Consider the following 141,735-nt stretch of genomic DNA (forward strand, 5'->3'; position numbering starts at 1 on the left):
GTCTAATGCCAGCCATGGCAATCCCATTGAAATGGGGTCATGACCCACTTTGGTGTCCCGACCCACAGTTTGAGACCTGCTGGTCTATAGTGAAAACAGTTGACTCATAGGTTTAAAAAGTGACCTCATTTGAGCAACATTGTTCCCAGCCCAGGTTTCAGGGATTACATCTCACGCTGTCAATAAATCTTTCATTCACAGGGGCAATAGTTTTCAACTCTAACCTCAACTTCTGTATGTTGTTATGTATGTTCCTCCCATCTGAAATACAGAGAGATGAAGGCCCAAAGTAGCAGCTGCCTGAAAGGCACCTAATTACAGGAAATGTTGTATGGAGAGCTCTAGGTCATTAAAAATTACCATGGAAAAATTTGAGTTAATGTCCAGTGAAGCAGCAAAAGAAAAACAAAATACATCAAAATGGCCTCCTGAAGCAAAACACCAAATTTTAGGGCTCTCCCACCCCAATTACTGATACTGCAAGCTAATCCTTGAATAGGAGAGGGAGAGGGCAGAGAATGTGCTGCTTTCTTTAAAACAAGGAAGGAGTTGCAGGTTTTTACCTCCTATCTATGACATGTGTAGGTTATGAACCCCCCTTTGCAGCCTGCCTAGGAGAATCCTTCAATGAGGCAATGCCAGGGTAGAAGCTCCTCTATCACCGCCCTACCAGCCACCAGTGTAGGGGCATCACCAGGGAAAATGGGCATGCCTGGGTTTTCCCACCCTTGGGAGTGGTTACCAGCCAACATAAAGTAGAGCAGCTGTAATGCTGCTCTGTTTTATGCCTGCAACAACTAGACAGCCCTAGAATCTCAGCTATATAAAGATGGCAGTTGCTCCATGAATGCCAACAACAACCTTGTATTGCTTCACAGCAACCTAGTCTCCAAGGAATCGTTATATTCCCCACAGCTCCTCTGGTGGCTCTGCAAATACTGTAGGATCAGGCGCACACAGGTTGTGGTCACAATGCTCATCACAGAAGTGCAGAGCTGTGGAGGATACATGCTTCTCACAGAGATGGTGGACATGTGTGTTTGCAGGCTTTTTTGTTTTTGTTTTTTTAAAGGCGCAAAACATTATGGCGTGCAAGACACTGCATCAATGGATATTGAAACCATGTTCCCAGTCACCCCTGTGTGGCTCATTTGCCCCCATGAGGCACTGCAAAATCCTTCCCAAAACACCCTGTGCTAGATGGTGGTGAGTTGCACAGGGGGACAGTTACCCATGGTGCACTGCTCTCTGCATCTATGCAAGCACTGCTAGTGAGGACGCGCACTCCCGACACAAGGAGTGTAGTGTAGACATGCAAAAGCAATTTAATTACTGTGGCATCTGTACACTGAGGTAACTCAGGTTGACTTAATTTTGTAAGTGTAGACTTGCCCTGACAGTATTAACATAGCCTGTTACTCTATAGCCATTAGCCTCTGCTAACATCTCTGTGCCTCAGTTTCTCCAACTGTACAATGAGCAGTTGAGCCTCTGGAAAACCTCTGCTCCTGCCCACTGGGACCATTTGACCAGCCCATACGCAGCATCAACTGCCTCTTGGTTTTAGTGGCAGCCTCTCACTGAATACGGCAAATTGGGTAGAGGTCAAAAGGTCTCCACTGAGGCTACTGGGCAGGTTGGGAACCAAACCCCAAAACCATGTGTAAAAGCCAGGCCCTCTGGGGGGCGGTGAGGGTCACATGGGACATAGTGGAGAGGAGAATTCTACCAGCTCAGCTCCTTCCCCGTCCCTTGGTGAGCCATCCTCCTGGGGACAAGGCTGAGTCTTTATGGCAACCACATTGCAAAATCAAGCAGGACGTTTAGTTTCCTCTGCAGAAATCTGAAGTGTTTAATATGCATGGGAACTCACAGTCCTGTTTGCAAAGCTTTAACACATATTTACCAGGCATTCGTGGAGGTGCCTAACTCTCTCCCCAAACAACAATACATGCCCTTTGTCAAAGCGTTAGGCAAGGTTAATTGGTTACAGTGAAGAAGAGTGGAAGTCAGGACTCCTGGGTTCTATCCCCAGCTCTGGGAGTGCAGGTGGGATCTACTGGGTTCGAGCAGCAGGGGAGGCTGGGACTCAGGACTCCTGGGTTCTGTTCCTGGCTCTGGGAGGGAAGTGGGATCTAGTAGTGAGACGCACTGGTTGTCAGATCTCCTTGGCTCTATTTCCAGCTGTGCCATTGGCTGGTTGACTTAGAGAATCTACTCAGAGGGGAATTTTCAGTGGGGATGTGATGAACGATCTGTGCTGGAACAAAGCCCCCTCTTTATCCTTTGTGGGTTCAGATCAGGTTTCTCTATTGCCATCAGGGCTTGGAAAGGAGACAGACTGCCCCCAGCAGTGCCCACTCCAGTCTTTTTCTGTCTGAATGGGCACATTGGCCTCAGTACGTTCAGTAATACAAAAGTCTAGAGAGAAAATGGCACCCACAAGCCTGGATGAGAACAGCTCCATTTTTGGTTCATTCACCCTCTGGGGATGAGGCCATGGGCTTTCTGCCCCCCGTGCTGCAAAATCAAACGAGAGTTTTGTGGTTTATTCCATGGAAGGGCAGAGGGTTTGGTGTTTGTGGGAGCTCACTCCCATGTTTACAAAGTTTGGGAGTGTCTGAAACATGAGATGTGGCTACAAGGAGCCCAGTCTGATGCAGACTGACAATTCCCATAAATCTGCCACTGAACACATGATGTTATAGCATGGACAATGGGAACTATTTAGAGAGTATTTTAAATGGGAGGAGTGAAAGATGGTCCCTGCTCTATGAGACCAGCACTATAGTTAATGCAGCCCTTGTCCCCTCCACATCCTGCCCCCATGAATGCCATGTAACCCCATCCCTTTCCCAATACTACCCTCAATGACCCCTGCACAGCCCCCATCCCCTTCCCATCCTGCCCCGGTTTCCCTTGTGTGGCCCAGTGGCCATGCTATGCCTCCCAAAATGTCATTACTTTGAAGGACGTTGCAACACCTCTCAAATTTGAGGCAGTCAGGCAGGTAACCTAAGCAGCATTCTGGAAGGGGAGTGAGGTCTAGGGGGTTAGAGCAAGGAGGGACTGGGAGCCAGGACACCTGGGTGCTATCCCTGGCTCTGGGAGAGGAGTGGGGTCCCATAGTTAGAGCAGGGGAATTGTGTGCCAAGAATCATGGATTCTCTCCTCAGCTCTGCTGCTGAATTCTGGTGTGTGCCTTTGGGTATTCCTCAGTTGCTTTGCCTACAGCTGTGCAAATCAAAATGGGAAACAAACACCCAACAAGGAATGCCTGGTGGGTTCCCATCCCTGCTAATTAAGCACCTGGGCTATAGCTATTGTTTATTCAAAGAGTTAATGAAACATGTCTGCAGCTATTTTCTGCATTAGTTGTTCATTTGGCAGAAATTAATTGCAGGTTGAGAATAGCTATTGTGTTTTGTTACTTATTGGTTTGTTGCTTCCTGGCACTTAACAAAAGAAAGAAGGGAAGATATAGACTGGCTAATGCTTGCTACAGTCCCCACAAGCTGTGGCCCCACTTTGTGCTTATTATCACATCTAATAATCTATACTATGTTCAACAAATATTTGATTTTTCTCCACCACTTTAAAAAGAGTGAATCATCATTCAGAAGATGCTCTCTGTGTTTCAACCTATACAAAATAAACTTCAGAGATGGGCCCAAACCAAAATCCCACATCCAAACACCCCAGAACGTTGTAGGTGCTTTCACCACACAAAGCTAGAAATTCCCTGCGGTGTATTCTCAAATATTTTATCCAGTCCAGTTGTAAATGCTTTCACCACTGTCATAGAAAGTAACACAGGTGTATCTAATGCCTGATGCAGAATTCGGTGGCTCTAAATTTTCAGCCCAATCACCCACTGTCCTTTTCTGCTGTGATGTTACATTACAATCTCACATCTAATTTGTTGTCCAATATGAACAAAGGATTTTTTGACATTACTATTTTTCAGAATTTTCCTTTCCACTGAATATCCATGATGAATATCAAATGCATAGCTTTGGATTTTCCTAGCATAAGTCCTTTCGTCCCTTCTCTCAGTAATAAAACAGTACAGTAATAACTGTAGCTGCTGCTCACAACAACCCCAATTTAATATTATTAACAGATATTTTAGAATTACTTCTGGTGTAAGCACACTATACTGTACAATACTTGTTAGTTTGTTCAGAAGCAGTCTCATTATGCTGAGCTTGCAAAAGCAAATTTCATTAGTACATACAATATGAATAGAATCATTCTGTATTTAATTGGCAGGACTATGGGCTACCACTGTATATGTGCATTGTTTTGTATAGTATCATCTTCAAGTTTTCCTTTAATTTCCTGAAAAAATGTGCATTTTACCAAGGGCAAGAAAAGCCCCTGCAACGTCAGATTTAATTGGGACTAATAACTCAATTCCTTCTGTAAAAGAATAAATGAGCAGTTGAAAACACACAGAGATTAATGTACTAATCGTCTGTTGGCACAGCACAGCATGGGGAAAAAAGCTAATTAAAAGGGAATTAACAATATGAGGAAGGTCATCTGGGTTTACTATATACAGAAGACAATAGCAAAACACAAGGGTTTGTTATTTCTTTTGTAATGTTACAATTAAGGTCCTAAAAAACAAATATTTCCACCAGGAAATTCAGTACTGAGTGTGTTTGCATATCTAAATTGGAAATAAACCCCTAATGTAGGAAAAACATTTTTTGCAGGAATTCTGGGGTTCTAGGCATCTCCAACATGATGAAGGACCTAGTAGTCTTCTCTTCTCATTGAGCAAGATCCCAATGAAACTTACATCAGTGGGAGGAAGAGTAGGCCCACAGGTGATATGTGGTACTTACTTCCTAGCAAACCACCCAGAGCCAGTGTACTCCCTGGCTGTAACAACTGTGCTGTCAGTGGCATTATCGCAAGGGTGAATTTGACCCACAATATATTTTGTAATAAAAATAATATTTAAAAAAGAAAGAAGAGGTAGGAGCTGCAAAGAGACCCTGATTCAGCTTCTTTTGTTTTTTACTCTGCTCTTGTTCATCAGGGAGCTCAACTCGTGTGTTTGTAAAACTGCGCAACTGCCAGGGAGGCCTAATTCTCTCCAGATGTCATGGTAAATGAGTTTGGTAATACGGTAGTTACAGGCATAATACACTTTGCATCTGAAGCATACAGAGAAATAAAAAGTGATAAACATATTTGCGTAGGCAGGTGTCATCCGTGTTTGAAAGAATGGACACTGGCTCTGTAATGGGGGCAGGGTTCCCCTTCCATGGAGTAGTAAGGGATTCAGCTCAACCATACTTGCTAAATCTCTGGGGAGATTTGTGCTGCCACTCTTTCTCAGTGCTGCCTCTCTTTCAGTTTCATAGCCATTACTCAATTGGAGCTGCACTACCAGGTACTTCTCTGCTGGCTGTTGGACCCACACTCCACCTGAGAAGTGGAGCGGGGCATGGTAGGGCAATATAGTGTGTGCGTTCGGGGGGGGAGGGCATTCAGAGTTAGTACTGACTCACAGGGCAAGGACATGCAAGGAAAATGGGAGAGTCTCCTCCCAGCAACCAGGAGGGGGAAGAGCATAGAGAATATTTCTTTCAGAAGAAGAAGAGTGAGGGAGACCACCCCCACCCACTTCTTTCAACAGCCAAGAGGAGAGCTACTTCCAGGTTTCATCATGGAGCAAGAAGAAAAGTAGCTTTACTTAAGGAATATGGTTTGGTGGGAGACGTTAGGTTGTGGGTTGAATTCATGTTTTGACTTGCCAAGGGGTGACAACTAGAAATGTACAGCAGCCACCAAGTTCAGATCTGGATCTGAATTGGATCCAAACTTTTCAGAGTTCAGGGACGTTGGACCTCCCAACAGCCCCAGGTTTCACAGGACTTCCTGCTTTGACACCCAACCCCCCCTATCCTGGTTGAAGTGAACAAGTCCCACATTCAGGGCTGCCCAGCGGGGGGAAAAGGGACAGTTTGCCCAAGGCCCTTCATTTGAAAGGGCCCCAAACTGGGTGGTGCAGTGACCCAGAGCATGGGGGTTGCAGTACCACTCAGGTTTGGCCCGTCCACCCCTCCTTCTCTGTTTATGGAAGGGCAGATGGGCCAAACCTGAGTGGCACAGCATCCCATGTTAGCCGTTTGAAGTGTTGGGAAATATGGGGTCACTAGGACCTTGAGTTTTGGTTAGGTCTACTGTAGAGAATGGGTTCAGCTGCAAATCTGAATCTGGAACCCTGCTGAGCTCCCAAATCCGCCATAGCACATCAGAGTCTGGACCCATTGCTTTTCTCCCCTTAAGAGAAAGTGATGGTGTGCAAAAGAGCACCATTCTCTGCAAGCTAGATGGCGTCTAGTCCCCCGTCTCCTTCTTAGCTCCTTCTTCCTGTTTAAATAGGTCAGTCCTAGGCAAAGTAGAGAGCCTCTTTGATTATACACAGACTGTTCTGATTTTGAGCTCCTGGCTGAACTTAAAGGGGCAGTACACTCCTTCACAGTGGAAGAGAAGACAAAATAAAGCCATCTATTCCATTAGCTTCTAGAAAGGTCCAGTTAACTTTGATTATCACTTCTAACAGTTAGCTTTGGTTGCACTTTTTAAGGTGTTCTTGTTGCCAGGATGGAATCCATATAGAAAATAACCTCTGGAAAAAGTGAGAGACCTACAGGAGACAGTTATTTACTGGAAGTGTAATGGAACATAGTGCAATATAATGAAACTTAATTTCTCAAGTTTAGTGCTACTTGGATCAGTTTTTTTTGTTTTTTAGAGTCTGTAGACAGAGATCAGGTCTCGATATCTCTTAGATGTACACTGTATTGCATGTGAGGAAACAGTTAAAGTTTTAAAATAAACCCCCCAAATAATCATACTTCTTGTCAACAAAACTTCAAAGGAAAATATTTTCAGCTTTGGCAATGTGGCACACGCAGGTGTGTTTTTTATATGGGCACTCTGCTGTCTGATATTCCTGTACAGGGGTGAAGCCACATAACACATCAGCACCCTCTAGATTCAAGAATCAGATGGAAATGTACTTCATAGGGAAAGGTTACATCTTCTTGCTTATTAATGGCTTTTAATATATGAACCCTGGTTTACACAGCATCAGCATAAATATAACTCCTGTATTAAAGTGGTAAAGAAATCCAGCAATATAGTCGAGGTAGCAAAAGCATTACCAAGATAACCTCCCATTTACACACTTATCATATTCTGAAAATAGAAAAGGAGTACTTGTGGCACCTTAGAGACTAACAAATTTGTTTGAGCATAAGCTTTCGTGAGCTACAGCTCACTTCATTGGATGCATTCAGTGGAAAATACAGTGGGAAGATTTATATACATAGAGAACATGAAACAATGGGTGTTACCATACACACTGTAATGAGGGTGATCACTTAAGGTGAGCTATTACCAGCAGGAGAGCCGGGCGGGGAAAACTTTTGTCGTGATAATAAAGATGGGCCATTTCCAGCAGTTGACAAGAACGTCTGAGGAACAGTGGCGGGGCGGGGGGGCGGGAATTAACAAGGGGAAATAGTTTTACTTTGTGTAATGACCCATCCACTCCCAGTCTCTATTCCAGCCTAAGTTAATTGTATCCAGTTTGCAAATTAATTCCAATTCAGCAGTCTCTCGTTGGAGTCTGTTTTTGAAGTTTTTTTGTTGAAGAATTGCAACTTTTAGGTCTGTAAACGAGTGACCAAAGAGATTGAAGTCTTCTCCAACTGGTTTTTGAATGTTATAATTCTTGACGTCTGATTTGTGTCCATTTATTCTTTTATGTAGAGACTGTCCAGTCTGACCAATGTACATGGCAGAGGGGCATTGCTGGCACATGATGGCATATATCACATTGGTAGATGTGCAGGTGAATGAGCCTCTGATAGTGAGGCTGATGTGATTAGGCCCTATGATGGTGTCCCCTGAATAGATATGTGGTCACAGTTGGCAACGGGCTTTGTTGCAAGGATAGGTTCCTGGGTTAGTGGTTCTGTTGTGTGGGGTGTGGTTGCTGGTGAGTATTTGCTTCAGGCTGGGGGGCTGTCTGTAAGCAAGGACTGGCCTGTCTCCCAAGATCTGTGAGAGTGATGGGTCGTCCTTCAGGATAGGTTGTAGATCCTTGATGATGCATTGGAGAGGTTTTAGTTGGGGGCTGAAGGTGATGGCTAGTGGCGTTCTGTTATTTTCTTTGTTGGGCCTTGTCATAAATATAAAGGGAAGGGTAAACCCCTTTGAAATCCCTCCTGGCCAGGGGAAAACTCCTCTCACCTGTAAAGGGTTAAGAAGCTAAAGGTAACCTCGCTGGCACCTGACCAAAATGACCAATGAGGAGACAAGATACTTTCAAAAGCTGGGAGGAGGGAGAGAAACAAAGGGTCTGTGTGTCTGTCTATATGCTGGTCTTTGTCGGGGTTAGACCAGGAATGGAGTCTTAGAACTTTTAGTAAGTAATCTAGCTAGGTATGTGTTAGATTATGATTTCTTTAAATGGCTGAGAAAAGAATTGTGCTGAATAGAATAACTATTTCTGTCTGTGTATCCTTTTTGTAACTTAAGGTTTTGCCTAGAGGGGTTCTCTATGTTTTTGAATCTAATTACCCTGTATGATATCTACCATCCTGATTTTACAGGGGGGATTTCTTTATTTCTATTTACTTCTATTTTTATTAAGTCTTCTTGTAAGAAACTGAATGCTTTTTCATTGTTCTCAGATCCAAGGGTTTGGGTCTGTGGTCACCTCTGCAAATTGGTGAGGCTTTTTATCCAACATTTCCCAGGAAAGGGGGGGTGCAAGTGTTGGGAGGATTGTTCATTGTTCTTAAGATCCAAGGGTCTGGGCCTGTAGTCACCTAGGCAAATTGGTGAGGCTTTTTACCAAACCTTGTCCAGGAAGTGAGGTGCAAGGTTTTGGGAAGTATTTTGGGGGGAAGGACGCGTCCAGACAGCTCTTCCCCCGTAACCAGTATTAGTTTGGTGGTGGTAGCGGCCAGTCCAAGGACAACGGGTGGAATATTTTGTACCTTGGGGAAGTTTTGACCTAAGCTGATAAAGATAATCTTAGGAGGTTTTTCATGCAGGTCCCCACATCTGTACCCTAGAGTTCAGAGTGGGGGAGGAACCTTGACATGGTGGCATAGTGGTGGGATTAACCTGAAATCATTTTGAGATCCAGTTGAGATTTTTTGAACTAGAAATACAGATTTTAAAAAGGAAATTTTTTTTTCCTTTGGAAAGGAAATCCAGAAAGCAGCTGAAACTGAAAGCAGCTTGTTTTTTCTCTGCTTTGTGGCCAAGCAGAGACAAAAGGGGATTATCTTTGTGAATTGCAGGTTTTCTTTGCCTGGAGGCAGGGTACTTAACTCCTGCAGGGAAATTCACAGTCTTCCAACCCAGAGTTTTTTTTTTTTTCTTTTCTTCCTAAAAGTAAATAGGGTGTGTGTGTTCTACCCATTTGCTTTTTCTTTGGGCTGGGTAAGCAGGTTTCCAAGTAGTTGGAGGTTTTTTGCTTTAATTTGGGCCCAGAGCAGAGACAAGGGAATTGTCTTTTTCTGTAGGCTGACAATCACTATCAGAGAATAGATATTCTATTCCAGCACAGCAAAATTTTACAGCCAAGTTTTGTTTGTTTATTTCTAAACCTCAGGTGTAAAGTTAGTTAAAAACAGAGAGGTTAGAATGACAAAATCTGCAGCTCGACTACAGCTGGAATTAGCCAAATTTCAGGCTGAGGAAAAACAGGGAACATGAAAGACAGATAGAACTCATGCGGCTGGAGAAGGAGGTACAGGAGGCTGCCCACAAGAGGGAAATGGAAGCAAGGAAGCATGTGGAGGAGGAGAAGGAAAAAGAGAGGAAGCATGTGGAGGAGGTGGAGAGGATAAAGGCCCGGCAGAATACACCAACAAACCCTAGCAATCCTTCTCCAGGTACCACTTCCCATCCCAGAAAGTTCCCCACCTACAAGGCAGGTGATGATACTGAGGCCTTCTTAGAAAACTTCGAAAGGGCCTGCCTTGGGTACAACATCTCTACTGACCAATACATGGTAGAGCTGAGGCCGCAGCTCAGTGGACCCTTAGCTGAGGTGGCAGCTGAAATGCCTAAAGAACACATGAACAAGTATGAACTGTTTAAATCCAAGGCGAGAGTCAGAATGGGGATAACACCCGAGCAGTCTCGTCGGAGGTTCAGAGCCCTAAGGTGGAAACCAGACATGTCATTTACCCGACATGCCTACCACATTGTGAAACATTGGGATGCCTGGATATCAGGAGCAAGTGTTGAATCTCCAGAAAATTTGCCCTTCCTAGTGCAAATGGAACAATTCTTAGAGGGTGTTCCTGAGGAAATAGAAAGATACATCCTAGACGGGAAGCCCAAAACTGTAATCGAGGCAGGAGAGATTGGAGCCAGATGGGTGGAGGTGGCAGAGAAGAAGAAAACTGGTCGTAGTTGGAGCGGAGACCAGAAGGGACCACCCCAGACCACACCCTATTACCGGGGGCCGCCCAAAGCCCCACCTACCTCCCAAAGAACCCTCCAGACCCCTTATCGTCCCACCACCCCGTTCTCCAGCAACCCTCCTTGCCCCAGTGACCTGTCAGCTGGACGATGTTTTAAATGTAACGAGCTGGGGCATGTAAAGGCCAACTGCCCCAAGAACCCCAACAGATTACAGTTCATTGCACCGGAATCACACCAGAGGTCCACAGGCCCAGATACCTCCCAGATACCCTTGGAGCGGAGGGAAACTGTGAGTGTGGGCGGGAAGAAGGTCACCGCGTGGAGGGACACCGGAGCACAAGTGTCAGCTATCCATGCTTCCTTAGTGGACCCCAATTTAATCAACCCAGAGATCCAAGTGACGATTCAACCCTTCAAGTCCAACTCTTTCAATTTGCCTACAGCCAAGTTGCCTGTCCAGTACAAGGGCTGGTCAGGAATGTGGACTTTTGCAGTCTATGATGATTATCCCATCCCCATGCTGTTGGGGGAAGACTTGGCCAATCATGTGAAGCAGGCCAAGAGGGTGGGAACGGTCACCCGCAGCCAGGCTAAACAAGCCGTGAGGCCTAGCTTTGTTCCGGAAACTTCTATCAGGACCCGGTCAGAGGTGATGGACCCGGACCCCAGGCCAATGTCTGCAACAGCAGTAGTGGATCCAGTCCCAGAGACCCAGACGGAACCAGTCCCAGAACCGGAACCAGCCGAACAACCAACACCAGACCCCGTGTCAGCACTGAATCCAGTACTTGCAACCTCAACACCAGAGGGCCCCACCGAACCTGAACTGGCAGCAGCCGATAACCCTACACAAGAGGCTCAGCCGGAGCCTGAATCTCAACATAGTGCACCAGCGGAGAGCGGTTCACAGTCAACAGAAACAGCTCCATCCCCTATATCGCTTCCAGAGGGACCGAGCCTAGGTCCCCAATCCAATGAGGAACTGATGTCTCCAGCATCAAGGGAACAGTTCCAGACCGAACAGGAAGCAGATGAAAGCCTCCAGAGAGCTTGGACGGCAGCACGGAGCAACCCACCGCCTCTCAGCTCTTCTAATCGATCCAGGTTTGTTGTAGAAAGAGGACTTTTATACAAGGAAACTCTTTCTGGGGGACACCAGGAAGACTGGCATCCTCAGAGACAGTTGGTAGTACCAACTAAATACCGGGCCAAGCTCTTGAGCTTAGCCCATGATCACCCTAGTGGCCATGCTGGGGTGAACAGGACCAAAGACCGTTTGGGGGGGTCATTCCACTCGGAGGGAATGGGCAAGGATGTTTCTACCTATGTCCAGTCTTGTGAGGTGTGCCAAAGAGTGGGAAAACCCCAAGACCAGGTCAAAGCCCCTCTCCAGCCACTCCCCATCATTGAAGTTCCATTTCAGCAAGTAGCTGTGGATATTCTGGGTCCTTTTCCGAAAAAGACAGCCAGAGGAAAGCAGTACATACTGACTTTCATGGATTTTGCCACCCGATGGCCGGAAGCAGTAGCTCTAAGCAACACCAGGGCTAAAAGTGTGTGCCAGGCACTAGCAGACATTTTTGCCAGGGTAGGTTGGCCCTCCGACATCCTCACAGATGCAGGGACTAATTTCCTGGCAGGAACTATGAAAAACCTTTGGGAAGCTCATGGGGTAAATCACTAGGTTGCCACTCCTTACCACCATCAAACAAATGGCATGGTGGAGAAGTTTAATGGAACTTTGGGGGCCATGATACGTAAATTCGTAAATGAGCACTCCAATGATTGGGACCTAGTGTTGCAGCAGTTGCTCTTTGTCTACAGACTGTACCACATCCCAGTTTAGGGTTTTCCCCATTTGAACTTGTATATGGCCGTGAGGTTAAGGGGCCATTGCAGTTGGTGAAGCAGCAATGGGAGGGATTTACACCTTCTCCAGGAACTAACATTCTGGACTTTGTAACCAACCTACAAAACACCCTCCGAACCTCTTTAGCCCTTGCTAAAGAAAACTTACAGGATGCTCAAAAAGAGCAAAAAGCCTGGTATGATAAACATGCCAGAGAGCGTTCCTTCAAAGTAGGAGACCAGGTCATGGTCTTAAGGGCACTCCAGGCCCATAAAATGGAAGCATCGTGGGAAGGGCCATTCAAGGTCCAGGAGCGCCTGGGAGCTGTTAATTATCTCATAGCATTCCCCACCTCCAACCGAAAGCCTAAGGTGTACCATATTAATTCTCTAAAGCCCTTTTATTCCAGAGAATTAAAGGTTGGTCAGGTTACAGCCCAGGGAGGAGACGACGCTGAGTGGCCCGAAGGTGTCTACTACGAAGGGAAATGTGGTGGTGGTGTGGAAGAGGTGAACCTCTCCATGACCCTTGGGCGTATGCAGCGACAGCAGATCCAGGAGCTGTGCACTAGCTACGCGCCAACGTTCTCAGCCACCCCAGGACTGACTGAACGGGCATACCACTCCATTGACACAGGTAATGCTCACCCAATTAGGGTCCAACCTTACCGGGTGTCTCCTCAAGCTAAAACTGCTATAGAACGGGAGATTCAGGATATGTTACAGATGGGTGTAATCCGCCCCTCTGAAAGTGCATGGGCATCTCCAGTGGTTCTAGTTCCCAAACCAGATGGCGAAATACGTTTTTGCATGGACTACCGTAAGCTAAATGCTGTAACTCGCCCAGACAACTATCCAATGCCACGCACAGATGAACTATTAGAGAAACTGGGACGGGCCCAGTTCATCTCTACCTTGGACTTAACCAAGGGGTACTGGCAGGTACTGCTAGATGAATCTGCCAAGGAAAGGTCAGCCTTCACCACACATCTCGGGCTATATGAATTTAATGTACTCCCTTTCGGGCTGCGAAATGCACCCGCCACTTTCCAAAGACTTGTAGATGGTCTCCTAGCGGGATTAGGAGAATATGCAGTCGCCTACCTTGACGATGTGGCCATATTTTCGGATTCCTGGGCAGACCACCTGGAACATCTACACAAAGTCCTTGAGCGCATAAGGGAGGCAGGACTAACTGTTAAGGCTAAGAAGTGTCAAATAGGCCTAAACAGAGTGACTTACCTTGGACACCAGGTGGGTCAAGGAACTATCAGCCCCCTACAGGCCAAAGTGGATGCTATCCAAAAGTGGCCTGTCCCAAAGTCAAAGAAACAGGTTCAATCCTTCTTAGGCTTGGCCGGTTATTACAGACGATTTGTACCGCACTACAGCCAAATCGCTGCCCCACTGACAGACCTAACCAAAAAGAAACAGCCAAATGCTGTTCAGTGGACCGAAAAGTGTCAGAAGGCCTTTAACAAGCTTAAAGCGACACTCATGTCTGACCCTGTACTAAGGGCCCGAGACTTTGACAAACCGTTCCTAGTAACCACAGATGCGTCCGAGCGTGGTGTGGGAGCAGTTTTAATGCAGAAAGGACCTGATCAAGAATTCCACCCTGTAGTGTTTCTCAGCAAAAAACTGTCTGAGAGGGAAAGCAACTGGTCAGTCACTGAAAAAGAATGTTACGCCATTGTCTACACTCTGGAAAAGCTACGCCCATATGTTTGGGGACAGCGTTTCCACCTGCAAACCGACCATGCTGCACTGAAGTGGCTTCACACCGTCAAGGAAACTAACAAAAAACTTCTTCGGTGGAGTTTAGCTCTCCAAGATTTTGATTTCGACATCCAACACTTCTCAGGAGCTCCTAACAAAGTGGCTGATGCACTCTCCCGTGAAAGTTTCCCAGAATCAACTGGTTAAAATCGTCCTTGAGATGTGGAAAATATTGTTAGTCTTTATGTACTTGGTAGTATATTTAGAGATGCATGTGTCTTATTAACTCTGTTTTTCCTGAAGCTCCAGGAAGAAATCCCAGCCAGTGTTTCACCCTAGCTGAGATTTGGGGGGCGTGTCATAAATATAAAGGGAAGGGTAAACCCCTTTGAAATCCCTCCTGGCCAGGGGAAAGCTCCTCTCACTTGTAAAGGGTTAAGAAGCTAAAGGTAACCTTGCTGGCACCTGACCAAAATGACCAATGAGGAGACAAGATACTTTCAAAAGCTGGGAGGAGGGAGAGAAACAAAGGGTCTGTGTCTGTCTATATGCTGGTCTTTGTCAGGGATAGACCAGGAATGGAGTCTTAGAACTTTTAGTAAGTAATCTAGCTAGGTATGTGTTAGATTATGATTTCTTTAAATGGCTGAGAAAAGAATTGTGCTGAATAGAATAACTATTTCTGTCTGTGTATCTTTTTTGTAACTTAAGGTTTTGCCTAGAGGGGTTCTCTATGTTTTTGAATCTAATTACCCTGTAAGATATCTACCATCCTGATTTTACAGGAGGGATTTCTTTATTTCTATTTACTTCTATTTTTATTAAGTCTTCTTGTGAGAAACTGAATGCTTTTTCATTGTTCTCAGATCCAAGGGTTTGGGTCTGTGGTCACCTCTGCAAATTGGTGAGGCTTTTTATCCAACATTTCCCAGGAAAGGGGGGGTGCAAGTGTTGGGAGGATTGTTCATTGTTCTTAAGATCCAAGGGTCTGGGCCTGTAGTCACCTAGGCAAATTGGTGAGGCTTTTTACCAAACCTTGTCCAGGAAGTGAGGTGCAAGGTTTTGGGAAGTATTTTGGGGGGAAGGACGCGTCCAAACAGCTCTTCCCCAGTAACCAGTATTAGTTTGGTGGTGGTAGCGGCCAATCCAAGGACGACGGGTGGAATATTTTGTACCTTGGGGAAGTTTTGACCTAAGCTGGTAAAGATAAGCTTAGGAGGTTTTTCATGCAGGTCCCCACATCTGTACCCTAGAGTTCAGAGTGGGGGAGGAACCTTGACAGGCCTGTCCTGTAGTAGGTGACTTCTGGGTACTCTTCTGGCTCTGTCAATCTGTTTCTTCACTTCAGCAGGTGGGTATTGTAGTTGTAAGAATGCTTGATAGAGATCTTGTAGGTGTTTGTCTCTGTCTGAGGGGTTGGAGCAAATGCGGTTGTATCGTGGAGCTTGGCTGTAGAAAATGGATCATGTGGTGTGGTCTGGATGAAAGCTGGAGGCATATAGGTAGGAATAGCGGTCAGTAGGTTTCCGGTATAGGGTGGTGTTTATGTGACCATCGCTTATTAGCACCGTAGTGTCCAGGAAGTGGATTCTTGTGTGGACTGGTCCAGGCTGAGTTTGATGGTGGGATGGAAATTGTTGAAATCATGGTGGAATTCCTCAAGGGCTTCTGTTGCCTATGAGGCAGGACTTGTCAGCTACGTATCTATCTCAAGGTGAAGATTTTGGAAAGTTTCAGCAGAAACAGTTCCTCCATTTTAAAATAGTAAAGAAGAGTAAAAAACCCACATATTTTGCTCAATATTAAATAAAATGACTGGTTTCCTTTTAGACAGCTCTACAGCCTGAAGAAAGAGAAGGAGTACTTGTGGCATCTTAGAGACTAACAAATTTATTTGAGCATAAGCTTTCGTGAGCTACAGCTCACTTCATGAAAGCTTATGCTCAAATAAATTGGTTAGTCTCTAAGGTGCCACAAGTCCTCCTTTTCTTTTTGCGAATATAGACTAACATGGCTGCTACTCTACAGCCTGAGTAGCTGGAGTTAGAAAGTTCAAAGATGACTAGGAAAGAACCCTCACTGAGAAAGTGCCCTTGAGTGTTTGGGTGATTTTTTTAAATATTTTATTTTATTTGACTGAATTATGGGACTTTGGAATGTGCATTCTGTGCATGCCTTAGATGTTTTGCATTGTGGTGAGGCCCTAAAATATGCATCTAAGCAAGGCTGTGCCTGAGTGGCTAACTTAGCATGGTCTAGGAATCTATGCTCATCCTGCTGGGTATGTCTACAGAATTTCTATTCTGTTCTATTTAGGTTCTTATATTATATGCACTGTAATATCTGAGCACCTTACAAATGCACATTAAGAAATGTGATTAACATCTGTCACACGTGGTGCATCCTTTCTCTCATACTGTCCACATCAGGAAAATTGTTTGCACAAATGGGGTTTTGTTTTGCTGGTTTTTAAAAAACATTATATAACTATAAATTATATAGCTTTGATACTGTTGATGACATGCCACAGAGATGAATGAAAACACCCTAAAATGGTTCAGGTCCATCCACTCAGTCTGCACTCAGAGGTTGTTTATGAGCAACTGTCCTTCCCCAACCAATGACTTAGTCCCACAAAGCTTAGTCCTCTACTCTATATTATTCAAATATTTACATGAAACCACTGGGAAGCTGTATACTAGCAGTATGTAGAGGTCACCCAGCTCTACAATTTCTTTACATAAAATATAGTTTTATCAGTGTCTAGTCAAAATTAGCACTGGGATGAACAGTAGCTGGCTAAATCTTAACCCATGCAACACTGGTAATAAAAGGGGAGTGTTATGAAGAGCTTGCCTCCTTTGTAACAATGCTTGTTCACACATGTCAATTATCGTTGCAAAAGACTTCAGAAACTATCCATCCCATCTGGCGACTGGTCACTAACCTTAGTGAAAACAAATAGGTTGTCAACGTTATGCTCTCCATTCCATCATGGCCTAATACAACCATCACTGAAAATGGTCTCACTGATTGGCAGGTATACGACTCTCTAGCCAATAAGTAACTCACTTGAAGAATGGCATTATTCAGTGCTGGACACTTAAAACAAGCATGCAAATCAGAAGTCCATTGAAAGAGAACAACCAGAAGCATAGGAATCTCCCCATTTCAACCAGCTCCCTGGCCCGCTATCACAGACACCATTCTTCCAGCTGGGAAGAAGAGACCAAGTCTCCTTTCAAGAGAAATAAAACTCAACCAGTGTTATTTCTTTATTAGTCAGAGGGATTCTGCGGAGTGAAACAAGTTACCTTTCTTTTTTCTCAGTCCCTGCCCCAAGGGGATGTATGTACTGTCTCTATCCTGTCATTTACATTTTTACTTCAGCATAAAACTGTATTCACTGTTGTCAAAAAGAAGGCATGATCTTGCCTCTAAACACAAAATGTGGGCATACTCAAAAATACCAGGATATGGCATTCATTGCACCCTTGTTTATAACAGTATCAGAGTAAATTAACTGTAAATGGGGAATCATCATCGAGTGAGTGTGTTTCAGGTTGGGACCTCCATAGATTGGTTCTTGGCCCTATGCTATTTAGTAGTTTTATCAATGACCTAAAAGAAATTATAAAATCATCACTGATAAAGTTTGCAGATGACACAAAAACTGGGGGAGCGGTAAATAATGAATAATGAAGAGGACAGGTCACTGATTCAAAGTAATCTGGATCACTTGGGATGCTGAGCACAAGCAAACAATATGTATTTTATTACAGCTAAATGTAAATAAATACATCTTGGAACAAAGAATGTAGGATTGGGGCCTCTATTCCGGGAAGCAGTGACTCTGAAAAAGATGTGGGGGTTCTGCTGGATAATCGGCTGAACGTGAGCTCCCAGTGTAATGCTGTGGCCAAAAGGACTAATGTGATCCTTGAATGTATAAACGGGAATCTGGAGTCAAAGTAGTGAGGTTATCAGACCTCTGTATTTGGCACTGGTGCAAGTGCTGCTGGAATACTGTGTCCAATTCTGGTGTCCACGGTTCAAGAACGATGCTGATAATTGGAAAGGGTTCCGAGAAGAATCATGAGAAAGATTAAAGGATTGGAAAACATGCCTTTTAGTGATAGACTCAAGGAGCTCAATCTATTTAGCTTAACAAAGAGAAAGTTAAAGGGTGACTTGATCACGGTCTATAAATACCTACATGAGGAACCAATATTTGGTAATGGGCTCTTCAATCTAGCAGAGAAAGGTATGACACATTCAGTGGCTGGAAGTTGAAACTAGACAAATTCAGACTGGAAATAAGGTGTGAATTTTTAACAGTAAGAGTCATTAACTATTGGAACACTTTGCTAAGATTTGTGGTGTTTTCTCTATCTCTAGCAATTTTAAAATCAAGATTGGATGTTTTTTCTGACATACATTCTTTAGGAATTACTTTGGATAAATTCTGTGACCTGTGCTATACTGTAGGTCAGACTAGAATGATCACAGTGGTCCCTTCTGGCCTTGAATCTACAAATCTGTGAATTCAGATATTAGTTCAGATGGTTTTTTTTCTCTCCTGTCTCATTTGGAGATGTCCCAGCCTTCTCTATTAGTAAGAATATAGAGCTACTTGATTTTAAAATACTGAAGTAGTATTTTGAGTGTAACTATTCCCACTTAAGCTAATTCCACCAAATTTAGTACACAGTGCCACAAAGCAAAATAGCTAGGAGCACATAAACTGGCTTGAATACTCTTTCAAATCCTTTGGCTAAGTCTGAAGCATAATATTGTATCGGAGCCTCTGTATGGGAAATTTTGCACTCTTTACTGAATGTGGCAGCTCTTCCTTGTTTATTTTGAGTGAATAAATTAAGCAGTTATTCATGGGTGGGTAGGAAAAGCCTGGGGCTACAGATTATCACGTAGTTTTCTAATTAGAGCAGAGTGAAAAGAGGTTTAAATCCCTAGGGTATACAAAGTAAATTCATATACCCAGTGTTTGATAATTATGGTTCCCCATAACAACAGTTAATAACTACTTGTTATTTGGTAACCTAAGGCTAATAAGTAGACTGTATCCCTGTTTGTTTTACTTAGGCTGACAAAACTTTTGAAAGAGCCCACCACAATGCTCTAACATTCTCAGAGCACAGGGGCCTACTGTCTGACATTTTATCTGCCAGTTATCTCAGATACTACAGTGTGGTAACTCTTGATAACGAAGGACTTTTTAATGGTGGCTACCTTATGTTGCAATATGATTTTAATAACTGGAGCGTACTTCTGAAGTTTGTAAGAATGGAGGGATTTTCACAGGCACAAGTGGGCGTTAGGCAGTGTAGCTGGTGCTAAACTGTGATGAACCACAAAATTGTTTTTGACTAAGGGTAACTTTTTGCCAAAATTATCTGCTTTCTGCTGAAAATTTTCAATTTTAGTTGAAACCTTTTTGGCTGAAAACCATTTTTGGGTGAAAAGTTTTTAACAGACAGCTAATAGTCAGGCCAAAAGTGTTGGGAGAGTATTCCCAAGCCGGGCCATTCTATTCTGAGTCAGCTTAGTCGTTGGTCCTTTCAGGACCACTGTAACTCATAAAAGATCAGCACTTCATCTTTATTCATGGCTACCTATTTGTCCAAGCCTAAGATTCTCACTCAGATATCATGGGGAAAGGGCTAGTAGATGGTCAACATTCTAGCAGGTCAGGATGCATTTGGCCTCTGTTACCTAAGAGAACATCTTTTAATTTGAATCTTCAACTAAAATATTTTGATAATCAATGTAATATACTGTAAAATGAAATACAAAATGTTTCAAGTTGCTTTCATGTTCCCTTTGCTTTGGGCAGCTCCATGCAAATTTCATTTCATGATTATCTCAAGCATTTGGGGCCACATTCTGCTACCGTTTTTCACTCTAAATAGTTATTTACTCCTCAAGTGGACCTATTTAATAAGAGAGAGAACTCAAGGAGTAATCAACAAGAATGATGACAGAATCCAGTGTTTGAATGCAATATGGAAATCTAATAGCTGTTGATTGTGTTAAAATTTATTCACAATATTTAAGCAATACCCAGAAATATTTTGCCACAGTCATTAACAGTTTTACAGTACGGTATCTTTTTATGTGAATTTTATATGTACCGATGTTTTACATTCATAATATCACTGATGGGTATTAGACTTCGGAAACTAAAGTGGGTTTTTTAAAGCAGGCCTTCTTTTTTGCACATGCTGGGCTAGATTTTGATACCCTTACTGAAAGTACCGTACTTTTTGAAATCCATGGTGATACTTCAGCCGTAAAGTATCACTCAACCCAACTAAGGTTTTCAGAATCTGGAATACAAATTTTAGGCACAAATGATAGTGGAAACACTTTTGGCCAGTCTGACTTTTTGGTGAAGAAACAGGAAAAAAAGTACATTGACAAATTTTGCCTACAATATTTTCCAACAAGATTTAGCATTTAGAGATATCAGTGGCCCAAGGGCAGATTCTGATAGCGTTAATATTGAACAATATCCTACTTCACAAATCCTACCAGTGGAGTAAGGATATCAGAATCTGGGTCCTAACCTGCACCCACTAATTACTGAGTGCAAAAATGGAAGGTCAATGAAAGCCTGGCTGAAAATCAGGAGAGTGGAACTTTTTCTGTCTACAATAATCTCCAAAGTTAGGTGGCAATGCTAGAAACTTGACTGATGCTCATATGTTATCAGTGTGCAGAATAGCTGGTAACAACATTTAAGTCCCAGCCTCAGCATGTTAACCACAGGACCCCTGCACTTCTGTCAGTGGCAGCTCATTTAATTTAAACTCTATCATTTCAGGAAACCACCTGGGGCTGTAAGACTGTGTCAGATAAAAAAAAAAAAAAACTCCCATAATCTGGGGCAGCAGCAGGGGGAGGGGAGGTTGTTGTAATTAGAACAATGGAAGCTTCCATCTCCACTTGTTAATCATTGTGAAAATTGTTCACCAGGAGATGATATAGCTACTGCGATGAGTAAAAAGGCCTGGGCTGTTCAGTGATTGTGATTCCTCTGCACTGGGCAACGTGAGCACATGGGTGCCTCAAAGCGTGGCCTGTGCTGAGTTTCTCAGAGGGCTTATGCAACAAAACTAGCTTGGCACTTTCCAGACCCATGTCTCAATCTGAATCTTATTTTAGATACTCTGTACTGAAGGTGGCTTTAACCTCTCCCCACGGAAAGTGATACTTTGAGCTAGTACATTGAGAAGAAATCAGGTGCCACTAGCAGCCCTACTCATCATACATAGTGTACAGTCCTAGCAGAAAAGCTACTGGAGGCTGAAGAAAGGAGATATTTTGAACGAGCAATTATGTAATGACAGCAAAGAAGGGCAAAGAAGACTAAGGATTTAATTACGTTGTAAGGACAGTGACATATAGAAGAGGATAAGGGCAAAATTCTGTTCCAGCTTGACCACACAGCCCACCCTCTTCAATCACGGGGTATAAGTCAAGAAAGAATTTACGATTTGGGACTAGAACAAAAACAGTGACTTGCATTTATGAGCCAGATCCTCAGATGCTGTAAATCTGCGTGGCTCCATGGGAATGTGATCCTTTATTTTCAGCTGAATACAGCAGGGGACACTGCTTGGACCGACAGCAGGTTGCACAGGGATCTCAGATATTCATTTACATTTCATAGCCACATTGTGTTTAACACGTTTTTAAAAATTACAGTCAACTGTTTTTGATTTTTGCCAAATGGATATTGCTATCACAACAAAGAGACAAGAGAAAGCAATTCATTTGGATTTTCACCTATTTTTCCTCCCCTCTGGTATCCATCTAGGTAACAATGTATTATGTTTTTCCATACACAAAGAGAAAAATACATATGCCTGGTCAGGTAAATTGACTAGAAGAGACTAAGATTAAGGATATTTTGAATAAGGAAAGCCACAAATAAAGAACAAACTGAAGGTTAGATCCTCTGCTGTGGCATGGGGCTGCTCTTTGCTAGGTGGATCCCCAGGGGAATACAATAGCCAGGATTGCAGGAACACAAGGCTCATAAGCCTTTTCTGTGGCCGTGTCCTTTGGCCACAGGAAGGGTTGATAGTGTAGGAGCCTCTACAGTGGCTTTGTACCAACCAAAGAGCCCCCTGTATTTGGGGAATCCTCGAAAGGCCAAGGAACCCATCTTTAGGGCAACTTTGCATCAGCAAAACAACCGTTAAGTCACCATGAAAAAGGACACGGTCTCTCTCTCTCTCTCTCACTCTGGAATAGCTTCCTTCTTGAATCCCCAAAGAGAGCTGCCCTACCAGAAAGTTGTAATACATAAAAATCAGAATCATAGCTACATACACAACAATCTGGAGACATTTTTCCATGAGGGTTGTTTCTAAATACTCCCGAGCAAAAGCACCAAAATGTGACTTACTTTGTTTGGGAAGTTTTGGTGTTAATGTTTGTGAAAAGGGTCATTTTGACAGCCCAAGTGAACAAAGGTATCTAAATGTCTAAAGAATAGACAATACAAGCTTCCCAATGTTGCCCAAGCTATGTAGCGCTAAGAACTGCTGCGAGTCAGATAGACGTCCCCATACTCGTTCCACTATTTTGTAGGCATTGGAGCTGGTCGATATTTTTCCATCAAAACTGTCATTCCATGAAAAATTGGGTTCTTAACTAAACGAAAATTTTTCACAAAAAGTTCTTGCTTTCTGTTGAAAAACTCAATACCGGGGGGAAAAAAAACTAGAAAATTTCAGTTTTTGGCCAAAAAGCAAAATATTTCAGTTTACATATGCCCCTGCAGTGCCTCATGGTGCTTGTAGTTCAGTTGGTGTATGTCCCCATTCACCTCTATGGACTGGGCTCCCCAGCCAGACCTCATCTCCCATGATGTACAACAGCCATTGGACTCCCATAATGCACTACCTCTCCTCACGAAGAGGGTGTATCTTGGGAGATTAGTCCCACCGTAGATAAGAGAATGGAAGCATGAGGCACCCAAACTACAACTCCTATGTGGCACCATGACAGCTTTTCTAAATCAAACTGTTTTGTTCCCTGATTCTTCACCAAAATGTCAAAATTTTCTGGAGGGAAAATACTCCCATTTTCTGAGCAAGTCATTCCTTTATGCCACTTAGAAAAACAAAGCAAAAGCCAAATGCACAGAAGAAATCATCCCAAAAACATTATTTTATACTTAAATCCTGGGGAGAAAGCATCTGTGCATGAAGGTCCTGCTAATAATATTTCTTTTTCAAGAAGAGAAGTTGATTGAACATAAACAGCATGGACTCTGGAAGATCATTTAGGTTCTGTGTGTATAGCTGTATTTTTTTCCATATAAAGTTTTCTTTGAAACTAGCAGCTTTCCAAGGCAGCAGTCTCAGGGAACGGTTTCTGGATTTCATTGCAGGGAAGAAGGACCTAGTAGGGGAATGGGAGTTATAGAATACTCTCAAAAGCTTTGTCATAAAAGTCAGTTTATTAATTCACTGGCCAAGTATTTCCTTAAAACTACATTCTGCAAGTAAATTTTAAACCATGATTTTATCAGATTACTTTAGAAAAAATCAGGTCCTTTTGTTGTAAATGTAAAGTATTTGTATTTTAGAAGAAAAAGGCATGGTCCTAAAGTTTAAGATGATACCCCAGGTATATACTGTATGTACAATACCTTTATTAGACCCAGGGCTGTCAATGTGGTGCCTTTTTCACCTAAGGAATATAAGCTTGATTATATTACTTACAATAGGGCCAAATGCATGAAATCTAGCCTCTAAAATTGTGCCTTCTAAAATTCTGTTTAGTTCCCAAGCAATGTCTAACACTCAAACATTGAGTCAAATTCTCAGCCAGTCTCAACCCAGTCAATAAACTTGCATGTGAAATTTTCAATATGCAAACCACCATATTTGTGCTTAAAACAATGTACCAAGTTATTCTTCTGGTCAAAATGGGCAAAAATGGTAATGCGCATAATTCGGCATATTTGTTGCATCCATCTCCCTGAACCTTTTATCTATGTAGATTGTAAGCTTTTGGGGAGGGAAGGTTATAAACAAGATTTTGGCTCCCACATCACCTAGGTTACTTTGAAATGTTTACTTTGCCATTTACTTTTAACACACCCTTCTTAAAATCCTATTTAGATTTCAAGCAAAGACTAAAAGGCAATTTTGTACTGATGTGCAGTGAATTTTTTTAAATGTGCACATGCATTTTAAAAAACATGAATAGTAAATAGAAAATAAAACCCTGAAGTTCCTCATGACACACTCCAGAGTCAACATAACATTTTCTATTAACAATGCACAATAACATAGACATTTTTAGACACTTATCACCTATGTAAATGCTAATTTTGCAGAAGTCTTCATGCAAAATAGGCCCAAAAGAAATTATGACATTGTGTAATCTCTCCTCAACAGAGATCCAAGACTGGAACAGCAGTAGAAGTGTTTTGAGGTGGGGGTGTCAAAAATTATGCACAGAGCTGTGGTATGAAAAGCACAAAGTGTCTGCATATCCCCAAAGTTAGGCTCTGGCCAGTTACATTAGTACTTTACCTTCACAAAAGCTAAATTCACCCTCAAGTTTTTGCATTTTTTAAAAGACGATAAAAGCAGAGATATGATTCTATGTTAAAGATATGGCTGCATCAGAGCACATTCATTGTCCTTTAACTTGGGCTACTTTTGAAGACCACTTGGAAGGTACAGCTAGTATAGCATGCAGAACTGGAAGCCATCTGCTTATGGGTCAACATGAGCAAGTTACACCTCTTCTCTGTGAAATGCATTGATTTCCTATTTGATTAGGTGTGCAGTGTAAATTCTGGTCTATAAAGACTCTGCAGAGCTTAATCTGGCTAACTTCAGGAGCACCTGTCTCCCTGTGAAATGCCAAGATGTCTGACCAGTTGAGGAGCTTTTGTTGACAGTCCCTTAAGGGGTACTTTCTGGGGGCTACACATAGTGAGTTTTCAGAGCAAGGTTCCTGTTTGTAGAACCCTGAGAATACGAGTTTACTGACCTAGGCCGGGATTCAGCAAAGCACCTAAACACATGCTTAATTTTAAATATGTGCTTGAAGTTAAGCTTGTTCTCAGATGCTTTGCATAGTATAAAACATTTTCTGGTCAAAAGTTTGTTTGCTTTGGATGATCGTTGATTTACCTAAGATTGGTTGGAGCAGTATACAGAAGGGATCTATATAGACTGTCCACTGTAAACAGTTGAAATTAAAGTGATGCTGCATTTAATCTGTCATGCATCCAGATGTTCTGTTCATCAGCACATTAAAAAAATCAGTTAAATAAATTCTGCTTTGTATCCAAATTGGGCCAAATACCAACTGCAAACATTCACTATGTGACCAAAAAAATAAAATTCAAAGTTTGATACATCACTAACGTAGAGGCACCTAGAGAGCAAAAGAAGAGACAAAAAATAAACCCTCTGAGCATTCTGGAAAAGCTTAAAGGATCCCTCCTGTCACCTGGCAGGGAATGGAGTGAATCTGGGTCACAGGGGAAGGTTGTGTCCTTTCCCTATGGTTAGCTGACGCAGGGAAAAGTCTCTGGGGATTGTGATTAGCATTTTTCTGGGCTTGTCTACACTTGAAATGCTACAGTGGCACAGCTGTAGTGCTTCAGTGTAGACACTACCTACACCGATGGGCAGGATTCTCCATTTGCATAGTTAATCCACCTTCCCAAGAGGCAGTAGATAGGCCAACAGAAGAATTCTTCTGTTAACCTAGCATTGTCTACACCAGAGGTTAGGTTGGCTTAACTGCATCACTTGGGAGTGTAGATTTTTCATACCCTGAGAGACATAGGTGGGCCAACTTAACTTTTGAGTGTTAGACCTGGCCTCTATTATGGCATTTTTAAATAGTCTCCATGCAGTTGGCAGGCATTTCACTCTTGTGACAGTTCCTTTTAATTTCTGCTTAACTAGCTTCCTCATTTTTCTGCAGTTCCCCCTTTTTGAAATTAAATGATACTGTGGTGGGTTTCTTTGATATTTACCCCCTTGCAAGTATGTCAAATTTAATTACATTATAGTTGCTATTACCAAGTGGTTCAACTATATTGACCTCTTGGACCAGATCCTGTTCACCACATAGGACTAAATCGGGAATTGCCTCTCCTCTTGTGGATTCCATGACTAGTTGCTTCACGAAGCAGTCATTAATGATGTCAAGAACATTTCTCTCTGTAACCCATCATGACATGTTCACATTCAATATAAGGATAGTTGAAATCTCCAATTATTATTACATTTTCTGCCTTTGTAGCCTCTCTAAACTCCCGGAGCATGTCACAATCACCATCACCCTCCTGGTCAGGTGGTCGATAGTATATTCCTATTGCTATACTCTTATTGTTCAAGCATGGAATTTCTATCCATAGAAAGTCTTTGGTACAGTGTGGTTCATTTAAGATTTTTACTTTATTTGATTCTATGCTTTATTTCATATATAGTCCATCCGTCCCCCCACAACCAGGATGAGTTACTCTGTAATTCCTATATATTTTGTACCCTGGTGTGTCCTGTTGATAATCCTTATTCCACCAAATTTCCATGATGTCTATTGTATCAGTGTCCTCATTTACTAGTTCACCCATCTTGGTATGTAGACTTTAGCATTTGTATATAAGCACCTGTAAATGTTGTCAGTATTGAGTTGCTTGCCTTCATGTGTTGTATTTAAATGGGACTCTTACATTTAACTGTTCCTCAATAGCTCTAACTATAGTTTACCAACTTCTTTCCTGTCCTACTCAGTAGGACATACAATTCCCCCTTTAATAAGTTCATTCCTAAGGGGTGTCTCCGCTCCAACCATGTGTTCCTCCTCAGCTGTTGGCTTTTCCTCAGCCCTTAGTCTAAAAAATACTCCACAATCTTTTTAATTTTGCATGCCAGCAATCTGTCCCATCTTGTATTTAGCTGTGACACTCTGGTTACCTTTTCCAGACCTAAGGAAGACCTCTGTGAAGCTCAAAAGCTTGTCCCTTTCACCAAGAGAAAATATTACCTCACCTACCTTGTGTCTCTCATATCCTGGGACCAACATGGCAACAACAATAGTGCAAATGGCATCACTGACAGGCCAGAGGAAGCTGCAGCAGCATGGAACTTTCAAGCCTTCAACCTGGGAAGAAAAACATTGACCAAATTTTCAAACAGCAGTAGGTCAAAGCACACTACGGGACTTTCGGTGTTCAGCAACGGGGTCCATATGTGGATTTAATGCACAGCAGGATAGTGTGCTGTAGATTTATACCCTGATGTGCCATGCACTAAGTCTCCATATAGACAGGCCCTGGGAGCCACTTTTGTTAGTCTTCATTCAAAGCCAAACCCCAGTCCTCTCTTATGTGGGAGGAAGGGATGTATTAGCTCCTTATTCCTGCACATGTCAGCTTTATGCTGCCTCTCTGTGGAATGGAGCATTGAGAGGCTGCATGGCTGGTTAATGGTCAGGATGAATGGAACGGTCATGCAAATAATTTCTGTCTCCAACGAAACCTCTCATGGAGGGCTCCCAGAATTTACTGCAGAGCCACACTGCTAATGGAGAAATTCCTAAGGTTTACAAAAAATGTTATCTTTGAGTGTGGAGGCAGACTGGGAGAAGCTCTCCTTACCCTTCATCTAGATTTCTTCTGTATTGTACAGGGTATGAGGGCTGCATAAGTCCTCCACAGTTGACCATGAGTCAGCTAAGAGTCCAGTTTCCTATGAGCCAGTGAGGCACTTGACATCATTTCTAAGGGCCTAAGAGAGTAAAATATCAGACTCTAACTCCTGGGCAGGTGTTTGCCAGCCAAGTGGGTGTTACACAAGGATTTCTTGCTTCACAACCACAGAGTCACGCCAAGCTGCAAAACACCTAGCCAGTTACAGGCTATAGGGCACAAAAGAGCCAAGATTGGACCCAGAAAGGGCTTTGATTTTAATAGACATTTTGCCTAAGTAAAGGTTGAGTAAAGGCCCTGAACCACTCTCAGAAGCTATTTATGCCCAGTGAACATTTATCCCTTAAGTAATCTTAATTACCTTAATCTTTTGGCAATTCAGTTAAAAGTTACATAATGGTCAGAGTCCAAGTCATGAATAGGATTTAGAAATCATGTAAGGGGCAGAGCCTCCAAATGTTACTGGACCTATTCCTAGTGAAGCACCAATCTACTGGGCCCAGTAGTGAGTGCTTGCAGGACTGGACCTAAACCACTGACCAGATGCAGCTCAGCCATCTTGACTAGTGGCTTCAAGTCCTTGGTGCATTTAAAGACAGACAAAGATTGCTGAAGCATTTGTTATAGATGGCATAAAATAACAACTTTTTTAAAAATCATTACTGTACAAACATTTTTGGTAAACTTTGCAGCCTAGATAGAAGCAAAACCGCATCCTTTTAAATTCTAGAAATCTGCAATGTGTGAATATAACACGGAAGTCCCTGCCTAAATGTGATTTTGCTTTAAGTGCTGGTAGGGCACATTTCTCTTGTTTCAGTCTGTTACTTTAATAGCACGGAAGTTATAATAATAGTTTGCTGATGCAGGGAAAATGGCATTGCTACACAGCTAAGCAGAGTCAGTACTAACTTTTTTTAAAATTTATGATACAAATCAATAAGATATAAAGAATATAAATCAAAAATAAAAAGACTAGTTTTCCTCTACTTTACTTTTGCACTCTGTACATGCTCCTCAAACTAAATGGGCATTTCAGAAGTCCTCAGGAAAGGTCAATGGCTACTTCTAGGACTGAAATGCTTGTTTGCACTGAATCATTTTCTGCTTCTTTTGGAGCAGGGAGGGGGCCACTTGTTTGCATAGGACATAAAAGTGGTAAAGGTTATGGCAATCTGAGCAAACAGGCCATGATAATTCTACAATGGATGGATTGCCACTTGCCTGAATATTAGGGTCAAGAAACTGGCCTGAATAATAATGATCTCTACCTCCCCACGTTTTAATTGAAACCAGATCAGACTTTTGAGACTGGAAAACACTTCAAATCATTTTTAAAATAATTGTTTCAGTTGTGATTACCTCTACATTTTCCTGATTCTTCCAGCATTAACTCATCTGTGAGCAGGAGAGCTGAAAATCACACAAGAAAGCTTTTTCTTAAAAGACTTCCAGATACATTTTGCAGACCCAAGACATTCAAGTAGCTTGGCCATGCTTTGCATAAACATTCAGGGGAAAATTTTCAAATGTACAAAGGGCTGTCAGCCACTTACCTCCTATGGACTTTCCTTTTGCCATTGCCTTAAAAAAATCCCCTCCTCAAACCTTTGCTTTTCTAAGTGAACCAAACCTCCAAACTTTTGTCATTTAGCTTTGGAATCAGAGAGAAGGATGGCCTTGTGCTCAAGGCACAGAACTAAGAGTCAGGAAATCTGGGTCCTCTTATTCCCAGCTGTGCTACAGATTTCATGTGTGACCTTGGGCAAATCATTTAAGCTCTCTCTACCTCAGTTTTCCTATCTGCAAAAAAAGGGCACTATTACTACCGACCTCACAGGATTATTGTGAGGCTTAATTCAGATACCGTGGTGAGGAGCACCATTGCGATTCATATAAATAAATAAAATACAAACCCACCATAATCTGATACAGAGCCTTTGGGGATGCTCAAAGCAGTCTTTTGTTATAGGTTCTTTTACAAGTTTTGTTTTGATTTAACTTCTCCAAGATGGAGTGTTGGATAGTTGTTTGAGGTAGCAGGGGCTATTTTTAAAAGGGAAAAATATTTGGAACAGTTTCCCAAAAGAAGTGGGTATTGGACATAAAATTAGGCTCGACAAATCCTTTGTATAATAAACAGAAAATAATTCTGCATGGGAGGAAGATAGGCTAGTTGATCTAATAGGTCTTTTACATTTCTGTCTTCTGTGGTCCAATGATAATATGTACTTAGACTCTGGAGCATTTTCCTTGTAACAGTGATTCCCAAACTGTGGTCTACAGATCACTAGTGGTCCACAGAGTGTTGCTGGTTGTACAGTATTCATTCCTCCTTAATTCCAGCTGCTAAACTGCATTAGAAGACAGATCAAATGCACTGAAAACTTTCCTAATGTTCTTTTTCATGTGAGCAATGATTATAGTTGCCACAGGGATGTCATGTGGTCTGGGATTAAAACGGAATTGTAATGGGCAGTTGTGAATGGGAGGGGAGTTGTCCAGGATATGATCTCTCCATTAAAATATAGTCCATGCTATGAAAAAGTCAAATACTTTTGAAATCATAAAATAAATCTGAGAAAAATGCAATTCATTTGAAGACAATGAATGAAGAGAAAAGGAGGTGAAACTCATTGAATATATTATTTATTACAACTCTAGTAACACAGGAGGTTAAAGTTTGGAACTAAACTAGTTGTCTCTAACTGGACTTGTTAGAGAGGGATGGGCAAAGTCCTTCAGTTGCTAATAGGAAGGCTGCACCCATTTTTTAAGATGACCACCCACGATTTTCTCTGTAACGAACTAGTCACTCACACTTACAGTTTAGAACTCTATTTTCAGCTTTATTGCTTTAAAATACCTGAGCAGAATTGTGCCCCTGTATGTCTGAGCGCAACCCTGGACTTCAGTGTAAAATTCCGTGAAGTCACTGGACTTCAGTGTAAATTTCATCAGTGTGTTGGGCTGGTCTCAAGAGAAGATCACCTACCAATCCCACTGGCTGCAATAAAATGTGTGTGTGCTCAGCACCTCTCAGGATCAGGCCCTATCTGAGGACAGAATCATGTCCCTCGTGTGCACAGCCATTTAAATATGCTTTCTGCCATATGTATTTTTTAAAACCAGCATGCCTTACATATTTAACCTCATACAGGGATGCCCATATACATACAGTATGTCCATGAAAGTGCTGGATGGGCCATGAACGTATAATAATGTCATCCTTTTTTTTTTTTTTTTTTTTTTTAAATGTGGGACAATTGCTGTGAGAGACAAATAACATGCAGACTAAGAATAAGAGAATTTGGAAGCTGCTAAAAGCAGCAGGTGGAAAAAATGCTTCCTCACGTCAGATGTCCTTGGTTAGATCACTGTGCAAAGAAAGGGCTGAAAGCTTACGCAGTTTGGACACACTTATTTACCAAAACACTTTACCAAAGTAATGATAAATAGCAAGAATTGGATGTGTGGATCTAAATTCACTGAGAGTTCCCCAGGGATTCTTTTCCCAACAAGTACAATAATGGAAAGGCCATTGTCGAACTCAAAGAACTGGAGTGAGGTCAGCAAAGAGAGCAGCCGCGAGGCCCTTGGGAAGCAGTGATTGCTACTCACCATATGAATGGAAAGCAAAGAGAAAAGCAGACCTGACCTTTCAGTGAGACCTGGAAACAGCCACAAGAACACTGGTCATTAAAACAAAACAAAAAAAGGCATTAAAAAGAAGTCTCTTCAATAGAAACAGGAAGTGGTTGAAGGAGATTAGGCCCAGAAAAACAAAGCTCTACTCTCCCTCAGGCTGCCGAGGTCTTCCACCGCATTTATTGGGCTGTGAAAATGGACAGATGCTGGCAGCCTTCCGACAAATGACAGTAATGGGAGGTGACATCTCTGGACCCCAACCAGCTAGCACACAATTGTCTCATTTTCATGGTGTGTCAAATTAAATTTGGACACTAGTGTTTTGCTTGGCTTGTACAGTTATCTCCCGTCCAGGGCAGGACACAGTGAGAAGTTTACAACTTTACACTGACTTTGACCTACAAACAAAAATGCCAGCCCCACAGAACCCAAAGCCACCTAGGGCATGGAGGGGAAGAAGGAAGAGCTCAGAAGAGCTCCAGCTGGGGCTCAACCAATTACATGTTTTCAGCATGGACATCCAGGATGCATGGGGAAAAAAATTCAGCACTGAATCATTCTTTTTCTTAGTCATGACCTTTTTACCCCCCTTCCCTCCTCCCCTTTCCCTTCTTTGCATCAATTCATTTCTTCATCAGTGGCTCACATACATCAGCATAACAGAACCATTTGAGACGTTTTGGTGGAGCGTGTATTTAGTGAGTGCAAGGGAAATTTTCTCAGCCTGGCTCTTTTAGTTGGGTATGTTAAAAGGCTTCCTGTTTCTCACATTTTTGGTTCACAAAAAAGATAAAAATCGTCTGTGTACCAGAAAGAAAACTGAAATACTTTCAAAACGTGGGAAATTACAGGAAGACCTGGTGGTATACCACTAGTAAATGTACCATAGGGAACAATTCTCCCTTGGTGGAGAGAAGGATAGGATGGCCCAATAGTTATTTTCTCTCTCTAGGTGAAATCCTAGCTTTATTGAAGTCTGTGGCAAGACTCCCTCTGACTTCAATAGGGCCAGGATTTCACCCCATTATTCCATGACTCAAACTGCAGCATATTCAGCTGCTGCTTTGCAAACCCCAAGCATGGGAACCTAGTAAGTTCAGTCACATGTAGTGATGGGTGAACCTTGAAAACTTTGGATTTGGGGTTTGGTTCAGAAAGGCATCTAAACATTTCAGTACTTGTCTGAGGCTCATCGTAAGGGCCTGATGGCTTTCTCCTTCAGGGGCCAGCTCTCTAAATTCGCTGAGTTTGGAAGAGAATGGCTGGAAATATGATAAGGAGGTCAGGTGAGGAGAAAGGCAGTCAGCAGAATCTATGACTAAGTGGGAACTTACAGGCCCATAAAGAGACTGATCCAAAGCAGTGAAGTCAGTTGAAAGACTCCCATAACTTCTGCGGGCCTTAAGTTTGGATCCAGGAATCAACATGAGAGTACGCAGAGAGAGGAACAAGAGGTAGCATTATGAAAGCAGGAAGTGAGGAGTGGTACTTATACTTCAGCAGGAGTGTTACGTGGTTGTGTGAGGAGGAGGAGGAGGAGCACTTCGGCTAGACTAGATCACATCCCAATTAGTGTTAAATCACCACTGCTTTCTCATGAGATTTCTAGCACTGCCTACTTTAACTCAGGATAGAAATAGTATTAATTATTATTTGTATTGTGCCTATACCAGAAGAATCCTCTTATCTTGTGGTATTTCAGCACTTCTGGTTCCAGATTTAGAGAGAAGCACAATGTGCAGAGGAGCATGAAAATTAGAGAAAGGTCTCCACCAAAACCTTACATCCAAATACCCTGTGTTTGGAAACATTGAATTCCATATCCAAAATGTGCAGCGTTGACCGATTTCTAGCGAAGATGAAAAATAATGGGGGAGCGGGGAGGGGAAGCTAACAATATTTTCAAGACCTTCAAAAACTCAAACATTCAGCATCTCAATCTTGGTTTAGTGTCAGAAGCAAACAAAGGTTCAGAACAGATTCATGTTGTTATTAGCTAGGACCCTGACTCAGCAAAGCCTGTAAGCCTATGCTTAACTTTACACACTTAGGTGCTTTGCTGACTAGAGATGGACTTAAGCACGTGCTTAACTTTAAGCATGGGTTTAACTCCTTTGCTGAAAAGGGGTCTAGAGCCAAGCACCCAGTAGATTCTAATCCTCCAAACCCATTTCAGGGCATAAAATGTTGTTTAGATTGATACTTTTAGATATATTTTAATGGAATATTTTGTGAGTACCCCCTGTGGGGTTTTTTGTTTTGTTTTGTTTTGTTTCTAATGGCAAGCCATATATCACAGTATGGCTGCTGTTTAAATATTTGCCTGAAAAAAATGTAGTCTGCGCTTAAGAAAAGTGGTTTGGCACAAACTGAACATTTTCAAACATCCATTTACCAGCTGGAACACTTATTTTTTTAATTGAACAAAAGTGGAATGCTTCTAAATACACCGGACTGTTTACTAGGTTTCTTATTACCTACGCATCATATGGCGTGCTATAATAAGATACCATTGAGCTGCTTAAAGGTTGGGGTTTTTTGAAAGTCTGTCATTTTTCTAATAATAACAAAAGAGCAGTGAATAGATTCTACAATAGCAGGATGGAAAAATGTGCTAAAGTATTTCCATAAATCAAATGTAGCACTTTGGCAATAGCTCTGAGGCAGTAACTTTTGTAAATTAGGACCAGATGATTTTAAAATAGAAACTTACATAAATTTATGGTGTGATTTTTTTTTTCCCTTTTCTTTTAACACAAGTTTGTCTGTCTTCATGAAGTTACTTTGGCTGTTCAGCATGATGGGAGTTGGTATTTTAGAAGCATATTTTTATGATTTATCATACCCACGTAAATTGACAGAACATTTTAAATATAAAAACAAGAAGAGGGGATATTTTCAGAGGCACAAAGGAGACTGAAGCACCCAATTCCCTTTGACTTCCAATGGGAATTAGATGCCTAATTTTCCTTGCGCCTTTGAAAATCTCCCTCTTATCATTTTGCATAAAAATGGAAAATTCAACTCCCCATTTCTTTCACACTGTCCTTCTTCCCTTGTTTTTTTTCCCCTTCTCCTCCCTCCTTGTCCACAAATTTCAAGACACTTCTCCCTTCCCCTTTTCTTCCTCCTCCCCCAAGCCATTAAAGTTTCTACAAATGTTCCTGGTTGGTTTGTTTGTTTGTTTTTGCCAGTTAGTTTGAGGTGGGTGGCAGCACACAAGCACCTTAGGTGCATCCTTTTCTCATTGAAGTGATCATTTTAAGCCTGTCGGCAATAGAAAAAGGAACCTCTCTGACAAAGGGTGACAAATGGAATGGTAGCAGTGCCAGATAGGGACATTTCACCCGTGATCATCTCGTTCTAATTCAAATCTTTCAACACTACATACATATACTGTATACATGTTCCCCTAATCCATGGCTGGCCTTAACGTTAGTGACCCAAGTAGCTGTCTAGAGCATACAAAACCAGGGGGCTGCTATTTGATTTAATATAAGTGAATGTCAATTCCTAATTGCTCACTATCTAAGAAAGAGAAGTGCCAACATCTGACCTGCCCAGGTTGCTCTTTAAGCGAACACCATACCTGACTTAATCCTTCACTGAGCTAGGAGTCTCTAGAATAATCTGTCACATGCCCAGCACCATGGCACCCTGTGAACGAATGGTTAAATAGTGCCCTAACTTTGAGGAGTAACTTTGCCCAGGTATTTTTACAGCATTTACCCATTGTCCAGAGAGGGGAAAGTTGTTCAGATTGTCTCTCAAAGCCATTTTGATATTAGAGTTGCCTCTCTAAAGCCTGAAGCTCAGGGAGTCTGGGTACTGCTCCTCCGCACAAAATTTCATCCTCTAATATAATCAGCTGAATGGAACCCATTCATGTATTCCAGTCAAGTTAAAGAGGCACTCTGAGTACCAATGATCTAACACATAGCCCAAAAGTTTGAGGAATCATGGATTTGAATCTCCATTTAAACCATAACTGAAAAGTCTGAAGTTCAGGAACTGCCATAATTAGTTTGCATCATGAAGGGCAGTGTTTAGGGAGCTTCCATTAAATTGCTGGTCTCGTAGTTTTCCCTGTGTGCGTTTTATGGAACGATGCTTGCTTCAGCAGTTCAGGCTTCTCTTCCCTACCTGCGGCAGGGCAAAGTATGGGCCTGCTGTTCTTTGTTAAAGAGATGACCTGTCTTCAGTGTTCTCTCCTCACCACACATGCGCTACTAAGCGGAGTCAAATACATTAAAGTCAAGGCTCAGGCCACTGCAGTATGTGTCCCAAGTCCTAGTCCCAGTGAAGTCAATGGGAGTTTTGCCCATGAGAAGAGGATCTGGCCTCCTCTACCCCCTCCTTTGGCTACCATATCAATGCAGGTGTCCAGAGTTATGAATGGCAGCAGTAAAAAAGATAAGGAACAAAGTCCCCATATGTCTTCTTTTTCTGTATTGTTTACGGAGACTCCTGCAAACAGTGCAATACGTTGTTCTTTTCTCTAAAAATCATTAGACTTAACTCTTGTTAGAATGACAGCCAACACGCCCACACCCCCAGCCTCCATCAGCATGGGGGCAAGAACATCAACAGATTTAGATGGCAGCAAAGATATGCATTTTTAAACAATCTTTATGGGAAGGGGGTTCACACTGAGACTGAATTGAGATTTTTAACAAACCATCAAAAATGTAAAGTCAAATAAACTGAAGCGTCATACTCTGCTATTATGGGATTAATCTAGCTCCCACTGAAATTATGAGAAGCTTTCCAGTAACTTCAGTGGTACCTGGAACAGCCCAATGAAGAGGAAGTAGCTATCTTCCCATTATATGCCCTCCATCCAACTTTCCCCAGTAGAAACCAATCCTCCTGAAATTTCTCAAGCTACATCTCATTCCAAAGTAGAAATTTTATGGGACGTTTGGGGAGAAAACCAAAGGGGATTTTCATAGTGAAGGTCAGGAAGGGAAATTTTTAAAAACACCCTTTTGATTTTTTTTTAAAATTAACTTTTCTTTTGGACTCACCCACAATATGAGCTGGCCAACAGACTCCACATGTGAGTGGTTGGCCTCACTGAGGAGAAGTGACTTTTAGGGCTTTGAGCGGGCTATCTGGGGGGAATTATGAAGATAATGCAGTTTGTTTACACTAAGGTAGGAGGGGAAAATGTTAACTAGAGGCTCCTGAAAGCAGGGATACAAAGAGAAGGCTGGAGGACAGGCTCCGGGGGAAAGTGGAAGTCCTTGCCTAGCCCACTCACAGGAGCAGAAATGGAGGAGGGTGTGAAAAACTAAAGGACTATGTCGTTCAAAAGAGACGTAGGGTAAGGACTGTGGGTTTTTGCTTTGCTGACACAAGCCATCCTTTGCTGTTTTGCTCTGTTTTTGGACCACCCTGTAGACAGCTCTGGTCCTGACTCCCTGTGCTCTGGCTAGGGTGCAGAAATTCTCTGCAGACATGTATGTATTTTAAAGTGGCAGGATGCAGTATTTTGATTCTCCCCCTCTTACCTTCCTTATTCCTCCCACTCTTTCTTGTTACCTGAAGCTACAGTCTAAGCCACTTTCATACACAGATGTTTTCACATGCATGCAGAGCAAACCTTAAAATGTTTAGATATATAAGTGTACCTTCTACTGACTTCAGGTATGGATGAATCTTATATGGAGAGGAGAAAATCTGAGAAAGAGTACGGAGAGGGGCCAGTGGCATAGGCGTTGACTTTTAGTTTTACCCCGGGGTGCTCTACCCCAAGGCCCCACCCCCACTCCATCCCTTCCTGCTGACGCCCTGCCCTCGCTCCTCCTCTTCCTGCCCCATGTCCGCCCTGCCTCCTCCCACCCCCTCCAGCCCCTTCCTGCCCACCACTCGCTGGTCTCACCCACCTCCAAGCACCTCCCACAGCTACCAAGCAGCTGATTGGCAGCGCCACTGAACAGCTGTGGCTGGTGGGTGCTGAGCACTCAATATTTTTTTCCCTGGGTGCTTGAGCCCTGGAGCACCCATGGAGTCGGTGGCTATGGCCAGTGGACTGAGATGATGGACATGGTCTGGGGTGGCATGGAGCCAGCTGTGTTACCTGGTATGGAGTAGGGAGCTGGAGACGGGTGTGCTTGGACAGTGGGAAGAGCCTGGCAGGACATGGAAGGAGGGGCAAGTGAACATGGGACATGGAGCCTGCTAAGGAAAGGCAATTATTTATCTAGGATAGTTTTGGAATACTTAATTTCCAAACCATAAAATGTTAAATGCCGAAAGTGTTCAGTATGGAGAAAAACTGTCCTCTCCATTTCCACCCACTATCCACTACCCCCATAGGCCACTCATGAAAAACTTCTCCACTCATACACACCTTCCCATGGACTTGCCAAGGTCTGCAGGAAAGAAATTTCCCTTTGATGAGCCTCATGATTTCCATCTCTGGGCAGCAGAACTACCATCCTGCAATCCTAATATGCCAAACCAATTTAATCTTTAGATGCTCATTTAAAGGAATTTGGGAAATTCCCCAACAAGCATAAAATTGCTATTGCATCCTGACTGAACTCCACCGAAACCCCAACACACTCAACCTTTGGTCTTGTTTGAATCATTTTATTGTTTGGGGAGAAGTGAATAGGATACACCACTTGTCCTATATATCATTGATTAAAAGTATAGATTGGATCAAACTACAACTCTGCATCTCCCCAAATTCGGGAGTAGTTCAGATCAGGATCTGAACTTTTTGATCTTCAGGCTTATTTCTGTAATCAGTTAAACTAGGATCCAGAATCTGACCATGCCTAAATCTTGGGGTATTTCACAGTAACATGAATCTTATTCCTAACCATATGTGTTGGAGCCACCTCTAATTACAACTGCTGTGTTATGGAAGTGTTGGATCCTGAGCAACATCAGAGAGTTGTGCTTATTGTGCTCCATCCACACTAGCATGAGTTAGCAAGTTTTCTGCATGCTCATTAATCATGTTATTTTTCTCAGCTTTTCTTCTGAAGAGTATTTTTTTTCCTTTTGGCCCTAGCAGGCTGAATGGCATGCAATCCACGCTTCTGGAGGCAAGTCTCTTTTTTAATCCATGTATTAAAGCTATTACTGCCAGCAGGAAAACAAAAGAGGGTATTCTACAGGCAGGATTGGTAAACGGCTTTGTTTGCTTCAGAAATGAATGAGTCGTTCAAAGTATCTTTGGAAGCAACAGGCTAGCGAGGGCTGCATCCTTGCATTCCATTCCTTCTCCAGTTTTCTCCACATACCATGGATTCTTCCTGCCCTCTCAATAACACTGGTTTGTGGGGAGAGGGACACTGGGAACATAGTCAGCCTCACAGCTACTTAGAAGAGCAAGAATTGCCTACAGTGATGCCAGTTTCTTCAGTCCCTTTCCCCCAGCAGCAGCATTATGTCAAACATTTTAGTTGGGAGACTGTAATTTGTTTCAGCTTTCTTAATAAAGGCCCTTTTCTGAGTGCCCTTCAGTGCTCAGCTGTGGTTACCATTGTGACAGAGATGACAATTTCCTCCAATATCTTTGGGAGATCTTACTGTATTAAGTTTATATGTCCTTGTGGGCCAGGGATTGTATGTAATTCTGTGGGGGAAGGTCACCACAGCTCCCCCAAGAGCCAAGAACTCTAGGAGCCAAGCGTGGGGTGATTAGGCAAATTCACTCCGGTTGTAGCACCTCCAGAGAGGCATTACCTCATGAGGAAGCTCACCTTTATTAGTTCCAACAGGATTTTCCAGAGACTAACAGACAAAGAAAGGACTTTTGATTCAAGGTCTCTTTTCTGACCAGCAAACAGACAGGACCTTCTGTTCAAGAAGATTGGAAGGACTTTGGCCTACTGAGGCCCCATAAGACTGATGGGTGACTCCTGTTAAGCTTTTAGCATGTGTGTAGGTTCTTTCACTGTTTGGGGGGTTTTCTCTGCCGTGCTTTCACTTTAAGAATAAATGTGCTTGCTGATAAATAGCTGTGTCGTGACTTGTGATTGCTGGCAATTATGCTGTTTGTAGCTTTCAAAGAAAAAGTAAAACATAGATAGTGGCCTGTTCAGGCAGTCTGGTTTGCTGGAGATATCACAGGGGAGGCAGGGGGCTGTGCTGTGCAGCCTGGAAAAACCCTGGTCACGGGGGACAGAGACACAGAGAGGTGATGTGTAAGAAGCTGGGAGCCTAGATTGGGTATTTTTGAGGGACTCCAGAGGGGTAATACAGGGCAGTTGCCCTGAAGTGTGACAACTATCTTTTTCAATGAATTCCTTCTGCTGCTGCTACTTTGAAAACCCGTACTCAAATGTGATCATGTGCACTATACAGTCTGAAGCACTGAAGCAGCTGCCCTGAATGGGTCTGAAAGAGCTATTTCATCCCATTCCAAACCTGCAAGCAACATGCAGCATTGGGACGAAGGTAAATTTAATTCATTCTGATTTTATTTTCTCATTTTTCAGAGTGGGGAAGTGCGTCAGGTGCTCTACTGGTAAAACCTCCACTACTTTCCTCTCCTCTTGACATTCTTGCCACTCACTTTCCTCTTTATAAGGCTCCTGCCATTCTCATCCATACCATCTTTCTGGTTAAAGAAAAAAAAGAAAAAAAAGACACTTCTCCCAGCACTTTGGCTTGTAAGGTGATGCACAGAAGAGAGGCACTATATGCAGTCATACTGTTTGTCTGTCCCTGGAACCAGACCTAAACCCGGAAGATACTTGGAGAGAACTTGGACAGATATATACATACAAGCTTGCAAAACAGGACTTGAAAGCTTCAGAGAAAAATTGTTCTCCCAAGATTTCTGGTGATTCCAATTCTGAACAGATACAACTTTTCAGGTTCTCAAAGAATTCACTTTGAGCTTGATGGGGTGGTCCTAAGTGGAGGCTAGATAAGCAGCTGCCTGCTTGCAGGACCACATATTAAAGAGTCCCCACTGGACAGCATTCAGACAGTTCTGGTCACCCAGTGACAGACCAGTCCTGATCAGCTCTTTCTAGGTTTGGAGATTCTGCTCACCTATTTACTCCTCCAAGAAGGTGCCACAATTTGGGTGTGGTGATCGTTTCTAGCTTTTAGAAATGGGTCAGAACTGTGTGTGCCAGCTGCAACAGCACTTCTGTTGAAGCATCCCTGCAAGCAATGCCAAGGATTCTGGGACACATTTTGGAACCTAAGGCCTGTTTCTGTTCAGCAACGTACAGCAAGAAAGAAACTCCATTTGGAGGAGGAAACGACAGAGGCACTGGTTGGAATCAGCAAGAGAGCAATGTGAACAGTCCCTAACTTTCATCTTTGACTAAGGCATCCAGGCCCCCACAACATGATCTAAAGTTGGTTCTAAAAGGGAATGAAAATTCAGAGAGGGAAGTGCCTTTCATATTTTATCCAAATTGGTTCACCTGTCATTTAGATACCTTTCTTTAGGCCCGACTGTTTGTTTAGCAGTAAAACCATGCTGGAATGTTCCGGTTCCAACCTTCTTCCAAGATTCCTCAGGCTAACAGGGGCTGGGTTCATTTTGAAAGCATCAGAACGGTCCTCTGGGTGGGAGAGCACTTTTATGTTTCCATTGCCATTTGAAACAGCACTGTCACACTGAAGGGAGCTGCATTACCCCCCATTTGATCAGATGGAGGGTCACCAAGCAGGGTGTTCAGGGGTGGCTTGGGAAGTTAAATGATGGAATCCTGGAGAACCTCTGCACAAAAAGACCTTTGCTGAGAATTTGAGGGAGCAGCTTTTTTGTGCTTTATTGTGAACAGATATGGGATGTCAATGAGATTATTTCATTTATTTTAGGAAACATATTGTTCTAAAACAAGACAAATAAGCTAGAATTGTGGAAAAATGACAACAAATAATCCTCTAAATAGAAGAAAAAAATTCTCTCCAGCCACTTAATATTCCTCCTAATTTGATCTTTCCATATAAACTTGGCATTTACAGGAAACCACTGTCTACAACTCCTAGCAAGACAGGTCCTCATTGCTGTTTCATGTAATGAATTGTTTATCTGTTTGTCCAGTACTAAAGATGAGTGGAAAAAATTCCCACCATTGGCCAAAATGGGGAACAACTACTTTTTTTGTGTGCTTTGCTGAAACACAGATTACTTGGTGAGTTTCCCTCTAATGTTTTGCTTTTTGGGTGAAAATTAGAAGTCTTTCATAGAATCATAGACTAGAATCATAGAATATCGGGGTTGGATGGGCCCTCAGGAAGTCATCTAGTCCAACCCCCTGCTCAAAGCAGGACCAATCCCCAACTAAATCATCCCAGCCAGGGCTTTGTCAAGCCTGACCTTAAAAATATCTAAGGAAGGAGATTCCACCACCTCCTTAGGTAACGCATTCCAGTGTTTCACCATCCTCCTAGTGAAAAAGTTTTTCTTAATATCCAACCTAAACCTCCCCCACTGCAACCTGAGACCATTAGTCCTCGTTCTGTCATCAGCTACCACTGAGAACAGTCTAGAGCCATCCTGTTTGGAACTCCCTTTCAGGTAGTTGACAGGAGCTATCAAATCCCCCCTCATACTTCTCTTCTGCAGACTAAATAATCCCAGTTCCCTCAGCCTCTCCTCATAAGTCATGTGTTCCAGTCCCCTAATCATTTTTGTTGCCCTCCGCTGGACTCCTTCCAATTTTTCCACATCCTTCTTGTAGTGTGGGGCCCAAAACTGGACAGATGAGGCCTCACCAATGTCAAATAGAGGGGAACGATCATGTCCCTCGATCTGCTGTTAATGCCCCTACATATACATCCCAAAATGCCATTGGCCTTCTTGGCAACAAGGGCACACTGTTGACTCATATCCAGCTTCTTGTCCACTGTAACCCCTAGGTCCTTTTCTGCTGAACTGCTGCCAAGCCATTCGGTCCCTAGTCTGTAGCGGTGCATGGGATTCTTCCGTCCTAAGTGCAGGACTCTGCACTTCTCCTTGTTGAATCTCATCAGATTTCTTTTGACCCAATCCTCTAATTTGTCTAGGGCCCTCTGTATCCTATCCCTACTCTCCAGTGTATCTACCTCTCCTCCCAGTTTAGTGTCATCTGCAAACTTGTTGAGGGTGCAATCCACACCATCCTCCAAATCATTTATGAAGATATTGAACAAAACCGGCCCGAGGACCGACCCTTGGGGCACTCCACTTGATACCAGCTGCCAACTAGACATGGAGCCATTGATCACTACCCATTGAGCCCGACAATCTAGCCAACTTTCTATCCACCTTATAGTCCATTCATCCAGCCCATACTTCTTTATCTTGCTGGCAAGAATACTGTGGGAGACCGTGTCAAAAGCATTGCTACAGTCAAGGAACAACACGTCCACCGCTTTCCCCTCATCCACAGAACTAGTTATCTCATCATAGAAGGCAATTAGATTAGTCAGGCATGACTTGCCCTTGGTGAATCCATGCTGACTGTTCCTTATCACTTTCCTCTCCTCTAAGAGCTTCAGAATTGATTCCTTGAGGATCTGCTCCATGATTTTTCCAGGGACTGAGGTGAGGCTGACTAGCCTGTAGTTCCCAGGATCCTCCTTCTTCCCTTTTTTAAAGATGGGCACTACATTAGCCTTTTTCTAGTCGTCCTGGACTTCCCCCGATCACCATGAGTTTTCAAAGATAATGGCCAATGGCTCTGCAATCACATCCGCCAATTCCTTTAGCACTCTTGGATGCAGCGCATCTGGCCCCATGGACTTGTGCTCGTGCAGCTTTTCTAAATAGTCCCGAACCACTTCTTTCTCCACAGAGGGCTGGTCACCTCCTCCCCATGCTGTGCTGCCCAGTGCAGTAGTCTGGGAGCTGACCTTGTTCGTGAAGACAGAGGCAAAAAAAGCATTGAGTACATTAGCTTTTTTCACATCCTCTGTCACTAGGTTGCCTCCCTCATTCAGTAATTTGTCATAGTTTGTCATTGTTCCTTTTTTGCTCTGGGGAAGGAGGCACAAAAAAAGAACCTCTCAGCAGCCTCTCTGTCCCATAGAGGAGAGGGAAATGTAAGTGGCTGCCTAGGCCAGAGGTATATTTTTGTTATTTCCCTCATGAAAACAGTAACACATTTGCCCAGCGGATCAAATTCCACCATTTTGGCTGTGGATGGAACTATCTTATAGTGAAGTAATTCCATTCCTCAGAGAACAACTCCACAGAGGACTACTCCTACAGTTCTCATGCCAAAGGAAGTGTGGTCTGCATAAGGGCTACAGGACCAGGCCCTGTATGTGGACCTTCATTCTCTATAGTCAGAACTGTAATTTGCACACTGAAATGCAGTTGCACTATATATCCATGTTCATTTTTAAACCAAATCCTTAGACCCGCTAACAAGATTGTAAGGGGTGCAGATGTTATTTACTGCTGCATAATGCTGTCCGATGGACAGCATAGATGCTGGAACTACAGGTGCTGCTGCATCCCACGTCTTGAAGTGGTTTCCATTATATACAGGGCTTATAGTTTATTTCAATAGCTCTCAGCACCCCCACTCTAAAAATTGTTCCAGCCCCCTGATGGACAGTCAGGCTTTGTGCAGAAGAAGGGTAGCTCAGTGCTGCGACAGTGACATCAGTCTCTCAAAGCGCCCTCCGCAGGCCCTGGTTTCTCTCTAGCTTCCTCATGCCAAAGGGGTACAAGGATCTGGAGACCCCTAGCATTGTTTTTAAAGTTACCTCTGAAGAGAGGATCTCTGTCTGTTGTTCTTCTCCCACCAATTGTCACAGGGTTGTTCTTTGCTGATTTGCTTCAATAGGTCCCCTGCTTTCTTCCTGGCAGATGTATCTGTTTCACAGCTGTTGTCCAGAGGTGCTTGTTGTGGACCACGTAGCCCATTCAATCTCTCTGGCTGACACTCATCTGTTCTAGCTCTGGCACTGAAGGGGCTCTTGCTCCCCTGATACCATTCTTCACTAAATACCTGACTACCAGATTTGGCATTCAAGAAGAGAGTGAGGAGGAAGCAGACACAGATGAAGTCATAGGGCTCATTCTCTACTCCATTGACATTGTAGCGACATAACAACAAAGTAGAGAATCAGGCCCGTTGACTGTGCTCTGGAGGAAGAGTCAATGGTCACATTCCATAAGTTGCCCTCCTAAGAATTTGAATAGGGCTCTGTAAATATAAATCCAGGCCACACAGCGCAAGCTGGCTCTGCACTACAGACCCTGGTAAAGCCAGGATTTCATCTCATAAGCATGTTACCCTGTATAACTAAGCTGATCTGCCAAGAGAACAGAGTCAAAACTTTCCAAAACTATGCCTGTAATACAATATTAGGCAATAAAGACATTGCAATCTACGAGGTCATTAAGAAAAGCTAAGTAGCTGTACTAACCACAAAAATGCCCTTTATACAGTTAGGTCTAATTTTTCAGCAATGTGTCAGGCTTACAGGATCACATTTACAAATGCCCCTTTCAAGTTGTATCTAATTTCTGACATTCATGGTGTGTTGGGGAAACTCACCCATATTGCAGATTGTGCTAGGAGTGTTGCATTAAGAAGGAGCATTTCACCCTTGGGGAAATTAAAAGCCACCTCAAAGCTCAAAGCAAACCTGAGATGGTAAATGGAGTAGGCCAGAGAGAGGAAGGGCATGTCTGAAAACACAGAGCAATAAGATACTGATTTGCTTTAGTGGGGCAGCAGCAGAGAGTTTTTAATCTAGCTTTCCTTTACAATATTAGTTTATGTATTTATTTCTTCATTTTTTTTTAAGCACGACTATTACAAGCTCCCATTCAGTATTGTTGGTCACTTGGACTTTGAGATTTGACACCCCAAAATTTATTTTCAGCAGAGTCCATACAAGCTTTTAATACCCACTATGCAGAGTAATAAACTGCTTCCTTGAATATTTTTTGCCTTTGACAAAAAGTTTTCATTAATATGCATGTAGGGAACACATTAAAATGGCCTGTTAACAGTGGCAGGACATTTTAAATAAATCAAAAGAAAAATCTTAAAACACAAGGCAGGTTGTCAGACCTTTATTCTTGTGTTTATTTTTTGCTGGCTGCAGAGCACTCTGAACATGAAAAACACCAGTGACATGCTGCTAAGCATTATTATTTCATTGTGGGTTTAGGTTTAGGAAAAGCCAGTAACATAGTTCTATGCATCTGAAGTACTTATCTTGCCCTATTAGCGTAGTGCCTGGGCGCCTCACAATCTAATATATTTATTCTCATAACACCCCTATGAGAGAGGGAAGATTATTATACTCCCTGTTGTAGATGAAAAAACTGAGGAAGGGAGAGGCTAGTCCAAGGTCACGTAGGGAGCTCTGTGGTGGAACAGGAAATTGAACCTGGGATTCCAAAGTCCCAGGTTAATTCCCTGACCACTAGATTATCCTTCCTCCTTTAGGAGGGTAGCCCAGAAGGAACTGTTTATATCCTCTCACAAAAGCCTCAGGGAGTCAAGAAGAAAGATCAGAGCAGGTCAGGCCCTAAAAGAGACTCAGACTTTCACTACAGGTACAGTAAGTTCATACAGGTCTATGGGATACATTTAATCATCCAAATATTTTTCAAATTGTCCTTGGCTATTTGCTTTCTCTGATTTATGTGGACACAGAAAACAATTTTAGTTATCCTGTTGAAGCTATTTAAGTATTTTTGATGCTCTACTAATCAGTAGGAATAATTCCATCAAACATCCATGGTAACATCACATTATGAATGGTTGAACATTTCAGTATTTGGTAAATTGACATGGAATAACTGTTCTATGTATAAACTAATTCACATGATTTCTCTGAAAACTTACAGTGAAAAAACAAACCAACAAACCCAGAGGTCCAAGCAATAGCAATGTTAAGTGTCAGAACATTATACTGTGAGCACAATTATAATATAACATAGTAGGCTTCTAAAGTATCTTTATCAGCACACACAGCAGTAACTCACTAGTCCTCATTAAAGATTGTTCCCCCCGTTGTGGATTATTGAATTTTGTGAATTATAGTCTGATTCCTGCAATTGCACTGATGTGGAGTCAATTGCAGGATCAGAGTCTTCGTGAGTAAGCAAATTGGGAAACAAATATCAAAGCTATTGTATCAAAGACTTATAAATTAAATTAACAAAATGAAGTATACTTTTAATTATCTATAACAGTACTTCACTGTAGATGCAAGTATAGGATCATAGAAATATACAGTATTATATTTTCTATACATAATGAAAGCTTAATAATGAGACCTTGCTAGTGGCTTAGTCACATGAGAATTAGTGAGGTTCTATCACACTGTAGAAATTTTTTTAATTTAGCAATAGGAGACACTCTCTTACTCTAGAAGCAGTCAGAGTCCATCTATGACCTAGAACTTCTGGCTTAGATCCAAATTGGTCAGAAGAAGAAAAAAAAATATTTCCAGGTTATCTAGTCTAGCTGGAGTTCTTCCCACTCAGAGATTGCTAGTGTCTGGACTGGACTCATCAAGGCCCGATTAGGAGCCTGAGGCCCAGTTATAAAGCATGGCACAATCAATTCACTTTTTCTTCACTTCTCTTTCCTGCCCCCAGTGCTTAATTTGTGTCAGGGCTTGTCAGGGCTGAGCACCAGGCACCTCTAGGTTTGGCAGTTCATAGCCCTGGCATCCCTGAGCTTGCCGCCTCAATTATGAAAGTTAAAAAAAAAAAAAATTGCTTGAGCCATGTCACCTAATTGCTTGAGCCCCAGCACCTCTTTCATTACAAATTAAGCACTGCCTGCCCCCAAGTAATCACAAAGGAATTACTACCAAACTATAGATTTCAGAGTAGCACTCCGATGAAGTGAACTGTAGCTCACAAAAGCTTATGCTCAAATAAATTGGTTAGTCTCTAAGGTGCCACAAGTCCTCCTTTTCTTTTTACCAAACTATACTGATTTTACAGGGGTCACAGTTTAAACCAGGCATAGAGAGCATTAAAGCCAGCTTGCCCTCCAGTGTCTAATCAATATGTAAATAACAATCCTTTCCCATGCAAAGAGAACACTTGGCATTTTGATTCAAGAGATAATGATTGGACTGTTAACAGACCATCTCACAAAGCAGGAAGACAGGAATGAAAACCCTAAGTGTTCAAAAACAAAGATAGAAGTGTGCGCACCAAGAGAATTAGCACTGAAAGAAGGACTACACGGAAAAGGTAATAGGCAGCATTGGAGAGCTCGAATTTAACAAAGTATTCATCTAAACCAATGGTGGCTGCCAGATGTATACTGTCTGAATATCATATGTATTTTATTCTGTCTGTAAAGCACGGTGCACATTTTCGTCATCATTAGAATAGTGTAGGTGCAGAGTACATTTCTGAGAAAGTTTTAGTGCCTGATCTCTGTCATGTCAGAAAAAAATATTTTAGGGGCTTGCTTCAGTCTGACAGTCGGAGCACTTTGAACCTTGAAAAGAACAAAAACAGAACAGCGACCAAAAGAGATATCAGCAGGGGTGGTGAGTAAAGAGAGTACCGTAGACAGAAAGGCTTTTGTTCCCATAGTCGATTTCATGTGGCGATTATGGGGTGAATGGCTTTGAAATGAAACTGGTTTATGAAGGAGTTGCTAGGTCACAGGAAGCAGGACTGTCGGAACTTGTTTTGTGAGTTGATTTCTTAAAGAAACGAAGCTAATCTTTAAAAGATTTCACCCTCAATCTCTCTCTCACGCCCCCTCCTCTTTCGTAGTAGAAATTCATGTCATAGTAAGTGATCTTTGTTAGAAGGGGAGTTTCAAAAAGTTTGGGGGTGGGTGGGATCCATGTTACCTTGTCCCCACAATTCTGCCCTTTTAGCCAATAGTAGGAAGCTATGCAAATGAGTTCAGTAGTCTGCCTCCAACAATCCCAACATGAGCTCAGAGACATTGAAAATTTAGCAGTACCGAGACCTCTCAAATTAGACTGGCAAACCAACTGCAATTCTGGGACTATTTTCATTTGCTTTCAATAAGACATTACATGGGTGGGAAAAGACGTGCGATCTCGACGTATGCTGTCTAGTTTTAGAAGACTACTCCATATAAGCCTGAAAATATGAAGTATAAGGTAAGGAAGTGGCTTCTTTGAAGGGGTTTTCTTATTCAATACCGTATATGTGGGGCGGGAGCCATTTACATCTTTAATTCCAAAGGGATTCTGATTGACAGCTCCATTCCGGTGCACTGCGGGCTAGGAGAGGGACTGGATGAGCGGGTGTATTCCCTTCGATGGATGTAGAGCACTTCGCTTGAAATACAGTCTAAAAACTAGACAGAATTTAGGGTGTCACACTGTCCCTAGGCAAGCTCGCAGCTGATTTCCTGCAACTGCTACAGATATAGTAGTAGCTCAAAGGAGGTGGGAAAGCCACGCTTCCAGGTCTCAGACTCACTTATTTTTGGATTCATCCTAAGGCAGTTTTTAAAGTCTCTCTTTCTCTTCTGCTGTGAATGACTTTGCCATGTGTGTTTCAAAGAGACCTTGCAAAATTCTACCCACCATTTTCTGAAATCGTTAATATTGAGGCTCGAAACGTGGATAAAGGGTGGATTTGTTGCTCTTTTCTGAAAATATAAGGCGTTTTTAGCAGAAAGCCTGGCACACATAAAGTGAGTAGTACATGAATTAGGTTACAGTTCTGTTGAACCCTTGTAAAAATTCTTCTTGCGTTCATCCCTGGCAAAACATTAACTGGCACTTTATAAGAAAACGGTCACTTTAACCTTGTGTCAGCAGGTACGTACTGTATTAATGTATAATCAAGAAAAGGAGCTAGCCGGGGGGGGGGGGGGGGAATCTTATGCTGACAGACACGGTAGGATTCTGCATGAATTTCTTGGACCGAGTTCTGCTCCCCCATATTCCAGTGTAAAATCTGAATTGACTGCACAGAAGTCAAAGGAAGTTACTCCAGATTCACGACGAAAGCTTATGCTCAAATAAATTGGTTAGTCTCTAAGGTGCCACAAGTCCTCCTTTTCTTTTTTCCAGATTCACGATGGTGCAAGTGAGAGCAGAGTTAGGTCCCTTAAATGGAAAAGAAGTGTATAGTATATAGTGATAACCTGGAAGAGGATTCTCTGATTTTTTAATCTTGTTCGATTTCAAAGGAGAATGTGCTTTCCTGTAACTTTTTTGATGCAAGTGCAGCACTACACATCTGTACAAGGAACTAAAATCTCCCCTCATTTACACCAGCGTAATTGCCCAGACTTCAGAGTTTCACTGGTATAATCAAGAAGGACATTTACATCTGTGGATGTAAAATGTATTTATAGATATATCAAAATACATCTTCCTAAGTGATTTCCAGCATTATTGTCCAGCACTGTTTATAAATATGGAAATTGTTGTTTTCCCCTTGTGAAATGATGAGCCTGTTTCCCACACTTTAACAACATATGGTTTATGTGAACACGCTGCAACTTTTAAAACATAGAATCATAGAATCATAGAATATCAGGGTTGGAAGGGACCCCAGAAGGTCATCTAGTCCAACCCCCTGCTGGAAGCAGGACCAATTCCCAGTTAAATCATCAACCACATGGTTGGTTTTAATTAGCTGTGAGCAAGAAACTAATTATATATTTGGAAATTAGAACCATATTCCTCTCTTCATTCTTTAACAAACCAACCAAAACACTTTAATGTATCAGATCTATTTAATACAGTTGTTCTCAAAAACATAAACATGAAGTGCTGATGGGTCAATCAATCATAGTGTTACACAAATTATAAATAACTGGGCAGGGTACTGGATTGCTGCATTAGACTAATGTATAGACCCTACAGTAATCTTTTGTGATTGGAAAAAAGGGGGAGGGAAAGAATATTTTAGCTCCTCCCCTACAAAAAAAACCTCATCAAGGTCAATAAAAAGGTGAATTAGAAAAGTCACACCCATCATTCACACTTAAATTGCAAGCTCTTTTTGTGAAGGAGCAATCTTTTTATTATATTTGTACTGTATCTAGCATCAGGGAGCCCTGATCTTGAGGTGGTGAGTGTGGTTTAAGAACCTATATAGAGTGGGACCTCCAGATGCTACCAGAATACAAATAAATAGTGGCAATAATACTTGTACACCCACATTCACTTTTAACTGTGTACGTTCTTATTTGATCCTGAAGATGAGCTCAGTCCAAGCCTTTAAAAACGAAACACTCACAGAATTTAGAAAAGTTTGGATCCAGATCCAGACTTTATGGCCAGCTCCCATTTCTCTAATTAGCTGAACCCCAGATTCCATCTATGGCACTCAGATACCATAGCAATAGGGGTCATATATGACCCAGAATGACAAACAGAAACACCAAGTCATTTGGGAAGTTCAGATCTGGATCTGAACTCTATGGCTGACTCAGTGTTTGTAATGGGCTGAGCCAAAACCACTGATCCAAATGCCCCCAAACTTTAGAGTTCAGGTCTATCTTTATTTGGTACTGGTTTGGAGAAAGAGTCACTTACACACAGAGGGAACATGAATAATTAATAATATAACAAAATATGGAAAGCGCTGAAACCACTGTCTCACTTAGTGGAAACGGTCATTTGTTTTAGCATTAAAGTTTAGCTAATTAAATATATTCTCACTCACAAATGACCTATACTGTGCTTTGACTGCAAAATGACAGATCTGCAAGATTATACAACTCCCTACAATCTCATCACCCTCCCTCCCTTGCACACTGCCAAGAAACAACTCTACAGTAGTAAGGTGATCATATTTCACACTAGCCACGAGGCACTGAGAGAGTATGAAATAAGCCACTTCCACAACTGAAATCTTCCCTGTTCTGTAATGTTCCTTCCCTGTCTAGTGAGAATGAGAGCTTCAGTTTGGAAGGGGATTACGTAATTCTAGATGGAGCAGGCTAGACAAAGAAAAAGAAAGAACCATAAAAAAAGACAGAAGGTTTTTGGTCTCCATGAACCTTCCTGCCAAACTAGTGTGTTTACATTTCCTGGGAAGTCTGAAGTATTTATTTAAACTGTTTATCCAGGACAAATATCCTTAGATTTATTTCTCAGCCACGGGGAAGGTGGGGGGGGGGGGGGATGGACTACAAAGAGAATACCTGCTTGTACAATATTTCCTCACTTGAATATATTTTTTATTTTATATTATTTTTCTCTATGTCCTTGCTTACTGGAAGGAGAAGAAAATAATAGTATAAGTATTAATATTTTAAGTTTTGATTTGAAAAAAATGTCAGGTTGCATTTATGACAGGTGTACAGTATACAGTGTTTCACGAACAACTTCCTGTAATTTTCCCAGTGCAATAAGTGCTGGCTGCTGGTTTGTTTTTGTTTGTTTTACTTTTCTTGTACCTGTACATCAGAAGAGCCTCTGTTTACTGAGGTAACTGAGAAAATGGTTTTATTTCATGTGGAGTGTTGCTTCTTGGTGAGAGAAGGATCTGGCTCACTACCTAACCTGAACTACTTCTTTTTGTCTTGCTCAAAATCTTCCTCCAACAGATCTGGTAGTGAAAAAGGATTTGATCAGCTAAACTTCTTTCATTTGCCCGCCTGGTCCTCAAACTACAGGGGTGAAATTATGGCCCCCACTGAAGCCAATGGTAAAACTCCCATTGACTTTAATGAGGCCAAGATTTCAATCCAGTTTTTTTTGTCTGTGGCATTCCTTAATCCACTCCCTAGGTCAAATTTAGTGGAACTGTGTCTATGTACACCAGAACTGAATTTGACACTAAGGTAGATGAGATTTTTCTTCTATGCTTCACCATCAGTCCTACATCTTTAATCTCCTAGTTTCCCAATATTTAATTAGTCAGACCTTTATACCTTTCACCTGTGTTCTACCAGATGTACCTACATTGCAAGCTGTGTTGTGTATGTGTATTTGCATATTGACTGTGAAATGTCTCGTGATTTTGTATGAAAGACTATCAAATATATATTCCATTACATTGTGATTGTATTGTGGCATACCTCAGGTTCTTTTTTATCCAGTTATGGCATGTTACATCCTATAGACTTTTCACTGGGAGCACGTCATCCCGGTATTACATATTTCAAAATTCACAATTTCTAAATCCAAACCCAACCTATGATTTGGCAAACAAAATGTCCATTACTAAAACTTTGGACTACGGTAATGAAAATGTAATTAGGTGCTACCATGACTAGATACACTGTGACACAATGGAAGAGTACTGTGATAACAAGGCTTTGATAGCTATTCACCAATCACAAGCAAAGGGGGGAAAAAAGTATGTTATAGAATCCAAAAAGGTGTCTGTGCTGGGTGGGTGGACTATGACTGTATTCCTCGCCTTGTTTAAAACACATAAGAATGATGTAAATGTCAAGTATGAGGTCGATTATCCATTTTAAAATAATTTGCCAGGCAAGAAAGGAACCTAAACAAACTGGTTTGAAATGCCTGCCATTTGTACTGGACAGTAATATATAGACTTAATTACAATGCCCTGCACGCCAAGTCAAACAAAATAGTGCCACTGGGAAGAAATACTATATTTCCAACCAGAAATGCTTGTGAAAAGCTATTTGTAAACCAGGCAATGTACAACAAATTATTTGACTACGTGAAGGAAAAAGAACTGCCTGTATTTTACTGACCAAAACCCTTCTGTTTTGTTTACTCTTACATTCCTGACTTCACCCTGTGACTGTTGAGGTATGAAAGTGCAGTAAATAAGGTTTGTAAAACCTTATCAAAAATTACACCACAGAGCAAACTAACAAAGTTAAAGACTACCCTTCAGTCTACCAGGCAATAAACAGCGTTTAGACTGATTTAGTCACTTTATATCTTAAAGGGCAGATCATCATCAAAAAAGGAACATGATAAACTTGTAACAGATTTTTCTTGCTGATTTTTAGCAGTCTGGAAACCAGTATTGTTGACAGGAAGGATTTTCTTATTAGAAGCCAATTTAGCACTAACAAATTGAACAAGTTACACACACTTCTAGAAGACATTACCATTGACAACAATCTTTGCAAATCTGGTTCAGTTTTTGAGCCTGCCTCTCTTAAAAATGTTCCCTTTAAGAATTTAAAATTTACCTCATATTATACAATTCAGTAATACACATATATGTTTTAATTCATATTGGGCCATGGGACTAATCCTGCAGCCTTTACTCAAAAAAGATTCTGATTAAATGTAATGGGAGTTTTACCTGAGGGATGACCAAGAACCATACTGACCCCCATGTCAGTGGAGAGGGGCAATACAAATGGATGTATGTTGGGTGAATGTGAAAGAGAAGAGTACAGTCTCAGCGACCATGGAAATGCCTCTCTGCAGGTGCTTTGAAGGGTTTGTGCACCATAATGTAGGACAAGTGGGTTACGATTGGAAAGCAGCTGTTAACCTTGACATCACGCACAAAAGGCGGTGGCAATGAACAAGGCAATGGTGGCATTGACATACTGCCAATGCCCCGGAGAAGACCAAAGGGGTTAGTAGCGATTAGATAGGTACTGGGCAGGTGGCTCTTGTCTCCATGCATCTTAGGAGTCTGCAGGACTTGGGACCAGACTGCTGGTCATTTCTGCTGAAGCCATTCCCCACCAAGGGCTGACTGTATCAGAGACCATAGTTATAAACTCAGTTCTCTCTCTTCTGTTAGTCTGTGAGGAGGACAGTATGGCATGGTCTCGCCTATCAACTGTCTATTTTAGGTACTTATAGGGTTCCCATCACCATAGTATCTAAGCACCTCACTCACAACACCCATTTTACAGATGGGAAACAGGCACAAAGAGGCTAAGTGATTTATCTCAGGTCACAGAGGAAGTCTATGGTGGAGCAGAGAACTGTAACCAGGTCTCTCAAGTACTAAGCGAGTCCCCTAACTACTGGGTCATCCAACTCTAAACGAACCTACTATAAAGTCATGTCAAAGAACTAGATAATGATGGGCAATTGTTTAAATGGTTTGTAGGCTCTCTACATAAGGATGCAAAAGTTCAGGTGTTGATGATAAATGTATCTGAACCTATTTAATCTGGAAATTTGGCTAGATTATCTATGGTTTCTAAACAAACAAAAATAAAACAACAACAACAAAACCAAATGGAACAAAAAGCCCAGTAGTTCCTGGTGTGGGCTGAGTCATTAGAAATACCATGAGAACAGTCTTACTTGTGATATTTTGTTACTTCTGCTTTCACTTGAGTCCATGAGTTATAGAGGCCTGGGAAAATTGTATGTAAAATGGATTTTAACCACACTTTTTGAGATCTCTATAAAGGTTCAGATCATGTTGTTAGTGAAGATTCAGGTCCGTTGTTACTCTAAGGCAGTTTGCCTCTATTAATAACACCTCAACTGATATGATGATGATGACCTTCAGAAGACCTGAACATTGTTTTTATATGCCAGAAGTGGCTTTTATGATCCATTACTAGTGTGGTGGTAGCAGCAGTAATAGCCTGTGAAGTTGCCCTAGGAAACATATTCTGAAGATGGCTTTAGGATAGCCCAGACAGACAGAGGAGGAAATTTTTCTGTTAACTGCACAAAAACTGATGCTGATGAAAACATTACTGATAAATCTGGTGATCATCAAGGATCGCTGTACCCTAATCCTGAATTATAGCATTTTATCATTGACCATTGAACTCTTTGTGTGTGTTTACTGGGGAGCGGCTTACACTACAGTGAGCTTGCACCCACTGGAGTCAATACTCTGAGGTGTGCTGCGACTGGAGTCCTCAGAAAGAATTCTATCGGACTCAGTCAAAAGTTCTCCTGAGTCACAGACACTTGTAAGTGGGTGCAGCAATCTGTCACCTCCACACTCATAGACTCCACAGACTTTAAGGCTAGAAGCAACCATTGTGATCATCTAGTCCAGTAGTCCCCAACCTTTATATGGGAATAGCATATTCCTGTTCCCAGAAGACTGTGGCGGGCACCAGACACCCTGCTGCCGAAATGCCGTCGAGAAACAGCAGCGCTTCCTGGCGGCATTTCAGCAGGCGGTTCTCCTGCAGCCACACTTGGTGGCGGCATTTCGGCGGCGCGGTGTCCTGCGGGTGCACACAACTGCCCTGGCGGGCGCTATTGCACCCATAGGCACCATGTTGGGGACCCCTGATCTAGTCTGACCTCCTGCACAGTGCAGGCCACAGAACCTCACTGACCCAGTCCTGTACTAGACCCATAACCTCTGGCAGGGTTACTGAAGTCCTCAAATCATGATTTAAAGACTTCAAGTTACAAAGATTCTATTGTTTCCTCTAGTTCAAACCAGCAAGTGACCCATGCCCCATGCTGCAGAAGACAACAAAAACTCCCCAGGGTCTCTGCTAATCCGACTGGGGGCCGGGGGGGGGGAAAGAGACTTTCCTTCTCAGCCCCAAATATGGTGATCAGTTAGACCTTGAGCACATGGGCAAGACCCACCAGACACACACTTGGGAAAGAATTCACTGTTGTAACTCAGAGCCCTCCTTATCTAGTGTCCCACTGCTAGCCCCTGGATATATTTGCTACTAATAGTTGCAGATGGGCTGGCCACATGCTTTTGTAGGCAACCTCATCATACCACCCCGTCCATAAACTTACCAAGCTCATTCTTGAAACTAGTTAGATTTTTTTGCCTCCACTGCTCCCCTTAGGAGGCTGTTCCAGAATGTCACTCCTCTGATGGTTAGAAACCTTTATCTAATTTCAAGACTATACTTGTTGATGGCCATTTGTTTATATCCATTTGTTTATATCCATTTGTTCACGTGCCAACATTGTCCCTTATCGTAAATAACTCCTCTCCCTCCCTTGTGTTTATCCCTCTGATGTATTTATAGAGAGCAATCATATTTCCCCTCAGCCTTTGTTTGGTTAGGTTAAACAAGCCAAGCTCCTTAAGTTTCCTCTCATTAGGTAGGTTTTCCATTCCTATGATCATCCTAACAGCCCTTCTCTGCACCTGTTCCAGTTTGAATTCAAATTTCTTAAACCTGGGAGGCCAGAATTGCACACACTATTCCAAAGGAGGTCTCACAGTGCCTTATATAATCGTAATAACACTTCCCTGTCTCTACTGGAAATACCTCGCCTGATGCATCCTAGGATTGCATTAGCCTTTTTCAAGACCCCATCATATTGGTGGCTCATAGTCATCTTGTGATTGACCAATACACTCAGGTCTTTCTCCTCATCTGTTGTTTTAACTGATATGTCCCCAGCTTATAGAAAAAAAATTGTTGTTAGTCCCAGAGTACATGACCTTGCAGTTTGCACTAATAAATTTCATCACTTTTCTATCACTCCAGTTTTCAAGGTCATCCAAATCTTCTTTCATGATATTCTAGTCTTCCTCCATATTGGCAATAGCATCCAACTTTGTGTCACCCACAAATTTTATTAGCACTTTCCCACTTTTTGTGCCAAGGTCATTAATGAAAATGTTAAATAAGATTGGTCCCAGGACCAATCCCTGAGGAACTCCACTAGTAACCTCCCTCCAGCCTGACAGTTCACCTTTCAGCATGACTAAGGCTACGATTTTGTCAGGGATGTTTTTAGTAAAAGTCATGGACAGGTCATGGGCAATAAACAAAAATTAACGGAAGCCATGACCTGTCCCTGACTTTTACTAAAAACATCCCTGACAAAATGGGGAGGGAGAAGGGTCCAGCATCCTGCCCCCTCCCCTGCCCCGCAGTGGCCAGGAGCTGCAGGGACCCCATTGCCCAGTACCTGGGAGGGATCCCCTGCCACGTGCGGAGGCTGGGCTGCTGTGGGCATGGTCCCCAATGTCACAGAGATCGTTGGAAGTCACGGATTCTGTGACTTCCGCGATCTCCGTGATATAATCCAAACACGGTATCTTATGATTACCATAATATCACTATTACTAGCTGGTTTAGGACCATTAAAACAACCCTTTAACAAAACCGATACCAGGTAATTTTTTCCAAAGCAATTTAGGAGCCTAAATCTTATTTTCAAAGTGACTTAAGTGCTTAGGAGTTTTAATCCGATTGATTTTCCATGGGACAACTAAGTTGCTTCTGAAAATTTCACCCTAAGTCACGTAGGCACTTTTGAAATTTTTACATGATCGATGGGTATCTTTCTGTGATTACAAGATGCTTTATACTAGGTCTTCAGTAGGAACTCTCACACAGACATACTATGGGGCATCAATGTGTGTACAGCAAAGTAAACAGTGGTGAATAAAATATACCTTAAACACAATTTCTGCTACTGCTAATTAAAGCTGGATTTAGAGATATTAGGCCAAATTCTCTCCTGGTGTAAACTGATGAAGCTCCATGGATGTTAATGGAGTTGGACCAATTTACACCAGCAGAGAATTTGACTCTTGAATATTGCTGCCTATCACAGGCTGCTCTTGCAAAATGGCCCTTTGCTTTTTTCCCCTTTGTCTAGGCTTTAATAGTAGTGGAAATTACCCTCATTTTTAAGGGGTTAATTTTTCCCGAGTGCACTTTTGGGTGTGCCTTGTATTTGTCAGGAAATGGGACAGCTAAAGCTGCAGTTCAGAGTCCCAGAAACAGTTGTGCAGGATGACGAAAATTGTATATTTTTTCCCCTCTCTAGGATTGGAACCCACGCCTGCCTTTTTATTTATGTATTTATTTTAAAGCCAGTTCATTCATAGTCAGGCTGGATTAGCCTGCCCTGGAAAGGAAAAGCAATAATAATGGATTTACTCTACAGGAATGCAATCAGCCCATCAGAGGCCCTTTCTTAAACACGTCCCGTTCACTGAGAGGTTGAAATTTCAGCGGGAACAACCCTGTGAATCATGTGGAGACAATGGGTCCTGGGAAATGTAGAAGTGGCCTGGGAATAAATCTGGTTTCCCAATGAATGTCATCTTGCTCACTAGGGAAAACAGACCATGACAATTCAGAAACACCCTTCAATGCACAATTCTTTATCCAGAAGCGAAAACAACGAAATGTATCCTTTGCCTGTCTGACACGTACTTTGCAGTAGCTGGGTTTGTGTGTCTTTTCTTAGTAAATTTACATTGAGTTAAAATGCCGGTGACAACCAATCAGTTGCCTAGGATTTTTAAGGTTCTATTGCCAAGAAGAGATCTTCTAGTGGATTTTTCTTTGTGTTGATGCACTGTATTAATCTGTAAATACAATGGGCTTTACTCTCAGTTATACTGGTGCTATCCTGCTGAATTCAGTGCGGTTTTACTGTTGTAACTGAGAGAAGGCCGCCTTATATATATATATTTTTTATATTGCATTACTGGGCTGCCTTATATATATATATTTTTTTATATTACATTATGTGTGCGTGTGCCTTCTGTCTGTCTGTTTACGCATTTATATGGTCCTCACAACCATAGTAAATATCTGTGTGCTTTATTATTCAAGCAATATTAGGCCTCATCTACGGTACAACTTCAACTGTGTTGGAGAACCCCATTTAAGACACAGTTGTCTCCCACACTGGTGACACCACATTTGCAATATAAAAAAAGTCCCCAAACTGTGCTAAAGACTTGAACATAATGAACCACCCTGCTAACGTTTGGTCTTCACTTCAAAATGAGTGTTATAACTAGTCTGGGACCACCGTGTTGTCATGATTTTCCCTAACAAGTTGTACAGAGAAAGTGTAAGTCTATCTGGGAAAAGACTTGTTGCAAGTGCCTGCAAGTGGAAAGTTTCAAAACTTAAACCAGATTTAGGGTTGTTTTTTTTTCTTCTCTTTCACATTGTTTTTCTGCTCTACTCTTTTTACCCATAAGCATGCAACATCCAGTCTCCTTTAACTAAGGAAGTAATTGACTGCCTCAGGGAAAGAATTTACGTTTTCCACATACTTCTATTTTTTACTGCTGTGGGGTTTAATCAGAGTGAGATCACTTATACAGTATTGTTTGCTTGGTGTGGTGCTGTTTTTGTTTTTTTGTTCTTTTGTTGCTGTTACGGAATGCATACCGGTCACTGTGCAGATTTGAAAAGCCCTTTTAAAATCATAGTGCTAGATCACCGCCCTTTGGGAAAAAACAACGGGTAGGGAAAAGATGTAGAAAAAATTGAGTTATTAACATTGAGGGAGTTTCCCCAAAAATGGCCAGGTTTTGGAGGCAGGACAAGGGCTGCAGTTTACCTTCCCACAGAGTAAGCAGGGACATGTTGCTCCAATGTTGCTGATTTTCCAAAGGTCTACAGGAAAATATGGTGAGAAATTCACATTTACATAGATGGTGTGGGCTCTTCTCTCCACCTGAAAGTACTGCTTCATCTTGAATTATAACATCAACAGCTAAGCCTGGTTTCTACACCATCTCTAAGAGGGTTTTAAAACACAGAGCAGGAGCCCACAGATGTTAACGGTATTGGGGTCAGCATTAACTCATTGCTATTTTCCTTGATGACACATAAAAACAGCATTACCCTCACTATCCACTTTTTTACCTAGCCATGACCTGCAGATTCCCAATTGCATAGAATCCATGCAGAGGGCATGCTATGTGGTGAGAGGAAGAGCTGTCTCCACGTTAGTTGAACTCTTCTTCTTTTGCATCTGGCAGGCTTTGATGCCATTTTAGTGGCCTTTCTGCTACTTTTACCCCTTCCAGAGCAAAAATTAAAAAGGGACAATTTGGCTTCTTATTTAGGCACTTAAATTTTAGGCCAGATTTCCCAAGTTTCCTTATCACAATCTGAGAAGCAAAAACCAAACCAAACAAAAAAAAAACACCAAACCCCACCTCCTCCAGTTTACTTGATGATGTAGAGATGTGGTTTATTGCTTTTCCAGGAATATAGTTACATTTACAGGGCATTATAATTTAACCAGAAAGTGGAGGGTTTTTGTTTTGCTTTTAAATCGCTTGTCCAGTTGAAAACGTCAAGCACAGAAATGACGAGAACAATGAGGTATTTTATTCACACACGGTAAAGCACTGGTGTGCTTTCCCACCCTCAGTTTGAAACTCTCCCTATTTCTCCTTTCAGTATCTCCCTCCCTTTCCCCAGTGGATGGCTTTCATCATTGTGCATTAAATCCTCCTCTGGAAACTACCACCAAGATCTGACTTATCGGAGCCACAGATTTGCTACTAGACCCTCCGCTCAGCCCTGCAAGGTGCTAAGTGCTTTCCATACCTAGGGCCCAATGAAGTGTGTGTTACAGGACAGGAGTAGCTCCCATTATCTTGACAAGGAGTTACTTTTATTATAGGGCTGGAACACAGGCCCTTCATTGTTAAGGGTGCTCAGTTACCTCACAGGATTGGACCCTAAATTTGAATCCCCATCTGGGATCCATTCATGGAGCACATCAACATCTTAAGTGGCAGAGTGAAACCTCTGGGGCCTGACCATCCTATCAGATGACCACCTGTCACTCCCGTTGAAGTCAATGGGTATTGCGCCTGCTACTGCTGGCAGTGAATTTGGCCCAACATGCCAATAGGAAAAAACAGGAGGTAAACTAAAAACCCCTAACCCTGTAATCCACCTTTCTATATACCATAATATTGCCATTAAAGAGAGTTTGTTTCCAGTTTTTATTCCTGCCATCTCAGCTACTGATCACACACCACACAAAATGCACACACCTCCTGCAGTCCAGAGAAGTCTCTGAAATTTAGGCCCTTCAGGCGAGACAAAGGGGCTGGGACAGCTCAGTGGAACATTGAAATAATACACTTGCCTTTCTCCTCTGCAGACCAAAGATTTTCCACATCATATAACCTCCAGACAACTTGGCATACTGTAGCATGACTGCTCCAAAGATGCATAGGAATGGAATGGCACGGTACTTAGGACTGAAGACCTTCCCTTATTAGGCCTGGCTAAGGCTGGTGCTAGGAGACCCTCACTTTCATTAGCTGTAAAAATAAAAAAATCAACCTTCCTAAACTGTGGAAGGAAAATGCCTTAATTTCAGCTAACAAGACCTCTAATTATTTTGGCTGCTACCACTTCACCAGGGGGAAAAAGGTCTCTTTTTAAATATCACATTTATTATTTTTTATTATGAGTGAGAGGGGTAGAAAATCAGGGAAGTGGGCTGGTGCTGTGAAGCCTATGCACACTGGCTTTCCCTTTTGTCATCAGCTCTCTGAGCCAAGGAAGCCCTCCCTCCATACTGCAGCTCACACCTCAGGATACCAGCCAGTCGAACTAAGGGACAGAAAGGCATTTATAAAATACTTCTTTGTTGGCATCGAGGCCATTTTACAATTCTTTCCCTGGGTGAATATGCACCTATATGTCCATATGTCTGCCCCCGTGTCTATATGCACGCATACATACCAGAACCTGTGATTGCTGCACTCACTGTCTGTCCCTCACTCCCCTTCCCTGCTCCCTCAGTTGGGAAGGCAAGCAGAAAACCTACCCTGAGGCAGAAGGTCTGACTTTGAGATATTGGTGGCAGAAACCACAGTATACTCAAACCACCTCAGGTCTGTAAGTGTTGTCTCTGTTACCTACATGGCTTGCAGCACTACCTCACCTTCTTTTCATAACAAGTTGTACCACATACTGAGCCCCAATCCCTTTAGTAACTCAGCCAGACGTTAGGGGTCTAGTACAGGCATGGGTGGATGAGATTCTGTGGCTTGCAATGTGCAGGAGGTCAGACTAGACCAGGGGTTCTCAAACTTTATTACACTGCAACCACCCTTCTGACAACAAAAATTACTACAAGGCCCCAGGAGGAGGGAGTGAAGCCTGAGCCTGCCTGAGCCCCAATGCCCTGGGTGGGGAGGCCAAAGCCAAAGCCCAAGCCCCGCTGCCGAGGGCTGAAGCACCACCCCTCCCGGTGGTGGGGCTTGGGCTTCAGCTTTGGCCCTGAGCGGTGAGGCTAGGGCTTTGGCTTCAGCCCCAGGCCCAGGCCATCTAATGCCAGCCCTAGATACCCTATTAAAATGGGGTCATGCCCCTCTTTGGGGTCCTGACCCACAGTTTGAGACCAGATGGTCATAGTGGTCCCGTCTGGCCTTAAAGTCCACAAGAGCCAAATGAATTCTTTTTAGTGTCCCAGAAGAAATCGTCCCGATAAAACCCAGTTTCTTACAGATAGACTTGTTACCTACAGTGCTTCAATAGTTTTCTTCCTTGAAAGTACAGTACAATAGCTCCTTTATTCTAGGGCAGCGATGAAGGAAATGGGCAGGGAGGCAGAACTTAAAAAAGAACTGATGCAAAACTGCCTGATAACTCTGAGACTGAAGCTGGTCTTTGTCAACAGGCACAATACAGCATGATTGTCTTTCTCTACTGGTGTGTTCTGAGTGGGCCCCTGCCACTGCTTGTGTCTAATTCGTTTATTTTAGGACACTCGGATTTTCCACTTGGTTCCCCCCCTCCGCCTCTGCTCTGATGGAGGAGTGAGACAAAGACACTGTGATTGTGCTTCACAGCACTATATAAGGGGCAGTGCAACATAAATGCTGGGTTCCTGAAGCTAACATCAGACCCGTGGAAATTTACTTAGTGACTTGAAGCAGAAACAAGGGATACTGACAAAAAACCTCAAACAAACCAAAAAAAAGGAGAATCAATATAAAATCATGTTATCGGAGATTAAAAATTATCCGGTCAAATGAAAGCCACCGGTTGTGCGTAGACTCACATCATTCCTTTATTTCTGTTTTCTTTCCCTTTTCCTGCAACTGTCTAACACAGAAAAGGGGCTGTTTGGAGTTTGAGGTAGTTTGTCTGATAACTGAAATGAGAAGTCTTGCCCTTCTTTGCGTAGGAAAGGCAATAATTATAAACCCTGTGTGCACAGGCAGTAATAAAAAAAGAATAGTCAGCCCACATACAGGTGTACACATAAGTGTACGTGCTCAGGAACATTTTCACCCACTTCCGCCACAGTAGCATGAGATTCTGGCAAAAGTGTGGTCGGTTAAACTTTTTCCTCATTCATTCATTAGCACGGCCTGGTGAGGAGTTAAATGTTGGCACTGCACCATAGTACTTTGCCTGTAAAGAACCCATTGTATTTAATCCATAATATGTCACTTATTATCTCACTATTTGCCTCAGTGTTTGCTTTATGGCAGTGTTCACCCAGCACAGTCTTGTTACCTACGTCATCCTCCCTGTTTATACTAACAGAAGGAATGAACCCTTCCACAGTTCTCTCCCTGTCACCTTGTCTTCTCCTCTCTTTAGCTGTTACAGCCCTAGTAGCCATGTTTTCCCTTTTTGTTGCATCAGAGGTGTCAGAGCATCATCTTACGTCCCTGCTCTGAAGAACAAACAAATCAAAAGGACAGCATGCCAGATTTTTAAAGGTATTTTGGAGTCTAAAGAAAGAGAGAGGTGCCTACTGAGAGTTTCAAAAATACAGGGTCCCACAGTAATGCCATTCAAATGCAGGATCTGTCTAGATCCCAGGCTCCTAACTCCTGTTAGTTTTAATGCCTAGGTTCTTTTGAAAATCCCAAAGATACAAGTAAGCATCTATTAGGTGCCTAAATGCTTATTAAAATCTGCTCCAACCTGCCTTTGCCATGCAAGTGAACTACTGGCCTCATAGTCTTGTTTCTTCCTTAAATTTCTGAAGAGAACACACTTTATTGAGTCCAGCATACAACAAATCCTTCTCTCAATCTGTCTTTGCTGGCAAATGCATTTGTGTTTACAATGATGGAATTCCTCCAGGTCTGTAGTTTGGGATGCTATTTTACTAAGTGTCTTAAAGCAAGGATAGCTGCTGTTTGAGGATTATTTAATGTTCTATAATTAGTTCTTTTTCAATTGAGATCATTTGGAATTATATAAAATTTAGGGATCCTGAAACCCCTGTTGATGGGCAAAACACTTGATTAGATAGTGCTTTAAATTCTACTCTTATCTCAAATATGCACAGTATTTGGGGTGACAAAGTTCTAATCTACATTCAACCAGAAATTATCTGTGTACAGTTTAGGTCTCTCATATAAAACTCCTAATCAGCTGCCACCAACATGCTTTTCCAGACCACTTCTACAGCACATGCTCCAGCTAAACCTCTTGGCTCCAACCACCAGGATCAGGCTTCCTTTGTGTTCCAGTGCCCAGAATTTGACCCACTGGTGACTGGACAAGGTTTCTCTAACATCCCTGCTTTTTTAATAGCCTCAGGGAAGGTAACTCTCGATGTTTAAACACCCAAGGTTAAGATGAGCTCTTTAAGCTCTTTGGAGCAGACACCATCTTTTTGTTATATGTTTGTACAGTGCCTAGCACAATAGGGCCCTGATCCCAGCTGAGGCCTCTGGGAGGCCTCCAATGTTACTGCAATGTTATGATGAGAACATAGCCTATGGCTGAGCTGCTTTTCACATCCAGTGATTTGTTGTAAGGGCCCAGGAGCACTTGTTGTTAAGGCCTGGCTGTTGTACCATTATGCAATCAGGGGTGCAAAGCACAGCCTACAAGCCATTAAGTGGCTCACGTAGCTTTATGACCCATGAAAGCTAATGCCCAAATAAATTTGTTAGTCTCTAAGGTGCCACAAGGACTCCGTGTTAGTCTGTATCAGCAAAAATAACGAGGCTACCACTCTGAAACCTGACAGCTTTATATCGTGGCCCAAGCTAACTTCAGCTTTACTAAAGGGGTCAAGAACACTGATGCTCCATCTTGATCTGAGCAGCCTGCTCCCTGAACCAAAGAGCGACTGCAATCTGCTCCATTTTGGGAAGCACAGTTGGGTTCCTCAGCTGAGCCAAGTTTGCGTGCCTTCATTACAGTATCATTAAAGTAACTGATCTCACTTTTACCTTCTATATTCCCTTCTCCACTACTGCCTGATAGAGCACCTATCTCGAGATTTTAGCTCCTGGCCTTTCATTAGCAATTACTGCATATTGTATTAGAAATATAAAGGGACCTTTGTACAATTTCCTCGCCTGACAAAACAAACCCAAAGAAAAGTTTCTCATCAGGTCTGTTACCTACAGCTGATTTTCTCACTTGTTAAGGAAGTAGCCTTAAAGTGCTCTTTAACCCTTCATCATATAAAGAGGCCACTGCTGGGCCTTTGCCTTCAATGTAACAAGCTTCAGACAGCCACATTAATACTTATTCAGTGCTTGATACTTCAGACAAGTAAAGTGACAGATCCCTGCAGGGGTGCTGGAACAATTTGTAGGAGAGCCATTGAACCAAACTGTAAACCCTGTATATGATGGAAACTACTTCAAGCCCCTAGTTCCAGCACCTATGCCTGCCCCAAGGAGTAAACTTAAATTAAACCCAGAATAACCCCGCCTGCTAATGAGAATGAGGGTATGTCTACACAGCATTTTGGAGCGAGAGCCTGTGTTGACAGACTCAGGTGCTAGTGCTCTAAAAATAGCTGTGGAGACAGTGCTTTGAAGCTGGGGCTCAGGCTCTGAAGCCAAGGGGAGGTGGGTGGATGTCAGAGCCTGAGCTCCAGCCTGAGAGGCAACTTCAAAGCTCCGTCTTTACAGCTGTTTCTAGTGCATTAGTGCAAGTCCCACTAGCCCAAGTCTGCCAGCTTGCGCTGGGAGGCTCCTTCCAAAGTGCAGTGTAGACACACCCTTTGAGGCTTCAACAGGGGTAGTAAGGAAGAATGGACTTAAGTTGCTTACAGCAGCCTAATGATATTCAGCTCTGTGGGCCTGGTCAAACGAAGCCCATTGATATCAACAGGAATCTTGCATCAGGTTCCATGTCTTCATCACCTCTAATCTCACTTGTGTAGGTAAGAGACGTACACACTGTCTGGCTGAGATAGGGGCTTGGAGGAGGGAAAATTAGCTGAGACTTAACCAGAGATGATGCATGGGGTCATGTACTCCCTCAGAATTGCTGGATGGCTTGTACTGAGCATGCTTAGTAACACTGTTGAAGCTGGCTGCCCTCACTCTGGCCCCCAGCCACACTATCAGGCTTGGATGAGGGATAATTAGCTGAGTCTTAACCCAGATGAAACTTGTGCTTGTTGACTGTGGAAAGCAACCAAAAGAAATGGCCACTCTTCGTTCAATGCCCTGATGGACTAAGTGCGCCTGCCAATTATCATTTAGGCTCACAGTTTGTAGATAATGCTATATCCTTGGCTGGATGTTCGTGTAGCAGCTGCGAGCAAGACTGTTCTTTCAACTGTGTCTGTGAAGGAGGGTGAAACCTTTTCTCTTGGATTTGGTCCTTGCTACAACTTTCCATGCCTCTGACACCTACAGATTAAACTGCTACAAAGCATCCTACATGGGTTTTACACCATTTAGAAATTTAGCAGGCCGACTGACACTTTCTTTACTAAGTGATGTTTCATGTGCAAGGTCTATTGCACTAATGCAATCTGCACTGACTTCCAAATAGTTTCCAGGTAGAATTTAAGGTGTTGCTTTGTATCTATAAAGCCCTACACAGTTTGGGACCTGACTACCAGAGAGGTGTCTTTTTTCTCTGCAATATTTTCTTTATAATAATACAGGGTCCTTTTGCTAACACCTTTTTAGTTTTAAGAGGGGAGGGCTTGAAGTAGAATATTTTCAAAAGGGGTTTCTCAATTCTAGAACTGACAGGTTTGATCCAGAAGATTTCAGATTTGTTGACCTTAATGAGACATTGATAGACTCCTCTACATTACTGATTTTTTCCTGAAGGTTAGGTTGAAGGAGAGAGGGCATATCTATACTTCAAGCTAGAGGTGAAAATTCCACCTCAAAGAGACACACCTGCAGAAGCTACCTTTAAGGTAGTGTGCTAAAAATAGAGGGTAGCTATAGCAGCTGTCCCGAGTGCGCACCCATCCAAGATGATAGGTATGCACTGGGTGCGGCTAGTCCCTCCCACCCCTTGCACAGCCATGGCTACGCTCTGTTTTCAGCATGCTAGCTCGATCAGAACCACCACAGATATGTCTCCTTAGATGGGAGTTTACATCTCCAGCTTGATGTGTAGATGGTACCCATAGTTTGATTTGGCAGGAAAAGTTATTATTCACATGGGCTGACTGAATAGACAATTTACTGAGCTTCAATACTTCATTACCGTATTTTGAAACGTGGTCATTTAAAAAGTAAAAGGCAAGTAAAGAATTGCAGGCTAAGAGGCAAAGAGAAGAGACAGTAGAGCAAAGGTTCCCATCAGGGAACACTTGAAAAGTCTGTTTATGCTGTAGTTCTGGAAAGAACCAACCTTAGTGGGACTGACATTGATCATATGAGTGATATCAGAACCTTGCCCTTATTAGAATTATTAGATCAAGAAGGACATGTTGTGACAGGAGACAGAGCCAGCAATAGGCGTAAGCAGACTAGCAATTGCTCAGGGCCCCGAGCAGCTCAAGGGCCCCCCCATTAATTATTTGCGTGTGCGCGCGTTGGGAATGGGGGAATATTCCTGCTTAGGGTCCCCAATGGGCTAGTACATGCACTGAATCAGACTAGATGAAATAAGGCTCCTCAAACAGCTAAATTCAAACATGGACTCCAAATTGTTCCTAAATTCTAAGGAAGTGTCATCTGCTCCTTCTGATTTAAATGGCGGCACTAATCCGTGTTGGTTGACTGCACCCGGCACCATCCATGTGCAGACAGTACAAGATTTAGCCTGGGAAGTTTAGCAACTTCAAAATCCCTCCCTGCACATAAAAATAAAATGTGTTTCCAACTGGATTTGTGGGTTGGTATTTTCCGTAGTGCCTTGTTTACTTCTCTGTGTTTCTGAAGAGATTTCAGAGAAGAAATGACTATGAGACAGGCAGGAAGTAATATACTGACAAATGGCACAGCCCTACAGTCTGATGTGTGGGGGTGGTGGTAATGATGAACAGGGCTGAGTAACTGATGCCTGGGGCAGCAAAGGTAACATTTGGACAGCATCATAACTATAAATAACCAGCTTGCATCTTCTGGTGCAGGGGAAGGGCTGTGATTTTCAAAAGTTATTGTCTACACGCTTGTGTGAGCAGCTTAATTTTTTCTACAGGCAAATATGCTAATGAATGTAGCACCTGGGAGGTATCTTATTTCCCTCCAGGAAATTAAAGAACTTCCCATTGAGTAAGAATCAGGACTGGGAAGATTTGCTCTGTCTCCGGGAGAGGGATGACAGGGGGGGAAATAACTGCACTGGCAACTGAGCAGTCAATGCAGTTACTACTTACTGAGCCCACCTACTTACAGGCAGGCACTAGATGAATGTCGAAAACTTCTAGTGGTCATTCACCGTTGGCTGAAAATATTCCCCTGCGAGTCAATACCTGCTGCATTGTTCCCTGACACTGATGGTGCTGCTGAGGGCCGTTTTCAAAATCCTAATCTCTGCAAGCACTTGAGGACAATGGTGTGAAATAACTGACACCAAATGAGGATAACTGACCTTCTGGTGCCTCAGTTAACATCGACAATGAGGGCCGGAAAGTATTTGCAGCGAAGCAGTACTTGAGACAGACCCAGAAAACATTAACATACTGCTAACCAGATGGGGAGCAGGCCACAGGGAAAAGATAATAAGCAACTGGAAGGATTTTCACATGGGAATTTTTATCTGCTCTAATACTAGCACCGCTCAGGGCTTTGTCCGGCATATTGTTCCACAGAAACTATCAGGGTCTCTCAAATCTTTCATGTTTTGGTTTTTTTGGATTAGCCAGTCATTTATTCTTGATTTACTGTGGAAATATTGGTGGACCTTATGCAGTCTTCCTCCTCTTTCCCCATCTTTGAACTACTCCACCTTCAAAGGCCCCATTAAACAGCCGCGGCAAGCCAAAGAGGACTGAGACTTGATACCTAATCACTACAGTGAAAGGCACGTTAGAAGTACATGTAGATAGATAATAGATTAATCCGATTAAATAGACTGCACAGGAGTTCTTCCCTTCTGAGCTTCTTAGGGCCCTACTTTACAGAAAAATCTTTATAGTCAGGGAATTGTGATGTAACAGGGCAGATGGGACAGCTCTAAGCATGCTACAGGATAATCTTACAGCGCTGTAAAGACAGGGGCCAAGTTCTTCTCTGATGTAACCCCACTGAAATCTCTCAGCATCAAAGGCTCATTATATGAACGGACTTAGCCCAGGGAGGAATTTGGCACTGGTGCTGTAGTTTTAACTTGCAATACAGTTTTAAAATGGTTGTTCTGTCCACCCAGGTAAGACCAAACCGTATTTCATGTTGACCTCAGTGATAATGCTGACATAAGACAAATTAAGCCAACTGTTCCCAAACTTTTGAAAGCTGAGCTCACATTTGGAAAATGAAACCAAATCATGTGCACCCAGTTCAGGCCTGCTGTGTGTTAAAGGCCTACCCATCTTCATGTATACATCTTCTGCACCGCCCAGTTAATCCTTCATAGTATCCCCATGGCACACCCCAGACTATGGGGAGCACTGAGCTAAGCAAAGCCAAGTAAGCTTGGATATTATCTAAGAAGCATGGGAGAAGGAGGGAGATCGATGAGAAAAGAGGACAAGTGGGGATAAAAAATATTGCTTTGGAATGCCTGAGGGGAAGGATAAAAATACACCAAATCAAATCATCATTAAAAAGCCTTTGTCAGCATCCTTTTAAATGAGGCAAGGTAAATCCATGAGCCGGTTGAAGCAAGCCACATGCCTTTTTTCAATAAATTAGCACTGTTTCATTTATGTGCACCGCATCCAAATATTTTAACTACAGCACTTCAAATACAGTACCCCTTATATTTTTCCCAAGTGCTTAAAATTAGTTTATAACTGTTTCTGCCGACTGCCTTCACTGCAAAGCAGGCAGGCGTGGAGTAGTAGTTGCCAGCGCACTTGGAAACATCACCAGAGCCAAGAAATGAAATGCTGAGGGCCTTTGTGAGGGTTCCAGGAATGTCAGCATACACTGCCTGCCTACTTTCCATTGAATACCTCATTGGCTGACTACTCAGTACTGAATGTGCCAGACAGACAGACATGCATACAGAAAGAGAGAGCAAGAGGGAAAGCGTGTTTGGTCTGTGAAAGGCGACAGCATATTTTTAGATATGTATGGATAGGCTTGCATAATAAAGTTATATAACTAGATGGAAGGTCTTTGGGATAAGGACAGCACAATATGGTTTTGTACAACATTTAGTGCAATGTGTCCATAACCTCAACTGAGGCCTCTGGACATTTCAGAAATATAAATGTTTAATAATAATGATGAGACAGCATTCTCTCAATAGGCATATTCATTGTACACAAAGGAAAACAAACATATACTTTAAGGGCCCTGCTTTGCTGTTCTTGGGCATTATTATCAATGGACATTTTATCTCTATTAGACTGAAAGTGTTATTCCATGGCAAAGGAGATTATGGAAAGAATGAGGAAAGGGAGATTTGGATATGAACCACCACCAGTGAGTGGTGGTTTATAACAAAATTCTCATGCTCGTAAGTGTAAAGAGTAACCACTCTGATCATTCAGAAAAACTCAGGCCCGCAGATTATATTCTCCCAGTTGATCTTCTGAATTATATCACTTAGAGTTCTATTCACCTGCAAGGAATTTTTCTAACTGTAATTTAGTTAATCAGTACACCTCTGTGAGGCAGGCAAGTATTGTTGCTATCCTTATTATACAAATGGGAGAACTAAGGCAGAGGAATGACATGACTAGCTCAAAGTAATAAGTGGAATAGGAGGAATAGGTGTCTGAGCTGAGAGTAAAACTCAGGAATGCCTGGATTCCTCTGTGTTCAGGCCAACAGCATACATGCAAAGCCTTTTTTGTTATCGGTATACTCTGATAATCTCTACCTGGCTGTTAGCATTACTGGGAAATCTCTCAGTATCAATATCTGTAATGTAAACTTGGCATTTTACCTGGTTTTTTGGAGAGAGAAATTCCATATTGTGTCTTTTTCATGTTATTTAACTTCTTTTTTAAAAGCAATTCTTATTCCTCCCAGGAAGCTAGATGCATCCAGAACTGAATGTGCTTTAAGCTCTGAATGGTGCTGTTGAAATTCTAATTCCTGTTCAATTTCTCTTCCCCCTTCCCTCCCCCCGTCTCTCTATAGAATCTTATGGCAAGAGCCTTGTATGATAATGTCCCAGAGTGCGCAGAGGAGCTGGCCTTCCGCAAAGGAGACATTTTGACAGTGATAGAACAGAACACTGAAGGGCTGGAAGGATGGTGGCTCTGCTCTTTACATGGCCGACAAGGCATTGTTCCAGGCAACCGGGTGAAACTTTTGATAGGCCCAGTACAGGATAGTCCGTCTAACCAGGACGTGTCCAATTCAAGATCAATGCATCATGCCTATAACCAACAGAAAGTCTACCAAACGCCAAGCTCACAGGCTTCAACTTGGGACCCGGTATACCAGGTGCCACCTTCCCATCTGAATCAGGGCATCTACCAGGTACCTACTGGGCATGGTCTACAGGAGCAAGATGTTTATCAAGTCCCACCATCTGTGCAGAGAAGCTTGGGTGGTACTGATGGTTCACCTTTCAACAGCAAGGTGGGTGCCTTGACCTTCAGATCTTTGTTTCAAAGCAGGTTATGTGCACTATGCAACAGTAGGGTAATAAATACAAAGTCTGAGCCTGATGGCTTAAGAATTTATGAGTGAGAATGATGTGCTGGGCTTCCACTCACTTTGCTTCTTAACAGGCTGCTATTTATCCCTGCAGATCCCCCTCTTTCCTGCTTGAACAGATGCTGCACAGGGAGAAGAAAGGTCAGGTGCATAATGGGTACCAGACTTCACAGCAAAGGGAGACTATTCTGGGCCTGCTCCTAGAGGAGCGGCTGGTGACAGATGTGGTAGCATCTTCCCATCCCCAAGGCACGTCTGCTCCATAACACTCCACCCACTGCCTTTGTTAGCACATAGGAGCTTAGAACTCATTAGGCAGTATGGTGTATTGCGTATTAGCCAAGCCATATTTACCTTGTTTAATTAAATAAAATGCCCAGTTTTTATGATGCACTGTCTTGATGGAGGATGATATTTAAAAAAATTAAGTGTTGATAGTGGTGACAGTATGTCCCTACCTGGAAGAACTGGAAGCCAGATAATGGTGATAAGAAGGGATACTTTAATATAAAACCTAAAGTAAATATAAAGCTTGGCAGTTGTCTTCAGTGTACATGCATGATACAGGGAACCTGCCCAACGTGGGAGGAGGAACAATGTTGTAAAACCCTTTCTGTTTCACATGATATAGAACCGCTGACTGGCACAGCCATCAGTAAATAAATGCATACTAATCTGGAGCAGACAGAAGAGGGAGGGAGACTTCAGCAGGAAGTGAGGGACAAGAAGGTGCCATAGTTTAAACTTTCATCTTGAAGTTTATATTGGCCAGAAGGTCAGGTGTTTTTCTTTCTAGCCTCAGCCTTTTCCATTTTGGGCCTTTGGAAAACTTCCGAGACTTTCGACTTATTATAGTTTTGTTTTCATTGGTAACAGGTAAATTTTCAAAAAAGGCAACAAAGAGTTGTGAAATCATTTCAACTCATGCTCTAGAGAAGTTTATTTGGACTTTCAAAGTTATTCTTTTTTGGAAGAAAAGCATCATTTTGTGTGTGAGGATCTGCAGGTGGATGAAATTGCCATCTGAAAACTACTGGCTTGCTTCACAGGTGGAGATATGATCTTTATTGGGGCAGTTAGACTGGTTTTATTAGTGGAAATCCCACCTCATTTCTCCTTCCCCCATCCCTGAGACTAGGTAGTAATGAACCTCATTCAGAGACCTCTGCCTGAAGCTATGTAAGTAAGCACCTTCAAAAGCGGTTGAAGGAGGCCTGGATAAATTGCCTCTTTGGAGAACATAATTGATGAGCAACTAAATCTTAGTCTGACAACCAGCTAGAGCAACTGAGGCCACACTATGCTTTCATTCCATGTGCAAAGCTACTCAGTGAAATCAATAGGGCATTCTGTACAAATATCCGGTTGCAGCATGAGTATGTAAAATCCTGGGTCTGTTCAATGGTTAAATGCAAACTTCTTATCGGGATGCAAACTCAGAGCACTAAAACACCTGTTTCCTCTAAAATTCCTGCCTAAACTTGGATTTTAGAAAGCCTGGATAGGCATTTTTCTGGCTGAGTCATTTTCTGAGGAAAATAAAGACCATTTGTTTAGACTGACTTATAACAGGATTAATTTAGTCCCTTGTAAGTTATGAAAGACCATCTGTACTGCATGAAGATACATTGCTAAACCGCCCACTATTTATAGACTATAACATGTTTTATAAAGCATTTGATCTCCAGCAATAGATGCTACCAGCCTGCTTAGCACTGGCCGGGAAGGAACGATTCCGCTGTCAGTTCAGCCCTGCATTCCTCTCCTGACTCACATCTGCTGGTTTATTGCTACTGAATACAACTGAAACTCTTCTTCAGGGCTTCACAGGAAGCCAGTGTAGGACTATCTGTGCTCCAGTTACTCAGGAAAGGATTATTCTAATCCTGACACGATAGAGGTTTGAACCAACAACCCTGATTCCTCACCAATCACACATTAATGACAGACTCAGTGGATGACAAACTCACTATCAGTGACCTCCCTTGATTAGCTGCAGACAGTGAGCATTACACATTTCCAGTTCCTGAAGTTTCCTCTGGCTGTAAATGAGCAAGACATGTTCTAGACCAAAATAATGACACTGAGATGAAAGGGAGCTGTAAGTCTGCTGGATATGAAAGGTTCTGAGATGGATCGGGGACTGAAGGGGGAAGGAGAAGGAATAAATAAAAGATGTGTCTTTCCTCATAATCTCCATATTGTTTTGCAATTTATTTATGCTACTGTTGCACTAAGAGAAAAGCACAGTAGCAACAAGATTCCAGAGCCTTTGTAAAAGAAAAGCCTAATTAAAAGGGAACTTTTTTTTTTGCCCTTGATTCCTTTGGCTGAATAATGAAGCAATCCCTCACCCCAAATCCGTACTCTCAAGGGATCGGTAAAACAGTCTGTAAGTATTAAAGAGAGCTTGAACACTTGATCCCAGGGCTCCTTGCTCTGACTTCTATAATGATGAATATCTTTTCTCAGATTTGCAACACCTGCCCTTCTGTCCTAAGCAAGCTGCTGTGCCTGCTTTTGTTAACAGAGTCTCTGCTTGTCAGTGTGTTGTGGGTCTTGGCGATGCTACTGAATTGAAAGATATTCGCCTCTCAAAGAACTATATTATTATGCACTCTACATATATGTAAACCTTCTCCCTGCCCAAAATAATAGCTAGAGACAACCATACTCAAAGGAGCCTTCTAAGCAGCAGCAACATTTACACTTATACCCTTTTTGTACACAATTACCTATTTTCCTCTGACCAAAAATGGTGTTTGGCCTCCACACACAATTTTACACACACAACTTGGAAGCTCTTATCAGGCAGGAATAGCCTATCCTTAAGTCATAGAAAATCAGCAGCAGCAATGATGTAAACAGATAAACCCTCACTTAGGTAATATGTCTTGCTGGCAGGAATTGCAAATCAAATCAAAAAGAAACCCGAAGGCAGGAAATTGTGGTGAGGTAACAATTCTGGAATGCTTAAATTGTTTAGAACGTAGCTGTATCAGCTCCTCTCATAAAATGAAAATACCACCTTTTACAAATGGCCTTAAATTGCCTAAGACAATGAGGGATGGCTTAGAAGATCCCTCATTGAGGATTTCTGGCTGAGTGGTGGTTTATAACAAAATTTTCATGCTCGTAAGTGTAACAAGTATCCAAGGAATAAGAATAAAAAGCCTTCTTTTACAAGTTTCCTTCTATCCGTGCTCTCCCTTCATGCTCTCAAAAAGATAGGAGAGTCTTGTTGTAAAGGGACAGTAGTCTGGCAGTCAGGAAACCTGGGTTCTATCCCCTGCCAGAGACTTCTGTGTAATCTTGGGCAACTTCTCGGTATCTCAGCTACCTCATCTGTAAAATATGCAGGGGTGAATTGAAGCTACATTCATTGTTTGAAAATTCCTTTGATATCATCAGCTGGAATGTGTTATAGAAGTATATGTTATGTGTACAGTAGGTATAGTCAATCCCAGATTAGTAACAGCTCTGAGCACTAAAACAATGGCAAAAAACCCCCTCACTTTTTCTCATTGATTTATGGAAGTGCCCACTGTCTTGGAAGAAAGGCCAGTCAAAAAATTTCTAATGAAATGTTTTCCCATTGGAAAATGGAGTTTCATCAAAATCAAAGTTTTTCACAAGAAAAGAGAGATGTCAGCAGAATTTTCTCTCAGAAAATTCAACAGAAGACAAAATATGGGACTATGATGAACCATAGCAGCTCAGGCACAGGGGGACTGTGATGCATCCTAGATGTCATCCAGCCAGGGAGCAGGACCTATAGGAGAGAATGGGGCCATGAGGGACCCAGAATGACAACTTCCATGAGGCACTGCAGTGACACAAGTGGATGTTGACCCATCCCAAAACAAAACATTTCAGCATTTTCTAGTTGAAATTTTTCAGAATTTAGATATATCAACGTTTCTACCATGGACTAAGCTAAAACAGAAAAAGGCACTCTTGTTCCAGAATAAGAGTGTACACCTAGGGGCTAATTCCAAAATAATTATTGCAGAATAGCTATTTTGGTAAAATTCAAGAGCAGACAAGCCCATATAGTGAAACAGAATCATTGCTACCCCACTCTGCCATGTTCCTTGCCCTTGCCTTCACTTGTTTTTTTAGGTAAACAAGGACTGAGGGAAACAGGCCTCCCCTGAGGGACTTGTATTTGTCTAACAGTTGCTGCTAGTTGCTTCTACTTTCTCATAGACTCATTTCCTCAGCAGCAGCACCACCCTGACAGCTTTGGCCCAGACTTCAGCAGTGCAGGACAGTTCACCAGTTCAGCCACGTTCTGACGTTTCCCCTCCCAGTTAAACAACTACTGTCTTATTTGGGAGGAAACAAACAGCAGATGACGTTTGTTCCAGAAATATTCTCCCTCCCCGTTATTTTTTGGTTGCTTATTTGTTTCACATTCTGTAAAGAGTCACACTTTGAGCATGGTAAGAAAACAGCATTTATTGTGCCAGGATATTTTAATATCTAAAGGAAAGAAAAAGCATTTGTACTGAGTTTTGTAATCAAACAACAAATATTTCTATTCAGACAACATACAAATTTATCCTCTTTCAAAAATACCACAGTTTCCTGTGATATGATTGATTTAAATGACTCAAAACAATAAAATTAGTCTCTGTTTCTTTCACTTTCATGTTGCAAATTCTACTTTGGGGATTTGTAACCTTCGTAACAAAATGTTGGTTTAGTGTTAAATATACAGCAAAACTGCAGAGTACAGCATGAATTGAAACATTAGCCTCAACAGTCAGTGCTCTGTTTCATATAATGTGCTGAAAGAATGATTCCTTCCAATTTAATGCAACTGTTTATATATTTAAAACAAGGAAAGCATGCAACCTTTCACTATGTTTGGGTGTTTTATTATAACTTCCCGTATGACATGAGTAATAGAACAGTAATTTACAGATATAAAGCATGTGAAATTATCAGCAGTTAATCTAGCCTCCGTGGTGTTTTAGAGTGAAGAAACCCGCACCCACAAGCTGAAATAAGATGTAGTTAGGAGTTAGTCACTGATTTAACTTGTAAAGACGCATTGTAAGGCAAAGCCCACATTTTACTCAACCTTTGCTGTGTGAGTAAATAGATGAGCTCAACATTACTCACAACCTCTCAGTAGGTATAGGGCTCTTCTCAATCAGGTCTATTTGGAAAACACAGGGCATATTTTTTCTCCTGGTTACATAAAAAGAACCAACAATCTGATCCACACTGGTGGGCTCTAAATGAGCACCAGACTCTGCCCACAGAATCAGGTCATTAGTTTCAAAAAGAAAGTTTTGTTAGATTTGGAAGATTTAAATATTCCCCTGAAAGAAACCCAGCAGTGGAAACAACAATGGTCTAGTTCATGAGAACCAGAAGGAGGAGTTGACTTTAAACAGAAAGTGAATCTAATCAAAAGGAACATGTCCAATTTCTAAAGGGGGTTGAAAAAGAAAAAAAAAAACTTTGAGGGAATAGTTTTCCATTAGAGAATTCAGTTCTGTTGAAATCTAAACACTTTCTGAAATCATGCTGATTTCAACAAAATTTCGTTTTGGAGAAAAAAGGGGGAAGTTCCAATAATGTCAGAACATCTTGTTTCAACATTTGTGGAACGAAACATTTTGAGTTTTCCTTTTCCAAAATGACAATGTTTATTATGTATTAGAATATAAAATGTAAAAAAAGTCAAATAGATCTAAACTGATGGCTTTTTAAAATTTCCTTGTGGAGAATTTCAAAATTTTCAGGTTTCGTTCCTAATCATAATGAAAAAAAAATTTTTTAAAAATGAAATCCCCTGTGAAAGGCAATTTCCAGTTCTTCAGACAGCTCTACTTGTTTCACAGTCCAAACTGGAAAAAAATAGGGGGTAGCGTAAGGAAATCAGCATGATATATTTTAAGATTCATTTTTATTAATGCATTAAGCGTCACTTATCAGGATTTGTTTCCTTACACTGTAAGGGGATAATTCAAATCCCACTGAAGTCAATGGAGTCTGACCGTTAACTTCAGTAAGCTTTGGATCTTTTTGTGATTTTTATCTTGACAGTGTCCCTAAGTGATCTGGCTAAAATATTTCTTGCTACCAACTAATATACTGGGGTTTTGGGTGGCAAACACTTTCATGGGACAGAAGCAAGTCTAGAAAAAACTTGATATTTTTTCCATGAGGGGTTGTTAAATTTTTACAATCCCCTAGTGTGAATGCAGTCATATGGGTATAAATGTGCTATATCTGTACAGCTTATTACATAGATCTAGCTTATTTTGATAAATTTATGGTAAGTAACCTTCGTTAAATTGGTACAAAACTGTGTAGAACAGCCCTGAGAAATGTATGCAAACTGGAATCAGGATCCTTTTTCAAAGCAGCAGATCTCTGTGGCGAGCCAAAGAACTTCCTGTTGTCCAAACTGCATTGAGGTTCTCTTAGCTACAAGTTATTGTTTGACCCATTCTTAGAGCAATACTGCTCCCAACGTAAATAGCTCTGTGACTCATTTCTTTCTTGTGCCTCACAGTGGCCATTAGCAATGCTTTTGTGGAACCATCTTTTTTCACTTTCTGAACCTCCTCTTATAAATAATACATAATTTAAAAAACCCTCTTCCTTTGAACATCTAGAGCAGTATAGAGGATGGAAGTTCCATTTTGCGAGGGATTTCAGTATTCGGCTTCATTCTAAATAAGCAAAAACTGAAAATTTTGTAATTCTCCTCAAAGAAAGATTCTAAATGTTTGTTTGCTTGCTTCAGGTTGATCAAAACATTGCCTTTAGATTTAAAAACTTGTAAAATTTTGAATTATATAATGCAAAATTTAAAAAATTCTAAATGAAAGATCATTTCAAAATGAAAACTCATTCCAGAAATATCAAAATCGGATGTTATGACACTGGTGGAATTTCTTTCACAACAAAATCTTGGCTAACATGATTCAGTTTCACAGAGCATTTTGATTTCAACAGAACCACATATTCCAACAAAATTTCTAGTAATATAATTATCAACAGTAAAAATGTTTTGCATTCAACAAATTATGCCTCTATAGTCTCTTGTTTTGTCTTTCATTAGACAATTTAGTCTTCCCATGTTAGAAAAGTCCTATTTTAAATATTTGTAGTGGGCCAGTCACCATAATATTGAGGTACTGAGTTTTGTCCATCATTAGCTAAAACTTTATCAGTTTTATCTTTATCAGCTAAATCCAAACAGAATTTAAGCCACAGGCTGCTTGAGGGACTATTTGTTCTTTAGCACAAGAGTATATTTTCCCAGTGACAGATGAGCCCAAAGCATTATGAATGAGATTTATCCACCAGACCTTCTACCCATGCACAAATCATTCACTTCAAGTACTCCAGGGTGCATGACCTGTCATGTCACAAATGTTGTGCTGCATCAGACCCTTAGTGGTTGTGGGAGTACACTGACATAAGAAATCATGAGGTCACTCAGTCTGAAATGATGAATTTTCACAGAGAGAGGGGATAAAGCCTATGTAAAGAGTATTGGATGAGTTTCCTCTTCTGAGAAGTTTTTTCTGCTCTTAAATACTAGTTATTTAGTGCAATCTGGTGCATTTCACCCTCTCCCCTCCATATCACCCCTCTTCTCTGGTTTGAATCAAGGTCTCTGCATTATTTCCTTCTTTCTCTCTTCTCCTGCATATTCAAAACAAGTTGCACAACTCCTGCTTTATATTTTACAGCCTCACAGCTTAAAACGTGTCAAGCTGGCTCAAAAAAGACAAAGATCAACACTGATTTTAAAAAATACTTCTATTTTTATTATGATAGCACAGATGCCCCAATTAAGATTGGTCCCCATTGTACTAAGCACTTGACAGACCCATAGTAAGACAGTCCCTGCCCTAAAAAGCTTACAGTTTAAGCTCCCAATCCTACAGAAATGTAAACACATGCGTGACTTCATGCACTGTGAATTAATGTAATTAGAATTTACAGTGCATAGCGTTAAAGTACATACATAAGTCTTTGTAAGATTGGCACCTAAGCAGAGCAGGTCGACAAATGATGGGAGAAAAGTAAGTAGGAGTTAATTAGGATGCATGTAGTAACATGAAATAAAACAGTTCTAGGTAGGAGCAGCATTTGTCACATCTTTACTGATATCTTGCCCTCTGAAGCCTATTTCTAAGAAAATTCATGTGAGAACCTAAAAAAATTAGAGCTATAGATTATAGAATCTCACATTCTTCTCAATTTTCCATCAAACAATGAAGCATATATCTCCCTCCACCCAAGAGGAAAATGCTTTTGTTCATTTAATCTTTCCTTACAGTAGGTGTTGAGTTGATAGCACTATATATCCATGTCCTAGCCTTAGCCACAAACAAGGTACAGTACAAGAAACTGTTATGCACGCTTACCCCATGCTACCCTGTCAGTATGACTCAGCCTTTGCTTGAAGGGACTTCATTTAGGGGTAGCTCAGTTTCCATGCCCATTAAGCAACTATTCTCTCTGCTGAGGATACTATGATTAAGCATTTTATGGCAAACCACACCATCTGCCAGTTAGTGAACCTGGATTAAAAATTAGATTAGGTTAAAACTTTACTTAAAAATGGCTTTTAAAAACATGCTGTATGTTTATAACAATGTGGTTTACCCTAACTCATGAAAGGAGCCTGATAGTCAAGTAAGAGTAATTCTAGTATAGGGGTGGGCAAACTCTTTGGCCCGAGGGCCACATCTAGGTATGGAAATTGTGTGGCGGGCCATGAATGCTCACGAAATTGGGGGTTGGGGTGTGGGAGGAGGTGAGGGCTCTGGCTGGGGAGTGCGGGCTCTGGGGTGGGGCCAGAAATGAGGAGTTCAGGGTGTGGGAGGGGGCTCTGGGCTGTGGCAGGGGGTTGGGGAGGGTGTGGGGGGGATGCGGGCTCTGGGGTGGGGCTGGGGATGTGGGGTTGGGGGTGCAGGAGGGTGCTCCAGGCTGGGACCAAGGGGGTCAGAGGGCAGGAGGGGATCAGGGCTGGGGCAGGGGGTTGGGGTGCAGGAGGGGGTCGGGGTGCAGGCTCCAGATGACGCTTACCTTAAGCAGTTCCCAGAAGCAGCAGCATGTCCCCCCTCTGACTCCTACGCAGAGGCATGGCCAGATAGCTCTGCACACTGCCCCATCCGCAGGCACCGCCCTTGCAGCTCCCATTGGCCATGGTTCCCAGCCAATAGGAGCTGCAGAGGCAGCCCTTGGGGGCGGGGCAGCATGCAGAGCTGTCTGTCCGTGCCTCTGCATAGGAGTCGGGGGGGGGGGGGGCGACATGCTGCTGCTTCCAGGAGCTCCACGGAGTCACATCATGTGATGAGCAGGGCAAGCCCCGGATCCCACTCCCCAGCTGGAGCTCGAGGGCTGGATTAAAACGTCTAAAGGGCCACAGTTTGCCCACCCCTGCTCTAATATATCTAAACTTCAGTGGATTGTCACTAAGGCTGGGAGACCCACTGTAGATTATTAATAAGTAAGCAGTTAAAAAAAAATCAGGTTACTGCTTCATAATATGTACTTTTGTTCATTTATTGTGACAGGGAATACCGCTTAGTAGAGGGTAAATGTCAGTTAGTGATTTGAGATCTGGCTACACTGTTTTGCTATGAAAACTTGCAGGGAGTAAACACTAGGTTAATTTTTAAAAACAAGTGAATGTAATTAGCAAGATTCTTTCTGTACTCCTATTGTCTTCAGACACCAGTTTCTAACACATGTTCTTGCTGCTCAAATGAGCCACCAGTTCCCAGAAGAAAATAGTTATGTAGATGCACTTCCCTCTGTCTGTATGGAGTGCGGTGGATTTTCCTGATGACTACTGTCATTCTTTCCTTCAGAGGCCCAGAATCAGTTAAAGATAGTGAGGAGACCCTTTCATTTCAAATTCCCTTTCTCATGTAATTTCCCCATATTCTCTTTGATTGTTTGCTTCTCTTTGCAAAACAAAAGTTGGCCAGGCTGTTATGTAACCTTCCAGGAGCCTGGGAAGCACTGTATGAGCAACTGCAGTTTTTGCTCTGAACACATTTACAAAAGCACTTTACCACACAGGCAGCTATGTGTTTTCTTTCATTTACTTACTTTTTAAAGCCATCTTTCCTGCCTCAAAGCTTAGACTTTCCCAGTTTCTCATACAACTGTCAGGCTCTTCCTCTTCAGCCTGTGTCTTTGCTCCATAGTGAGGCCATGCCAATGGTAAATTCCAGCTGATTTCAATAGAAACAAGATTGGGCCAGGGAAGAGGAGGAGGGAATTAGCAGCAGGCACAGATTAACCTGACTGAAAGGGGGTGTACTACTCTCACTAGCATCAATAAGCATTGTGAAGTTAGCCCTTCAGAAAAGAATGCAAATGTCCTTTTATAATATTTTTTAATCAAGACTGTTACCCCTAACCCGTATGTGCTGAATTGCCACTTTAACACCAAACTGTAGGAGTCCGTAGGGTCTGTGGTAAAGGCCTGAGAGTGGGAATTAGGACACCTATGCTTTATTTTTAGCTCTGCTCTCTGTGTGACTTTGGTCAAGTCACTTAACATGCCCGTGCTTCAGATTCCTCACTGGTAAAGCAGGACAAAGAGACGTACCCACCATTGTAAAGCACTGAAATAATGCGGAAGTGCTAAGGAAATAAACCCAATTCTGCTCTCAGTCAGGGCAGTGTATATCCAAAGTAGTTCCATTGGCATGAGTGGAATTACTCTAGTTTTACGCTAGTGAAATGGAGAATAAAATTTGGCCCAGTGGCTTATAACATTTTCCACGAAAAATCAGCTGCACTTTAAAAGCCACCTCCATCTGCAGGAATCATGAAAATCCGCCTGTTTGTATCTAATTTAGGAACATTAAGGCAATTTTCCTTCCATTTTAATGCTGAGTATTTAATGCTGGAAAGACAGTGGAAAGGCTTTTCCCTTATGTGTAAGGAAAATGGATTTAATGCACCACAGAACTGGGTACTTTACAAAGTACATGCATATTCAGCTCTTTTTTCTGGTTGAAGAACACACAACTGGCATGCAAAAGGCCCAAGCAATTGCTTTTGGAGGAGCATGGCCCTCAGCAAGAACAGAACAAACTTTCAGCTCAATTGTCTTTGTTCTTAATGCTGCGAGTTTGCTGTATGCTCACTACATGTTTTACCAGAGCCAAAGCTGGTCCCTGTTAGTTGCTCTGCATGGATTAAAATGGTTGCAATGTTTTCAGAATGTTGGGATAGATAGTTTGTGGGCTCACCATCTGTTTCTTTTAATGCGTAAACAAGGAAAATTGCGGGTTTGAAAGGCAGGATTTTTCAAAGCCAGATGACCGCAGGCATTCTTTAGAAAAAAAGAGAAAGAACGACAACCTAGAGTTCATTGACATTTGTCAGGAAGTAAATTCCTAAACACCAGAAAGGGCCACTACCCATACCAGAGGGGAAATAAGAGAGGAAAGTTTTTCTTATCCTGACATTGCCTTTCTTCTGAGGTCTTTAACATTAAATTACAAAGTACTATTTTGGCTTTTAAAAAGTAAAGATTAAACAATTTAGGCCAAGGTTTTTAAAAGTGACTTGTGATTTTGGTGCCTTCATTTAGTCCAGATTCACCACTGTATAAGGGTCTGATTTTCTCAAAGTGCTGAGCATCCACCCCCCTCAGAAAATCAAGCACTAATCACTTTTGAGAGACCTTATTTCCCTCCTCCTCCCATTCCCCAATTGCAGATTATCTGAATTTGTGAAACAGCAAGGGGGCAAACACACACAATAAAAAGGATACTGCATCACAATATGGATTTGGCTTAGTTCATTTTGACAAGTCTAGTATGGTTTTAGTTACTAAGGATTATACAGCATAATATATTAGTTTTGTACAGCAGTACATGGGGTAAAAAGAGCAGGCATTTAAATTAATTTAAGGCCTTGTTAACAGTAGTCAACTATTACAGCTTTTTCTGAGAGATGTGGGGAGAACTCTGTGGTGTGCTGTAAAAGAATAATTGGATGTACAAGATTCTACTGCATGACAGAGATCATGGTTCTGAGGGTATGTTTCTCCTATAAATGTTTGGAGATAGAATACAGCTTTTGTTCTATGTATACATCATCCTAGAGAGGGTTGGGATGTCGTTTAAATTGATACATTGCCATTCAGGCATATAATTTCAAGCACATAAAATGCTGTTAACAACAACAGACTTTTGTTTGTTAATAGCCGCACATAAAATCCAAAATGATGCGGTTTAGGGCTCGATCTTGCAAGCCCTCAGTGCCTGAAACTGACACTGATGTCAATGAAGTCTATTGATGGAGGACTAGCAGCATTGGAAATCTAGCGTGCCTACTTTCAAGTACAATTTGGCTGCTCTATGGCTGACTCCCAGTGCCCTTTACTGTAAAACAGCAGTTAAGAATTAAGAAACTTTGAATTTCAACAATTTAGCAATCACTCGCCACCCACCTCCAGGGCTGCACTGGTATCTCTGGCTGAGTTCCAGAGCACTACAATTCTTCAACCCTGCGGCTGAGCATTTCCCCTATAATCTAGTAAGCAGCTTGATGTCAGAGTTTTCACATTAGAGAAAGGATTAAAGATGATGGCTACCCAGAGAGCAACCTTTTGTTTCTAATTTGCAATGTCTTCTCTACTGGAGGATCATCTATAAAACCCTGGGGGCTTATTATTGATGCAAAATAGTCACTACAATTTAGAAACCCCTGGAAGGGACACTGAGTAAACATGCTTAAAAGTGAGTCCTTTGATTCCAAGGCATTTCTCTTACACTATGGTGCTCAGCATTACTATGGAAACCTGTTAGTGGGCCAGGTGAGGTTCATTGTGTTTGCTTTACATTAATTCCTGTCTTTGACTGGTGTTTGGTGCCACACTTGGAATTCTACACAGCATCTGCCAGTCTAGTAAAAGTAAGCTAATAATGCCTTACATTCATATCATGCCTTTCGCCCTGAAGGATCCCAAAGCACTTTGCAAACTATATATATTGGCCAGACTCACTCCAGGATCTGCTTCACCGTCCCCTGATGGCAGAAAGACTGCATGGAGAAAGGGTAGATTGCTATTCCCCCTACCCTACTCCCCCAGGGAGTCCACAGGCAGACAACACAGCCCCAGAAGTGTGTAACAGTGGCCAGGGATGGGTAATGACCAAGGTGATCTCTTACGAAAAAGTCCTGTAGAATTTAATGGCAAATGATAACGTTCTCATAGGTTTTGCGTTTAATCATCCGATAAAATTTAATGGAGAATTCTAATCCTGATATAGAATTCTATAGGAAAGAGGTCGTCCTCTATTAAATTCTATAAGTTTTAGATTAATTTCTAGAGAACCTACTAATTTTATCTCTATTAAATGCCAGCCTGGCATCCTAGTGGAAATCAGAGCCTCCAGTGGAAATTTAAACTGTTTGAGCCTTCCCCCATCCTCTGGCAGAAACCCAAGGGTAGGGCAACTATGAAAGTAGCATTTACCATCCCCCAGAAGTGAATGCGACTCCTCTACCCTCCCAGGGCATCTTAACTTCCTTGCATCAACCAAGGAAGGTTGATTCAAGGTTGATTCAAGATTGATTCAAGGTTGAATCCGGCTCAGACTATTCAGGAATGACATCAGCCACCTCTGTGGAGGAATTCAGCAGCTGTTTAACAGTGCAGAGGCAAATGCCACAAAACACATAGGACGGGAAGTGAAGAAGAACAGTGTATTCCATTGAATTTGCAGGGAGAATAGAGATATGCAGAGTGTAAACATCAGGGACTCAGTCCTGCAATCCTTAGTTAGGCAAAACTCACGGTGGAATTTGGCTAGGCCACTGGGACTTACTCCTGTAAAAAGTGTTGTGTGATCGTTACCAGCAGTGTGCTCAGGAACTCTGTTTAATAGCTTGCTTACTTTTACAAGGAAAATTAAGTCACCCTTGTTCACAATTCTCCTCAGCTGAACCTGAAACCATTTCTTGTACAATCCTATGACATTCTGTCATTGTATGTCTTTGTTCTACACTGTATATTTCTTTACTGGAGCTAAATTGGACAGAATTTAGAGTAGATCACTATTTCCACTATAAACACTGTTTTTCAGGGGGTTATGTAACAACATTTCTTTTAAACCAAATTATACTGAACTCTTGCCATGCAGATGGTTGTCCCAGATGTAATGTATTTATTTTTAACCACATTTTATTTGAAGTAAGTGTGGGCAGTTTATGGTTTTGAAAACACGAGCAATGTCAATTCTCACCATCACAGAGACGGTTTTGTCACATAGTGTAGTTCAAGAACAGCTTAAATTTTCCAGTCTGTTAGCTGCTAATGTGGACTAATTATGCTTAAGCCCCAAGAGTAAATTTCCTGCTTTAGCATCTTCCATTTAAAGGAGCTTCAAAGCCACAACAATTGCTCCATTGTTTAGGACTTGCTCACACAAGTAGTCCTACTGAAGTCACTGGGACACATTAGTAAAGGTTGAAAGATTAGGATTTTAGGCCCAGATCCTCAAAGGTATTTAGGCACCTAACTCCCATTGTAATCAGTTGGTACCTAAGTATCTCTGAGGCCAAAGATTAGGATCATAGAGCCTGATCCAGCAAGGAATTGAGCACCAGTCAAGGTTACTCAACTCCTTAGTAAATAACTACTGCAGGAATATTTTATACCAGTGGCAGAGCTGCTCAAGGAAGAAATAATGGTTTCATTGTAACCAATAAGTATAGTTTTGTAATACACTTTTAAAAAAACATCAGACGTCTGTAGGGACTTTCATTAATAAAATCGCCAGATAAAAAGTGTAGAAGTTAATAACACTGGAATGTTTGTGTAGAGAAGCATATCCAATTACAGACAGAACATGCTAAATGCCTCAAGTAATTTTGTTTTCATCTCCTTCTCTTTTAACCCACAGGTAGTAACTCCAGTCAGGACAGGACAAGGTTATGTTTATGAGTTCCCTTCCAAATACCAGAAAGATACCTACGATATCCCTCCAGTTCGTCCTTCCCAAGGGGTATGTACCAATAAAACTGTCAGCGGCATTGAAAAGCTCCAAAAAGTCTTTCCATTCTATCTGCAGTTGAAGTACAGGAGACATTATGTCATTCCAAAGTGAAAATATTTTTCAATTAGGGCAGGCCTGCACTACTGCTTATGTCAAAATAACATATTATTCAGGGGTGTAAAAAAGCCACCCCTCTGAATGACTCAAGTTACATCGCCCTAAGCACCGTTGTGGACAGCGCTGTGTTGTCGGGAGATGCTCGTGGAGGTGGAGTAACTACACCGACTGGAGAGCTCTCTCCTGTCTGCATAGAGGGTCTTCACCAGATGTGCTACAGCGGTGCTGCCTCCAACGAGATGGCCTTTTCCGTGTCATTGTGCACAAAATGCATTTGATGTTAAGATCTGGCAGTACACAAACATCAAATTCACATTTACTTGCCAAGGGATGCGATGCATTATTTTGGTCAAACAAAATACCCAAACAGAAGAAATATGTTCCCAAAGGAAGTGTTTTCTTCTTCTGGTATTGCACAGGTGGCACTAGTTTACTTAGTAAGGGCACAGTTGTCTCCTGTACTAGCTACTTCCATGTAGGAGGTTGTTCTTACCAAATGTCCGCTAGCTTATTTTCCTGACACTGGATTGTGCCCCTACTCCTGTGAACAACTAGGGAAGTTGGCCCCCAAAGCCTATGAATTTCCAGGATATAGAGACCCAGGAACTATGCACTTTGGCTGTTCACCAGGGCCCCTTAACAACACAGCTCCTGCAGGAAATGTGAAACTAAAGCTCCCCCTCAGCAGATGCCCCTGGCATACCCCTCAACATTCAAAACTGCCAAGGCACCAGAGTCACAAATGACCAAAACATGGAACAATCACCATGCCATAATGGACAGATTACATTGTTTGATTTTAAGTATGTTTCCTCATTGTATGCATTACATAAACAGGTTTTGTGAGATTATAACTCAGGCGGCTTGAAGACGTGGGAGTTTGGCGTGAGAAGTGGAGTCCACCCACGCAAGTGGGAGGGAGATTTGGAGGGAAAGGAGTGGTTCCTGATTAGGGTTCTCCTGATAACATTAATTCTGGATGCCCCATAAAAATGAATTCAGGCCCAGGACTCTGCTCCACTCCTCCTCCAATTCAATTAACATAACACCAGCTGTCCCTAAAAAGATTAATTCAGGCCACTCCTACCACTCTGCAATATTCCATTGCTCCTGCCCTGCCCCCACAGAGGTCCTTGTTGCATTGATAGCCCGGAGCCATGCTCCTCTCTAACAAGCAGAGAAAGCAAGCCCAAGAGATGAAACATTGTTTTCTACTCGAGGAAGGGGGAAGTTGGAGGGGGCGAGCTGGACCAGTACACTTCTCACAGCAAGTAGTGCCGCCTCCCCTTGAAGAACCCAACAGGTCAGGGCCTGACACACTTCTTGCTCCCCAGCCCTTCTTTAAATAGCGGGAGGGGGGGCAGTCTGGTCACTCCCTATTCATCCCTCCCCACCCCAAAAAGCTTGTTAGTTCCTTGGCTCGCTTCTTCTCTGAGACCACTTGCCTGCTCATCAGAGATGAGGAGCAGAGAAGAGTAGGAGCCCGAGAGCTGCCAAAAGAGAGTCTCCATTTCCTTTCTCCATCCCTTGCTGCTGCTGCCTGTCCTTGCAGTGCATCACCTGAGAATGCAGTGCAGCAGGACAGGGAGGCAGAATCCTCTCTAGTGCACGACCTATCACACCATGTAGTACACTTAAAAGGTCTGGTCTCTGCAATCTTCTCAGTAGGGTGGCCCACATCACCAAGGGGGGCAACGGATACATAATGCTGACAAGGTCAAGCATTAAGTCTCAAAGGTTTGGGGAATGAGTGACAATGCTGCCACAGAGAGCGGTTATCCCCAACACTATCTTGGAGATACAAAAACCCAGGATATCAGGAATGATCTTGAGCCCCTAACGCTGGACAGCTGGCAGTGTATACTGAGCACCCTTACAGATTTCCCAGTACACCTACCTCAAAAAAAGGTGATCCTGGGTCCCTGTGCCCCCCACCACCTCCCACACTGCATGTATCAAATCTTGTGAAGTGTACCTGCTGTTGTGGCAATCTCTTCTTCTGTCTCCACCCCAGTAGAGCTCTGTCATGATTCAGTCCTCTCTGCATCTGTAAATAAGGAGGGGATGAAGGGATCCTATGTGCAGATCTTGATTTAACTTTGTGACTGGAATTCAAATGAAGTGTTTCCATTCAGAAACTTCATCTGTCCAGCCCACAGTCTACACAATCCTACTAAAGGGAGCTATCACAAGCATATTTGTCTCTCAGTACCCACCCTGCAAGCCTCCACATACACAAAAGCTAAAACCCTGCTCCTCTTCTTCCTTCTATTTCAAAATAAATAAAATATGAGAGAAATCATCTGAAATCACAGCTATCATGGGATGGCTCCATTTTCTGTAACAGGTTTATTCTCTCTTCAGATATATGACGTTCCCCCTGCATCAGTTAAGGGGCCTGTGCATCCAGTCCCAATGGGAGAGGCAAGAGGTCAAGGGGTGTATGATATACCTCCTATAAAAGGGGTAAGTCTGATGCAATTTCAGTAGATAATACATGCTTTTTCATGTCAGATGGAAGACGTGTTTAGACATAAAAGTGCATATGACACTGAATAAGGGTATTGAATTCAGGTACTTTAAACAGTCCCTCAGGCTTTTTGCACATTCATTAAAACTTTGTAACATAATTACTCACCTCATGTAGGGTAACTATAAATTAGAGCTAAAGCTACATTTAGGAGATCCCCCACCCCCCACCCCCCACCCCCCGCTTATAAAAGATTTCATGTTCATTTTGATGGAAATGAACATTTTTTAATTAGTAAGAAAACTCTGACTTCTTGAAATCCAGGGTGAAAGTCTGGCCCCATTGAAGTCAGTGGCAAATCTTCCATTGACTTCACCGAGGCAAGGATTCCCTACCTTCTCCCCCTGAATTTTAATTTAATGGTAGTTCCATTGAAGACGTCTTTGCTATTTTACCTTTGTGCTCATGGCTTGCTTTCTGCATTTCAGATCTATGATTTCCCTGCATCTGCATGCAGAGAGGATACAGGGCTGAGGGAAAACTTGCTGGATTTCCCTCCTTCAGTGAACCATAATGCAAGACTGGAAGGAGTGTATGACATCCCTCCTCCTACTACCAAAGAACTTAGCAAGAAATTTACCTCTGACGTCCCTATACCTAATGATTTAATGTCACGCAAACATGGCCTGTATGACATTCCAGTGAGCCATCAAAATCAATTTCTTGGTCAGCAGATTGCTCCTCAGAAGGATGTATACGATACCCCTCGTGGAGTCCCATTTCCTGGACAGCAGTCAGGATTCAGCAAAAGCCTAAATCCAGAGGGAAGGGAAGGTGTGTATGATGTGCCACCACAAGACACTAAAGGATTGAAAGATGTGACAGATGGGATAAATAGATTATCTTTCTCTAGTACAGGCAGCACCAGGAGTAACATGTCTACATCTTCCACAACTTCAAAGGAGTCTTCTTTTTCAGCCTCGCCTTCTCACGACAAACGATTAATACTGGATCCAGACACAGCCATAGAGAGACTTTACTGGCTTCAGCAGACAGTGGAGACTGTGGTCTCTAACCTCATGGCCTTTGTTAACACAGACTGGCGGTCTTATGGGTACATGGAGAAAAATATCAATGAAATCCACACTGCTGTGGAGAAAGTGGAGCAGTCGTTGGTGGAGTATCTTCAGTTTGCAAAAGGAGCAACAGCCAATGCTTCCTGTCTCTCAGAAATCAATCTCTATAACAAAATGAGAAGGGAGCTGCAGAGACTGGAGGATTCTCACCAGATCTTGACCCAGACCAGTCATGACCTGAGTAGCTATAGCTGGTCATTGAACATCTTGGTGGTCAACAAATCCCAAAACAAATGTGATGATCTAGACCGATTTGTTATGGTGGCAAAGACAGTCCCAGATGATGCCAAGCAATTGACCACCACTGTCAGCATCAATGCAGAGATGCTATTCAAACAGGTATCAGGCAGATCACGTTTAAAGAATGTTTCAGAGAACATTATGAACACATCTGACTATGCATATAACAGCCCCCAGAATCAGCTGTTACATCATGGAGAGAAAACTCAGGACCACAGCAGTTCTTTGCCCCCACTTCTGAGTAAAGACCTGCATCCCCCCGGTATCACTAATGAGGGCTCTGAGAAGAGCTGGATGGATGATTACGATTACGTGCACCTACAGGTAAGCGAGCCAGACACATTGTTCTGCTCAATGCAGATTAAGATTTGTTGCATGCTCTTTTCTGTAAGAACTGTTCATGGCACGACAGGAAGCAGACTGTCACACCAAGATAATCTTGAAATTCCTTTTCTTTTTTTTAAATGGATGCATATCAAAAGTTGCCTGAGAAACTTCATTCAGCCCAGACTGCACATTGGGTACAGATTTTAAAAGTTAGTTTGAATCCCAAGAATGGGATTCAAATGGGACTACTCTGTACATAATGGCTGTAGCCTATCACCAACATAACATTGTCCATTTCCTATTTGTCCTCTTGTGGGTGTGCTACAAATTAAGATGGCAATACAAGAAGGTACATTTGTCACACTGTCTGTGGGCATTTAATTATTAACTCTAGAGAATTACCGTTTGACACAATGTCTATTTTTATCTTGTGCCACACAGGGAAAAGAGGAGTTTGAAAGACAACAGAAAGAGCTTCTAGAAAAAGAAAATATCATCAAGCAGAACAAGATGCAGCTGGAGCATCATCAGGTACGTCCAGTCAGACTTGGAAAGCACCAAGCTGTCAGAATTGGAAGGCACCATGCAGGCCATTTTGTACCACGAGACGTGTCAGCCAAATAAAAGAGAAAGAGCTCATCTCTCAGCCACTTAATGGCGGCTTAGTAACAAAGGAGGCATGGGTGTCCATTCTCCCCTCAGATTCAGAAGTGGTTAGCATGCGAGAGAGTTTCCCACCATTCTCTCCTGTAGATTTTCTTCAGCCCTGGAGGCACTAAAGAATGCAAGTACCTCTATGGCAATTTAGCCCTTTCAGACTCTTGGAGATAGCCTGGGAGTCAACATCATCATCTCGTTTGTTACCTTGCTGCCATTAGATAGCAGAACTGCAGCTCTTCCTGTGTATTTGAGAGAGGTCTCCTCTGCTGGGAAGAGATCTGTCCCCTGAAAGCACATTCAAAACATGTCTGTTCAAGAGGTTAATTCTTTTTATAGCACCTAGAAGCCCCTCTGTACTAGGCACAGTATACACACATAGGCTGCGTCTACACTACACACCACTGGTGATAGCATGTAGGGTATGTGAAAAGCAGGCTCCATCCACACTGGCTGAGCCTTTCCCAGCTGTCTCCTCCCTGCTGGCATCTTTCCCTGCTGCCTCCCTCTGCCCGAGTCCTTCCATGTGGCAGGGAAAGGCTCTAGCAGCTGGGAGATGGCAGCACCTTTCCCCACTGCAAGTAGAGAGCGTGTAGGGTGTGCATTGGATACACACCCACACCCTTCAGGCATGTCTTTATGCTACTTGCCAAAGCCCAGGCCTCATGGTCTACATTGCTCTTTATGCCTGTGCTGGGGGGCTACGCACATATATACTCTACCCGCCACCAAAAAGAAGCATGCAGTTTAGACATACTCATAGTAAGAGACGAGTCCTCTTCCACAGAGTTTATATAGGAGGGGAAATAGAGGCACAGAGCAGTGAAGTGACTTTTCCAAGGTCACACAGCAGGACAATGGCAGAGACAAAAACTGAACCTCGGTCTCTTGAGTCCTAGTCCAGTGCCATATCCACTGGCCCACACAGAATACAAGTGTAGATTATGCACACCCACTGTCTAAATACGTACATCACTAAATTAAAAAAAAATCTTAGGATAACTTTAAAATTGTGATTTTTAAACACCAAAATGATCAGGTAACAAAATGTTAACGCTGTCATAGTAATAGTAACTCGCCAGCATGCTGACATGAAATGTACAGTTTTCATAAATATAAAATGTTAACAAATTTAGTAACGAAGAATACTCCATATGTGCAATATGGGAGTGGTAACCTTGATTTTTGCATTTCCTGACTTGTGAGCAGTTAAAGCTGTAATCTTACCATTACATTAATGTAAGGTTTTGTATTTAAATTTCCCTGTGTGTTTTTGTTTGCTTGAAGAGCAATGAGGAGCTGAAAGATTAACATTTGATAGCTCACGATCATGCATAGATAGAAGTGTCAGCTATTTATCATAGGAGAGAGTCTCAAGTGGATGGACAACAACTGTTTCCGACTCTGTAGTGCCCCAATATATCAGTTCTTAAAACCATTAGCTTTTTAGATATAGCAAAGCTGTTTTAGATTGTTACGACTTCTCTGGCCCTGTGTAGTTGGACTCATGGAAACTAAAGCACCTGATTTTACAGGACATGGGGTCCAAAGATGTCCCAATAAGTTTTTTAAAGTCTTCAAAATTGTCTACAGTAGTTTTCCTATATGTGGCATGTATAGATATACATGATGGTACACTCGGGCATAAAGGATTAATTGGCCCCCATTTAGATGAGATGTGTAAGTTACTTGTGAGTAACATAGCCAAACCAAATCATAGATTCATAGATTCATAGATATTAAGGTCAGAAGGGACCATTATGATCATCCAGTCCGACCTCCTGCACAACGCAGGCCACAGAATCTCACCCACCCACTCCTGCGATAAACCTCTCACCTATGTCTGAGCTATTGAAGTCCTCAAATCGTGGTTTAAAGACTTCAAGGAGCAGAGAATCCTCCAGCAAGTGACCCGTGCCCCATGCTACAGAGGAAGGCAAAAAACCTCCAGGGCCTCTTCCAATCTGCCCTGGAGGAAAATTCCTTCCCGACCCCAAATATGGCGATCAGCTAAACCCTGAGCATATGGGCAAGATTCACCAGCCAGATGCTACAGAAAATTCTTTCCTGGGTTACTCAGGTCCCACCCATCTAACATCCCATCATAGGCCATTAGGCCTATTTACCATGAATATTTAAAGATCAATTAATTACCAAAATCATGTTATCGCATCATACCATCTCCTCCATAAACTTATTGAGTACACACTATGGGAATAGTATTTAGAAACTGTGCTTGCAGCTTGCATACAGGATGTTAAGAAATCAGTGTGAAATGTATTTGCGTTTATCAAAGGCAGGATAGGTTTGTGAATTATAACGAGGGTGATGTGATGTGTTAATAGCTTTTTGAAGAGACTCTTCTCTTTGCCATTCAGATCAATCAGTTCCAGCAACTGGAGCAAGAGATCACAAAGCCTGTGGAGAATGACATCTCAAAATGGAAGCCACCTCAGAGTCTTCAAACTGCAAGCAGCAATGTGGGCTCTCAAGACAGAGAGCTGCTCTTCTTTTATTCTGACCAGTGTGAGACTCATTTCGTTTCTCTCCTAAATGCCATTGATGCTTTTTTTAATTGTGTTAGTGCTGCTCAGCCACCGAGGATGTTCGTCGCTCACAGCAAGTTTGTCATTTTAAGCGCTCACAAACTGGTGTTCATTGGGGACACGCTCACAAGGCAAGTGACTACTCAGGATATCCGCAGCAAAGTGATGAACTCCAGCAACCAGCTATGTGAATTGCTAAAGAACATTGTTATGGCAACCAAGATGGCTGCTTTGTATTATCCCAACCCGACTGCCCTGCAGGAGATGGTCGACCGAGTAACAGAACTGTCTCATCACGCACAGCTGTTTAAACGCTCTCTGGTACAGATGGCATCATTCTGAAACAAACAAAATGGAATCCAATCAATGGACAGTAAAAATTATTTTAAAAAACTGGAAATATGTCCTATTTTATGTAAATGTTATCAATTTTTGTAGATATTTTACATGAAATATTTTAAATACATTTTTATGGATTAGAAAATCTAAAATTCAGGGATCTGGGGGTATATCTATTTCCCTATTATGTTTTTAATATACATATATATGTATACACTGCATATATGTATATGTTGCTACATTCCATAAGACACCATTATGTAAGCACCTTAAAAGTATGCATCAGTTAAGTGGTGCATATCACTGTATATACTGCCTGGTTTTCGATATATCCGTTAATTGGATGCTGCACTCTCTTTTTGGGGGGCATACTGTGTATTTTACTTCAACTTAAATGTGGCACATGGACAAGGCTGTCAAATCTATTTGTAGCAGTTCATGATGTAGATGTAATAGTTCTAATGGAACCCCAATCCCCTCCTAGAACTGACTTGATTTGAATTAATTTAGTAAAAAATTAACTGTACCCTCAATTTTATTTTGCATACAGGAGTCAATCATTTTGAGCATTGTATGTGTGTATATATATATATATATATATATAAGTTACATAACAGACAATAAACCAAGGCTCAAACTAGTGGGGCAAAAATCATCCTCGTATAGCATGATAGACAGAACCTCCTCACAGGAGCAGGAAGGATTGTATATATTTAAAAATAACGTCTTAATGCCACAAAATATTTTAAAAACCTGGAAGAATTCCCAACAATATAAATTGGCATATGTTTATCCCACCTTTCCTTGCATTTGCAAATAATTATCTCTCTCAGACTTTAGAGACTTTTTTTTTTTTGCAGACCTAGGGACTTATTCAGAGTTGTTGAATGTCCCTAAATCTTGCTGACATCAGTGGATTCTGAAGTACACAACATCTCACAAGATCAGGATTAATGAAAATGCATGGCATCATAATTCCCCATGAAAATGCCATCAGTTTTGGAACATCTGATTAGAACATCTGTAATTTTAGAGGACAAAATAGCACTTATCTCTATGACAAATTCTTATGAATCATTTGCACTTTTGCAGCTCTGAGCTTCACTCAGATTTTGGACTTTTTCCAAATTTTCCTTCCTAGCCCAGGGACACACCATGGGTCTCCTGGGCTACACAGTCACCAAAGCAATACCCTATATTTAAAGGGGTAATTCCATATGTAGCCGACACAACAGCGACTTGACCACAGGTCACATTACATGGTCACTCCTAACTGTGGAGTAATGGCGATTCTGGCAATCAGGCTCAAGGGAATGAAGTCCAGGTGATGCTCAATGTACTTGTGATTCAAAACAAAAATATAGTTACCCCAGTTTCTTTGTGAGAATTCAGGCTACAGTCCCAAGTCTTTATGTATTCTGAGTGTTTGCATAAGAGACTAGCCTGATGGTAAATACAAAAATCACATCATGTAGAATACCTAGTCAGGAGGCACTTAAGTAAAGTCTTTCTTCATAAAACTATATCTGGTATTTTTGTTCCAGCCTATGTCTAAACACGTTCTCCAGTGCATGCCTCATTGCAGTGCATTTGTTTATCTTGGCTAACAGAACTGGTTTACCAGCAAATGAAGTTATGCTTTCCTAATATATTGTCTCAGAGTGATGACTGCTCATCATTGAAATTTACCATAATGTTGTTTTCAGAGGGCTCAAACCTGCTTCCGTTAAAGCCAGTGGGAGTTCAGAGAGACTTCAGCAGCAACAGACTCATACCCAGCACTTGCATCAGCTATAATATTTAAAGCTCCTCTCCATTTTACAAGAGGAGAGGAATAGTTATCCCATTGTAAACAAAATAGGATTGCCAGAAAATACCAAAGAATCCACTTGAACCTGTTTTGTATTTGTGTTATTTGGGATTTTTCTATTTTTTTCCATTGTAATATTTTTAGAAAGTGACAAAGTGTTTTGAACTTTAGCCATCATGTCAATAACTTTTGAGTTTTCAAAGGGGGGATTCTTTTCATGACAAACTTATATTATTGTTTACTTGTTACCTTGTAGAGAGTATTTTTAAAATCATTAAATATACAATGCTTTTTTTTTAAAAAAGTATATAATAACTAGTTTCATTCCTTCTTTGCAATTCTCTATGAACTGTGGAAGCAAATGTTCCAGGCTAAAGCTGTGGTGAGACGGAGTGCTTATGTTCCCCCCCACTAAAGAATGGAGAAAAGTCAATGAACCAGTCATTAAACAAGCTGCTATCATGAAGGAAGAAACTAACTGGAAAGGGTTTAGGGGAATTTGGTCTGTAGTGATCACTCTTTATAGGGTGAAGTTTAAATCATCCATAGCAAACCCCAGTAGACTGGCTTTGTATGAGTGTGGAGATTGAGGGGGTGAAGAAAATCTCTACTCGTTCAGAGGACGTTGGTGGAGCACCTGTGCAATTGGTCTGCAGCAGCTACCATGCCTCATAGATTATAAACCCAGCTACAGGCTGCTGCGCTCCTCATCTCCCTGCAGGGTTTATGGTTAGTGGATGCATAATATTTATGGGTCTATTTGGCCACTTCCCTATCTCATTCATGAATCCCCGGTGTATTCTCCCACAGAGACTGCTGCTGTGTAGCACTGTCCTATGGAACAGGTATAATCAGATGGAGAGGACATGTTCTCTCCCCTTTATACTATCCTGTTAACGTACCCATCAACACAGCTGCAGGACTCATTCCATCTCATGCCCAGTTCCATCCCTGCCCTCCAATCCAACTTGGGTGGTAACATCTATGCTCCGCGCCACATGGGAGACTGAGGGGCCGCTCCTCACAGTCTGTAGTCCCCCGGCCCCACACAGGTGAAACCTTAGCAGTTCAGCTGTGGTTCAGGCCTTGCACGTCTGGGGTGAGGGGTCAAGATCCCAAATAAGTATGTGGCTTTAAGGATCAAAAATCCCTCTCCAAAAGTTATGCCCTATTGGTGCTGACAGGCTTGCCTCTCACTTACATACCTATTGAGCTTCATTGGTCGTAAGGATGAAAGCGGAAGCAATGTCTTTGTTTCCAAAGTTAGGAAAGAATTTTGCACCTTTCTGAGAGCTGCTCTTTGGAGTGTGACAACAGTTGGCCGTCAGTAAAGAAAGTCCCATTTTGTGTGAGTGCAAATTAATGCCTACTGCAGCTTACTCCATTCCTTGCAAAATGAAGAGGTTGCTTCCATGCACATTTGACTCTGGGTTTCATGGATTTGAACTCCGTGATTGGTGCAGGCAATGCCTGTTTTGATCACAATCTATAAGACATATTCTGGTTCTAAATTTAAAACAACCTAATAATAAAGGGGTTGGATAACTGAAGGAATTGGAAATGGGAGCCACAGCCTTTTATGTCTGAGTCACTTTGTCCTGGGACAGCAGCTGATTAGGCTGCTGCCATGTGACAGCAGCTTGGTGGCCAACCTGAAATGGGTTCTGGTTTCTAATGAATAGATGACCACATCACAAAAAAAAAATACTTAAAACACATCTAGCTCTTTACCTCAGAGCTCTTTATAAACATTAATTCACAAAAACCGTTTGGCACTAGTCACCTCTTTAGTTCAGCTACTGGAGGGAAAAGGAGATAGAGTACTCTCATACTGTTCATTCTGGTTTAGACATGTCACCAGCTCCAGGGATATTCTTTATTTTTAAAATGGAGGATATTGCTAGCAATATTTTAGATCGTTGGACCTCTGAATGACCCGCTGGCTGGCAATTGCAGCATGGGCACTAAGGATTAAATGGACCGAGAGGCTGAAATACACCCTCAATAGTAGACATGATCTTGTTTGTGAGGCAGTTTCGATGACCTCTGCTGCGCATGCTGAAGGTGAACTTGTTTCCAAACTTCGTTGTCAGTCTAGAATCTTTGATGACTGTTTTAAAAATTATTTTCCCTGTAGAAGCAATTCAAGAGTGGCCATATCTGTGTAAATACCTTGTACACCCCCATATACATGTTCTGCTTCATGTCATGGTTTTCTCTTGGCTGGGCTGTAGCCTTCCATTCTCTAGACTCTCTCAGATGCTCGCCTCTTCACTCTATCCAGCATTCGCCAGCTTCTCCCATTGCTCTGACTGCATCATTCTCACCACGCCGTTTCCCACACTGGTGCACTGTCTCTTTTTACACAAAGTTCCAACACCACAGTTAAGGCACTGCTCCTCTGTGCATCTCACCCCTCTTCCCATATGCATGCTGCACATTTCTCACACCTTGCTGCTCAGCTTGTCTCCTACATGTCTTCTCATCTTCATGCCTGTTCCCCATATTGCTTCCTTTGCCTGGAACATCATCCCCCTGTGACACTACCCAGGGTACAATCTGGACTGTTGAACAGCAGTGTTCCCTTAACTCTCTAGCCTGGGGTGCCTTTGCAACTGCTTTGCTGTGAGAACAGCCACTCCTGGCCTGTCTGTACAACCTTCAGCATGCAAATTCACTTCCACCTAAACACAGGAGCACTCTGGCCAGTCACTCATGAATTGCATACAGGGTGACACCCAGAAATGTGCATCTTGTACTGTCCAGCACTCTACTGAACAGTACAAGTTCATAGAAAGTCCATTTCATCAAAGGAAAACGATACATGCACCAGCCTTGTTATCTTAAATGGAGTTTCCCACTGTGATGTAGTGTGGATTTTCCCTTATATTGTATGTGAGCCTATGTGAGTCTTACTATTTTGCATGAATGCTGTGTGTGCCTCAGTTTCCCTGTGTATTGCACCAATGTCTACGTGGTGGGAATAAGGGTGTGTGACTTTTGTGGGTGCTGCTCCAGCTGCCTGCATGGATGCTATGGCCGCCCCTTTAGCCCTGGGTCCCAGCAAGTCTAATGCTAAGGTTACAAAGGCGACAATGAGGCAACGGGGCTCAGGCTGCAGCCCCCTCTCCCCACACCCAGGGGTCATACAGTAATTTTATTGTCAGAAGGCTGGTCGCGGTGCAATGAAGTTTTTTGAACCTCTGCTGTAGATAGTCACACCTCCTTGTGAGCCAAACATCCTTCCTGTCCTGCCCAAATACTATTTTCATCCAGTTTCCCAGTCTACTCCTCCGCCACTTGCCCTTCCTCCATGTCAACTTTTATAATATTAGGTTTGTAAGATTCTCTCACTGTGTGATTCACATTTTAATAAGTTTTAGCCCTTTTCTGTGTCTGTTACAGTATCTTCATGTTCTACTTTGGTTAAATTTAAATAGTAAATTAGATTGCACTTGTAAGGGCAGGGATTGTCTTTTCTCCATTCTTTAACTAGGGCCACACAAAGGGGCAACGCAGATCCCTGAAGTTGCTCCTTAGTGTCCTATCATGCTAGTGCTTAAGGAACTAGTGCAAAGGTGATTGAAATATACACTATCTTTGATCTGTTAAATTATTATTTTGGCCAAAATAATGGCTATTTGAGATCTTGAAGCAGAGTTCCCCAGATACTATTTGCAGATTTTTAATTTTATTTATTTATTTATTGAAAAGCTTTGAAGGGATTCTTAGTTCGCCATTTACACCAGATTCCACCAAGGACCCATGTCAGAGCATCCTTCCATGCCTTGGCTGAGAGGCCTAGATGCAGCTCTTCAGAGCCAGTCTGTACCCTGAGTAGCACAGCAAGAGGTGCAGCGGCCACCTCAGTGTCCTCACAGAAGTGTTTGTGGCTCACAGAGAAAGAAGAATGCAGGTCATGAGTCTGCTGGTTTGGCTGGCCTGAAGTATAAGGTAAGGAACATGTACACTGTCTCATCTCAGAAACATTAACTTTCTGGTCTTGCCTCTCTTGTGAGCCAAAGGCCTTAATAAGAGGTCATTTTCCATATGGATTCCCCAAAACTATTAACTGGCACCTTTGGTAATTTTAATCCATGAAGAGTTGCTCACCGAACTGCCCCCAACACGTTTCCTTTACTTTTAATTAAACTAGAGCTATGTTTTGACTATGGACAGCATCATTAACAATGTCTGATTATTCTGGGCAGGCTGAGGCCCATTGGTATTGCGCTGAAAATTCAAACATGCTGCCCTCATACCAGATACCTGAATGTGCTATCAAGAGATTTGTTCAGCAGAAAGCAAATAAAGTACTCTGAGCGATATACTGCCACTTAAACTTATTTCAGCCACCTTCGCTCCACATCATCAGTCGGTACCTCCTTTTGTTCCAGCTGCTGAGTCAGAAACAAGCGCTCTTTGTCCTGTCATCTATCCAACTCATTAGGTAGGATGATTCAGATACTTTTGGTCTCAAGGGAAATGACTGGACCTCCTGAAGTGAATGAGCCCTAACAGTTTATTGCATGAAAGTTAAGGTGAGAAAAGAGAAAATCAGGTCATGATTGGATACCAAAACCATGGAAAAGGGAAAGGATGTGTGTGGGGGAAAGCAGCAAGTTCATATAGAGTAAATTATGCCAAATTCTGGCCTGATAGAAAATAGCCAGGCTAACTTAGTTGCACATTATGGCATTATGTCTTCCTACCACCCTTGTTGTTTTCTCAATCACGTCAAGAGATTATTATTGAATGTCTCAGTTTCCACAAAGGTAGGAATGCTCTAAAACTCATGAACCCATCTTTCTTTAATGTTTGATAAGTCTTTCAGGAGCATATCAAAGTCAGAAAAATTGAAATCCATAGCAATTAAGGACAGAGAGAGACCTTTAAATGCAAAAATTGACAAATGTATGTTCATCTGAAAATGTCTCCTCTCTGATTATTCAGGTCCATCGTTCCTTACTACAGATTGTCCCATCTCCATGAATTCTGTGAGTCCCTGTCCAGGATTAGCCTACCATCTGGGAAAACCACTCCACAAAAAGGGCTGCTACATCTGTAACAGATTCAGCATAAGACATTTCCATATCAAAGCTTTCTTTATTCTGTGGAGCTTGAAGAGGCATGATATGTTTTTCCACACAAAGAGATATATAGTCTGATATATCAGTCTGAATGGTTCTGTTTAGATTTAAGGAGACAACTAAACAAGAAAGAACAAAAATTAAGTCTCCAGGAAAGTGCACAGCACATCTCATCTGTAACATACTGCATTAGCTTTGCTTCACAAAATGGCAGTCGCCTCTGCAGACAGTAGTCTCCTAGAAGTTTAAAGGTGTAGTATACCAAAACTAAAATCACAACAGTTACAGGCTATATACAGTGGCAGATTAGCCAATGGGGCCCATGCCCAGGGGCCCTGGCCAATGGGGGGTCCCAGAAAAATGGGCACCCCTGCGCCCCAACCCGCTCTGCCAGGCGCTCCTGCCAGGGAGCGGGGTCAGGGCGTGGGTGCTTGCCCCACTCCACCGACCTGGCGCTCCTGCTGGAGAACAAGGGAAGCCCCCGCACCCTGACCCCACTCCCTGGCAGGAGCACTGGGGGGTGGGGGACCGCAGGCAGAAGTGATGGGGAGGGGCCCCCATTTGCTCTGGCCCATAATCTGCCTTTGGCTATATATACCACAATATCAGCTCCTAAGAGCCAAGGATAGGACTCTACAGTCAAAAATGGAACCCTGATGACTGGCAGTGGAATCTTTAAATACAGGTCACAGCAAGGGGAGCTGTTTTTTTTAAAGCTCTCTTAACTACAGAACAAACAGAGTTCCCTCTTCAGTGCAAGGCCACAGGAGGCTGAAACAAAACCGACATTTCCTTGCTCTCTGCTTCAGCTTTTGTCTTGTTCACTGTTTTGACCAAGGCTACGTAAGGTGCTTGCAATCAGGAAAGCACCATCGTGAAGATCCAGAAGCATCAACTGCTTTATATTATATATGAGGGGCAAATCAGGACAGCATTAAGTGAAGGTTGAATTTAAAATTTCACTGAGATGACACTATGAAAGGAAAGGAAAAAAATCAACCCCAAATGCCCTTCAGAAAGTGGTCTGGAGGCATCTTGTTGCTGCTTGTAGATATAGAACAAACTGGGTAATTTTCCCATGCAGTGACTCAGTTCTGGTTTTGCCCCCAGCTACATGGAAATGGAAAAAGCCACAAGGCTGAGTGGTCGTGAACATGAAAGAGAAAGATGGATTTTCGGCGGCTTTTCATCTTGTGATACAGGGTTTCTTTATGAAAGATGTTAAAATTCCTAAGTGCAGCCTACACAAAGCCTTTTATCATACAAGCTGATTTAAGCCAGATACCAATAGCAGCTATAATTAACCTGCATTCCAGTAGGGTTGAACATAAAAAATTTGGTATGGAAAAAGGCAAAATAAGAGAAACTAATCTTTGATAAATGTAAAGGAAAATGAGCATTTGGATTTTCCAATGTCTGACACTCTGCTCTTGTCAAATCTGGTGCTCGGTACCAAACATCTCCTCCAGTTGTCTAATAATAATGGAGTTACTTTTTCAGTCTCCATAATTACACAGGTAACAAATCAAGTGTGTGGAATTTGAGATCTGCAACTCTGAGAGATACTGGGTTTGTTTCTTTATACGAACCCTACTGAAGTTTATTCAATTAGCAACCTAAGTGTTCTAAGAGCACGTAGAATTGCATATTTACAGTAAAAAGTGGAAAACAATTTTATTCAGCTGCAAACCATGAAAACAAAAGGACCAAATTCATCCTTGGTGTAAATCCACTGAAGCCAGTGGGGATAAATCAGGAATAAAGCTATGTTTGGTTACTGATTTTTCAGAAGTGTTCCCCGTGTTCAACTTAAGACAGCTGGTGTCGGCATTTCAGAGGTGCGAGCACTCTCACCACCTAGTGAAGTCAACGGGATCAACACATCAGTGCTTAATTTGTGCAAGAAGTGAGCCCGGCACTTCTAGGCTTGGTAGTTCACAGCCCTGTACCTCTTTCATTACAAATTAAGCACTGCAGGACATCCCCAACCCATCTGAACGTCAAGCACAAGGTGCCGCCATTTGGGCATGCAGAATTAGCAAATATCTACAAATTTTGACTCTCTCTTCCCCCAAATAACCATGACATTTAAATAATGAACCTTGAACTCTGGTACCAAGTTGTGATCACAGTTATGATTTACTGACCCAGTACTAAGACCTACTGCTGAGAGCAGCTGAGCACCACAGCTTCCATTGCCTTCAAGGTTCTCATCAACACTCAAGATCAGGCCTCCCCTTAAAATCATATTGACCAAAATGTTCTCTGCACTGAATGGGAGGAATCATGTGTGTACTCAGGGGAAGGCTGCTCCCTTACTGTGTGAGAAGTTTTCTTGCCATTTCTATGCTAGTACAGAGTATGGAGTGAAGTTAGTTGAATATTTGCTGTTTCCCGGCAGCTGTCATTCCCAACAAGGGTCATTTTTTCATGCCTGTGCAAACAGTTGTATTCAGGCAGATTGGCTCAGAACATCAAGCAGCCGCTATTTCCAGGGCTCACACAGAGCATGTTGAAAGGGGCTGATTTTAACTTTGCTTCGGTAAGCAGCACTAGATACAAAGTCATTGCCTTACATTTTCAAAGCAGCATGGAGACAGTCAGCTCCTACTCAAATGAATCAGAGATACACAGCTAAATCTCTGTGCAGTGTATGAAAGTTTATTAGCTGGCAAAAGAACAGTCTGGGAGTATGTCTACACTGCAGTTAGGCACCCATGGCTGGCCTGTGCCAGCTGACTCGGACTTGGGCTAAGGAGCTGTTTAATTGCAGTGTAGACATTCCAGCTCAGGCTGCAGCCTTGGTTCTGGCACCCTCCCATCTCGCAGGGTCCTAGAGCACAGATTCCAGCCCAAGCCTGAATATCTTTACTTCAGTGAAACAGCCCTTTAGCCAGAGATAGCTGGCACAGGCCAAGCTGTGGGAGCTTAATTACAGTGCAGACATAACCTTTCTAAATGTTTCAGGTAATTTTGGGTAAGGAACTGCTTATAATTGCACAGCATTTAGTTATGAAACTGTGAAAAAGTAAATAAGTTACAATTCGTTTTATGATTCAGAAACATTTGATGGATGAAAGAAATGCCTACCCCAAATTTATCCCTGTTATGAGTATGAGCCCCCCCCCCTCCCGCTTTTGGGTCAAGATCTCATCAGTTGGAAAGAGCATAAAATATTTCAAATTTTAATCTAAGTATATCTAAAGCAATAACCTTGTACAATACAATACAATACTTCCATATCTCTTTGCAGAACACAATGTTTGGGAATAAGCTTGATGCAGTCATTGAAAAATTATCCTTAATCTCAATCTCAAGGCCTCCTCTAATTATGTAACTGCAGTTTTGCACCCACAATTAATTGCACCTATCTATAATGTGTAGGTAAAGAAAGCTGTGTGATCATGGGCAACTTCAATTTGAGTGACACACGCTGGAGGTCTCATGCTGCTAGTACTAAAATATCCTTGGAATTTCTAAACATAACAGATAACAATTCCCTCACTCAAAGAGTGTTGCAGCCAACATGGGGAAATTCTATATTAGACCGTATCTTAACAGTGAAAGAGGAAACTGATCACAGAACTAAAAATTAATGGCATCTTAGATACAAGTGATCATGACTTGATCACATTTGCAAGATGCACATAGAACAAAGTCCAGACCAGTAATATATATACAGTATACTCCTGATTATCCTAATTGCACAGGGGACATGCATTTTATTCAACTAATTGGGAGTCTGGATAAAATGAGGGGGCAGGATCCATTCAGCAGCAGGGTGGCTTAAACCGTAGTCAGGGGCTCATTGCCCTTCTTCACCTCACAGTCCTATCCAGAGGTCTCCTCTCTATTTTCCAAACCTCTGCATTATCTAGGTCCCTTCCTTGTGCCCAAGGAACAGATTCAGATAATGCAGAGGATCAGATAATGCAGAGGTTTGGATAAATGGGAGTATACTGTACTTGGTGCTTTAATAGGACCAACATCAGAAAGCTAAAAACTATTATGAGTCAAATCAGCTGGGAGAAAGAATTTAATCATACAAATGTAAATGATAATTGGGAATAATCTAAGAACACCTTACTAGTTGCCCAAAAAAGCCATAATCTCACAATTGAGCAAAAAGGCTGTGCTGGTTAAAAAAATGACCTAGTTTAGAGGGGAAGTAAGGCAGCTGTAGAGAATAAATAGATAAAAATAACATATAACACATGAAAGAAAGGGGATGTTGATAGCAATTAATACAAATAAGAAGTTAGGAATTGTAGAAAACTGATAAAGGAAGCCAAGGGACACAAGGAGAAATCTATGGCCAGCAGACTTATGGACAATAAGGAGTTTTTAAAATATATTGGGAACAAAAAGAATCTTGACAATGATATTGGTCCATTACTAGATGGAAATGATGGAATGATAAATAATAATGCAGAAAAGGCAGAAGTGTTCAATAAATATTTCTGTTCTGTATTTGGGAAAAAAGCAGATTATATAGTCTCATCATATAATGATAACATTCTTTCCATTCCACTAGTATCTCTGGAGGATGTTAAACAGTGGCTACTAAAGTTAGACATTTTTAAATCAGCAGGTCCAGATAACTTGCACCCAAGAGTTTTAAAGGAGCTGGCTGAGGAGCTCAATGGACCATTAATGTTGATTTTCAATAAAACTTGGATCATTGGGAAAGTTCTAGAAGACCGGAAGAAAGTTCATGTTGTGCTAATTTTTTAAAATGGCAAATGAGATGACCCAGGCAATTACATGCCTATCAGTCTCGCATCAATCCCAAGCAAGACAATGGAACAGCTGATACAGGTCTCCACTAATAAAGAACTAAAGGGTAATGTGATTAATGCTAATCAACATGGGGTTTGTGGAAAAACAGACCCTGTCAAACAAATTTGATATCTTTCTTTGATGAGATAGTAAGTTGGGTTGATAGAGGTAATTGTGTTGATATAATACACTTTTGAAAGGCATTTAACTTAGTACCACAGGAAATTTTGATTAAAAAGCTAGAATGATATAAAATTAACATGACACACATTAAATAGATAAAAACTGGCTCACGGATACATCTCAAAATGTAACTAAATGGGGAATCATCATCGAGCAGGTGTGTTTCCAATGTTGTCCTACAAGGATCGGTTCTTGACCCTGAGCTATTTAACATTTTTATCAATGACCTGGAAGAAAACAAAAACCATCACTGATAAGTTTGCAGATGACACAAAAATTAGGAGAGTGGTAAATAATGAAAAGGACAGGTAACTGATTCAGAGCAATCTGGATCACTTGGTAAACTGGGTGCAATCATGCAATGTGCATTTGGACATGGCTAAATGTTAATGTATACATCGAGGAACAAATAATGTAGGCCACACTTATAGGATGGAGGACTCTATTCTGGGAAGCAGTGACTCAAAAAGACTTGGAGGTCATGGTGGATAATCAGCTGTACGTGAGTTTCCAGTGTGACACTGTGGCCAAAAAGGCTAAGGAGATCATGGGATGCATAAACAGGGAAAACTAGAATAGGAGCAGAGAGGTTATTTTACCTCTGCATTTGGCATTGGCACAACCACTGGTGGAATACTGCATCCAGTTCTGGTGTCCACAATTCAAGAAGGATGTTGATTAATTGGAGAGGGTTCAGAGGAGAACCACAGAAATGACTGAAGGATTACAAAATATGCCCTAGAGTGATAGACTCAAGGAACTCAGTCTATTTAGTTTAACAAAGAGGAGGTTAAGGGGTGATGTGATTACAGCCTATGCTTATCTATATATGGAACAAATATTTGAAAATAGGCTCTTCAGTCTAGCAGAGAAAGGGGTTACCCGATCCAGTGGCTGGAAACTGAAGCTAGACAACTTCAGACGGGAAAGAACGTGTACATTTTTAACAGTGAGGGTACTTAACAATTGGAACAATTTACCAAGTGTTGTGGTGGATTCTCCATCACAGGCAATTTTAAAATCAAGATTGGCTGTTTTTCTAAAAGATCTGTTCTAGGAATTATTTTGGGGGAAGTTCTATGTCCTGTGTTAGGACAGGAGGTCACACTAGATGATCACAATGGTCCCTACTGGCCTTATCATCCATGAAAAAGATGGTCCATGCCTCAAGAGCTTACAGACTAAATATAAAAGACCAGAGACAACAGATAGATACAGACAGATGGGGGGGTGCAAGGTAATAACAGGTATGTCTACACTGCAATTAGACACACATGGCTGGCCCGTGCCAGCTGACTCAGGCGCACAGGGCTCAGGCTAAGGGGCTGTTTAGCTGTGGTGTAGACATTTGGGCTCAGGCTGCAGCCCGAGCTCTGGGACCCTCCCACCTCACAGAATCCTAGATCCCAGGTTGCATCCTGAGCCCAAACGTCTACACCACAGTTAATTGCAGTGTAGCTGTACCCAATGAGACAATATTTAGCATCATGATCCACAGAAAGAAAGAAAGAAAGATACACAGAAGGTACAATTCAGCCTCCCGAGCTATCCAGCCAACACATTTCACAAGTAGTACATTCATGAACAAATACTAATCTAAGTTTCCAAGCAAGGCGGGGGGGGGGGGGGGGGGGGAATTCACTGTGCATTGTCTGCAAACACTGCCCATTTTCCATTCAGTAAAATAACCCTACTATAAAAGAAAAGAGAAGTATCATGTTTTGTACCAAAATGCATTCCATTGTTTCTCAAGAGAAAATATTGAGACAGGTCCTCTAAAAAGTGTTCCATCGGACTACACAGAATGGTATGCACTACCTTATTTCTCTCTTCCCCTTCATTTCTTAGAAAAAAATGAAGATCAAGAAGAGAGTTAATCTCATTTACAGAAGCGCCACCACTGTTTTGTTTTTCACTAATTAGGGTTCCCTTCATTCCCCCAAGCAAACTGTACAGCTGCAAACCTTGTGGGTGTGATTCTCCAGTGCCTGGCACTTTGAACAGTGAGGGAGAAAAAGATTGTAGAATGCCACCAGTGGTACACGTGAGGGGAGAATTCAGATTTGGTAACACTTCACACTACTTTGCACAGGTGGAAATGACTACTCAAAGTAGTAGAAAAGCTCTTGTTGATTTAAATGGAAAATGTCCAATAATAGAGCAGATCACTCCCGGCAAACAAGGAGAGATTGAGCAGCTGTGATAGCTTTTCCTCCCTCAGAACACCATAGCTATTGTCTCTCTCTGCTCATTTATACACCCATTTTTTAGGCTACTGATCAGGGTCACCGGTGTAAAGAAGGTGGACAGAAAAACGTGAGCAAAGTAAAGAACACTATTTCATGTAGAAAACAGAGTGACTTCTGCAAGAATGATGGTCATAATTATTAACACGGTTGGGAAAAGGAAAGAAGATCATGATTTTTTTTTTTGTTTCTGTACCAAATTATTTGGTTTCGATCAAGGTTTTATTTAGCTGAAAATTTTTCAGCCCTCTCTAGCAATCATGTATGTATTTGGTGCATCACTCTTTTCAGCACTCCACATCATGCGCTGCCAACTTTTAAACAAGAGGCTCACTCAAAAACGTTCTGCTTCAGTCACCAATACAGGTGACGTTCCTTGGGTAAAGTATTTCTTCCCCTCTTGTTCCCCGCAAACTCCAATAACCAATCAATTTCATACTCTTGACCCCACCCCAAGCACAGACCTAAACCTCCAAATCCAAACTCTACTTCCATTTCTTTCAACCCACTCTTGCCCTTCCCAAGCTCCTCACAGGGGCTTCCCTACCAAGCAGCTGTCCCTCACGGCAGCAGCAACTTTGAGGGCAAGGCCTGTCCTGCAGCCTCTGGTAGCAGCATTGGTAACAAGCATGTTTCCTCCAACATCTAGAGCATGGGTGGAGGAGGAGTTAGCATACACACCCTCTTTAGTCATTTGGAGAATGGGTTCTTATTGGTTCTTGAGATGGGTGGGTCCCTTTGGCCACTCGTGGTCTCACCTACTTGGTGTGGGCAGTTATTCAGGAGAGCAACTCTACCTAACTTGTGTAGGGATTTCGGAGGGAAAATAGGGTTCCCTGGGTTGTGGATGGAAGCAAGAGGGCAGAGAAAAAGACTCCAGGTCTTCAAACTGCAGGTAGAAGGTCAGCAAGGAGAGAGAAGGCTACAGCTACTAGATTCACGCTCAGTGCAGCACCAATAGAAACAGGCTGCTTGTTTCTCCTCTACTGCTAGAGCTGGTGAGGGCCTTTAGATGTGAGCAGTCAGAAAAGGTGCCAAAGCTGGTGACTATCTGGTGGGTCTATGGTGCTGTCCTAGTCATGCAGGAAGGAAGCTTATCCTGTAGCAGTAAGCACATCTGCAGCACCACAGCTGCTTAAGAGCCAGATTGTAAATCGCTTCGTATTGGTGAGCTTTCATGTCCACAAGCACATCCCATGCAACTATTCATGGAAATGACTGCTCACCAATGTGAGTAATGAGCTTACAAGCTGACCCTAAGCAAACACCATCCGATTCCGTTGCTGCTACAATGGGCAGGGAGCTGAAAGTGTTAATAAGCAGACCTGGCCCCAGCTTTAAGTCAGGCCTGCAAAACAACTCTCTACTTCTCCCTCCTCCTAAAAGCTGATTACTATCCAGCATGATCACAGCTCAGGGCCTACCTGGGGATTCGGGGAAGAGTAAGTGAAATGACTCCTTGGGATGCATTCCAAACACATACCTTCTCCATAAAACAATTCAGTTACATGTTTGGAAAGTGAGATCTCTAGGGCCTTATTTTTCCTCTCATACAGGCTCCTGCTACAGGAAGTGGAGCCCAACCACTTCCTCTTTTAAATCCCAGTGAGTTAGCCCAACATATAAATTAGTTTAATCTTAGCAAAGAAACTTAAAAGAAAAGAAAAAGCAGTTCTAGGCAATAAATGGCTGAAACCAAAGGAGAAAAGCAGTTTTTAAAAAAGGTTTGTGGAACAGTGTCTCCTCAAACCCCTTAGGGTTGCCAACGCTCCCAGATTGGCGGGGAGTCTCCCAGAATTGGCCTCAATCTCCCGGTGACTCTTAAAAGCAATCAGGGAGATTTTAATAGGCCAAAGTCCGGTTGGCAGCACAGTGGGGCTAAGGCAGGCTTCCTACCTGCCCAGGCCTAGCACGGCTCCCAGAAGCGGTTGGCATGTCCGGTTCCTAGGCGCAGGGGCGGCCAGGGGAGTCTCTGCATGCTGCTCCCACCCCGAGCACTGACTCTGTAGTTCCCACGGGCCGGAAACTGGCGGCCAATGAGAGCTGTGGGGGCAGTGCCTGCAGGCAGGGGCAACATGCAGAGCCACCTGGCTGCCCCTAAACCTAGGAGCTGGACATGCCTGTTGCTTCCAGGAGCTGCCCAAAGTAAGCACCGTCTAGCCGGAGCCCGAACCCCTTACCTTCTCCCGCACCCCAATCCCTACCCAAGGTCAGAACCCTCTCTGGCACCCAAACTCCCTCCCAGAGCCTGCACCCCTCACCCCCTCCCATACCCCAACCCCCACCCCAGGTTGGAACCCCCTCCTTCACCCAAACTCCCTCCCAGAGCCTTCACCCCAAATCCCTCCTTTACCCCAATCCCCTGCCTTCACCCCAAACCCCTGAGCTCCCTCCCAGATTCTGAACCCCCTTTCCCCAGTCCAGAACCCCCTCCCACACACTGAACCCCTCATCCCTGGCCCCAGCCCAGAGCCCACACCCCCAAACAGAACCATCATCCCCTCCTGTACCCCAAACCCCTGCCCCAGCCAGGAGCCCCCTCTAACATACTGAATCCCTCCTTTGTGGCTCCACCCAGGAGCTCACACCCCAAGCCCTCACCCTGCCCCAGCCCCGTGAACATGAATGGGTGGGTGGGGGGGGGGAAGAGTGAGCCACAGAGGGAGGATAAAATGAGCAGGGGGCGACGCCTTGGAGAAGGGGCAGGGCAGACAAGGGTGTTCAGGTTTGTGCAGTTAGAAAGTTAGCAACACTAAACCCCCCATCGGACTCTGCCACTGCCTCAGTTTCCCCACTCATGTAAACCAGCAGGTCACTTCACCAGTCACTGCATCAGTGAGGCTCCCACTGGTGTCAGCATCTCATTCCTTTTTCTGAAAGGTCAATGTATTGATTAACCACAACCTCAAACAAGGCAGCTAAACCAGGTCCTGCCACCTCACTCCTTCCTAGGGCAGCTGCAGCTTCCTTGATAACCGGTATTAGCCAGCTGCTGGGGCCAAGGACCTGACCCAAGATTTTCTGCACTCTCACCCTTAAATGAGCTGCTTGCTGACCTTTTCTCTCACTAGCTGAATAGTCACTGGGGGGAAGGCTAAGCCCTTAAAGGGCCATCCCACTGTCTTGACAGTTTTTCACGTCTCTACAGTGAGGTCATCATAAGAGATGAGATTCTGATGTTATTACAGCATATAACTTTTAAATGTGCTGGAGTTGTCAGTATCCTATGCTTGTGATCAGGATAAGGGAAAAAAGCATTTCTAGAAGTAATATGCCTCTTTGATATAAAGAAATTATACTTGTTTTGGATAGTGAGAGGTATGGAAATCAGATCTAGTGTCCTACTCCTCCCTGTTCTGCTGCACGTTTTTCATTTGGGGAGTGCACGACGGATGAAGACCATAGAATCCTAGAATATCAGGGTTGCAAGGGACCTCAGGAGGTCATCTAGTTCAACCCCTAAATCAGTTTAGTTTAGTCCCCAACTAAATCATCCCAGCCAGGGCTTTGTTAAGCCTGACCTTAAAAACCTCTAAGGAAGGAGATTCCACCACCTCACTAGGTAACCCATTTTGTGCTTCACCACCCTCCAAGTGAAAAAGTTTTTCCTAATATCCAACCTAAACCTCTCCCACTGCAACTTGAGACTATCCCATCTCCTTGTTCTGTCATCTGGTACCACTGAGAACAGACTACATCCATCCTCTTTGGAACTCCCTTTCAGGTAGTTGAAAGCAGCTATCAAATCCCCCCTCATTCTTCTCTTCTGCAGACTAAATAATCCCAGCTCCCTCAGCCTCTCCTCATAAATCATATGCTCCAGCCCCCTAATTGTTTTTGTTGCCCTCTGCTGGACTCTTTCCAATTTTTCCACATCCTACTTGTAGTGTGGGGCCCAAAACTGGACACAGTGCCCCAAATGAGGCCTCACCAGTACCGAATAGAGGGGAACGATCACATCCCCTCAATCTGCTGGCAATGCTCCTATTTATACAGCCCAAAATGCCGTTAGCCTTCTTGGCAACAAGGGCACACTGTTGACTCATATCCAGCTTCTCGTCCACTGTAACCCCTAGGTCCTTTTCTGCAGAACTGCTGCCTAGCCACACGGTCCCTAGTCTGTAGCAGCGCATGGGATTCTTCTGTCCTAAGTGCCAGACTCTTCACTTGTCACCCGATGATCTAGCCAGCTTTCTATCCCCCATCAGTGCAATGGCCTTCCCTACTACAAGGACAGCTAGATGCTACTCTTGGGCTACCAGGGAAGCAACATGCTCATCCTCAGCACTCTGATTCCCATAGAGTGCATGAATAAGGAAGAAGGCAAGACTCAGACTATCCCCTGCATGGTGTTGTCCTTGAACTTCCACCCAAATCTAAACTATCACACATCCATTATTGAAAACAGTAATAAGTGCTACAACTATTTACTGTTCTGCCTCCCCCTGTGCAGAGGACTTTGCAATTGTGCTGAAGTATCAGCCACTCTAAATTTAAATCTTGAAGCCAGATGCCACCTTGTGGTGAAAAAAGTCAGGCCCCAAGTTGCTCTTTGAACTGGCTTCCAAGCTGATTCGGGTGGATGGAAAAGTGAGCTGTATAGTACTGTTCATGGTTCTAGAGTCGTTTTCTTGAGTAGAGTCAGTTCAATGAGTATAGCAGTTTTCCTTGGATTTTGACCACACAATTTATTTGGTCTAAGGAGAATTTTGAACATTTCTTGGGTCAGGGCCCCTGGAAAAACAGGAACAACATCACCTCAGTATTACTGGATCCTACAGAAGAGTAAGTAGAAGCCTTATTGCACCATATGTTTAATACTTCTCCAGAGTCTGTATGTTGTACAAATATGAGTCAAGGTTCATGACAGTATTGTAATATAGTATGAATAATGCTACAGGAAGCAAGATTACATAGAAAGTCAACTGTGGAACTGGGAAGACAATCCAGGAGTCCAAATTCTCACTTTTGTGGTTTAATAACTAGACCAGGGTTTGCAAAAAGAAAAGGAGTACTTGTGGCACCTTAGAGACTAACCAATTTATTTGATCATGAGCTTTCGTGAGCCACAGCTCACTTCATCGGATGCATGTCGTGGAAATTGCAGCAGACTTTATTTATACACGGAGAATATGAAAAAATACCTCCTCCCACCCCACTGTCCTGCTGGTAATAGCTTATCTAAAGTGATCATCAGGTGGGCCATTTCCAGCACAAATCCAGGTTTTCTCACCCTCCACCCCCCCCACACAAATTCACTCTCCTGCTGGTGATAGCCCATCCGAAGTGACAACTAAGAGTTGTCAAACTCCAAGTCAAACTCCAAAGTCAAACTCCAAGGGATTCAATCCTGGGGAGGGGGGTCTGTAACCTGAGCCCTCCGCTACCTGGGGCTGAAGCCCACTGGGCTTGGGCTTCAGCCCCGAGCTCCAGCAAGTCTAACGCCAGCCCTGCTGACCCCATTAAAATGGGGTCGCAACCCACTTTGGGGTCCCGACCCACAGTTTGAGAACCGCTGAACTAGACTATACTCCTGGGCATATGTGTATCACATTAACACTGAAAGGGGGGCATGGGGAGAGAAATCAGTGATGGTCATCTCAGGCCCAGGAAGCCATTTCAAGGGTAATGCTGAAAATGCCCTCTGCACAGGGTACCAGAAGTTATCTATTCAAATTCACTCACTATTCAGTGTCTAATTACTGAGTATTTTGTGGGTACAGCATTTGTACGCAGACTTGAATTCTTAGACACAAATCTGCTGCCATTTCTTTTCTGAAAGGATCTCAAGATCCAGTTGTGGCAGGCTAACCTCAGTGACACTGTGCTAGGTAACAGAGGTTTTGTCAATGCCAGAGAATTTCACCCTGTTGTAGCATCCTTGGGACATCTGAACATCCATGGTTATTTGTCATGGTGCAGTATGTCCATGTTAGCCATTTTGTTTCTGATACACCACTGCTCTACACCATACACAACATTGCCTGCAATCATTGCAGTACCAGAGCATTGTGGGTACACATTCTAGTGTTCCTATCATAGGTCTTCACAGTGGAGGTTTGTGGGAGTACCAGTTTACAGGTGGAGAGGTGCTATACCTTTTAAAAAAATGGAAGCCATACAAATGATGGTGTGTCAATGTATGAAAGAGCATGTGTCTCACCAGTATTATGCAATGGCTACACCATTTAATTTATTTTCAGCATGAAAAAGCCGGATGACTGAATGCATTGTCCTGTGTAAAAAAAAAAAAAACAAAACAAAATTGAGTACATATAGTTACAGAAGCTGCAATAACTAAAAATAAGAAAGTAATCCAGAGTACAGAAGACATTGCCCAGAGCGACCACTGAGAAGCATTGTGTTGGGAGGACAAAGACCTATTGCAACTGCACAGCTGTAACATTATTTAGCACTGAAAAAGCAAACAATGAAACAATAGAGAACACAGAGGAAGTGAGCCTTGCTCCAAACAAATGCTAGCAATACTTGCAAATTCTTGTTTGTAGATATGAGATGTGTAACAGAAAGCACAGCAGCCTCTTGCCATGCCAGAATCCTCCAGTGTAGCCAAGAGGAAATTGATCCCTACAGACTGTGCCCTGACAACTTTTAGCTGTTCTGATCAGCCACACCAAGAATGCAATACATAAATAGTACATACTGTACATAATGGAATAATTTAGTGAACCAGAAATTCATATAGCTGAGTAGCTTCTACAGTCATGGACTTCTAGGTGCAGATATATGCATACAAGTAACAAATACAAATTGTCTTGTTCTGAGTGCAGCAATAAATCTTGATATGCAGGTCTGGCTGTGGGAAGGGTTCACAGATACACACAGTTCAGATATGACTATGATGTAGGACCCATCTCTTCTGTGTTTTGTAAAGTTGAGACAGCTGACAGCACTCAAATAACCTAAAGCAAGCAGTCCTGGTGGCAGTGTGCATGCCTACTACAAATGAAAGACACACCACAGATGCCTACAGCCTAGAGAGCATGTAACAGCCAGAGCGCAAATGTGCACACTTTTTTTTTTTTTTTTTTTAAAGATATGACCCTGTGTGCTGCAAAACACAGACCATATGTTTTAGATAGGCCATCTTTATTGAGCTGAGTTCCCCCATAAGGTTAGTGTTTACACAGCATCCATTTTGCACTTTGGAGGCAGTGTAGCCTACTTGACAGATCACTGGACTGGGACTCAGGAAACATGGTTTCTCTTCTTGGATTTGCCATGGCCTGCCGGGTAACCTTAGGCAAATTGCTTCACTTCTGCCTCCATTTCCCTAGCTGTAAAACAGGGATAATAATGATGCTTAACCTCCTTTTTAAGGAGACCTACTGATGAAAAACACTATGTAAGAGCTACGTGTTAGTTGGTCATGCCAGAAGTCTGAAATTTCAAAAGGCCTAACTTCTGGATGTGTACCCTTACTGCATTAAAGCTGCTCTCACTCAGGTCTCAAATTACTACTCCTGCAGATTCAACAGGCTTATATCTCCTCAATCTGCTGCCTTTAGTACCTTGGCCCACTTCCTACTCATCTGTGTTCTCTAATTCCTGGGCTTCCAAGACTATGGTTTCTTATTTTGCTTTTTAAGCTCTCCAGTAGCTCATCAGGTCACTTCAACCCCTTATCCCCATCTATGACCTTCAAGACACACACATCAGCCAGCTCCCTTTTGGTAACCTTATTCACTCCTGCGGGTTCAGCTCTCTGCAGAAGAATCAAATCTACATCCCACAATCTAGGATTCCTGCATTAGCTTCTCTATTTCCCCACAGAGTTCTCTTCATTTTCAAGGCACCTCACCTGACTAAATTTTGGCCATTTCTTCTCCTCTCTCAGGTCTACCTAAACCTCTATCCTGTCAACTCCCTTTTGTTTGAAGCACAGACTATGTCTACACCCTGGGGAATATAGCCACATAGCTATCATGGCACAGCTATGGCTGCCTAACTAAATAATGTAGACGCAGCCTACAAAGATGAAAGGGAGAGACAACAGGTAGGTCGACAGAAGAATGCTTCCGTTGACCTAGCTGTGTCTACATCGGGGTTAGGTTAACATAGCTACGGCACTCAGGGGTGTAAAAAATCCACACTCCTGAGGGCCATAGTTATGTCAGCCTAAACTAAGTATAGACCAGGCCCAAGTCTATTATTGCTACCTCTTATGCTTGGAAGTCAGTGTATCTACATACCCACATACACAAGCACCTGAAAGCCACCAATTGTGCTTAGCTTTCAAGACCTAGGTTTCAGAGTTAACAACCCACTGGGAATGAAAAAGGGTTACTTCATACCTTCTTTCTCATAATTGTTTCAGGCTGCCTGCAGACTCAGGAAGACAATATAGTATCAATTTACACTCTGTGAATTAAAACTTTCCAATTGAAAACAATCATCACAACCAAAACAAGTTTTTTTTAAAATGACAGTTTAGATTCTGAAGCAACAATTCCATAAGAAGGAATGAATTGTGCAGCCAATTCAGAAGTTGCAAAATACATGAATGTCTTGGCCTATATACAGTAAGAAAATTTTTAAAAAAATATTTTCAAACTTTTAGACTTAATAGCTATATCTGTTCTTTATATTTAACACACACAACTCTCCACACCAATGTAGAGTAAGACAATGCTGACAAATTTGTATACTGAGCAAAACAAAGCCAAAAGAAACCTCCCCCCAAAACGCCACACAGTACTTTAACTGGATCCTCCACACACATTGGACAGCACAGAAGACAAGGTGTAACGCAGTGTTCTGCCCACAAGAGTGCCTGTAGGGAAGAAAAACTGTCAATCCTCTTCGTGGGGGCTGGTCAGATAAAGGAGTGGAGTTAACTCAAGAGTCTTTCTATGCCTCCTGCTAGAGATTGAAGAAAAGTCACCATATCTTTCATGGTCAGTGTCAAAGACTGCTAACAAATCCAACGGAATCAGCATGGATATTTTACGCTCTTCCACTGCTGGGAGTAGGTCACAAATCAGCAACACCAGTGGACTTGAAAATATGTGACTGGGGACAAGGAAATCCAAGAATCCAAGTATTAGAGTTGCTCTGGCACAACCATCTTTCCTCAAAAGTGCAATGTTACTGCATTAATCCATTTTTGCAGATGAGAAAAGTGAGGTGGAATGAAATTGTAGCTTGCTTTAGGTCAAAGAGCAGAGACACAACATAGGACTCCCCAACGTGTGTGTTCTAGTCACAAGACTACACTCTCTCCCAAAGTGTATTTCCTCATTCTATCCCTCACCCCACCCCTAAATGTGCTTCCACTTTTAATCTAAAAAACCACCCCCATACTATACGGTGCTCATTTTTTGTTTTAAATGAAACTGATAGGTCAGTACTGATAAACAACCTTATATAGAGCCACACTAAAGTGTAACAACAATGTAGAGGGGGAAAAGTGTGAAAGGAACAGGTGTTAATTTCTAATTTGAGGGAATATTGTTTTAAAAGTTAAGGATGTTAATTTTTAATTAAGCAGTTGGCTATTTTTATAGATTCAAGCCATTTGCATCCGTTATAACGGTTGAAATCTGACCGTTGGGTTTGATTACATACTGTTCTGCACCCAAACTAAAGAACCACCATACTACTTTGCAAATGAGATACCAATACTCCTCCAAAAATATTAACTTGTACCAAAAGAGTTCTCATATCAAGTCTATTTTATTTTGTTTTTGTTAAGTTATCTGTGCAGTCAGTTTAAAAGAACAGTTAACATGATGAATACAGACAAACCACGGAAGCATTAGGTACAGTATCTTTTAACAGTTAACACTGAAGACGCAAATGACTACATTAAACACATTCTTTATTCTGGCTGTTGCCAAACAAACTGAAGTTGAAACATACATAGGTCTGGGTCAGTGTAAACCTAATGCTAAGCAGCAAGTTGCTCACTGATTGCAGCGCAGTATATAGCATTTACTGCAAATAGCTACAGCAGCAGTGCTTAATGAATGAACTGCATAGAATTAGCCTTGTGGGCAGGTGTTAAATAACCATGATAAAAATCATAATGGCTTCCTAACAGGTCTGAATTTTGCAATAGTCATAAGAAAAATCCTACAAGAATACAACTGTCCTCAGTTTTCTCCTGAATTTGTAGCCATTATTTACCTACTCTTTTCAACCAGCCTATATTATGTGCTTGTTCTACGATCCCTGGCAGTAGCCTTTTCAAATAAAGTGTTTCACATACAAAGCAGATAACTGCTGCTCACTCAACCATTGCTACAAAAGTGATATGAATATATTTTAAATTAATTGACCAAAACCAACCAGCATATTCAGTAGAATGGTTGCAATAAGGCATATATATTTAAAAATAAATCTAATTAAAACAAAGATTAAATCAGTCATTTATATTTTTGCCTTACAAAATGGTTTTTTTAGAATTGTATTAATTAAAAACTAAGTGCTCAGCTACAACTAAAATACTTTAGATGTACATTGTTAAAAAAAAGTCCAAAACAAAATTTTTTGAAGACAAGAACATGAGTTCTATTGGACTGGTAAAACTTAATACCTTGGACCTGCTCACAGGCACATGTTCACATAAATACACCCTTGTTTTATAGGTGTGTGTAAAACCCCAATATGCCGAAGTTTCCACATGGGACATGTGCAGAAAACCCTTTTTATTTTCTCCTATTCATATTATACATTGACATCTTCATCACCGAAGCCACACAACTCACACTATCTCTATAATATAAATCTCATTGTCATGCTGCTACTAGGAGCATGAATGTTATGTTATAGGTGGATTTAGTGTTACTGGCAAGTAGGTCACATCAGCATTATTAATTAGTAAGAGTGTTGGCTATTTTTCACAAAATGACAGACAGACTAGATGAACTCCATGTGGGGGAAATGTTGATCAGAAAGGCAGGACAAACTTGCTTCCCAGAGTTCTATATTCATTAGTTTTAATTTCCATGTTATTGCATACTTCCAGGTAGAAGTGTCAGCACTGAAACTTACTGGGTTTCCCTCATCAACTTACTCAAGGCATGAGGCACAAGGACTTTCGAGTGCTACCTTGCTTGGTATCTGTATAGCTGTAATTTCACATTTTTTCACAGCTGTTGAAATTAGAGCCTGTCTGTGGGTTTCCATTACCTCTTTCAGCAGGAGAGATTAGAAATGTCAGCTTTTTGCTGTCTGTGCATTTCCTATGTGTACTTATATTTCAGTTAAAACTGAAACGTACATATAGTAGGAATGCTTTATATCAAGATTATAGTCCTTTTGCAGACTAAAATTAATGAGAGTTTACAAAAACGTATGTTCTTAATGAAAAGATTAAGAAAATCTGCTTAGAACTGTTCGGTTGAAGGTATACTGAACATCAAATGGACTATACTGTTGAGTATGTCCTAACAGCAAACACTTGAAACAAGCAGGAAAAGGAAACAATGTTGTTGAACAGTTTGAATACAGTACAATGGGGATATTACCTTAAATCAATAGCCATTTCCAGTTCCCATTCTCACCAGTAGGAAGTATGGAATAGGAAAAACTATTAATATGTTTTACATGTGTTTTGAGGATATGTGCAAACTGATGTGTAACCATGCTTGAAAGTGTAATCCTGTAATAAAGCATGTTTATACATACCTGCTGGTAAACAAAGAAAGAACACAGAACTTGCAGGGAAGGGTCAAGGACATCCATTACATATTTTAACACTGACACATTAGGAAGAAAGTTTATGTCAGCTGTTTGTGGTATATTTCAGTGAATACTGTCATCTTCAAATCCTAACACATTGGCTTTCAAATAATATCCACAGATAAATTAAAATATAAAGGCAGTAAAAATGTGCTCTTCTCCCAGACATAGGAGTCTATTCTATCAAAGAGCTAAGCATTGCTATTGTCACTAGAGGTTCAAGAGAGTTTGTCCACAGATGTAGGATTCATAGTTTGTAGTTTTAAGACATTTTCCTGTAGAGCAGAATCTGAATGCAGGGAAAACTAAGGAGAAATTAAACAAATCAACAAGATGCATCCAAAGTTTATGAAAGGAAGTCAAATGAGCTTGTTCCAAAACACAGACACTGTTCTTTTTGTAGCTTCATCCCCCAACATCCCCCTTCAGAGGCAGCACCTGCTTATTCTTCCTTGTTTGATACACATTAAACTCTAGTTTACAAAGTTGCTAGACTGCTGCAATGTGGGATTTAATTTTGCTTGAAGTACAATGCAAAAAAATAATAATAAAAAAAGGATGTTCACCTGGAGTACAATTCAGGTACTGAAGAACTGGGAGAATCTGCTAAATTGCTGATACAACCAGTAACCACCACCACCAAACATGAGGTACTAAACACATTGCTACAATACTATTAAAGTGGTGTCCACCAAATTGGTCACAAATTCTTCATAATAAATGGCGCCAGAAAAAAAAAATCTGGTACCAAATACCTGATGTAAAAATGTTTACATTTTAAAGTGAGTTAGAACTGTGCTTGCCACTTTAGGATACTAAACAGTGAAGACACTTAACCCATGCTGCACCTTCCCATCTCCAGTAAAAATGGAGTCAGAGATTCAGATGACAAAACACAGACGTCTAGCAGAATAGTTTTACCTGTAACCCTTCTTGTGTCAAAACCAAGAAGCCAGGTATGGTCACCTGATTAGGTTTTTCTTTAAGGAGATAGTTACAACCTCCACATCACGTGCATCTAGTACGGATTCTCTCATGTACAGAAAAGGTTACTAAACCTCATTTTAGAATACCATGCAAGCAGGATATCCTTTGAACATCTTTCAAGTTTACATGCATTGACAAGTTGAAGAATATATATATATATATTTATATTTATATAGCTGAATGAAATGCAGAAATAAAATTAAATTTTACTACAACTAGTTGCAGTGCTGTGAAATAAAAATAAAGTTCGGAACCATTTCCAGTCTGACATGCTTACCCTGTTCAGACGAATGGAAAGGCTAGGTCTAGGGACCAGGAAACCGCATCCATTTGCAAGGGCGAGAGCTACAGCAGCTCAGCCTTTTCTAGGCGGAGAGATTCTCCCCCCACCTTCTTTTTTCTAGTTCTATATGGCTTACCATTAAAGCCCTTCCTGAACCGCTACTAAAGTAGTGTATATCTGAAATCCAAAAGTAAAGACTCACAGGTATTTGGCTTTTTTCAGCCCATTGTTTTTAGTAAAACCAAACCGCTGAATCACACAGAGCAGCAGAAGTGTTTAATCTGTTCATAGTTGACTATTTTTTTAAGTTGCTTCTTCTGCTGGTGCCCTTCTTTGCCGTGCCGATTTCTGTCTACCTCTCTGTGGAGTGGGTGGAGTCTCCTGTTCAGCTTCAGACTCTGAAGGCTCATTATCCCCCTGCTGGGATCCTGTGTCTCCTATCAACTCTCTCAGGAACTTGAATTTAGATAAAAACAGTTGCCACACCACATACCAACCTATGGGAGACAAAAACCAAAGAGTTATACAACTTCATATTTTTCCAACGTACAAAAACCCAGGCTACAAAAAGTGCATTCATCAACTGCTTACCAGCGCTCGGAAAAGGATTACCCCTTTCCAAAGATTTTAAAATGATCTACCAGTTCTCAATTTGATTCAACTAGTAGAACTCTCGTCTCTGGACCAGAAGAGGCCAAGTTCAAATTCCAGATTAGGACTTGAGCTCCCTGTGAACGTTAATATGTCAGCATAGCAACAGGGGGTAATGAATATCGCACAGTTATGGGTATCATCCTTCCAGTGTTAAAATGAGCTTCCTTCTTAGTTTCTTGACTGGCCATGACACTTTTTCATCGTAAAAAGATAAGCCCAGCATTTCTAGCCTAAACTTGCTCACTCAATAAATAGACCAGAATACCTCGGTCTCTGCATAAACTATTGCTGAATGCGATCATGCTTTGGCTGTTTTACTACACTGCTAGTTTTATAACAGGTGTGGGAAGATCTTAAATTAGGATTTAGTACAAACCACAGCTCTGTTCTAGAATCAGACAGACGAGGTTCTCATTCTTCTAGCCCTCAAAATATTCTGAAGTGATACTTCAACTGGAAGAGTTGATCCCTTCAGTTCAAAAGTCTTGCTTAAACAAGGTACTACCTCATTTACCCTTCCAGGATTCCATTACAGAAAAGTTAAAATGATCAGGGAACACTATTTAGTATTGGACAGCTTCTCCCACCCCGACCTCCATATACAGGGAAGGGACTATAAAAGGCAATTTAAAACATGTGCTGTTTAATCAGAACAGCAAATTACAGTAGTTAGTCTTCATTTTTAATGCCCTGCACAGCCTACCCCCAATCTAACCATTATTTTGAACAGGATATCAAGAGGTCATCTTTCGATTCTTACTACTGAGGGCATTCTGCGCCAAAAAATTAAAAATTCCGTGCACAATATTTTAAAATTCTGCAAGTTTTATTTGTCAATAAATAAACGTAGAGGCTCCAGCATGGCAGCGGGAAGCACAGGCCACTGGTTTGCTGAAGGTGGGAGATCACCCTGCAACCCCCCACTCCCAGGACGCGGACTCAGAGGTGAGGCACCACCCAAACCTGACAAAGCACAAGGCTTGGGCCTGCCCCAGAAACACCCTGTGACCCTGCCCCTCTGCGCCAGGCACACCAGGTGTGGAGAAGGCAGGCTCAACCAGGTAGGATCCAAGTGTGGAGGGGCTCAGTGTGGGGGGGATTCAGGTGTGGGGTGAGAGGATTTGGTGTGGAACAATCTGGGTGCAGGCAGCTCAGAGGGGGGATCTGGATGCACAGAGACTCGTGGGGGGGAGGGTTCCAGATGGAGGGGCAAGGGGACTCTGCAGAGGCTTCCAGGTGAAGGTGGTTGGGGCTCAGCGGAGGGGTCTGAGCATGGGGAATCTCAGCGGGGGGTTTTGGGTGTGGGAGGAGTATGGCCTAGTGGAGTGGGGGTCTGGGTGCAGCTAGTTGGGGGTCAGTGGTGTGGGGGCTCAGGATGGTGCAGCGGGTGGGGGTTTGACTGCAGGGAACTCAGTGGGGGGTGGTATGGGTGCAGGGGTGGGGGTTCAGAGGCAGGTGGTGTGGGTGCAGGGGGGGATCCAGGTGCAGGGGCTGAAGTTCAGTGGGGTTGAGGTTCAGGTATGGAGGGCTAAGGGGGTTCTGAATGTGCCCAGTGAGGCTTGGCAAGAGTGTCTGGGTATGGGAGGTGCGGATGCATGGGGGTTGGGTGGATGGGGGAGCAGTTCCCTGTACAGTGAGCCCCCTCCCAACGGTTGAGGAGCGATGGGGGCATGAAACAGGGGAGGATGCTGAGCTTCCTGCAGCTGGGGGAGGTTTTGTGGGGTTGGGTCTGACACAGTCCCAGACACTCCTTGCAGGGAAAGAACAAATCCCGTCCTCTCCTGCCTCCAGTGCAGACAGGACTAGCAGCTGATGCTGGCTCAGGGTAAGAGCCACTGGCCCGGTGTCCCCAGCCCCGAGATGATTTACCTCTCTGCCAGGTTCTCCGGGTGCCTGAAACAATGTACCTGCACTGCTAGGGAGAGGTGTGTGACTGCTCTTACAGCTTCCCTTTGCTTCCCTGTCAGAAAGGGATTTTTCTGTGGGAAAGCAAAGAAATCTGCAGGGAACATGAATTCTGTGCACACGCAGAATTCTCCCAGGAGTAAATTCTGCTCTATCAATGTTTCCAGTCTTCAATGCCCAACTGTTACATTTTCCAAACCAACATCTTTATGCTGTCTTCCATGCCTCTCCTCAAGCATGGAAGGATCTCCACTAAATATCTGAAAAGCCATTTTATTGTCTCCCATATCCTTCCTTAAAACTCTCCTCTGCCATGATGCCTACAAAAAAAACTTGACCATATTTAGGGAAGTTACTGAACTGTGATTACTGGTCTTGTCGGCTAGCATTGTCTCATTGTTTCCCTGTGCTCCCTCTTTCTGCTTGTTGCATCCACCTGTTGTCTCTAACCATATACTTCAATCGTAAGCTCTCTGAGGAAGTGACTATCTCTGTTATGCATTTGCAAAGCATCTAGCACAATGGGGTCCTGATGACTGGGACTCTTAAATGCTACCATCATAATTAAGGCTTCAAGTTTGTCACAGAGGTCACAGAAGTCATGGATTTCGTGACTTTCCATGACCTCCGCGACTACTTCAGCAGCCGGGGCACCTGGCTCTGGCATAGCTCAGGCAACCCTTGTGGCAGTCGTACTGGCAGCTGCTGGGGCAGTCTTGGGCTACCGTGCCCCCCTTGCCTCACCAGCAGCAGTGGAGTTTGGGCATGAGAGGGGGCTGGGGCACAGGACTGGGTGAGGCAGGCTCTGGGCAGCTCTTACCCGGGGGGGGGCTCCCCAGAAGCAGTGACTTCCCCCTGGCTCAGCTGCTAGGCAGAGGCGTGGCCAGGCAGCTCTGTGGTGTGCGCTGCCTCCACCCGCAGGCACCACCCTCACAGCTCCCATTGGCCGCAGTTCCCAGCCAATGGGAGCTGTGAAGCCAGTGCTCTGGGTGGAGGCAGCACACACCACAGAGTTGCCTGGCCACGCCTCTGCCTAGCAGCTGAGCCAGGGGGAGGTCGCCAGTTCTGGGGAGCCTCCCAGGTAAGCACCACCCAGAGCCCGCCTCACCCTCTCCTGTGCCCCAGCCACCTCCCACACCCAAACTCTGCTGCTGCGAGGGAGGCATGGAGCCAGGTAGGGAGCCTTATGGCCCCGCCAACTCGCCCCTCCCCCGCCAGCACCCGGGCAGCCCTCCCCCAGTCCCACCCACCCTCAAGTTTTAGTCAGAGGTATTTTTAGTAAAAGTTATGGACAGTGATTTGAAAAATTATGCTATATAAAAGTGTTATGTGTTATACTAGAAATGTTAGTTTTATCCTGCTTAGAGTTAATCATTAATACTTTGACTCACATCATGAACTGGGAAAATCCTGTCAATCCCAAATTTAAGTCACTGGCCTATATGAATTTTAATTACCTTTAAAAAATCTTGTTTGCCCAGAACTAGCAGAACCAGTCCTGATTATTTATTTTAGGTGTTACCAGAGAATGATAATAGACATCCTTTAAATGTGGACAATAACGCAAGGCTCATCAAGGAAGATGATAACAATACAGAGACATCTAGGGAATCAGTGAGTGTGAAAGATGATAGTTCTCTCTCTGGAAAGATAGATTTTAAAAAGATTATTTTTTGTGCCCTAAGATCATGCATACTTCAACTGGCTCTACAGAATCTGTAGTTAAATCCTATTTCCCTCACTGGCCCAATTTTTATAGAAAAGCAATCAAACAATGCAAAGGCATGTTAGTTTCTACTCACAGGAGAGAGAGAGGAAAAAAACAATAAGTGTGTCAAATGAAAACAGAAAACTACCAGCAATATACATATTGCTAGGATTAAAACTGTACTCATTACTACTAGTTTTCTATTTTCATACACATTTAATATAGATAAATGATACTCAAGATATTACAAACAATTAAAGAAAACCTATGAAGCAGCTATGAATCTCCAGTTCTATAGGTCCTCATTCTTGCCACTAAATCATACACTAAGATTTGATTTTTTTTAAAAAAGATGTAATGTACTTTATTAGACCTTACAAACGTATATATAAAGAAAAAACAGACAACAAATTGTCTATTTTTTTCCCTAGAAGCCCTTCAAAGAAAGCCAATTCACATAATAAAGAGTACAGTTTTAATTCTAGGGACAGCAGAGAACAAGATATCAAAATATTTAGCATCTTCCACAAAATAGTATAAGGTGCTCTAGAATAACTCATTTAAAAGATGAACGAAAAGTACTGAAATGTATTTAATACCCTAGATTACCAGCATAAATGGGGCACTGAGCACATCACTTGGTATTACACAATAAGTGTTCCTTTTATTTTTGCGAACTGAGCCATTCATCTTACAAATGATCATTTGTATATCTACAAAACTCTCTAGTTTAAGACAAGAATTTGGACATTTTAGATAACCAGCCAATTCAGACCTCACTGAGCAACTAAGAATCTACGGTCAACTAAGTACACTGAATCACTATACAGATTTAAAAAGCAGTGCAGGATTTTACAGAAAACCAACGTCTTGATACTAAAGAGATGGTCAATTTGAAATCTAGTCATTTATATTAAAAAAGTTAGAAGTACTCTGAGGTGCGACACCTGCTCCCAACTGTCACTGTCAATTGTGGAGGTTTTACAGCCATTTTCTTATTTTCTTCTCCCACAGGTTCTCTCCCCTTGTTGCTGTGTAAAAGGCATACCTAAACATGTAAAACTGACTGATTGTCCAGGGGAAACCCTGGAAGTGTCCCCACATAATGTAATCAAAGTGGATAAAGCCTTTTTTTCTAATTGCTTTCAGTCACAGTGTAAGCTCTGATTTAAGAAAGTGTTATCTGAAGCAATACTAAATAAACAGATTCAGAGAAGAGTGATTTTTAAATTGTCTCTCTTTAAAAACATAGGTGTTATACTGGAATTGCTGAATGCCTGTAAGGACACAAACTGTTCCTTAGATATAACGTGGTCAGGAAGAAAACTGACAATCAAAACAGATTATGGAAAAAAACACAGAGGCCTGTCAGCATTTTCAAGAATCTCACTGAGAATGAGAAAAAGAATTGTGAAGAGCTCAAATACTATGGTAACACAGGCCATGTACATGCAATAGACATAGTATGTGTGGCTTGGTTCCACAGGGCTCTTTGAGCTTGACTCTCCCTCAGTGCAACTTTTCAAATACAGTCCAGGCCTATTTCCTTCCCAACAGGAAAAGAATTTATCGCCTTGCTAGCTCCTCTTTACAAACACGTTTTAAAGACAACTTCAAAGGAAAGGGCATTTTCTTTTCAACTGTCCTTAGAAGGACAATGTTGGTTTAGGTCTCTTAGGCTATGTCTACATTAGAGACCTTACAGTGGCACCTCTGTACCCATGCAGCGGCACTGCTGTAAGATCTCTTGTGTAGCCTTTCTATGCCAATGGGAGGGAGCTCTCCCATCAATATAATTAAACCACACCCAATGAGTGGTGGTAGCTTCTCCCGCTGACCTAGTGCTGTGCACACCACAATTATGCTGGCAAAACTTATGTCACTCAGAGGGGGATTTCCATACCCCTGAGTGACATACGTTTTGCCAACTTAAGTGGTAGTGTAGACACAGCCTTAGATTTTGAAGGTCTGCAAAATTAATTAAAGAGTTATGAAACAACTGAATGTAGCATTAAAGAACAGCTTGTGTCGTAAGTGTGTTCCTGTCTACAACTAAATTCAGCCTTCTAAAATAGTACACAGAAGTCCCCTATCTCAATGTTTGTTAAATCTGGTCTGGTTTTTTGGGGAGGGGGGTGGGGTTATGCAAGATGTAAGTCAAACCACATCCTGCTAGTCAAAAATTCACTAGAAATTTTCAGCACACATCAAAATGTACCTCTTTGCAGTCACAGTGTAGCTCAATGTGTGCGTATTGTGAGGAACTAAATCAAGTACAGACAACAAATGCCCAAGTTAGTAATATCACAGTTCAGCTTGCCTGACACTTCATCCTAACCTCACTTTCTGGACTGTGCTTCAATATTGTCAAGATCCCACCATTCACAAAAGAGTGTGTGCTGTTACATATAAACGATTACGTTTACTCAGGTCTGCATGACCTGAATAAACCTGTTTGTTGTCTGATGTGGCACACAAGTTTGATGACCATAGATCTTGGCATGTTAAAGCTTTTTACTACCAATGACAAGAGGCACGAGACGACCAAGGCTAAAGCAGTAAAGTGAAAGAAGGCAGGCTAAAAAAGATTGAGGAAAGGAAGGATATTAAGCCAAAAGGGAAAATGGGAGGGAGGGAGGGAAGGAAGGAATTACTGGGGAAGCCAAAATCTGACCTGATGGAAGGGAATGAAGAAGAAAAAGGAAAGTCCTGAAATAGGTAGCAGTAAGACAAACAGATGGGGAAAATTATACAGATTTAAATGACTGCTATTTGAGACCCAGGCTGATACTTAAATTAGCTGTGTAATAACTGGGAGCATGCGCTCGTTTCACGGCACCAGGAATAGTGCTTTTCTCTAGGCAGAAGAGTCCCGTGCCTTGCTGCTGGAGCCCCTTACACACTGGAGACATCTCAGCTCTTCTACTGACCTGTTAGAGCTCAAGCGAATGAGGAGTGGCATACTCCCCTTACAGCAGATCCTGATGAGAACAGAAAAGTCACACATGCTGAAGGAGCCTAAGCTCCCATGGGAAAGGAGCTGCTTCAGATCTCACTCTTCTCCTTTGCTGCAGTATAAGGTGGAGGCATCCAGACTACTGAACAAGGCTCACTCTGCCTTGATCAGGAATTTGGTCAGAAACCAGCAAAGAGGATGGAAGTGGGAGAAATTTGAAACTCCTACCTGCTCACTACCACCAGTCTTAATAACTCAAATGGGCACACAAAGAAAACAGGATAGCACACAAATGGCAGGGAGGAAAAAGCAGAAAACAATAACAAAATCATAAATAGTTGAGAAGAAATGAAAGGAAAAGGAACAGAAGCAAAGTTGCTAAAAGTGAAGTTCAACTTTAAAGAGTGACTGACAAACAGCCATGTTTACAGTTTCTCAATCATTTCTGTAATAAATGTGCTCAGTTTACCAATAGATTTTTTTTCTAACTGCAAGAGCTCCCCCACCCCCTATCTTTCTCCTCCCCAAGGTTCAACCAAGGCTCTGAAAGGCATCAACTCCCACTGATGACAATGGGAATTGTGGATACCAAGTAATTCAAGATCAGGGCACCTATTCAGGGATTTTTATTTAAAAAACAATGTAGGTGCCTAACTTTAGGCATATATGTTTGAATATTTTGGCCTATGTCTTTACACAGCTGAACATTTAATTTTTCTAATGTGATTAATTCCTGTTGACATTTAATGTTTTAGATTTTTCTCTTTTCTCCATAGAAGAGTGGTAAAGACTAATTTAAGTTGCATGATAAAAAACAGAACTAATTCAGCATAGCACACACTAACCATATTTGTGTTAAAGAGTGGAAATTCAAATAGCACTACACATGTCCACCAGATCCAAGTGTTAAATACAAATTTGTAACTACAAATAGGAGTTGTACACATCATCTTTGAAACATGAATCAGACATTTTTTCCCATTTGGTTAAACCTTTAAAAAATTTCTGTAATTAAATAAAAGAATATGTAGTGCCAGTATTATTCCATTAATATGTTAGGAACAGACAATAAGCAAAAAATGAAATATACTGATTACAGAGTTCAAAGTGTATACCACTAAAAACAACATTGTAACAGGCCACAAGATTTGACTTCATTATGGCACGAGGAGTAGTCCCCCTACAAAACTTATGCCCCAATCCTGCAAACATTTAAGTACATGCTTAACTTTACTTCTTTGAGTGGTCCCATGGTAGGGGGTCAGGGCAGGGAAGTAAGGTGAAATCAATGTAGCTGTGGTGAATTGTGAGCTTTCATGGACAGAGACCATGACTTCTTTCCTGTGTCTAAGTGCAAAGCACATTGTGGACACTGGGGGGAAGAAAGCAAAAATAAATTTAACTGTGTTAATGAAGTAGTGAACTTTTTAATGGTGTCTACTGTATATGTCTATATGCATGCAAACATTAATAGAAATTGTAAGTTGCCTTGCTGAAGCAGATTTGTTTAAATATTTGTTAAATGCTTAGTAGTAAATAATAGTTTTAGCTAAAGCATTGTATTGTAACGAGTGATGTGATATTAAACTGCTTTTTGAGACTACTACACTAACAGATTTAAACTCGGTATTGAGTCTTCCTTCGTAACCCAAGCATGCAAAGCTACCTCAAATCACAGGAAGTGTTCAGCAGTTTGATGGTGTGGAGAAAGGACCATGTTCAAGTAAAAACTGTTTGACATCAGTTGCTGTTATACGGCAAGTGCTAAGCAAAATGGTATGATGGGGTACCTTATGGCACAAAGAACATATGCAAAGAGACACAAAGGCTTGGATTCCTGAATGGACGATCCACCCAAGACTGCTCATTTGGACCTATGGGGGTTTGAATTTGAAGGATCGTCTGTTGTCTCATATCAGTGTAAAGGCTCTGCTTATTTGCAAATCAGCAAATTTTAATAGTCACCAACCAATGAGAATCAACCTTTCTTTAGGAAAATAACTAAAAATTACAAAAGCAAAACAAGATTAAAAATGGTTTAAAAATCAAGATTTCCTGAACAACCCCCCCCCCCCCCCAAAATCCCCACACCACACCTCACAGCCCAAAACCAAAACAAACCCCACAATTTTTGATGCAAAAAGAAAAGGAGTACTTGTGGCACCTTAGAGACTAACCAATTTATTTGAGCATGAGCTTTCGTGAGCTACAGCTCACTTCATCGGATGCATACCGTGGAAACTGCAGCAGACTTTATATACACACAGAGAATATGAAACAATACCTCCTCCTACCCCACTGTCCTGCTGGTAACACCATCCTGATAACACCATCCTGGCCACTATGGATGTAGAAGCCCTCTACACCAACATTCCACACAAAGATGGACTACAAGCCATCAAGAACACTATCCCCGATAATGTCACGGCTAACCCGGTGGCTGAACTTTGTGACTTTGTCCTTACCCATAACTATTTTACATTTGGGGACAATGTATACCTTCAGATCAGCGGCACTGCTATGGGTACCCGCATGGCCCCACAGTATGCCAACATTTTTATGGCTGATTTAGAACAACGCTTCCTCAGCTCTCGTCCCCTAAAGCCCCTACTCTACTTGCGCTATATTGATGACATCTTCATCATCTGGACCCATGGAAAAGAAGCCCTTGAGGAATTCCACCATGATTTCAACAATTTCCATCCCACCATCAACCTCAGCCTGGTCCAGTCCACACAAGAGATCCACTTCCTGGACACTACAGTGCTAATAAAGAATGGTCACATAAACACCACCCTATACCGGAAACCTACTGACCGCTATTCCTACCTGCATGCCTCCAGCTTTCACCCTGACCACACCACACGATCCATCGTCTACAGCCAAGCTCTGCGATACAACCGCATTTGCTCCAACCCCTCAGACAGAGACAAACACCTACAAGATCTCTGTCAAGCTTTCTTACAACTACAATACCCACCTGCGGAAGTAAAGAAACAGATTGATAGATCCAGAAGAGTTCCCAGAAGTCACCTACTACAGGACAGGCCTAACAAAGAAAATAACAGAACGCCACTAGCCGTCACCTTCAGCCCCCAACTAAAACCCCTCCAACGCATTATTAAGGATCTACAACCTATCCTAAAGGATGACCCAACACTCTCACAAATCTTGGGAGACAGGCCAGTCCTTGCCTACAGACAGCCCCGCAACCTGAAGCAAATACTCACCAACAACCACATACCACACAACAGAACCACTAACCCAGGAACTTATCCTTGCAACAAAGCCCGTTGCCAACTGTGCCCACATATCTATTCAGGGGACACCATCACAGGGCCTAATAACATCAGCCACACTATCAGAGGCTCGATCACCTGCACATCCACCAATGTGATATATGCCATCATGTGCCAGCAATGCCCCTCTGCCATTTACATTGGTCAAACTGGACAGTCTCTACGTAAAAGAATAAATGGACACAAATCAGATGTCAAGAATTATAACATTCATAAACCAGTCGGAGAACACTTCAATCTCTCTGGTCACGCAATCACAGGCATGAAGGTCACTATCTTAAAACAAAAAAACTTCAAATCCAGACTCCAGCGAGAAACTGCTGAATTGGAATTCATTTGCAAATTGGATACTATTAATTTAGGCTTAAATAGAGACTGGGAGTGGCTAACTCATTATGCAAGGTAGCCTATTTCCCCTTGTTTTTTCCTACCCCCCCCCCCCCCCCCAGATGTTCTGGTTTAACTTGGATTTAAACTTGGAGAGTGGTCAGTTTGGATGAGCTATTACCAGCAGGAGAGTGAGTTTGTGTGTGTATGGGGGTGGGGGGGTGAGAAAACCTGGATTTGTGCTGGAAATGGCCCACCTTGATTATCATGCACATTGTAGGGAGAGTGGTCACTTTGGATGAGCTATTACCAGCAGGATAGTGAGTTTGTGTGTGTGGTTTTTGGGAGGGGGGTGAGGGGGTGAGAGAACCTGGATTTGTGCAGGAAATGGCCCAACTTGATGATCACTTTAGATAAGCTATTACCAGCAGGACAGTGGGGTGGGAGGAGGTATTGTTTCATATTCTCTGTGTGTATATAAAGTCTGCTGCAGTTTCCACGGTATGCATCCGATGAAGTGAGCTGTAGCTCACGAAAGCTCATGCTCAAATAAATTGGTTAGTCTCTAAGGTGCCACAAGTACTCCTTTTCTTTTTGCGAATACAGACTAACACGGTTGTTACTCTGAAACCTGTCAATTTTTGATGCATTATCTTAGCAATGAATGCTAAATATCATTTTCACTCTGCTATTCCACCATCATTTTTATGATAAATATAACTGATACTGTATTTTTTAACAACTTATAGAGATGACTGAAAAATTCTGAAGTGTTTGAAACAGTCAAAAAGATTCAGCAAAAGTTTTTCTGAATTTTTGCATACATAGCTAACTCTGCAATTTGAATCCACATGTATTCTCTCTTCCCTGGGCCATGCATACTACGGTTTTGTACGTGAATTAAAAGTATTGAAAAAAGGGCCCAGAATAGTTTTAAAATCCCAGCTTCCCCACCAAGTTTGGTTTGGTAGAAAAAGGGCTCTCCCCTACGAACGGTGTCGAGTCACTACCTGACTTGAGTGAAATGGAAAGAAGTTAGCTTTATTACTACTATTACAACAATTTATATGGTGACTAACATTGTGGCATGTAGGCATATTGGGCCCAAACCAGTACAATCAAAATCAATGGGAGTTTTAACATTAACTTCAGTGGCAGTAGGGTTAGGTCCTTCTGGGAAGAATTAATCTACTGCTGAAGACTTCTAACACTCACAGAAAAAGAATTATAGCAAGAGACAATATAAATATTTAGACTATTTGCCAAAACAACGAACTTGGAGAGAGTGTCTGGTAAATCATTTTTTACCCAAGAAAACACAGTTATTACCAGAGACTCTTCTACTTACGTTACTAGAAAACTCAGGGCCCAATCCTGCCTACATTCCAACACAAGTACCCCTAGTCGTGTGTGAAGTCTTGGCAGGATAGGGCTCTAAAACAATGGTTTTCAAACTTTGGGTCGCGACCCAGTACTGCATCACAGAATACAAGACACTGGGTTGCCTTGCTCAGCACCCAGGGACCCTGGCAGCCGGCCAGTAAAAACTAGTAGTCCCTACCTGTTCTGACACCCCACTGTGCCCTGGAAGGTCCGCCTCCTAGGCAGGGGGGGACCACGGGGCTCCACACGCTGCCCCTGCCCCGAGTACTGGCTCCGTTGTGGGGGGTGGGACCTGCAGGCGAGAGCCATGCAGAGCCACATGTGAGCCTCCGCCTAGGAGCCAGACTTGCTGCTGGCTGCTTCTGGGGCACAGCACAGTCCATGGTGCCAGGACAGGCAGGAAGCCTGTCTTAGCACCCCTGCTGCGCTGCTGACTGGGAGCCACTGGAGGTAAGCCTGCGCCCCAACGCCATGTTCCAATCCGCTAACCCAGCCCTGAGCTCCCCCCAACCCAGAGCCCCCTCCTGCACCCCAAACCCCTGCCCCAGACCAGAGCTCCCTCCCATACCCTGAACCCCTCATTCCCAGCCCCACCCTGCAGGCCTTACCCCTGCACTCGAACACTCTCTTCCCCAGTCTTGAGCCCCCTCCCACACCCCAAACCCCTCATCCCCAGCTCGGTTGTGTCACGGGCATCAACAACTTTCTTTAACTGGGTCGCCAGAAAAAAAGTTTGAAAACCACTTAAATTCAGCCAAAATTTTACTTAAGAAGAGGAAGCTCCACTGTCCTTTAAGCATTTTTAATCAATTTAATACATAATTTTATTTTCTGACCAAGGTAGGTAAAAGGCATTTACGCAAAGAATTTCATAAGACTCTTTAGTTAAGTTCTTACCATGTGTTACATATGGGGAGAGAGAAAAAGAGAGGGGGATGCCTGAATATTACAGAATAATCCTAGTCTTTCAACATCACTCCTGTTACATACTTTTTACATAAGGTCTGCACTCCAATCAACATTTACCATGGTAGTGTAAAGAAAATGAGGAAGCTGACCAGATTGCATCTTACAGAGCATTCAAAACTCTTCTCTTTGTTTCTTTGATTTTTTAAAATACAACAGACACCTATAGAGTATCCTTAAGTGCCTCTCTTTATGGGGCTCCATAAACGTCCTTCCGTTAGTCTCAAATTAACCTCAAATTAGTTGTTTAAATTTTTTTTAAAAAGCACAATTTTCAGTAGGAGGCTTTTTTAGTCATTCACTGGTATTTCTATTGCCGTTAATACTGTCCTATCTGCAGAGCATAACTGTTCAGCAACACGTTTCCCAAAAGGATGTCAACTTCGGAGCAAAAAGAACAGAAGTACTTGGAAATGCAGTGCACCCCACCCCCCCACATTCTAATGCACCCCTCCCCTCACGAACACTGCAATGCACCCCGCCCCCACCATTTGGATACCATTAAATTAGGCTTGAATAAAGACTGGGAGTGGATGTGTCATTACACAGTGTAAAACTATTTCCCCATGTCTATTACAAAAGGTTTTTTTTCCTCTCCTGTTGGTAATAGCTCACCTTAACTGATCACTCTCCACTGAATGCATCCGATGAAGTGAGCTGTAGCTCACAAAAGCCTATGCTCAAATAAATTTGTTAGCCTCTAAAGTGCCACAAGTCCTCCTTTTCTTTTTGCCACTTCAGACTAACAGGGCTGCTACTCTGAAGCCTCTCCTTACAGTGTGTATGGTAACGCCCATTGTTTAATGCTCTCCGTGGATATAAAATCGCTTTACTGTATTTTCCAGCGTAGGCATCCGATGAAGTGAGCTGTAGCTCACGAAAGCTTATACGCTAATAAATTGGTTAGTCTCTAAGGTGCCACAGGTCCTCCTTTTCTTTTTGCGGCTACAGACTAACACGGCTGCGACTCTGAAACTTCAGACCAGTGTAGTGAATTCAGTGTCTCTCCCTGACAACATTTCAAGGCTCAAAGATCTGGGAACACGCCAAGAGAGCGCTGCGAGCAAGCCCCACAGCGGGGCACCAGGCTCCTCCCCACTCCCTCCCCCGGCAACGCCGAAGCGGGCTCGGCGGCGGCGAGGGATCGGGGCAGGGACTCACACGCAGAGACCTAGGGGCGCGTACTCACCGCACAGCATGAACAAGAGCACACAGGCCAGCGTGGCCACGATCACCAGCAGCGTCAGCCCGACGCTCTGCCACATCTTGGCTGCCCGGAGCGGAAGGCGCTGGGCGCTGTTACCCGCAGGGAGGGCGCAGCGGCAGCAGCAGCAGCAGCATCACCGCGGAGCATGGAGGGAGGCGGCTGGCCGCGCTCGCTGCGCCGGAGAAGCAACTGCGGGCGCGGGCGGTAGTCAGGAGCCACCCCCAGGACTCACGGCCGGCGGGGCCAGGCCGGAGATGGGGGAGGGGCAGGCACAGATTTAGGGGCGGGGGATAGGAGGAGGGGGAGGGGGGGTAGCGGCACTGGGACCCCAGGGGGCACAGCGGGGGACGCGCCCGGCCGCCGCCTCAGACCTGCCGGCGGGGAGGAGGTGACGCCCCGCGTGGCTCCGCCGCCGGCCGCCTCTGGAGGGAGCCGCAGCCCCGCGCCCCGCCGGAGGAGCGGCCCCCAATGACAGAGGCCGGGCGGCGGCGGCGGCAGCGGCAGCTTCTCTCCCTGACAACCCGGCGCGAGAGGCCCCCCAGCCCAGGGGCGGGACGCGGGAGGCTGCGTAGAAACGCGTCACCGTGACGTCAGCCAGCCGCGCAGGGCACGCTGGGAATTGGAGTCTGGCGGCGGCCGCGGCGAACTACGGTTCCCGGCACAGCCCGCCGCGGCTGCCGTTAACGCCCCCCCCCGCCCCCCGTGGCCGGCCTCCGCCTCTGCCCCGCGCATGGTGTCCGGGCGCTCGCTCCTGGCTCGGGCCCCGCCTTCCCCTCGCCGTGTGCCCAGCCTCCGTGCTGCGCCAAGCACTGCCCCAGCCCTGCACAGCCCATACCCCGCCACAGCGACCCCGCCCTTCTGGTCATGCAGTGTCCCCCTCCCCTCACGGGCAGTCTAATGCGCCTCTCCCCGCACTCATACTGCAGTGCTCCCCCACCCCTCCCTCTGCAATACACCCTGCCCCTCACTCACACTCACACTGCAATGCACCCTCCCGCTCTGCAATGCACCTCCACCCCTCATCCTGCAATGCACCCTTCCCCTCATTCACATTCACACTGCAATGCATCTCCACCCCTCATCCTGCAATGCACCTTTCCCCTCATTCACACTGCAATGCATCTCCACCCCTCACCCTGCAATGCACCCTTCCCCTCATTCACATTCACACTGCAATGCATCTCCACCCCTCACCCTGCAATGCACCCTTCCCCTCATTCACATTCACACTGCAATGCACCCCCCTCAGTCACACTGCAATGCATCTCCACCCCTCACCCTGCAATGCACCCTTCCCCTCATTCACATTCACACTGCAATGCATCTCCACCCCTCATCCTGCAATGCACCCTTCCCCTCATTCACATTCACACTGCAATGCACCCCCCTCAGTCATACTGCAATGCATCTCCACCCCTCACCCTGCAATGCACCCTTCCCCTCATTCACATTCACACTGCAATGCATCTCCACCCCTCACCCTGCAATGCACCCTTCCCCTCATTCACATTCACACTGCAATGCATCTCCACCCCTCACCCTGCAATGCACCCTTCCCCTCATTCACATTCACACTGCAATGCATCTCCACCCCTCATCCTGCAATGCACCCTTCCCCTCATTCACATTCACACTGCAATGCACCCCCCTCAGTCACACTGCAATGCATCTCCACCCCTCATCCTGCAATGCACCCTTCCCCTCATTCACATTCACACTGCAATGCACCCCCCTCAGTCACACTGCAATGCATCTCCACCCCTCACCCTGCAATGCACCCTTCCCCTCATTCACATTCACACTGCAATGCATCTCCACCCCTCATCCTGCAATGCACCCTTCCCCTCATTCACATTCACACTGCAATGCACCCCCCTCAGTCATACTGCAATGCATCTCCACCCCTCACCCTGCAATGCACCCTTCCCCTCATTCACATTCACACTGCAATGCATCTCCACCCCTCACCCTGCAATGCACCCTTCCCCTCATTCACATTCACACTGCAATGCATCTCCACCCCTCATCCTGCAATGCACCCTTCCCCTCATTCACATTCACACTGCAATGCACCCCCCTCAGTCACACTGCAATGCATCTCCACCCCTCATCCTGCAATGCACCCTTCCCCTCATTCACATTCACACTGCAATGCACCCCCCTCAGTCATACTGCAATGCATCTCCACCCCTCATCCTGCAATGCACCCTTCCCCTCATTCACATTCACACTGCAATGCATCTCCACCCCTCATCCTGCAATGCACCCTTCCCCTCATTCACATTCACACTGCAATGCACCCCCCTCAGTCATACTGCAATGCATCTCCACCCCTCACCCTGCAATGCACCCTTCCCCTCATTCACATTCACACTGCAATGCATCTCCACCCCTCATCCTGCAATGCACCCTTCCCCTCATTCACATTCACACTGCAATGCACCCCCCTCAGTCACACTGCAATGCATCTCCACCCCTCATCCTGCAATGCACCCTTCCCCTCATTCACATTCACACTGCAATGCATCTCCACCCCTCATCCTGCAATGCACCCTTCCCCTCATTCACATTCACACTGCAATGCACCCCCCTCAGTCATACTGCAATGCATCTCCACCCCTCACCCTGCAATGCACCCTTCCCCTCATTCACATTCACACTGCAATGCATCTCCACCCCTCATCCTGCAATGCACCCTTCCCCTCATTCACATTCACACTGCAATGCACCCCCCTCAGTCACACTGCAATGCATCTCCACCCCTCATCCTGCAATGCACCCTTCCCCTCATTCACATTCACACTGCAATGCACCCCCCTCAGTCTCACTGCAATGCATCTCCACCCCTCATCCTGCAATGCACCCTTCCCCTCATTCACATTCACACTGCAATGCACCCCCTCAGTCACACTGCAATGCATCTCCACCCCTCACCCTGCAATGCACCCTTCCCCTCATTCACATTCACACTGCAATGCACCTCCACCCCTCACACTGCAATGCACCCCCCCCATTCACAGTGCAATGCACCCCTCCCCTCATTCACACTCACACTGCAATGCACCCCCGCTTAGGGTGACGAGGTGTCCTGTTTTGGACCAGAATACCCGCTCAGAAAGGAATCCTTACAGCTCCAGTCAGCACTACTGACCGAGCCATTGTATGTTCGGTTTGCAACGCCACAGCGGGGCTGGCAGGCAGGCTCCTTGCTAGCGCTATGCCGTGGCCTGTGCGGCTCCCAGATCAGGAAGCAGCCAGCATGTCCAGCTCCTAGACTTAGGGGTTGCCAGGGGGGTCCTCATGCTCCCCCGACCACAGGTGCAGCTCCCATTGGCTGGGTCAGGGCAGGGGAGGAATTAGCGCCACTCGCGAGTGCTCCACAGGTGGCTCTTGAGGGGTCGCATGACGTGTGCCTTTCCCGCTGCTTCCCGGCCCTCTTCTCCTCATGCTTCTCGTGTGGCTGCGCTCGAGCAGCAGCATGTGCCCTGCTGTGAATCGCGGTCTGTCGTCCCCTCGCTGGCACCCAGGAGTCGGACGTATGTGTATCCCCATCTCCGAGTGCTGGGAATGGGGCTGCATACCCATCCCCCTCACTGCATCCCTCCCCCCACCATCCCTCTGTGATTACATCCCTCCCTGTCCCAGCTCCCGCACCCCATCACTGGGTCGCTTCCTTCAGTTGCCTCATTACTGTTTTGCTGCCGCAGTAATTTATACCAGGGTTAGTTAAGGACAGAGGTTATCTGATCTCTGATTAATGTTCTTCCACTTGCCTCTCTCCCTCCGGCCTCCCATATCTTCTCTATAATGTGACAGCAAAGTCAATTTGGTTCAGCTGTTGCAGCACTTTTATTTCTGTGCCAGGTGAATTCAAATTCCATAGGACCAGAGTTTTTGGCTCCTTTCACTATTGCTAGTATAGTGAGGCAGCTCTTTCCCTGCAGAGAAATTTTAGAGGAAAACTGTAGTTAAAAACAAGGGTAAGGGAGGAGGCGATGTGTTCCGGTAACTGAAGCACTGACCTAGGAGTTAGGAGACCTGGGTTATAGTACTGGCTTTTGCCTCTGACCTGCTGCGTGACCTTGAGCAACTCATCTTTGCCTCATTTTCTCCAACCATAGAATATGCCAAGACCCTCCTTTATAGATCACTGTGAAATCTATGAATGCATATACTTAAAGTATTATTAAATGACTGAACATTTGTATGTCTGAAATACACTATGATAGAAGTATTATCCAGGAAGATGCCATCTTTACAATCTCAGGGTGAAAATCATTCTTTCCTCTTTCACAACAGCTAAAGCTTCTTCATGTCCTGATTATTAGCTCTCAACCTTCTTCTCTCTGGCCACTCCACCATCCATATAACCACTTTCCCGTCCATCCTCCAAGGTTGGCTCTGACTTCACAACATCAAGTTTGAACTTCTTGTCCTTCCTTTTCAAGTCCTACATAACTCCACCCCCGCCTACCTTCCCAATCTGGTATTTTAGTGCATCTCACCCCTCCCATTTTGCCTTGCCAACATGTTCCTTAATGCACATTTTCTCAGCTTTCTCCACCAATGATTTTGTACTCCCCCACCCCATGCTAACTCCTAGTCCTCAAGGTCCCAATTCTCACCCACCTAGCCACTCCTCACACTTCATTCATGATTCTTCCTTAAGCATCTCTTCTTCCCCAATGCTCAAAAAAGGCAATAACAGCTACCATTTATATCTCAAAGTGCTGTACTAACATTAGTTTAATTAATCCATACACCCTCCTGTGGAGGTGTTTTTTGAGGCCCAATTTGTTTGGAACAATGTTCTACATTTTGGAGTGATATATAGATACTCAGTAACTGTGGCAGCAAGAATGCAGTTCCAGGAAATAAAATGAAAGACCAAAGCAGTTCATAGCATGCCTCAGGTTGCACCACACAGATGGACAAGTTTGTAATTAACATCTGTTCAACGTGAAAAATGAACTGCATTTCCTTAAAGCACCCTCCATCCTAGAGGAGAGAATATAAAGTGCACAGAAATCAAACTGGAATGCAAAGCAACTGCAAAGGTAATTGCTCTTAAAAGAAAGTCTGGAAAGACTAGCTTGGCTTATGAGCCATTGCAGCAGGAATGGCTGCCAACAATCAACAGCTCTGAAACACAGATGTTCTAAGCCTTTTGGTAGTTAACATCTCTGACAGGCTACAATGCGAGGAACATGAGAGTAACATGCTACAAGAACTGAACAGAAAAGAACATTTAGCCTATCAGGGAAAAAGGCTTCCCCTACAGCAGTCTATTAGATTGCAAAGTCCCTCACCAGACTTTTAAGGAAACTAAGTAGTTATGGTATTCATAGACTCAAACTTTAAGGCCAGAAGGGACATTATGATCATCATTCTAATCTGATCTCCTGCACATCAGAGGCTGCAGAACCTCATCCACCCATCACCTCTGGTTGAGTTACTGAAAGCCTCAAATGATGATTTAAAAACTTCAAATCAGGGGCGCCGGAATGGGCGG

At 42.9% G+C, this 141,735-nt stretch overlaps 2 protein-coding genes across 5 annotated transcripts; one reads left to right on the forward strand and one right to left on the reverse strand.

Annotated features, from left to right (window-relative positions):
* Window positions 1-48,259: 48,259 nt before the first annotated feature.
* On the forward strand, window positions 48,260-96,962 carry NEDD9 (neural precursor cell expressed, developmentally down-regulated 9). The gene is made up of 7 exons (XM_073332057.2): window positions 48,260-48,460; window positions 71,364-71,810; window positions 86,810-86,911; window positions 89,384-89,485; window positions 89,978-91,189; window positions 91,634-91,723; window positions 94,228-96,962. Exons 1-7 carry the CDS (start codon window positions 48,449-48,451, stop codon window positions 94,735-94,737), a joined length of 2,475 nt encoding a protein of 824 aa, XP_073188158.1. The 5' UTR covers window positions 48,260-48,448; the 3' UTR covers window positions 94,738-96,962.
* Window positions 96,963-118,519: 21,557 nt separating this feature from the next.
* SMIM13 (small integral membrane protein 13) lies at window positions 118,520-136,756 on the reverse strand. 4 transcript variants are annotated; one of them, XR_012157332.2, is made up of 4 exons: window positions 136,206-136,756; window positions 130,276-130,413; window positions 122,021-122,315; window positions 118,520-120,853 (listed from the first exon to the last, which is right to left on the reverse strand). XR_012157332.2 is itself a non-coding variant. In XM_073332058.2 (3 exons), the coding sequence occupies exons 1-3, from the start codon at window positions 136,279-136,281 to the stop codon at window positions 122,122-122,124; spliced, it is 408 nt and encodes a 135-aa protein (XP_073188159.1). In that variant the 5' UTR covers window positions 136,282-136,756; the 3' UTR covers window positions 118,520-122,121. The 4 variants fall into 4 exon arrangements, 2 of the variants coding, with proteins under 2 accessions (XP_073188159.1, XP_073188160.1); XR_012157331.2 differs by having other exon boundaries at window positions 121,813-122,315; XM_073332058.2 differs by having other exon boundaries at window positions 118,520-122,315.
* Window positions 136,757-141,735: the final 4,979 nt, after the last annotated feature.

Source organism: Lepidochelys kempii, chromosome 2 (genome assembly GCF_965140285.1).
Source record: "Lepidochelys kempii isolate rLepKem1 chromosome 2, rLepKem1.hap1, whole genome shotgun sequence".
Lineage (NCBI taxonomy): Eukaryota > Metazoa > Chordata > Testudines > Cheloniidae > Lepidochelys > Lepidochelys kempii.

Coding starts and splice junctions, on each gene's coding strand:
- SMIM13 (XM_073332058.2), bottom strand. CDS start 136,281: ATGTGGCAGAGCGTCGGGCTGACGCTGCTGGTGATCGTGGCCACGCTG. Junction 130,414..136,205: donor GCTCTTGTTCATGCTGTGCG/GTGAGTACGCGC, acceptor TCTTCCCCCCAG/TGTCCACAATGTGCTTTGCA. Junction 122,316..130,275: donor CCATGGGACCACTCAAAGAA/GTAAAGTTAAGC, acceptor TGTCTCCCATAG/GTTGGTATGTGGTGTGGCAA.
- NEDD9 (XM_073332057.2), top strand. Junction 71,811..86,809: donor GTTCACCTTTCAACAGCAAG/GTGGGTGCCTTG, acceptor TTTAACCCACAG/GTAGTAACTCCAGTCAGGAC. Junction 91,724..94,227: donor TGCAGCTGGAGCATCATCAG/GTACGTCCAGTC, acceptor TTTGCCATTCAG/ATCAATCAGTTCCAGCAACT.